Source organism: Tachypleus tridentatus, chromosome 1 (genome assembly GCF_004210375.1).
Source record: "Tachypleus tridentatus isolate NWPU-2018 chromosome 1, ASM421037v1, whole genome shotgun sequence".
In the NCBI taxonomy this organism is placed as follows: domain Eukaryota; kingdom Metazoa; phylum Arthropoda; class Merostomata; order Xiphosura; family Limulidae; genus Tachypleus; species Tachypleus tridentatus.
In genome coordinates this window covers 78,330,773-78,436,666 of record NC_134825.1, presented here as the reverse complement: position 1 = coordinate 78,436,666, position 105,894 = coordinate 78,330,773, and the positions used below count along the sequence as shown (strand labels likewise).

At 33.2% G+C, this 105,894-nt stretch overlaps 2 protein-coding genes and 2 long non-coding RNA genes across 7 annotated transcripts; 2 read left to right on the top strand and 2 right to left on the bottom strand.

The window, feature by feature from the left end:
- Window positions 1-27,651: 27,651 nt before the first annotated feature.
- On the top strand, window positions 27,652-77,858 carry LOC143253046 (fibroblast growth factor receptor-like 1). 2 transcript variants are annotated; one of them, XM_076506168.1, is made up of 8 exons: window positions 27,652-27,786; window positions 55,689-55,781; window positions 57,991-58,275; window positions 60,961-61,050; window positions 65,810-66,112; window positions 70,519-70,637; window positions 71,019-71,253; window positions 74,489-77,858. In XM_076506168.1, exons 2-8 carry the CDS (start codon window positions 55,712-55,714, stop codon window positions 74,983-74,985), a joined length of 1,599 nt encoding a protein of 532 aa, XP_076362283.1. In that variant the 5' UTR covers window positions 27,652-27,786; window positions 55,689-55,711; the 3' UTR covers window positions 74,986-77,858. The 2 variants fall into 2 exon arrangements, with proteins under 2 accessions (XP_076362283.1, XP_076362273.1); XM_076506158.1 differs by having other exon boundaries at window positions 27,681-27,902; window positions 74,489-77,857.
- On the bottom strand, window positions 44,602-80,479 carry LOC143253053 (uncharacterized). Of its 2 annotated transcripts, none has more exons than XR_013029344.1 (3): window positions 79,463-80,479; window positions 52,973-53,234; window positions 44,602-44,683 (listed from the first exon to the last, which is right to left on the bottom strand). It is a non-coding gene; the product is annotated as an uncharacterized LOC143253053 (long non-coding RNA). The 2 variants fall into 2 exon arrangements; XR_013029340.1 differs by lacking the exon at window positions 79,463-80,479 and adding an exon at window positions 58,059-58,192.
- Window positions 80,480-80,676: 197 nt separating this feature from the next.
- Window positions 80,677-102,039, bottom strand: LOC143253051 (uncharacterized). Of its 2 annotated transcripts, XR_013029319.1 has the most exons (5): window positions 100,773-102,039; window positions 100,259-100,425; window positions 83,457-84,310; window positions 82,663-82,829; window positions 80,677-81,503 (listed from the first exon to the last, which is right to left on the bottom strand). It is a non-coding gene; the product is annotated as an uncharacterized LOC143253051 (long non-coding RNA). The 2 variants fall into 2 exon arrangements; XR_013029312.1 differs by lacking the exons at window positions 100,259-100,425; window positions 100,773-102,039 and adding an exon at window positions 84,547-84,922.
- Window positions 102,040-102,230: 191 nt separating this feature from the next.
- Window positions 102,231-105,401, top strand: LOC143253044 (facilitated trehalose transporter Tret1-2 homolog). The gene is made up of 2 exons (XM_076506144.1): window positions 102,231-102,667; window positions 103,132-105,401. Exons 1-2 carry the CDS (start codon window positions 102,352-102,354, stop codon window positions 104,328-104,330), a joined length of 1,515 nt encoding a protein of 504 aa, XP_076362259.1. The 5' UTR covers window positions 102,231-102,351; the 3' UTR covers window positions 104,331-105,401.
- Window positions 105,402-105,894: the final 493 nt, after the last annotated feature.

The window sequence follows — 105,894 nt, the reverse complement described above, 5'->3', positions numbered from 1 at the left end:
AGTAGCTTTGCGCGAAATTCAAAAATAAGCAAAACAAATCTATAGACTTCCCTTGCCATCCACCCCCAAACATTTTCAATGGGGTTCAGTTCGGGCGATCACGCTGGATGGTCCAAAAGAATCACGTTATTCGCCATGAAAAAGTCCTTTGTCCTGCGGGCATTGTGGATTGCAGCATTGTCCTGCTCAAAGATCCAGTCATTTCCACACAAGCGAGAGCCTTCAGTTAATAAGAATGCTCTCTCCAACATACCAATGTAGCCAGCTGCTGTTTGACGCCCCTGTATAACCTGAAGCTCCATTGTTCCATGGAAGGAGAAAGCACCCTAGATCTTGATGGAACCTCCTCCACTGTGTCGTGTAAAAAATGTCTCCAGTGGGATATCCTTATCGTGCCAATAACGTTGAAAACCATTTGGACCATTCAGTTTAAATTTTTTCCCATCAGAGAACAAAACTTTCGTCCACCTTTCTACGTCTCATGTTTGGTGCTTCTCAACAAAGTATATCCGAGCTGTTTCGTGGTGTGAAAGGAGGTGTGGCCTTTGAAGACCTTTACGGTTTTTAAAGTCATTCTCTCGTGGATGCCATCTTATTGTTTTTGAGCTGCATTTTGCATCCGTAAGGGCCTTAATATGGTTCGACGATCGGCTAGTGTCTTGCCGGAAAACCCGTTGAATCCTTCTGCTCAACGCCTGCGAAATTTTCTTGGGCCGACCACTTGAAATTCTCGTTCCTTATCCCTCAGTGTCTTTTAATAAATTTGCAACAGCAGTTTTATTACGCACAGTCTTATCCGCGATGGCACGTTGAGAGAGACCTTGCTTTTGCAGCTCGGAAATTCTGCCACGTTCAAATTCTGTCAACTTTTTAGCCTTTGCCATATTTTTACCCAATGTAACACAGGAGATATCAGTGAGAGATGTTGACAACGCTAATGCTTGAACACAAATGACTAAATTTCGTTAAATGTTTACCGATTAACGCTTCGTTCCCTATTAAATGCTTAAAAAACTTTTTTCCCCTTTTCTTATTGTCATCTTTCGAAGCTCTACTCAAATAAGTGGTTCAGTCTAACAACGCAAAATGCATATTTTTCTTTATGTTCATTAACCTTAAGATTTTGGCCAGCAGTGTAGGTATGTCCGTAATAGCTGCATTGTTTTAAAACACTTGTATTGTCAATAAAATTTAAATAAACAACAACAAAAATAAGTGTGACTGCAGTATATTGAAACCAAAATGTAGCTTATCTCTCTAATGTTATGTGAGATTTTAATTGGTTTAAATATGCATTTGGAAGATGATAATACAATTGTAATAACAGTGATATTAACCACAGAACTGTTTAAGTTACCCATTAAATTTATCAGATATCTATGTATTTCCTTGTTGTTGACATGATATAATAATTGCTTTTTATGGTAAAGTGTTAAATGATGTTGACGTGTTTGAAACTGAGGATTGTGAAAAACTAATGAACTATTCTTCGCTTATTAGAAAATTAAAACATTAGTAACACCAGACAAAAATAAACCAAAACATCGGGCACAATTACAAAATAAGTCGTCAAAACTTAAAAACACGTATATAGCGATCCTAACAAACCATAATAATATTATTTTGAAGAAAAAAATGTGATTCACATGTATGCTTTCTAAGTAGTATTTCTTAGTCTGCATGTTTATTATGTGTTACTTAATTAAGATTTTTTTTGACAGTTATAAGAAATTTCAAGTTTGGCTAATACATAAATATCAATGCTTTATGATTTGAGAAACACTGACGTATCACCATCTAGTGATGTTGCTTGGAAATATGCCATATAATAAATTTGGGTTTTAAAATATGATAAAGTTTTTGAACTTAGAACTGTCAAGCAATAACCAACAAACAGAAACAACCAGCAGATGTTAACGATCTTGATATGTATCTTGAATAACAACTTATTAGGCTTAACCATGTAATTTTCCCCTCATTAATCACTAAAATTTGAAATATCGGTGACAAAAAACGTAAGGCTCATTCTAACATTGCTCAGTTACATAACACTGAATTAATTCCGTGTAGCTCCAATCTGCATCAGCCCTACTAGAAATGTTCAGATGTGGTTACATCGTCTGGCTTATGTGATTCCTATCATATAAAGGTGTTTTGATTTTGTTCAAGGTTTTCAGCTGTACACTATAGAACCTGTTAAAGTGTCAATGCTCTTAAAAGCTCTAAAGGAGGTCGAATCGAAAAAAATAAGAGTAAGCTACTCGAAACCATGGTCTGCAAATTAAATTTTTGGTATTTGTTCCTTTCTCCCAACATTAAATACATCATCGAATACTTCTTTATTTATATATATATATGTAGAGAGAGAGAGAGAGATCCGTCATCAATTGTCTATGTTAAAATATTATGTTTAGTTACTCGTATATAAGTTGTAAATGAACTAATGAAATAAAATATTGGCATCAACTTTTTTCAGTACCAAACTCATTAGAAAAAATTATCATTATTCATATTGTGCTGTTTTGATAGTTTGTTGTCATTAAACTGTTCATATCGTAATATTGTGCTTCTGACGGACTTCAACTCATCCTTAATAAATATACAATTTACGATGTGTTTTTATTTTTTGCCTTACTGATAGCCTCAAGTAACTTCTTTTTATCTTTTTTACCTATTATTTTTTTCTTTAACGGATCCTTTTTTATTGTTTTTTGAGAAAATGCATTTATAGTTAATCCAATACTCCATTTGAACATATTTGAACAGATGTCGCGAGACACGAACACCTTGCATGTCATATCTGACGCCGCTGGTATTTTTATTTTGACCCAACCAATTTAAATTATGACAACGGTATCAAAATGTACCCTAATTTACATGTCTGAAATATATATATATATTATAACCATACTTTTTAAGCCATAAATAAAACACATTAAAATGAATCAAAATATGCTGCATATTTTTAAAAAGATCCTAGGGTACAAGTTACAATGTGGAATTATAAAATGTATCCTAGGTTTTGAAGGTGACTAAAGAAGTAGGACTCACATTACGGTGGAGATACACCGTCTATCAGTCTTGACCTCCAATCCGCTAGTCTCACGTAAGAAGATTAGAAATTAGGTGGGTGCTCAAGCCTATAACGTCGCACATCTATATCACTCTTCACTGCTCAGACACTTGTGGGAAGGTGACTGCTCTCCCAAGTTAAAATAAAAATAAGAAAAATATAAACATAAAAAGATGAAAAATAAATAAAATAAAATGAAATGAAATAAAAAATAAGGAAAATAAGATACTATCACTTGAGGGTATGTAAGATAAAACTTACCTCTTGAAGTTAACATTCCTGCCCCCACTATGGTAGAGGCACTAATTAACACGACATTGAACCATATCAGTACTCGTAATATACCATACTCGGGGCAGGAATACTAACTTCAAGAGGTAAGTTTTATCTTACATATCCTCAAGTGGTAGTACGTTATTTTCCTTATTTTTGTATTTTATTTTATTTATTTGTTTTTCATCTTTTTATCTTTATCTTTTTCTTATTCTTATTTTATCTTGAGAGAGCAGCTACATTCCCTCAAGTGTCTGCAGACAGTGAAGGGTAATATAAATGTGTGACGTTATGGGTTGAGCACCCACATGTCGCTCTCCTAGTTTCTAATCTTTTTATGTGAGACTAGTAAACTGAAGATTAAGACTGATAGACGGTGTATCCTCACCGCAATGTGGGTTCTACTTCTTCAATCATCTCCAAAACCTAGGATACATTTTATAATCCCACGTTGTAGCTTGTACCCTAGGATATTTTTAAAAATATGCAGCGTATTTTGTTTAATTTTCATGTGTTTTGTTTATGGTTTAAAAATTCATGGTCATGATACAATTAATCAGAGGTTGGGATTTGCTGTTTTAGCACAGTCCTTCCTCATGATTTTGTTTACTTTTTAACTTCATTTAAATGTAATTATTTAATTTCACCAATATGTATGTCTTAGTATTGTAGCTGTCATATAATGGTGAAAAATAAATTCACAAAAACTTTATTGTGTGACTAAAATAAAAAAACGTATTGAACTATCCCAAGGATATATATAAAAAATACCATTTATTGTTCACAAATAATAATAAATATAAATAAAGCAATTTCAGCCGAGAAAAGCAATATAAGGGAATACAAGGGAAGATCTTGACTGATATAATAAATATGTATTTATGTTGGTTCCCAAAAGTTATGCTTCCAAAATTTATCCACGGAAATATTTTCGTTTTCTCTGAGCTGAAACTTATCACACTTAATTCTCATAAACAGATTTTCCTATATTCTAATATAAATGTTTCTTTGTTTTGAATATCGCGCAATGCTAAACGACGATTTTTATTATCTAAGTGTGTGAGAGGTTTGAACCTGAAAAGGTTGTTAGATACCCTATATTCTTTCAAAAAGTGATCAGTATTTCTATAGTCCAACAACTTAAAGTGTGTTTTTGTTACATTAAGTTCTATCGCAACTTTATACTGGCTATGGTTGTCAAGTGACTTGGTGATTTGGGTGTTAAAAATCTGTTTGAATTTAATATCTTCACTCTCTGAAGTTTTGAATTAAACTTCCTAACCAGTAATTAAAGTTTGGAGACTGCTTAAATAGGTAGTGAAATAAATTGTATTAGAAATATACAACGTTTTGAAAAACTTATGTCATCATCAGGTATAAGTAATTTACATAGACACAGGATTACATATATGAAGTATAGAACAACGAGTATATTTATACAAAACACTGCAAATGTATACAAAGGACCAAACATCAACAAAGGCAAAATATGTGATGTTAACTTAAATGAACAAAATAGTCCCACTGTAAATCAATACAGGGGTATTAAGATACTTTTATTAAACTGTTAAGTAATCTACCATATATATTCCTGTACTTTTATAAATTAGTTGTACCTGATAATATAAGCTTGTCGAAACGATGTACATTCGTAATAAAGTTTCTCTCATTTACCCATTGAAGCCGTTTCCAAACTTTTTATTTTCTAAACAGATGGATCTTCGTCATCAAATTTAACTAGTAATTAACCAGCACATATGCTAAATTAAGACTACCAAAACAACCTTTTGTTATACGTATATTCTTTATCCTCTGTTCTTTGCTGTACACGTCAAATTGGTTAGTTAGCCCGTCAAGCTGAGAATTCGAGTCTCGTGTCCTATTTGAAATAGTAAAATAAAGCTTCGCGCTTTGCTACTTGTAGCCTTGAATGTTTTATAACAATAACTAAATTCCACTGTTGATTACAACAGCTCAATGATTTACAGTTGGTACTGTTGACTAGGTGCCTTCCTATTAGAATCATCTATTATTTTGACGGTATTTAGATATTAAGTAGCAATAAAGTGTAACATATTACAATTGGCACGTTTGCTTCAGACAAATACAGAATTGGAGTAATCGATGCAATACGTGCATTGTTTATACGAATTTCTTACTTATCCTTCCTAGTTAAATACATATTATATTTAATTTTAAAATTACAAGCAGAAAGTAAGCTGAGGAATAATAAGAAAAATAATAGTTGAGAACCTATACATTTTATGTAATCGTTCAAACAGTTGGGGTGTTCCTAAAGTTTAACAACTGTAAAAAAACAACATCACCATGTAATTCACAAATCATTGCTCTAGTGAACAATATCAAAGACTAATAAATGACATACAAAAGAACAAGGGAAAGAACCCTAACTCTTACCAATTTGCACAAATGTCTGTATCATTGCTTGACATGGACTTGAGCCACCCTTTTGAGTAGACACAAGCACAGTTTAGAGATTAATGTGGGAGAACTTTTGTAGTATGTAATCTTTTTTCTAAACAAAATTATTACGTGTTTATTAACTTTGTAAATCACTTTAAAATGATATTACGTAACTGTATGGACTCCAAGTGAAAGACCTACATGTTACGAAAGCTGAGAATGATGATGTGAAGAACATCTATGTCTTTTTGTGTTAAATATATTAAATTATGAAAAATATTAAAGAGGCCTGACACATGATTTACACGATACTGTGTTGTCTGGGACTACTATCGGCATAATATTTAATAATGAGAATTTCTGACTATTCCTCTCAGGAATAACATGTCAATAGCATGTGACACCAGAAAAATTGTTTTGCATTTCTCAGGGAGATCGTAACACGCAGGGAAATGTATTCATCATTAAGTTATTTTTTCTTTGGGGAGAGGGAGCTGAAATAGAAGAACTAATGATGAGAGAAAGTATACAATAATTAAGAGGCCTAAGCGAGCAGTGCAAGCTGGAAGGCTTTAAGGTGTTTCGAAATGAAATTTAGGGCTCTATTTGACTTATAATATGTGTAATTCTAAATAGTTTAAGAAAGTAGTAAATGTTGAAAGAAAATAGATAAAACCTTTCATACAAAAGAGTAAATTTAAACCTTCCTTAATTCTAATAATAAAAAAAACTATAACTTCGTGATGACGAGGAACCCACTTGAAATAAAAATGCATCTCAGGACGGCTGGTATGGGTATTAACACTTTTACCAAAATAAAGCAGAAAACAACGTTAGCCTCTTTGTTAACCTGAAAACGACCTAAAAAGTTCGAAACGTTGTTCTCTGCTTTATTTTGGTAAAAATGTTAATACCCATACCAGCCGTCCTGAGATACATTAAAACTATAACTTATATCTTACCAGAAGTGCCAAGTGATTAGCGTGCTCTGAACTTTGGGGACGTGGGCGAGTTACATAAGTAATGGTCAATTCCCATTATTTTATTAAAGTAGCCTACAATGGTTGGCTGGTGCCAATAAAGTCTATCAATTTAAAATTATGGCCAACTGATGCAGATATCCCTCGAATAGTTTTATACAAAATTCAACGAAAACAACCAACTTCCTTCCTTAAAACTGTTGGAAACAAACTTAACATATATTTCAGTTCATCATCTCATAAACGTGAATTACTGTATAATTCCAGTAAATAAAGGGGATGTCTGTGCTGTGCTCATCACAAGTATGAAACCGGTTTCAGAGGTTTTTTACACGCAAAACCACTAGTGAGGGAGCGTCGGAAATGTAATTTTTAAAAGTACGTAGGAGAACTTTACATTGTTTTCAACAATAGACTAAATGAATTGTAAGAAATAAATTTATCTCCACCTGGCGCACCCCGCTAGTACAGCGGTATGTCTCCGGATTTACAACGCTAAAATCAGGGGTTCGATTCCCCTCGGTGGGCAGAGCAGATAGCCCGATGTGGCTTTGCTATAAGAAAAACACACAAACACACACCACTTGGCAGTCTGCTGAGGCACTACATTAGAAAGAAAACGTTTAAGAGTGAGAAGCTTTCTAATTGGCCCAATCTGTAGATCGACCCAGCTAATGACTGTTTCCAGTATAGTATACAAGACTAGTAGTAACATAAAATTTGTTTGATTGTTTATTTTGAATTTCGCGCAAAGCTACTCGAGGGCTATCTGCGCTAGCCGTCCCTAATTTTGCAGTGTAAGACTAGAGAGAAGGCATCCAGTTATCACCACCCACCGCCAACTCTTGGGCTACTCTTTTACCTACGAATAGTGGGATTGATCGTTACATTATAACGCCCCACGGCTGAAAGGGCGAGAATGTTTCGTGCGAGTGGGATTCGAACCCGCGATTCTCAAATTACAATTAAAATGCTTTAACCCACGTGGCCATTCCGGGCCAGTAACATAAAGAGAATTTTCATACTTACGGCGGGTTATCTTTAAAAATGGGAATATGACCTATTGCGAATGCTCCAGTCGCGTGTCGCAATTTTTCGGGGCTCTGGGGAAATAATAATCACTAAATCGGAGGCACGAGGGACATAAACTGTCGAAATCAAGAATAAAATAATTATTAAATATGGAAGAAATACTCCCGATACGTTAAGGCGTGGTAAAACAGGTTGTATTACAACAAAGCAATCAAGCAACATATCACTTTGGGAAATAGGCACAAATATGCTAATAATTCAAGGCATGCAGTTTTTGTTTTTTTCTTTTAATATGGTAGCACACTTGCACTACGGTGGATTGATGTCAAATCGTGTGCATAATCACCAGAATACTTCGCTTTCACAGGACTAACGCGTCCAAAAACCCATAAAGAACACTCTTATGCATACTTTTATTAAACGTCTGATAAAGTTCAGTGCTGAAAATAACTGAAAAAATTTTATACACGAGACACATTTAACCTGCTCAGTGCCGTAAACGAGAAAACTCGTCCAAGCTGATCGGTAACACAGTGCCACGGACGAGTTAATTCGTTCTCAATAATACCTAACTTCAACGCTAGATGTCAGTACCATACATGCATTTGACCTACTTACGAATTGTTTCACTTTTGATCCAAAATGGCGTCACGAAAAAGTTACAAAATAAAAAAGCATTAGAGTTGTATTTTGAACTTGTTTCGGAGTTGCCGTAGCAGCTGAAATACTTGGCAGTCAACAGGTTAAATCAGAGGTAGGTCTATGGATAAGACGTTTGGTTTGGTGTGTTTTGAATTGAGCATAAAATATCATAATTGTTTATAGCACTAATTTAATCGCGCATTAAAAATTAATGTAATCAGTAGCTTAAAAGCTCTTTTTATATATGTGTGTGTGTGTGTGAAAGCACAGAGATATAGATATAAATTGATAAATTACTGGGATACTGCACCCATTACGTTATTTTGTACGTACCTCTTTGTAAGTTGTTGTTTATCTATAGGGATAAACTATACGATATTCAAAAGTTTATTTCAAACAGAAGTGGAAAATTATCATTGTAAACAAATAAAATATTTTACGCAAATAAACAATTTACCTTTTTAAAAATAAGAAAATCAGCAAGATGTGATGTGAAAAGAATTCATTCTAGTTAACCTAGTCAAGTGAGTGAGGCATAATATTTTTTTTAAATAAAAATGTATTTACCTTTGCTTTGTTGGAAAAATGCAGGTAATACCTATACAATTCAAACTTGTATGTTTTTGTAATGCTTTTATTAACGTAGATTTCATTATTCATTTAAGTAAAATAATATTCGAAATAAATTTGTTTGCTTTTGAATTTGGCACAAAGCTACATGGGGATAATATGCTAATTTAGCATTGTTACATTAGAGGAAGACAAGTAGTCACCATCACCCATTGCCAACCCTTGGGCTACTTTTTTATCAATGAATAGTGGGATTGAACGTCACATAATAACGTCCCCACGGCATGTTTGATGTGACAGGGATTCGAATCCATGATTACGAATCAAACGCCTTAATCACCTGACCATGCCGGGATACTGAAAACGAAACTATTAATATTCAATAAAAATAAAATTCACTGGAATAACTGTAACTTATTTCAAAAACTTAAATTACAAATTCTTCTAGTAAAATATTATTTTCAATTTCTAAATTGACTGAAAAGAAAACAGAAAATATTAAATTAATTTTTTACGATCAGAAAATATTTCTATAAAAAAGTCCACTTCCTAAAGTACCACAGTGAAGATTTATAAGCTCTTTATACCCAATCAGTTACAGTTGATTGATTGATGGTGAGGTACTTTATCACAATTTAGTGCAAATTATTTTATAACAATTCATTCTTAAGGCTTTTGTCATGAACCAACCTACTTATAATATTTAGGGAGTATATGCGTAAATACAGCACAGCGGCTTGAGCTCTTTTTTTTTTTTTGCCCCCCAGTGGCTCAGCGGTATATCTGCGTACTTACACGCTAAAATTCGGGTTTCGATACCCGTGGTGGGCAGAGAACAGATAGCCCATTGTGTAGCTTTGTGCTTAATTCAAAACAAAAAAATCTTATTTTTTTACGCAAAGTAATGAAAATTCATGATTTTATTGTAAAGCCAGGCGAAATGCATATCTGTTCTCTAGTTTCAGCGATACGCTTTGAAGTATTGCGACGGGAATATTTCTGTTATATTTTCACAGTTCCATTGATTTCGCATAATTAATATATTGTCAACACATTCCGTATTTCTGTATCTATTAAATATCTACATAAAAATCATACGTGAAAATAGAGTCTCTTGAAACTTTGCAAGTATAAGTTATAACGATAGTTTAATTATACTTAATGAATATTGTGGTTATAGATATATGAAATAAGTAATATATAATGAAAGTAGAAATGGAACTGAAAATTTCAACCCTATACTCACACGGGTTGAGCAGCCAAGTCAGATACCCTCCCTCAAGATTCAAATGCAAAACAAATTTAGCAATAACGCGCCTCGAATATCTGGACTTTCGATTTGCAATTCAACAGACTAACGTCAAAGGTCGACGTCCACCACATAAAAACAAAACAAAACACAACAACAATAACAACTGTTCCACTAAGTTAACCGAAAAGCCTGAAAAATATGCATAGATGTTGATTTCTTTTGATTCTACTCTATTTTTAAGCCGTAGTGATAAATTAACATATCTATCTTGGCATATGATACGCGTGCATTCCTCGCAAATGTCTCTGCCAAACACTTCAAATCTCATATCGATAGAAAGGTTTTTGTCCGAGAAGTAAGGATTGCATATTGACTTTTCCATTCAGAATCACTTTACCTGGTTTTTGCTTAGTCAACTTTTTTTAATGCAATAAGTATGGTACACCATGGCACAATGTCATTGTTATCACGTGACTACTGGCTGCGATGTCAACTTTACTTTTATATTTGTAAAGTATTTCACACAAACAACACTCAACTCTTGTGTGGTTTCTTTAAAAATAAACATCACATTAAACACAACTACCACGGGCTTTCTTGATTTATTTAGGTCTAAAACACGCATGAGCAGTTTGTTCAAATTCATATGCTTTATCACCTTTTGAACACGTATCCAGACATTTCTACATATTCAGTTAAATTTGTCATCAATACAACCTTAAATTTAGTTTACTTTACAATAGCTCAGCTTCAGTTCGATTCCTAGACTACTATAAATACATTTAACTACCTTTCTACTGGTTAGTACAGGTTTTATTCTATGTTTCAACTCCTAAAACTGAGTCATAGCCTTCGAAACTGTTTCATATCCTGTATACCATTATAAATATTATTACTGTACGTGTAGTTTTATTAAACAAAGTTACGTCTACATCTGTCTGTTTGTCTGACCCCTTTTTTTTTCTTTTCTTTTTTTAAACAGACCTGGATTTATCATCCTGACACACAATGGCTTCGAGAAAGCGCAACTTAAACGACATGTGTGAAAATAATATAATAAGGAAAATACAACCAAAGGGCATGAAAAATACGGTAAATGTTTCACGGGTCGCGGCTAGTTTGCAGTAAAACACGTGACTGGCCATTACAAGCTTAAACATATGATTAATTTTATACAACGAACTGGTGACGAGAGTTCTTAGTAACCCTCGAAACAACTTTGAATTTTATTTCTATACGTTACCTGGCCGTGCTTTCAGCAATCTGTTATTGAAGGTAGGATCAGTTAACAAAATAGTTGTAATATTTTTTCCTCCTTCAGTAGTATTAGTTGTTGTTTGTTATTAAGCACAAAGCTATACAAAGGGCTATCTGTGCTCTGCCCACCACGGGTATCGAAACTTGGTTTCTACAATATGAGTAGTAGTTGTTGTTTGTTATTAAGCACAAAGCTATCCGAAGGGCTATCTGTGCTCTGCCTACCACGGGTATCGAAACTCGGTTTCTACAATATAAGTCGGCAGATGTACCACTGTGCCATTGGGAGGGGGTATTCTTCATTAACGGAATCGCAATTAAAATTAAAATTCAATTCAAAACCTTAATAACATTCCATTATTTCATGTAGAGCACTTGTTTGTTTGTTGCTAAGCGCAAAGTTACACAATGGGTAATTTCCGCTCTCCCTACCACGGGTATGGAAACACTATTTTTACAGTGATAAATATTCAGATTTGCTTTGATTAAATGAATGTTTCTATAAAGCAATAAAAGCCTTTTCAATAATGAAATTCTAACCTGCTGTATTTACTTTTAATTGCATTTAACTAATGAGTAGGTTATTTTAAACATAGTTACAACCTTATACGCATTACACGTTAGTGTGTTAGCGAAGCAGAATAACAAACTTACTTTCTTCTTAATTGCTAGGCCCCGCATGGTCAGGTGGGTTAAGTCGTTCGACTCGTGATCTGAAGGTCGCAAGTTCGAATCCCGGTCGCACCAAACATGCTCGTCCTTTCAGCCGTGGGGGCGTTGTAAAGTTACGATCAATCCCACTATTCGTAGGTAAAAGAGTAGCCCAAGAGTTGGTGGTGGGTGGTGATGACTAGCTGCCTTCCCTCTTGTCTTACACTGCTAAATTAGGGACGGCTAGCGCAGATATCCCTCGTGTAGCTTTGCGCAAAATTCAAAACAATTAATCAAACTTAATTGCTAAAGAAAATGTGCTACATAGAATCAAGTATCTTTACATGAATAAAGGATTCTGTCTTCTGTTTAACGATAGGAAAACTTGAACATACTTAAAGAAGATAAAGATCATGTTTAATGTGTTTTTACATTTTGAAGAAAAGGTAAAACTTTTCATGTTTATGTTTCGGAACAATCCTTTGTTCAATAATTCGTCAAAATTACGTTCCTGGCACGATGCTGTACTAATTGTTTCCTTTCCCCCCCTTTATGGTTAAGTAGTACATTTCATGACTTATAGAAATCCTGAAGCGATCCTTGCGATGGACGTAATGCAGGTAACCCATTTTATAACTTTACTTGTACATTAAACAAAACTATATTTTAGATTTATATTTTTAGTTAACTAAATATTGGCCCGGCATGGCCAGGTGGTTAAGATGGTCGATACGTAATCTGTAGGTCGTGGGTTCGCCTCCCCGTCACATGATCGTCCTTTTAGCAATGGGGCGGTATAATGTGATGGTCAATTTTACTATTCGTTGATAAAAGAGTAGCCCAAGAGTTGGCGGTGAGTGGTGATTAATAGTTGCCTTTCCTCTAGTCTTACACTACTAAATTGGGGACGGCTAGCGCAGATAGCCTTCATAAGCGTTTAAATACTTTGAATAAACCAAAGAGAATAGATACTACACAAAGTGATTGATCCAAAGTGCCAGTAACTCAGTAATACCTGTGAACATAAGTTATTAACGTTCTTCATAAGGTTTAGAATAATAATTAATAATGTGTTAGCAACTGTGAATATTAAAGTTATTTTTTTGTTGGGTGCGTGTACGTTTGTTTCTTACAGACGTTAGGGGCCCGGCATGGCCAAGCGTGTTAAGGCGTGCGACTCGTAATCCGAGGGTCGCGGGTTCGCATCCCAGTCGCGCCAAACATGCTCGCCCTTTCAGCCGTGGGGGCGTTATAATGTGACGTTGAATCCCACTATTCGTTGGTAAAAGAGTAGCCCAAGAGTTGGCGGTGGGTGGTGATGACTAGCTGCCTTCCCTCTAGTCTTACACTGCTAAATTAGGAACGGCTAGCACAGATAGCCCTCGAGTAGCTTTGTGCGAAATTCCAAAACAAACAAACAGACGTTAGATCATCTTAGAGGGAAGTATAATGACGTTGGAGAAGAAGTCTTTCACTAATATTATAAATAAAGATGTGGATAAATAGTAGTAACCGCCATTAAAATAGTTTTTTGTTAGAAATATACTTATAAACCTGCATTAGACAACTGCAATAACTCGGAAATGTAAAGTTAGAGGAAAGTTTAATATATTTGAAATATTTTGACGTAGATGTAATTCGTTAAAATCCTGAACCAAATCTTTAAAGTTGGCAGTGATTATTACTTTCATAAGAACTTTTTAATCTATGAGTTTGTCATTATAATATTAGTATATAATGTAATCGAATGTTATTAGATGTATGTTAAGCTAAATAAATTAAAATTTTAATGATTTACATTTTTTACTTCGTTTCCTGCAAAATGAATGTTCAAGATAAAGATTATATTTGATGTCCTTATGTCCAATTGCTTCAGAAATTCAAGGCGTTACCTCCCACCGAAAACTCCTTCATGTCTATAGGAAAAAGACAACGCCTTAAAAATCGCCAGCAGAAAAAAATTCTAATTAGTTAATATAGTTTATTATAAATATTAATTTTATTTATTATCACAAATCTTTATTTCTTCAAATTAAGGATTTGATGTAAAATCTTGTGATATGGTTTTATGCAATTACAATTTTATGACTTGCGTGTTGGTCGTATTTTCTAAGATGGCCCTATCTCACGAAATCACATTTCAAAAATATGCCTGCATTAGGCATGCGTCAATCATCAACAAAGCATTTTCACTTTTATTACAACAAAGTTTTCGATTTTTCTTGCAAAAATAAAATACACAAGACAAAAATAATCACATCCAAAGACTTATACAACTTAAGTTTCGGAATCTTCACAGTTTTATTGAGATTTTCTTTAATTTTTCCATTTAGTCTATGCAATTAACTATTATTGTGATTATTTTTGAAGTAAAACTGACATAAATTAAATTTCTGACAGCCATTTTTTTCTTTGGTATTCTTATTACTATGGTATTATCGAAGAATGAAATGCAATTAGAATACCAATGAACTAAACAGGAAATCCAGGCGGCTTCCGAAGCTGGTAGTGCTTAGAGTTGCCTATTCTCGGTACCTTATATCATACAGCAAATCAAACAAGTCAATCTTCAGACGAAAACGTGTCAGCCGTGCATCTGCCTGGGTCTGATAAGACTGGTTTATTTAATAATGTATTGACTCTATAGTTAACAAGTAAATTGCGTGCACGGCATGAACCATGCATATTATTTCTTCTTCGTGTTTGGAAACCAGAACAAAATTGAAGTTGTAACTGAAAGAGTCACGAAAATCTAAAAGTACTATTTTAAGTAATTCGAATGCATTTTAGCTAAAACTTTTTATAAACCACAGGAGTTATTTTTTATTTGTTAAACTTTGGTAACAGTAATAATGTGACGATCTATCAAATATCACTTTGTATGTCGTCTAAGAAGCCCACTCCATCAATAATACACATAAATTAGAAGTCAAAATATCACATTGGTAATACTACAAACCCGGAAGGTTCAAGATATCATATGCATAAAACTCGCAAGCCGGAAGTCCAAAAATATCGCGTTAATAATACATAAAAACTGACAGTCCAAAAATGTCAATATCGGAAGAAAGGATTGGTTTGAATTTCGAGGACTATCTGCGCTAGCCGTCTCTAATTTCGCAGTGTGAGATTATAAGGCAGACAGCTAGTTATTACTACTTACCGCCAACTCTTGGACTACTCTTTTACCAGCGAATTATGGGAATAACCACCACGTTATAACTCCCAACGGAAGAAGAGACGAGGGTGTTTGTTGCGACGGGAATTCGAACCTGCGACCAGCGGATTATGAGTCGAATACCTTAACCACCTGGCGATGCAGGGCCCCAAGAAAAAGGAATTTAATAACTTAAAAATAAATTCTATTCTAATAATCTTGAAGACACCCTTGGAAACTAAAATATGTAAACTTTCAATATCACGTAAAGAGTGGTTTCACATAGAATAATTACATACATAAATTGGTTTCACATAGAGTAATTGCATACATAAATTGGTTTCACATAGAATAATTTCATACGTAAATTGGCTTCACATAGAAAAATTACTTACAATGAGTGGATTCACATAGAATAATTATATATTTTTTCAAACATCTAAGAAAACAATTATTATTACAAAGATATTATAAAATACATTTAATTTGTTTGCAAAAAAAATATTCTGCTTACAAATATAGGTCAAGACACACGGTTGAGTATCGTGCTGCAAAAGCAGTCTGTTACAGAAACACAATGTGTTGTAAACAGCAGTGCTAGTTTAGCGACATTTCACATTTCGTATCTCAGACTGTAAAAATTCAAACTATAATATATTTTCAGTACATGTGCTCTAGTAGGCTTTTACTTCCCTTACGGCTATCTATCAATAAATACCTGAGATATAACATCTTCAAATTTGATTGACTTTCATCCTTTTTATTAATTTGCACCAAAAGTAAGAAAAACGGAAATTTTATTTGCTAGAAAAACATGCTTCACTTTCACGGATTTTACACAAGTTTGGTACACTGATAGATCATTCTATTCTACATTTAAGAATCTCATTTGATATATATACATAGCTAATATAAAAAGTTATTTAACAAAAACCGCTCAAACTTAACATATTTTTTTGCGCACGTTACTCAAAATGTAACGTGAACTATCAATCTGACATTTTTAGTACAGCTTCGTCTAAGGCAGTGGTTCCCAACCTTTTTTATACCCCGCACCCCTAAAGAATTTTAATATATTCTCGCACCACCCCACAGTAATTATTTATTTAAGAATAAAGGTGAAGGTGGCCAAAACAAATATTATCGCGCACCCCTGGTTGGGAACCACTGGTCTGAGAGTAAAGTTGGACCGTTTTTGTTTTTGCTATTTCTACAAAAGACGACTGATTTTAGAGCAGCAAAACCATAAAGTGAAAGAAAGGAAGTGCAGATACATAAATATTGGCTTGGACAAGAAAACTAGATTAGCAGTGTCTATCTCAAGATTTTAAAGAAAGTTTACGGGTGGACTGTTATTATTGATTGCCAACTATTCAGCACAGATTTACTAAATTTTATAAATTATCCTAATCAAAAAGCGTTTAGCGTCACGTGGTATTAGATTAAGCAATTAGCATAAATAATGATGCTTGATACCGGTGCACTAATTGAATAGGGGTGATGATAAAACTATTAATCTGAATTCTCTGGGGTTACTATAAAGGAAGTTATTAACACTGTTTTAGAGAGAAAACTATTACCAAATATTTTAATGAATTTGGTTGGTTTTGTTAAGTAAAGATCTGTTCCAAATAATGGGGTCAGAATTATAATATTAATATGGGCTGCTATTGAGGGTAACTTTCTTACTTGCTGTGATTTGTACGTGTGTATTGATAAAAATTAATTATATATGATCAAGAACACCTTGGACGTAAAAAACAAAAGTGCGACCTGTACCGGAGTTATTATTATACATTTATTTTTATATCGATGTTTGTTTTAGTTGCATATATTTTTATTTAGAAATGCATATAACTTATACTGTTAAATGTGTATTGCAAAATTCCGGTCTGTTCACTAAATTTGTAGAACATTCTTGAGTGTAAGAATCAATAGCATATATTTCACGAAATCACTGGCGTATCGTCAAGTATTGCTCTCAACCGAAGTTTTGAGAACATCGCCTCAAGTTTATAATTGGTTTGGTTTGTTTTGAATTTCGTGTAAAGCTCTACGAGGGCTATCTGCTCTAGCCGTCCCTAATTTAGCAGTGTAAGACTAGATGGAAGGCAGCTAGTCATCATCACGCACCACCAACTCTTGGGCTACTTTATTACCAGCGAATAGTGGGATTGACCGTAACATTATAACGACCCCACGGCTAAAGGGGTGAGCATGTTTGGTGTGACGGGGATTCGAACCCGCGACCCTCAAATTACGAGCCGAGTGTCTTATACACCTGGCCATGCCAAGCCCTCAAGTTCATAAATCACCGTTTATAAATGCTATAAACTTTGGAAGTTACAACTGTGATAAATGGTTATTAATTGGGAAACTACGAATATTTGATTAGTTTATAGATTTTGAACACTACAGACCGTTTAACGTTGTCGGATTACCATCGGACTCTATTATCCCAACAAAAACAGTGTTTAACGTCAGCTGTGAAAAACTCACGTGTTGATCAGCAAGAAATATTCAACTACCCGTTAAATGAACAGTATCGATATTAATTTGCTCGTCGTGAACCGTCGATAAAATATTCAGTTCAAAACCAGGTAGAAGATTCAGTATTGTTTGTAAGTTTATAAAATATTTGTATATAAATCGGTACTTGTGATAACCGTTATTATAAAGTGTATTATTGTTTGTATATTAAAATATATTTGTTTTAAGAAAGAAAAGTACGTGTATAAATCTCGTTGGCAAATATTACAAGTTTGATGTATATCGACATTTAATTAGCTTTCACATCCAAAGTATAATTTAACTCAGTTTCGGACTGTTTGAAATTATAATACAAGTCAGGCTTAAAAAGGAAACTGAGTATGCGACTTGAAAGAATGAAATTAAAATCTCTACTAAACTGGTAGCCACATATTAATTCATTAGTTAACAACCAAGCCCCTTCTTTCTTCAACTTGAGGCATGATGGTTGGTAAAACAAAATGTGTGGAGTATCTCTCTAATGAATGAGTACTTAGTGTAAATGTTTTAATAATGTTATTACCAGTTTTTATTTCATTCTATTGAGTGGCACTGCTCAATCCTTTTTCTCATATCTAATATGTTTTTGGTTAGATTTATGTAGTAGTAGTAATTTCTGTTTCATACACATCAAATCAGAAGGTGTATAATGTATTACTCTTTAAAGAACTTTGTATATTGAGAGATTATGTTCTAATACGTTAATGGGTTTCGATACCCGTGGCTGGCACAGCAAAGACATCCTAGTGTTTAGCTTTGCGTTTAACAACAACAAAGTATTTCCAGATATATGCTCTGTACATAATTATCTGATGCATGGTATTTTTACAAGCATTAATAAAACATGCGACCTTTAGACTCGAGAAAGTTTTCGTGTCAGATTTGGTTGGCTTATATCTCTTTCCTTCTAGTAAACTACATGAAAAAGTCATGAAACAATTTATAAAGATTAAAAGATTTCGCAGCTCGAGATGAATAATAAGAAACGTATAAAAGGTTATTATGACGTATTTTTATGTACTGCTGAAAGAAACGTGTTTGAAAGCGTCATCAGTCACCCTGTGACACAGCCATTACTAAAATTTACATACCACATGTTCAAGCGTAAATAGCGTTTTTTTTTTATAAATCCTGCAATCAAAGTTATACATAAGGTAAAATCTAATTGAAATATGCTTAACTTTTACATTTGTGATTATAAAATATTTATAATTGTACACAAAGTTCTTCCCCCACTTCAGTGGCACAGCGGCATTTCTGAGAATATACACTGCTAAAAATAGGGTTTCTATACTCGTGGTGGACAGAGCACAAATAGCCTATTGTGTAGCTTTGTGTTTAACTGCAATCTTGAGTGTTCGGGTGATTCACTACTGTGTTTGTGTTTGTTTGGACTTAAGTACATAGCTATTTTGGATTCAAACCCATGTCACTCAGATTCTAAGTTAAGTGTCCTATCCACCAGGCCAAACCAGCCATCTTTAAAAACATCAATCTCGAAATACTTAATAAGATATGAATGTGATACTACTTTTTTAGCTCTCCCTCAATGGCACAGTGGTATACCCGTGGACTTCTAACACTAGAAACCGGATTTCGGTATCCTTGGTGGGCAAAGCACAGACAGCATCATTATGTAGATTTGTGTTTATTTACAAACAAACAAAACTTCTCTAAATACTTTATGAAAATTATATGTAATTACAAAACTCAATTGCTGTTAAATTTGTTGTACAGCAAGAAAAAAAAGAATATAAAGAATTATATGTTTTAATCTATGAGGTATGTTTTATGTTCACAAACACGTATTAACTTTATACAATAAACACGTATTTACTCTTTAATATAAAAGCATCAATGGTACAAGTATGTGATATTGGCCTGGAAAATAATTTCTGGAAGCATTTTAAAGAGCCCGACATGGCCAAGCGCGTTAAGGCGTGCGACTCGTAAGTTGAGGGATGCGGGTTCGCATCCCCGTCGCGCCAAACATGCTCGCACTTTCAGCCGTGGGGGCGTTATAATGTGACGGTCAATCCCACTATTCGTTGGTAAAACAGCAGCCCAAGAGTTGGCGGTGGGTGGTGATGACTAGCTGCCTTCCCTCTAGTCTTACACTGCTAAATTAGGGACGGCTAGCGCAGATAGCCCTCGAGTAGCTTTGTGCGAAATTCAAAACAAACAAACAAGCAAAAGATTCGACATTTCATTAATTATGTGCATGTCTTACGAGTACTTTTGTGAAAATGGGCAGCTGTTTCTTCGTATTTTCCTGATGTTATTTATCCTGAACATACCATGTTCCTATATTTCCTTCAGATTTACTCATTTACTCTTTAATTAATTGTTTCATTTTTGGTTATTGTTCTTTTTTAATTGTATGACAATATTATATGTGGTTTCATGTTTCATCCAGTTCAATGCTATCTATTTGATAAGCGTTCAGAATGGAGCTGGAAGGCTTGTGAGAGGTATAATTACTAATCGATGATTATCAAAGTTGTATTGTAAAACCTGGACAACGTTTTGCGAATATAATTACGCTAGACTTTGCTCTGTTTCAGGATAATTTCTTGTTTAATACTTCTAAGACTACAGTGGACTACCTTGAATTAAAATTAGGGGTTCGATTCCCTTCGGTGGACTCAGCAGATAGTTCAATGTGACTTTACTATAAAAAAAACACACGCGCGCGCCTTGAATAGATAAACTACAAAAATCAAGAGTTGTCTTGTAAAATTTATTGATATAAATCCAATAGCGCACATCTGGGATAAAGTGAACACTTTCTTCATCTACGTCTTATTTAATATGATAAACTTACTTCTGTATGATTTAATACAGATCTACTTTTTGTGTACGTGAATGTTTATATTTTCGGTATATTAGTTTTATAGTTTACAATAACAACAAGACAACTGTAATGTAACATTTGTTACAAACATTTGGCACAGAGCTGTGTTATAAGTAAGGGGGATGGTTATTGAATGTTAGGAGCTCAGTCGCTCATGGTTAAGCGCTTTTCCTAAAAATCTTTCTTTAACTAATACGAGAATACAATTCTTTGGAATGGATTGACTGAGCCTATTTTGCAGCCGTGTAATAATTCGCTTACAGATATTATTTTCAGTTACAGGCGAGAATGTGTTCCTTGACTAAACCTTTTGCCAGCGCACGTAGCAGATATTGTGTAATCCTTTAAGATTCCTTCATTCTAGAATTAAATCAGTTGTTCAATTTGCTGCTCGACTGAGGGTCGCGGATGTGAGTCCACGTCGCACCAAACATGTTCGTCCTTTCAACCATGGGAGCGTTATAACGATGGTCAATCCCACTATTCGTTAGTAAAAGAGTAGTCCAAGAGTTGGCGGTGGATGGTAATGACTAGCTGTCTTCCCTCTCTTCTTACACTACTAAATTAGGGACGGATAGCGTAAATAACTCTCGTGTAACTTTGCACGAAATTCAAAACAAATCAAACCTATTCTTACACGTTGAATCGAAAATGGTATACATTTTCTCCATCTATAGACTTTTTCAGAAAACGTCTTATGTTTTTCACACAATTGAATAATTTTAATTGAAATCGAGTCACATTTTGTCAATCTTAAAATGTTGTCAGTCAATGACTATTGATTTTTTAAGACGAATTGTGACGTCAGAGATTAATCAATCGCTATTGAATCCACTAGAAACATACCGTTAGTAAATAAACGGTTAATAAACCCTGGATGGTATTTGTTTGTGCAAGCACTTTTACATTATTATTTTACTTTTCGTCATGATTTATTCGTCTCTATCGCAACAGTAGGTTGTGTAAGTGACCCACACATATTCTGCTATATTTAAGGTAAATTTGTTGCAAGTAAATTTGATCTCAGTAAGAGTTTTAAAAAACATTACTTGGTAGAAAATATATATATATTATTTTTGAAATATGCTTTTTGTTGTTGTTTTGAATTTCCCGCAAAGCTACTCGAGGACTATCTGCGCTAGCCGTCTCTAATTTAGCAGTGTAAGGCTAGAGGGAAAGAAACTAGTCATCACCACCCACCGCTCCTGGGCTAATCTTTTACTGACGGATAGTGGGATTGACCGCACATTACAACTCCCTCACGGCTGAATGGGCGAACATGTTTGGTGCGACGGGGATTTGAACCCGCGGTCCTCAGTTATGAGTCGAACGCCTTAACCCCTTTGACCATGCCGGGCCTTGAAACTTGCGTAGCTGAATTATGAAAAATGCACTACAAGCACGCAGAATTGTTTTTCTTCATTCAGTTGACTACCATTTGTCAGTTTGAATATTACATTCATGTGTTAGCTTCAGGGGAATGAAAGGTAGGTATAGTCAGTCCAGTTGAGTGAGTGTGTAATTTTTCATCCATATATCACATATTTTTCAATCCCGTGATTTTTGTAATGCATCAAAGGTTCGTGTTCACAACAAACCTGCTCCCCAGTGGCACAGCGGTAGTACTGCTATAAACCAGGTTTCGCTAACCCTGGTGAGCAAAGCACCGATAGCCTTTTGTGTAGCTTTGTGCCTAACAACAAACAACTTCATAACAAACCAATTAAAATTTAATTAAATGTAAATGGTCTAATGTAAGGAGAAGAATTCGGATATTTTTAAGTAGATTGGATTTTGAAACCTTTCTGTTGATATAAATACTCTGTTTTCTGTGGTAGTTGATTCTTTCAATTATTATTTATTCTCTGTTCTTATGATTAAAATCAATGCTTGCATTATGTCAAATTTGTAGAGTTTATACCTTATTTAATTTAACCAAGGAAAGCTTGAAATACATTTGAAATTCTAATAGAAATTATGGGTTCTATTCCCCTCGGTGGACTCAGTGGAATATTGGAATTTACTACATTGATTTTTAACAATTATTAATCAAAATTTTAATTACATTAAAGAATGTTTCCAAATAGCTAAACTTTAGTATAAAAATGATAAATAGAATTAAATATAGATACCACTTTAATAACGCTCGCTTCGTGATTCTTGGTGAATATCACTGTAAAATTGTTTTCTCTGCGTCTTAACGTTTTTCTGACAGTGATATCCTAATTGAAGTTGGTAGCAACCTCCTGGTCTCCAAGAACTCCAATCTTTATTCCAAAAATGCTGATCACATTTCTTTCCTATGTTGTAATTTAATTTATGTTTACTTTAATCCTTTTTTCTATTAAGTACGATGAAAATAATAAAGTAAAATCAAATAAGTATCAAGCTAATAACGGAAGCTTAAATTTAACATGTAAGTGGCATATAGTCTAATTATTCACGTAGAGAGCACAGCAACATTGATATTTAGATTCTATTATAACAACAACTTCACTTCACTTAATACACAGGACCTCATATTGGCTTGCTTATTTAACATTCTATGAAATTTATGATACAAATATGTATTTGTAGCTGTATAGGTTTATCAAATATCTGAAGTTTACCTTCTTCTTTGGATATTCTGCAGTAGTTACTAACTGTAACAGAAAAGTCTTCTGAGCATAAAAATCATGAAAGTTAAACTAACTCGTGCGGTGAAATTCACTCTTTTATATCGTATAAAACATTCCAATGTGAATTTCAATTACAGACTGTTATATGTAATCAGATGTGTTTCATACGCTTTTGAGTAGTTATAAATTCAAGATAAGAAAGGAATACTAAAAGTCCATACAGAAATTTCGTAGTTTGAGTGAATATATCCTAAGTCACCTAACGCTTGCAAATTTCTAGAAGAAATGTTTCTATGAATCTTGATTTCAAAGTTTTTCTTTCGCTGTAATCATGGTGTGACCACTCCATATGTGACCACTCCATATAAGAATGAGGAATACCCACTATCAGTAATTGAATAAATAATTCATTGCAACCTGAAATATATTATTTTTCCATAACAATCTTCTCTTTCGAATCAAAACATCATGAAAAACTGTTTGAAATCCATAGAAGCCATTTTTTATTGAAGATACTTTTATATTTTTTGAAGGACTATTGTTGATTACCAGAAATAAGCAATAGTTATCTGAAACTTTAATATAAGACGCATGTATGAAAAACTCGTTGACGTGAAACTATTGTGTGTCTAACATGTGTCTCTCCGGTGGATGAACGGTAAGACTGAGGGCTTATAACTCTAAAAACCAAGTTTCGATGCCTACGATCGGCAGAATAAAAAAAAACCCATTGTGTAGCTTTGTGTTTTAAAAAATTCTAAAATTCCGAGTCGTTTTCACAGAGTAGACATAGATTATAAAAGCTATTGGTGTACGAGCTGAAAAGTTGTCTGCGGAAAAAGTTAGAAGCAAAGGTCAATGTACTAAAATTCAATGCTAGAAAAAAACAACTGTTCTTAGAAAGATAGTCACTTTATTTTCTTTGCCCAGTAAGCAAAAGGATCAGCACAACTGTCAAACAAAGAAACAGTTTGTTGATAATACGAAATCTTGAAGTGAAAAATTGAAGCTTTTTTTCTCACAACTATCTGTAACGATTGAATTGACGTTTGTACATAAGGATACATATTCAAGTTTTGTACCTGTATTACATATTATTTTTGTGTTACCCCTCTATATTGAAGTTAACGCCTATGCCGTTCGTGATAGACTTAAATTTATCTGTACTTTGTACAGTATTTCATTTCTCAAAGATAGAACACTCTGCAAGCTATCAGTGTGCGTTTTTCCAATACTGATTTTTCAACAATTTTATACATATCATAGTGTCGTATGTTATTATTCGATGGCAGTTATATTTCGCCTTAGAGGTAGATGACAATTGTAAGAGCCGCAACTGTGTTTTAGAAAATGAAGCTTATGTGAAACGACTGTAAAATACAATAAATAAAATATGTTTACCCTAACGACACATTCTTAGGAAACGTTTTGATTCATAGTGGTATTAAAGGTATTGATCTCTGAAGGATTTTTATAAAGATTTCCTTGCAACGTTTTGATTCATAGTGGTATTAAAGGTATTGATCTCTGAAGGATTTTTATAAAGATTTCCTTGCAACGTTTTGAATTTAAACCAATAAACCACACTAAATTAACCTTATATTATTTAAGTCCGCCTTTAGTGACACCATTACTCCTATAACATCAATGTGCAATATGTATGGCCGGAAGCAGTAGCATGTTGTTTAAAACGTGCCGACATGATGGTGTGTAACAAGTATGTTATCAAAATAAAATGTATATCATCTACTAGGTTTTAAATGTAATCGACATAGCTTTAGCACGCTAAATTAAAAGTTGTCACGTTTCAGTTTGATTAGTTTCTTAATAACGTAAACTAGTTATATATATGTGTGTGTGTCAACTAGTTTCCATTAATAATAACTCACTGTTACTTTAAGAGGCGAGTGAATGCAACATTTCTCCCGCCACACAATCTCATCATGGCCAATTTTGAAACCAGTAAAACACGCAGAAAAATAAAAAACACTGTCTATATCACTGCTTGGGATCCCCAAGAAGATATATTTGTATCAAATTCCATGTATGTTTGTTGACATACACATGAATAGTTCTCAAAAGCCCCAAATAGAGCTTTCCTCGCTGAAAAATTGAACAAACATTTTAATTTTTTTACTTTTCTGTTTGGGAAATTGCAAACAGTATCTTTGTTCTAAATCCCAGGTAAATTGGTCAAAATATATGCAGGTACATGTCCTCAAACCCCAAATTATATTTTAGTGTAAGCTTTTACCCCTCCCCCTAAAAGAAAGACTAAAAAAAATATGTCTCCACCAATTTTCATCTTGATTGTTGCAAGTATGAGAGTGTAGAGGTACATTTTGATATACAGTTAGGGTTGTTTGACTTCTTACTCCATACATTCCTTAAAAAGACCTAAATAAATAAATAAATAAACACGTATCTGGACGTATTGGATCAAGGTACAAAGAAATTTTAAGTTAATCCGACGAAAACTCCAGAAATTAATTGAAAAGTGTTTAAAAGATTTGTTTGTTTGTTTTGAAATTCGTGCAAAACTACACGAGGGCTATCTGCGTTAGCCGTCCCTAATTTAGTAGTGTAAGACTAGAGGGAAAGCAGCTAGTCATTACCGCCCAACGCCAACTCTTCGACTAATCTTTTACCAATGAATAGTGGGATTGACCGTAACATTATAACGCCCACACGGCTGAAAGGGCGAGCATGTTTAGTGTGACGGGTATTCAAACCCACGAACGTCGAATTACGAATCGAATGCCTTAACCACCTGGCCATGCCAGGCCATGTTTAAAAGAAGAAGAAACAATAGGTCTCTCTGCGGAGACATAAATACATATTCATAATATACCAAAATAACATGCATTTAGTTTAACATTCGACTTTACAAAAGTTCGTTTATTGCATCTGTTTATGGCTATGATCAGCGGCTAAATGCGGTAGATTTTATTACACCTGATAAAAATTTCGATTATAATAACCATAAAGATAAAACGTCATGTGGAAAGAGAGAATTATGGATTTCATAAACGTCAATATTTTAAAGATAAAAATAATTTCAGAAATAACAGTAAAAATAAAATGAGTATTTTACTTGTTTTGATTGCAAGTCTGCAAAGTGTCTTATGGTCAATTCCAGACGTCATGGTCCCTTAGCAAAGAGATAACTGGATCTTTAACAAGAAGCTTAGATATCAGTCGATTTTTCAAATCAACGTCATAGTTAGAATATTCACTACAGTTTTCTGATTATGTAAAGTTCAAAAAACTTGATTAAATGGAGGCAACTTATTCTTATATCTTGAGTAGTGTTATTAAAAATTTAAACTTAAGTTGGTATAAGCAATATGGTTTTCTAATATTGATTATTTTGTTGAACTCGTTGAGATATTTTATTTCTTCAAAACGTTTGGTGTTCTGGCCCTTTGAGGTTTGATCAAAAGTTTTATCTTTATAGTGTGTATTGCGGCTTTTAGATATAAACCGTGAGGTATTTAAATCCCTTTCAATTTGCTCAAACCATTAAGGTTCGGGTTTACTGTTGGCTGTATGGTTCTCTGAACCTAATGTGTTTGGTAAAAGTTTCAATGTTTTTTCAATGAATAAGTGATAGCATACTAAAGATGTACCTATCTATAGCAGCAATGTTTTTCTCTAATCCTGCATTGCTTGGTGATTTAGAACAGGTAGCTGTTACTCTGGCTCTAATACCGTGTTTAGTAGTTTAGTAGACGTAGCTGTTACTCTGGCTCTAACACCATATTTGGTAGTTTAGTAGAACTAAACTAAACATATGTTTGGTGATTTAGGACAGGTAGCTGTTACTGTGGCTCTAATACCGTGTATGGTGGTTTAGTAGAGGTAGCCGTTACTCTGACCTATAACCCATGTTGTTTGCTTGTTAGAGCAGGTACTGTTTGTACTTTGACCTTTAATCTTGCACTGTTTACTGGCTTAGTAAAGGTAGCAAGTACTCAGACCTCTAGCTCAATATTTTTGGTAGTCTAGTGTAATAGTTGGTTCTCCGACCTCTAACCCCGGTGTTCTTTGGTAGCTTAGTGTAATACTTGGTACTCCGAAGTTCAACCTCATCTTGTTTTGTGGTCTGCTGCAGGTAGTTGGTACTCTGCCCTTCAACGATGTGTTGTCTGATTGTATATTGCAGGTAGCCAATACTCCGACCTCTAACTGTTGTTTGGTGGTTTAGTGCAACAGTTTTCACTCTGACTTCTAGCCCCGTATTGTTTGATAGATTTGAGTAAGCAGAAGGTAATAATATAACTATCTCAGAAATAAAAAGGTATGTAAATGATCTTCCATCAACACAATAACTCTGCCTGGCGAACACATCCTTTGATCGAAGTGACTGTTATCCACGAACAAGTTACCATGGGTGACGCCTCAGATCGGTATTGAGCGAAAGACGTCACCGACTGTATACCGACAGAAGCGGTGATCTTAGAGTAACATCAAGGTGGGTGAAGATACGCTGGCACTTATCAGTTGAGTTTGGCTTATGAAATAACTTCTTTAGTTTTTTCATTCATCAACTCATTTTTGTCACTCAGTTTTCCTCATTGAGGATCAAAGGTTAGTTTGCTTACTTATTCATTAAGTGAGTTCAGTAGTTAATTTCCAAAGTCAAATTGTTTTTGTTACGTTAATTTCATCATTTTGCAGTAAATCTTTTCTTGTAATATTCCCATTAATGTCTCGATGTTTACAGTAAGCTACTGTTCTTGAAACATTATTGTGTCAGATCTTACAAGGTTACAAATAAAAATCATGTTAAGGATGTTTATTCTAGAACTGTTCTAAAGATTATAATGTTAACCGCTATATATGAAAAGAGAGCGGTAGATTTCAGTGTAATAACTGGTATATACATACGTACGTTTACTAACCTAGGATTCGGGATTCTTTTATCCCATATGATCGCAACAGAAGGTATATCCTGAAATGCTGTGAGGCAAATAATATGCCTTTTTTTACGAGTAAGTTTATATGTTTTATTATGTTAAGTTTTATAAAAAGCTACACCAGGAGTAATAGCTCTAACCGTCCCTAATTTTAGAATTTATAGACTAGAGTGAAGTCAATACCAATCATTGCCAATTCACAGTCTACTTTGATCGAATAGTGGGCGTCTTCCTTGTAACACATACTCTGTCTAAGGCGCGATTTTCTCTTACGGTAACAGGACGCGAGCTACGACACCTAAGCTTAACAATTCGATACTAATAACTGGATCGAGTTTGGCTCTTTAAGGTCAAAATTCTTTGAAACGTTTGAAGTTTCTAGAAAACATTATTATAATTTAGTGTTGTAGTTTCGTGCTTAATAAACAAATGGAGGTTCTGTGGCTTGAGCTCTATTAAGGCCAAATAAAAAAGTCGCACCTTTCACGATGGAACTTTTGGCGCTTAAGCTTACAATGACATCTTAAGAAGAAAAAAATACGCAAGATTGAGTTAATCATTACAAAATATAGTGACACCGTTATCATTAACTGTCTGCATGATCAAATGTCACTTTATTATTGATATTGTTATGTAAAATTCAGTCTTATATTTAATTTTGTATAGAAAGGTTTCAAACATATTGTGGTTAAAGTACCCATATAAAAAGTTTGACACAATGATTTAGATAACGATGATCTGTCAAAGTCCTGACATGTGAATACCTTTCAATCGACTCAGCTATCATGAGCATACTAAGAAAACTAATATATTGTTAGCTCTTTGAACATTGACAGTCATAGTGATTTACTTATTTTTAATTTGACATAATGTTAGCTTATTTGGCGTCTTTAGCTGAAGTGATCATATTACGTCGAGAGTTAAAGACACCATACCAGTGTAGTTATCATATGTTTTACTTATTTGACTAAGAAACTGGAAACAGTCTCGTACACTCCACATTTTTTAACGCTTTACTACGTCATCATGAGGAGTAAAAATGTCGAACGCATATTTGTAGAGTAAAATTATTAAATAAATAATTTTCTTATTATATTTTAAAACTGGTACAGTCTCATTTTTTATTTGGTGTGTACTCCTTAACGTTGGCTTTATTTATTTAATACATCTGTGTGAAAACTTATACAAGTCTTGCCGTAATCTTAATAGATTATTTAACATTGACTACTCTTGCGATCGTATTAAAATTTCATTATCGTTCGTCGCTTATTAACGATTCAGCTACACGAGGGCTATCTGCGCTAGCCGTCCCTAATTTAGCAGTGTAAGACTAGAAAGAAGGCAGCTGGTCATCACCACCCACCGACAACTCTTGGGCTACTCTTTTAGCAACGAATAGTGGGATGGATCGTAACATTATAAAGCCCTTACTGCTGAAAGGGCGAGCACATTTGGTGTGAAGGGGATTCGAACCCGCGACTCTCAAATTACGCGTATAAAATTGTTACACTAGTGGATTATTTGAAACTGACGATTATCATAGTGAACCAATTTAAAAATGTAAAACATGTTTGTTTCATTTGACGATTATACTTATTTTATTAAAATTTGGCATTTTGTTAGCTTATTTAACACTTATTAAGTAACTTAAGTATGCCTTGACTTGTAAACCCTCATTTAGTGAATTTTGAAAGTATCAGTATTAATGAAAGTGTTATAAGAATAACATTAAAATTTTGTTTCAGAAAACCTTTTGAGAAAGTCTCAGGACAAATCATTTTAAAAATGGTTACCCATTTACACAATTAATTTACCCTTTGTCCTATTCTTTGCCCACCATCTCTATTCCCATCTACCTCACCTAGTGGCAGAAATAACATTTATCATTTATATAAGTTTGTTGATGTAGCAGTGCCCTTAAGATAAGTACCTTTTACTTAATAACAGCCGAAAGTCACATCATGAAATCATGTCATTTTCATCAATTATTGTGATTTTAACTACATTTGTTCAATTGAATTAGCACGACAACAACAATAGATTTTTTTTCTATTGTTCAATTGTCACATAAGTGAGAAAGTAAATGTATCCAGAGTAAAAAGACGTTGCGATCATACTTTGATGGTTCATGAGATATTGCACTCTAAACTCAGGGATATGTAGCTGTTGTTGCTTTCAGTGTGACACCAACACATAAAATTATCTTGTTTTTGTTCTAACTACATACATAAAGGAATAAAACTAGCTTTTACTTCTCACACTCTGATTAAATGAAAGCTCGGAACCCTATGGATCAAAGGAAGGAAACCAGCTTTATGTTCTATGTTTCTAGAAGTCCTTAGTGGTTATAGCACACGTCCCTTTACCGCCAATAAAACCGTTTTCTGTAGTTCGGTGCAGTAGGCGCGTTATAAGAGTGGCAATTAAAGTAGCCCAATAGTAATCAGTGGATGTTGTTGACTATCTGCCTTTACTCTAGCCTGTCAATTAAAAATTAAACACGGTCTGCGCAGATACTTGCGAACTGTGCGTGGATGTCTAAAACAATCACACACTTTCTCTTGTAAGTGATACAAACATTTAGTTCTCACTTTTGTTAAGTATCTATTTAAGATATTTAAATAGTTCAAGGAATGAATGTGGTATATTAGCTAATTATCGACATGCTATTTGAGAGAATCTCATTTCACACATTAATAACAGTCTTGTTTGTTTGTTTAAAATCACCGAAGTTTTATATGTATATTTTGAACAATTTAAATTGTTCAAAGATTCATAGTAAATTCTGTTTCTACATTAACGAAAAATATTTTTGTGGATGTTTAGTAGCTTGTCAGCACAAAGCTCTGCAGTGAACTATGTGTACTCTGTTCACCTTGGGAAATCGAATGTCATCGGAGGGGATGACAAATTAATTTTTACTTAATGTTATGTGTACGTCATCGCAACCAAACTTCAAAGCCTTCAAAACTAGTTCAATGGTTATATATAACTATATACGCGTTTGTTGTAATATCATATAATTATATCAATGTAAAAAAACGAGTTTAAATTTGCCAATATCATCTTCAATACAGCCAGATTTATAATAGAATTGAAGCAGACAGTTGAGTGTAGGAGTGTAGAATGAGATGATTTGTTTTACCCATAGCATAATTAATGTAAATTACACTCTGTGAATAAAGCAAAACGACACTATATTTGATTACTTGTTTGTTGAACTTCTAAAAAAAACTACTCGATGGCTATTTTTTTTAGCTAATAGACTAAAGGGTAGCAGTTAGACAACAGTACTAATATAGAAATCCTCATGAACAAATGGTAGAATTGGCCGTAACTTTATAGCACTTCCACTGTTGAAAGGGTGAGTATATCCGGTGATGAGTTTCCATCTTGCGATCAGCAAATTACGAGCCAAACATCCGAACCGTCAAACTATACCAGGCCCTCAAATACATTTGAAAACACGAAGTTTTATTCAATTCATAGAGTATTCATTACGACATGCACTGGTGATGCATGGTCTATCATAAACAAATGTTTTTGTTTTGTTTCTCTATCATTGCAAATGCTACGTGGGATTTAATTACGTATTACGAGAACGTTTGATTTATCAGGTACTAATTTCACTTCCTAGTAACTGTCCACGTAAGAAAATTAGACGCGTTTTTTATGCGCAATGAACGATGCACAACAATTCATTCAGTTATTCTGAGTTTCGAGAATTTTTTTGCGAGAAATTCAAAAACAAACAATATATTTTGTACATTTTGTTGTTACATCAAACCAAGACACATTATAATCATTATTCTTTAATAACATGTAACATTCATATCAAAATATTGTTAATATCACACATATTATCAATTCGATCTTGTGTTACCTTTATGAATGACAACATGTTAGGAAAATCCCGAAACAGCAGTTATACTGGATGATACATTTATATTCATTAATCAATACTCTTTCTCACTCATCGCTAATGCTCTAAAAATAAATATTAATTTTAAACCACAAAATAAACAGTTACCTGCTACAAACTGAATTGAATTCTTCATGTCCGTAGCACTAAGATTAATTATCTGTAGTAAAACTTGCGAGGAATAAAGTAGCGATCCGTTGGTGTAGTCTCTAGACGCTCACGTTGCATGTGTTTACTCTAGTATTTATTTCTACATCACGCTTTGGAGCTACTTTATTTAGCGGTGAATAATGGCGAACCAGATGTCATTCTAAAGTAGGTTTTACATTTTCAACAATATAGCTTTCCAAAGTTGCCTTCTTATTTTTTTTTCTTTACATTCACCAATAAAAACAATATTTCCACCAAAATTATATTTTTTATATTGCTGAACAAATAATAGAGGTATAGAAATTTCTGAAAAAAAATTTACGTAACTATAAAATGAAAAGTAGGCAAAGCTAGTGAAAGAGAGATTGGAAGCCCATTCTAGATATCCATAAAATTCACCTAAAGCAAAAGATTGGCCAAATTTTAATCCTGGAGAAGAATAACAAACATATTTTATGCATAACAAGCAAACTATGGAAATAGGAACGACTACAGTAGTTTTTTTACTTTATATTTTTGCTGCAAAACTACGAAGTTGTTTGATATCTAATATTTTACATTCCGGAGGAAAAATTCACCATTTCTAGTGTAAACACAGATATCAAATGTGGTTTTAATACAAAAACAAAATCTGCTCAAGTTTGCTTGATTAACTTATTTTCTGTTTTTTCTTACTGTGTAAATCGTAAAACTAAAGTTCTTCCTAATTCTTTGACTATAATATACCTTAAAGGGTTTAATTAGCATTTGATCTTATTTCTTTAAATATTTTTGCACTTTGAAAACATTATTAGCTTGAATGTAAAATATCATAACCATGGGCTTCATCCTAGATTTAGTTCTTTGATTTTTAAACTATTTAAACAACATATTGTTCATGGATGAATCCATGATTGCGTTTGTTACATAGTCTTTAATAACAAGAGAGTTACACAAAGAAATGTAAATAGAAAACACGATTAATATTGCAATTAATTCCACTGATTAATACTAGTCCTATATGTATTCTCCATGTAAAAGTGAGTGATTTATCCAATTATTTTGGTCATTTTTAGACTGAGTGTTGCAATAGGTAATAAATCATAAAATTATATAGTATTACACGATGTGTGTACTCTACATGTAGTGAACGTATAAAAACAATCAGCATTTTGAGGGTTAGTCTGTGGACTGTAACGGAAATTAACGTACAGAAACAAGTCAGCATGTTGAGGGTTAGCCAGTGTGCTCTAGCGGAAATTAACGTACAAAAAGAAGAAGCACTTTGAAGGTTTGTGTGTGTAATATTGTATAAAGAATCCACACATTTTTATACACACGTATTAAAAAGGTTAAAATACTTCGGAATCGAGAAACATGTTCTTTGTCCAATAAACTTTTTTTTGTGATTGAAAAAATGCGAATATGACATAAACGAAACTTTTTTTCTTGTAAAATTCATCAGGGTCCATGATGTATCAATGGGCATTAAAACAAAAAACAAATGCTACTTTACAATCAAAAGTCTCTGGGTGGAACTTCTATTGTTATATTTCTAAACGGCAGCGAAAATATGTTAAGTCTCTTCAGTATATTGTTGAAATAATGTTGAAAGTCATCACATTTCTGTCGGTACATCCTCTTATTTCCATCAGTAATGAATACACTTTAAACTGTGTTCGTAAAATAAAACTAAACGGTTCATAATTTGCTGTCTAGGAAAGAAACAATAAAATATATATATATGCTAAAAAAGCTTCGAATTATTAGAGATTAGTGACATAAGAATATGAAATATCTGAACAAGCCATCATTTGCGATGATTTTAAGGATACAAGTTAGCATGGTAATAATAAACAAACAATGTTTCTTCGTTTTGTTTTTATTTCCACAGTTCTTGTATTATTTTACAGCACCACTCTATAATGCTTGAAATGGAATTGATAAGTTTAAGGTTTTTCAACCAATTATGGTTTAATCACAGCTCTCGTAAAAACGTTGTTGTTTATAACATAAAATAATCCTTCTTAGTTAGTGCTTTCTAATGTTTAAAAGTTATATTAAAAGTGTGTGTAACAAGCTAGAGTTTTCTATTACATTTTAATTTCTTTAAGTGGGCATTAATTTAGACTAATCTCTTGTACGAGTGAAACAATATGACCGCATTTATGTGTTGTTTTTTTTTTCAGGATTTATCATGAATTCTGTTTTTAACGGATTTATCATGTTTTCAATTCTTTATGTTAATTTATCATGTTTTCAATTCTGTTAACTACTTTTTTGAGGAATAATTTAGAGATTTATTTATACTTTTTGAATTTTGGTTTTCTTATTATCATGAAAACTTTTGTGGACTGTTGAAAATAGAACTTCACATACAAGTTTTGTTTGTTTGTTTTTTGGAATTTCACGCAAAACTACACGAGGGATATCTGCGCTAGCCGTCCCTAATTTAGCAGTGTAAGACTAGAGGGAAGGCAGCTAGTCATCACCACCCACCGCCAACTCTTAGGCTACTCTTTAACCAACGAATAGTGGGGTTGACCGTCATATTATAAAGCCCCCACGGCTGAAATGGCGAGCATGATTGGTACGACGGGGATTCGAACCCGCGACCCTCGGATTACGAGTCGAACGCCTTAACTCATCTGGCCAAGCCAGGCCTATTTACATACAAGAGCCTGTATTCTGATTAACATTAACAATTTCTTTTATTATCTCGTGAAAATTAAAAAAGGCAAGTTATAAAACACGAATATGAAGTGTTCGTTTAAGAGTTCTATAATACATTACACTATATCAGAATAGAAGTTTAATAATTTAAAATTAGAACATATGTAAATATCACAATGTGAGATATATTTGATGCAAATGAAGGACCCCAAGAAATAAATATTACTAATATTCTCTTTTTAAACGTGTACACAGAATAAAATGAGAATGAAAAAGTCGTTAAACATAAATTACTTTGAAAATTAGAAAATAGACGTTGAGAATGGTTTTATATTTCGATGTGTGGTTTTATTTTTTAACATTTTTAAGGAATCAAGAAAACAAGTGTTTCTTTATATTGTGTATCCTTGAAAACTGTGTGCATTTTAATATATTTTTATGGAAATTTAAAAAAAGTTAGACCTGGTTTTAAAGTTAAAAATACGATAATACAGATGCAGATAATGCCTGGTTTTTTATGCAATTCTCTTCCCCTTACTTTACATTTCTTCGTAAGTTTTTCAGCCATTTCATGTAATCCTTTTAATTTATTAAAATGATAATATTTAAAGACACTATTATACAAATAACACATTGGAATTAAAATGTAATCATTTGGAGTACTAATCAATCTGTTTTTACGAAATAAAAATTAATTCAAGCGATTTAAAGCATGAATAAATATATCATAAATCTATATCATGTTTGTAAATAGAGAATACCAAAATACAAATAAATATAAATGTTCAGTACGTGTGTACGTAGAGTATACTAAAATATAAATAAATATAACATAAATGTTTAGTATGTTTGGTGTGTCTTTCTTATAACAAAGTTACAATGAGTTATCTGTTGTGTCCACCGAGAAGAATCGAATCCCTGATTTTAGCGTTTTAAATCCGAAGACTTACCGCTATCCCCACGAGCGACCGTTTGTAAATAAAGAATACTAAACACAAATAAATGTGAATGTTTATTACGTGTGTACACAGAGGACTCTAAGATACAAATAAATATAAATGTGTATGTTTGTAGATAGAGGATATAAAAATATAAACGTTTAGTAAATGTGTAGATGAAGGATACTAAAATACAAATAAATATAAATATTTAGTATGTGTTTAGATATAGAATGCTAAAACATCAATAAATATACGTATTCAGTAAGTGTGTAAATAGAAGATATTGAAAATTTCAATACTGTAACACAAAGAAGTATATAATTAATTATTTATTAACTTTCAGTTCTGATAAGAGTAAGTGTAACCTAGAATGCACTAGCATGATAAACATGAAAGCACAAATTTTGTAATCTTTTTTACCAAATGTCAGCTTTATTTTCAACTGTATTCACTGTCTTATGCTGATTGGTCTACTCTTTTAAAGGTCTGAATACTTTTGACACTTGCAAAACATATTTTTCATTCGTTATCCGACTTGCATTATCAAAGTATACGATAAACGGTTCTGTTTGTACTAATGTGTTGCAGTGATTGTTTGATAAGTTACTTCATTTGCAAATATTGATAAAGAAATAAAGCAAATTAAATATTCTCCAAATAAACGACATAAGTTTAATTACTAAAGAAAGACGTAATATTTTCAAGTTTTGGTTAGACTCTATAAACGTTTTAGATAGTTAAGAAAAATCAGAACTTAGAAAAATACACATGAGAAACAAATATACATACATTAAGAACTTTACTAGCATACGCGTGCGAAAAATATATTTCTCTCGTTTATTTACCGAGGAAAAAGACAAGTCACGAAGCCTTACACATTCAAGTTACGTTGGTTCAACATAGGTAAAAGTTACACAGACACAACATGCTCTGCTTTAACGAAATAGAACATCTGTTTAGTTTGATCGAATAACGTACTTTATACTTAGATATCTTAACTACATTAACGTGACTATACAATTAGAAAAATAATAAGAAGATGAACTACTTTTAGTCAATAATCAAAACAATACCAGTAAGTGTATAGAATTTGTGTTTGTTTTAGCTCACAACTACAAAACGGCTTATCTGACCTCTTTCAGTTACAATAAATCGAATTCCATATATTAGATGAGAAAATTAAAAATTTACTGTTGACTACTGGTGCACGGTTTAAAATCAAGCTTGATTATGTTTTTTACATATTAATTATTCTGGTCAGTGCACTTCGTTGTTGATACTATATATCTCACGTGACCAAAGTAGAAAAAATAAAGCATGTACCTGAATAAACGAGAATTTTTTCAAATTATAACACTCCAAGATTTTACACATTTTTGAGTAAATTACGCGATTAATAACTTAAGGTGAAGGGAAATAACTATCCGATTTTCGTCCTAGGTATGTGCAAACTACACTCTAACATAATGTTCAGCTTAAAGATAAACTATGCTTAAAAAGAGTCTTGACATCAGGATTGTAACACAACAAAGAATTAACATGAATACTAACAATGTCAACACGTACGATACTTCGAAACTTGTAGCATCTCTTACATTTACTGAATGTTTGTAATAATTTAAACGTCATACATTTGATAGCCTACGTAAAAAAACGATTAAGTCAGGTTCGCTCAGATGTCGTTACAAAGAAGTTGAAAAGTTAAAACAATTGGTCAAGACTATAATAAGTAAAGACTTCATTGTTAGCAATTTCTGTTATGATTTTTTTCGGAATTTTAAGGTTAAAAGGTTATTTAGAACAAAAGATTAAACGGCTAAGGCAATCAATCAATTTTTGAAACCATGTTATAAGATACGTTGAATCTGCAAAAAGTAACCTCAGATTATGCATCGAAATCTAATTTCTGCATACAGTGTTTACCTCGAATTAATCTATTCATCCCAAACTAATACGAAGCCGATGACACCTATATGTTATTGATCGCTCAGGTAAAACATTACAAGGTCTGTATACCTTTACACATGTCGTAAAAGATTAAGGAATTGGTGTCACATAGGTAACTATGGTAACAAATCTTGTAAAATTCCTTAGTTACTTACAATAACAACTCGAAATCGTTTTGCCTGTCGTCGAAAATCAAGTAACACGCGAGAAAGACACAAAATAAGAAAAGATAATACCTTTTGTTGTTCACGCTATAGCATTATTTTATAGAAATAAATTATTGCAGTGAAATGACCGCACAAAAACTCTGAGTTTACTTCACAATTTTGAAACCGTGCTAATGATTTGGGTTAGACTGTGTATCTATTGTTAATGTGGGGCTTGGCAAGTTGATTACCTAGTGACAGTACTAGTGGAGATATGTGTACTCACACAGCATAACTGAACATGCTTGTAATTATTTTACATCTACAGCACTAGTGAGATGCAAAAAAGTGTTTTTCGCCATATTTAAGCTGCAGTTTGAACAAGGTATTTCAGGTGTTCTACTATCCTATTTTTACACATTTCCAGGTTGACTTTTAATAATTTGACATACATTATTAATAACTATGTTTTAAGTTTAAGGGTTCGACTGTAGGTAGCTACAGAAAGAATATCTATGTAGAGCCATCCCTGATTTTGGAACTACACCCTAGAGACATGTCTCTAATATCTCGAGTTATTAACTAATCATTATGTAGTCAACAGAACCAACCGCTAACTCGTAGACATGACCAAATAGTGAAATTTGACCGATATCCTTATAACAACTCATGCCCAAATATATGGAACACATTTTTTGCGGCAATGGAATTCGAACCGTGAATCTGCATGCCTTGTAAAAGTACACACTCGATTCTTAAAACGATATAGTAATTTCTGTTGAGAGCTATAGTGGCTCAGCAGTAAACTTCAAGCCTTATAACGATAAAATCCGAGATTTGTTCTATGTGGTGGGGAAAATACAGATGATTTGCAAACAAGTTGAAGAGTTTAAAAACTAGTTAAAAGGCGCTATATTGAAACTATAAAAGGAACATTTGATTTTCAAGACTTCTAATTTCAAAATATGTTAATACTTCTTACTTGTGGCCCGGCATGGCCAGGAGGTTATGGCACTCGACTCCTAATCCGAATGTCGTGGGTTCGAATCCCCGTCACACCAAACATGCTCGCCATTTCAGCCGTGGGGGCATTATAAACTGACGATCAATCCCACTATTCGTTGGTAAAGGAGTAGCTCAAGAGTTGGCGGTGGGTGATGATAGCTAGCTGCCTTCCCTCTGGTCTTACACTTCTAATTTAGGGACGGCTAGCGCAGATAGCTCTCGCGTATTTCGAAGAGAATAAATATTTAGCATTTAAATCTAAAAAAAAGAAGTAATGTTTGTGTATTATTGATTTAATTTTAAAACCTAAGGAATTAATATAAAGGGTATCTTTGTTTAAAGTTAAGTACACAACTACACAATTGGTTAACTGTGCTTGCCCACCACGGATATCAAAACCCAGTTTCTAGCGTTCTAAATCCGCAAATAATGAAAATGGAACACATGCTAAGCGGAAAGTGTCAAAGTAATAGTGTTCCAGATGATTTTTTAAAAAACAAGTAATATGACATTAATAAATACAGCCATGTTAATAGAATAACTTGCTTAAAATACACTAAAATGTATTGTACTCTGAGGAGTTTAGATGCCTGTATATAAATACCTTTCCAGAAGATAGCTCGTGAATCTTTCAAATCAAGGGTTCATTTACTTAAATGTAGGTTGTGCAACACAGAATAAAGGGAAACTACTAAGCATTCTACCAAACTAAATTATACCTACCTTTGATATTTATTTGTGCTGGTCAGGAAACCAATGAAATTTTCATAGTATTTTATTCTGTTTATGTGAGAGTGAGTAATTTATCAACAACGTTATCGACTATGATCTTCTGAATTTTGAATTCTTGACTTTGAATGTTGGAACGTTTTTATTTTCACGATAATAATGTCGTAACATGAATTTGTGTAATACCAGTACATAAATATTCAAGGGAATATTTCGATAGTTAAGAAAATGAACGTTTCGTGAAACATGGCATATGACACGCACATATTATAACTGAAAATGTGTTTTTTTTTGCAAATCGAAATGATTATCTTTAATTATTTCTGTTTTCTCGGTCAGAAATGAAATGGCTCATATTCACTTGTTATTTTGCTGAAGAAATGTGTTTTCAGGCTTCAGAAGAAATTATAGAAAAGGCTGGCGTTGGTATAAGAACGTCTTGGCTGACACTGGTATAGAAAGAACTTATTAGACGTTGGTATCGAAGTAGCCGAGTTCACATTGTTAAATGAGAAACAAAATTCTATAAAGTGCAATGTGAAACATAACTATAAAGTTCAGTGTAAAACATAACTATAAAGTACAGTTTAAAAGATAACTATAAAGTACAGTTTAAAATATAACTATAAAGTACAGTTTGAAACATAGTTTTAAAGTACAGTTTAAAATATAACTATAAAGTTCAGTGTAAAACATAACTATAAAGTACAGTTTAAAAGATAACTATAAAGTACAGTTTGAAACATAGTTTTAAAGTACAGTTTAAAATATAACTATAAAGTTCAGTGTAAAACATAACTATAAAGTACAGTTTAAAAGATAACTATAAAGTACAGTTTGAAACATAGTTTTAAAGTACAGTTTAAAATATAACTATAAAGTTTAGTGTAAAACATAACTATAAAGTACAGTTTAAAAGATAACTATAAAGTACAGTTTAAAACAAATATTTGCAGAATCAACAACAGTGCTTATTTTGATTTTAATATCAATTCTGGTAAACATTTACAGCGTCTTTCAACTTTTGCCGACATAACGTTAATATCGTTTTTTCATCAGTTCGCTAAAATGAAATAAATGTCCATATGCACGTTTAAGAAGATATTATACAAATCATTTTAAAGCAACAGTAAAGAAGTTAAAATATACCGATACGGCATTTTGTAATTCGTATTAACTGGAACTTGTGCGTTATAATAAATTTTGTACTTTATGATAAATACACAAATGATATTTATAAATATGTCAATGAAGTAGCTAAAATATCATATTAGTTATTTATCACCATTAGATTCCATCTAGGAACATTGGGCTGCAATCGCTTGCGTATTCTTCAACAAGTATTTAAGTGAGTAGGTTTTTAGCCCATTGCACCGAGCCGTCCCTAATTTAGCAATGTAAGACTAGAGGGAAGGCACTAGTCATCACCACCCACCGCCAACTCTTGGGCTACTCTTGTACTAACGAATAGTGAGATTGACCGCCACTTTATAACGCCCCCACGGCTGGGAGGGCGAGCATGTTTGGTGTGACGGGGATTCGAACCTGGTTATGCCGGGCCCTTTTAAAATTAAAACCAAAGATGATTAGGTCCAAAATTTTAACTGGGTAACAATTTTGTTATTTGCTGAAGGACAGTTTCTTTACATGTATATATTTGATAAATGAAAAAATAAAAGGTTAGTCAAACTTTTCAAATAACAATAGCCAAAACAGGCAATACGATCAGTTGCTGTTGGCAACAATATAAGTTTCGTAAAATCGAATTTTTTCTCCTTTAGCAAAAGCCAGTAATTTTGTCACAACTGGGCTTGGCCTGGTGGTTCGTATGCTAAATCGTGAATTCAAAGGTCTATGGTTGGCGTCTCCTCTTGCAAAAGTGCATTTCGCACTTTGGGATCGTGAGTATGCTATCAGTGTAACAGTTAAATCTCACTTTGGGCTAGAGTAGCCAAAGAGTAAGCGCTCATGTTGCCTTCCTTCTGGGCATTCAGGTCAAAATTAGGGAAGGCCATATGCAGCTAGCAAGTATATTCACTCTATTTGTGTTATATATAATAAACACTGTTCATCACGTCTTGCATCATATTCAGCAACAACTTAAAAACTTAATTAAACTTCTAAGCTTAACTGACAAATTAATGTAGTTTTAAGAGTGCTCTCTTTGAAACATATTTATATGGGTATCTGTGCAAGCTATATCCCTAGACTTTATAATATTTGCTCACTCATCCCGTACCCAAGTCTAAAATCCTTCAGTACCTTCTTAGGCCTATGATACGTTAAAAATAACTAAATTAATTGACATTTTCATAAAGCTATTTTTTACTTCTCTACAAAAAAGATAGATATAATTTGATTACCTAATAAATATTTCACAATGACATACTTATGAATATAAACACATTTCTTGGTTTCTGCTTGTAATAGAACACTGTGTTTAAGTAGAATATAGATTCAGTAGTTTTAATGACATCAAACTATTCCGAATTATAGAAGGAATCAGTAGATCGCATGAAACGTGTAGACTTACACCCTGTAGCAGTGAAAAGTTTTTTTTATTTTTACAATTTAACTTTTGAATGTTTAACTTCTATATGGAATAGAAAATATGATGTCTATAAGGAATAAGCTTTGAGTGAAATAAAATGATGTGCTTAAATTAAGAAAGTTCAGAATAGCCGCTGGTGTTCTCATTAACAATTAATTTTTATGTTTAATTAAAATAACATTAATGAAACGTTTAAAAACATAATTCACAAGATAAAGATTTCCATGAAGAATTGAAACAAATAAATGTCCCTAAAATCTAATTATAAAGAAGCAAGCTATACTGAGATACCTGGCACACATTTATTTTTCTGAAACCTTTTTTTTTTCCACTAAATCTTCAGCTTTTTTAATAATTTAGCCCCCTAGTGGCACAGCGGCCTGTCTGCTATAACACTAAAGATCGAGTTTCGATATCATTTGGGGCAGAGCACACATAGCTTATTATGTAACTTTGTGCTTAATTTCCAACAAATAGACAAGCCAATGACTAGACTTATTAAATACCATGTGACTTTATTATTACTTAGGTAAAATCTCGGAATGGCAAATAATTTAGTATATCGAAAGTGCAACTATTAACATATTTGTCTTCTGAAAATATTTATTTTATAATTTTTCTTTCCAACATATTCAAACAATTTAATTTCCATAAATGGAAACAACTTATCGGAGCGTAGCATGGGTAAATACTAGTACTATTTATTTTTATTATTACTAGAGATTTATCAATGTGTTTCTGTTATGACTTGCAAAGTTTCTCACAAAATTATATTAACATGAAGTATTTTATATTAGTGGAATTTCATTAAGCCGATCCGATGTTAAATACACGTTAAAATGTTTTAAGTTTTGATCGAATTAACACAAGAGTTTTGTTTGATGGATAATTTTATATTTTTCTGTTTTGTGTATTCGCGCAAAACTAAGAAAACAGCTTTACTGCGCTCATCGTCCCTGATTTCCAACTAATAGACAGAAGGAAAGTAACGACTGAATAGTATTCGCCAACTCCTGGACTTCTTTAATCGAATAATAGAATTAAATGTCACTCTTATAAAGCAACCAGAGCAACGAAGTGCAAAGTGCAAAATGCGATTCGGCACGCCTAATATTGAATATTAACTGGAATGTATCTTTATATATATATATATATATATTCTGTGTTTCTTGAAGTATAGTGTATATGTCTAATTTAATTTTAATTAGAATAAAATTTTTCATTAACCTTTGTTTTATAGTTCGAGTTTACTTATTGTTAAATAATTTAGATGAAGAAAATATTTATTGGTTTGAAAAACAAATAATAAACTATTTTTCCTGTAGAGACAACTCGGTTTGGAAAATAACTTTCCTTTATTTGGATCTTAAATTCTCCAATGCTGAGGGAATAATCTTATTTTCTTTTTGTAAATCCTTTGAAATACTGCTATTTTTATGCTCAAGCAGACTGTGTTGCAATAGAAAATATCTGCTAAGGCATATGTATTTAAGAGCATTAAGCCTGCTATGTGCTCCAATATCTAGATGGTAATTTTATCCATTTATTATGTTCATTTTTTTCACTTATCTCATAAAAGGTATCCAACCATATCAATACCCAATGCACGTCGTGATCAGACAGAAATCACATTTAGCTACGAAATTATTTTCTATTACATCCTCAGTTTGTTTGCTAAATAGCTGTCTGGTACAAAATTAAAACCAAGGACATTTAAACAGCTTTAATTTGACTACTCACGTTATTAGACTTAAGCTCTAAGAATGAAATATCAGTTACAGGGTAACATGGTACTATAAATACTTTGTTCTTCTCCTCATGTCTTTCTCTCTCTCTTTTTTTTACTAAACCTGTCTCTATTGTAAGTCACATTTTCCTAATGGAAGCTATTTTCGTTATACTTTAAAAGAATATTCTCTACGAAATTAGTTGAATGATGTATCTATCGGTTAGTTTTCATAAAATATCCCTCGACTACAGACTGATATTTTTTTATGAGCGCAACAATTTCTCGTTTTATTCACATTTTTATAATTTCGCGCAAATCTACACGACAGCCATCTATACTAGCCGTACCTTATTCAGCAGTGTAAGATTAGAGGGAAGGTAGCTAGTAATCATCGCCCACCGCCAACTCTTGGGCTACTTTGTTACCAACAAATAGTGGGATTGAACGTCACATTATAACGCCCCACTGCTGAAAGGGCGAGCACATTTGTGGTGACGGGGATTCGAACCCACGGCCCTCAGATTACTATTATTTACTAGATAAGCGTATTAAGACTGATCGCCAAAAAGTACGATTTTTCACCTATGTATTTCACTCTTTTTTTATGTCCTATTTCTCAACAAACTCTGGTTTTCGATCTTCGTGATGAAATGGTATAGCTATCCAGAGACAGCGTTGCGCTAAAACAAACAAACAAACATCAAAATACTTTAATTATCTATCTCTGAACAATGCTCAACAATGCACTTTGTTGGCTATTTTTTACTTCAACAACAAAGTTTATAGCATGTTTACTTTGGACAAATGTCTTGGAACAAGAAAGAACAGAAACGGAAAAAAGCGAACATCAAAAGCATTAGGAAAAGTGATAATAATTTTTCAATAAATATATAGAATAATTCACATATTATTTTTGATCATAGTTAAAACCCATAACCTAATGAACAATGAATGCATTTTATTAGCTTTTCAATTAAGTTATAAATATAGTCTGATGTGTGCTATTATAGTGGACTGGGAATTTCAGTCTCATATACCGCATTCACTTCCTGTTCCATATAGCTCAACAAGGAGTTTGAGAGCTTACAAAGTTTAATATCAAGTTTCGTTACCGGCTGTGGGCATAGTACATTTAGCGTATTATGTAACTTTGTACTTAAGGAGAAACAGACAAAGATCATCAGACTGGACTGTAAATTTAAGATTCTATTATTCTCTTTACTTCCTATCGATCCGGCATGGCTAGGTGGTTAAGACGCTCGATACGTAATCTTATAATACTAAATTTCAGCGTCCAATGCTTGTGCTTGGAACATCCCATACAGCCCATTGTGCAACTTCACAGCAACAAACAAAAGTTTACCTCGGGTTTAGTGTAACATTTCAACAACAAAGTTACAGTTTTCGCTCCGAATTAGCGAAAGGTGTCAGAGAAAGTGATAAGTGCGCCATCTGCGCATTGGTAACAACAACCAATTTTTAAACTCCTATTTACATACTGAAGCCATTTACTCACTGTGTTTCTAAGAATCCTTGTGTTAAAGCAATGGAGAATGTACTATTTATATAACAAGCAATATGCCCAAGCCAGACGAGAGGGAGGGTCAGACGGAGCTACATTCCCGTGGCCCAGGGAAATATGGGATAAAGAATAATGTGTTCTTATTTTCATAACATACTTAAGGAAAAATCGCAGTACTTCGGGAAATTGCTTTGTCTCAAAAAATACCTTTTTATCCAAAAATTATAAATTCTCAACACATTTGACTTCCGCCCACTAGAAAAATTCTTCATACGCCCATGAATTTACAAAGCCTTCAAAAAAGAGACTAATGACATAATTGTTCCCGGTACCCGACTTTTCTCTCGACGTCCCTGAATATGCCATCAAAACTATTGGGTTGAGGAATAATTCGTGAGCGTTTTTTCAAGTTAAAAAAATATATTCATAAATGAAACGCTTTCGCAAAATATTTCATGTCATTTGGTAGATAATTTTTTGCTCTAATAGATGGTGTGTTTGATTTTCATATGTCTTTAATTTTTTCTTTCATTTTCAGCTCATTAAATGGAATGTCAAGTGGACAAAATCGAGCATTTTCGACACCATCTGCTTTTCGCATTTAATTTCTTGCAATTTCGTTTAAAACAATGCATACTATATACCTAGGTATTACATGAAATAAAGTATCATAATAAATGTATTGGGTGTAATGTGTTCATGCATTGAAGTATTGTATAGTCTTGCATGTAATGCTTGGATGAAATTATTTAAAAACGCTCACGAATTATTCTTCAACCTAATACATCTGTCATATTAAGAATTGTCAGGCCGATTGGGATGTGACATACGTGGTAATGGTGTAGATGGTGTATGTGCATATATATATCATCATCAATTTCTAGTAGTAAAGATTTTTATGGTGTGACCCAGATTATAAATTAATTGCATTGACTATCAGTTGTATTTGAGACACTTACAAATAAGATCTTTATGGTACAATTTAATTGTACGACATTATTTATTTTATTCCTGTTTTAACAATATTTTATATATATTTATTATAATCATTATTTATTTTAACTTTAATTTAATAACATTAATAAAAACCACAGAACCAACAGGCAATTCTCCTTGCTCCCCAATGTTATCAAGAAACCAGAAAGATAATGTTAGGTCCCATCTGGTACAGCGATAACTCTACAAATTTACAATGATAAAATCAGGGTTCGATTTCCTTCTGTATACTCAGCAGATAGCTCGGTGTGGCTTTGTAATAACAAGACACACACAGTTAACGAAATAAAACAATATTGATAATCGTGAGAGTGGAAGCAAATTAATCTGATATATCCTTGTGCTTTTCAGAAAAGTAATTTATTTCACGTTTTGTTAATGCATAAATATAAACTTTTGTAAATGAAAATAAAAGTCACGAAAAGTGCTCTTTAAAGTAATTTATTTTTACTCAGTCTCTCCTAGGTTTCTAGTGCAATTTTTTGTACTAAAACATTGTTAAATCTGTTGGCTAGGAGCCAACGTTTTAGCAAATAATTGTCAACAAAAGTGCTCTTAAAAGTAATTCATTTTATACTCTCATTGGTTTCTGGTATAGAATGTGTTTTTTGTTTTAAAAACTTAAAAAGTGTCAAATGTGACCACAAGTAACCTACTTTATAGGACATAAAAGTTTGTAGATAGTTTGACTGCATAACAAAGAACACTTTATTATAAATGTATGACGTTTCGACAAAATTATGTACCTTAGGATGGCATAATCTTTGCAAAACGTCGTACAAATATAGTAAAACTTTCTTTATTATCTGGATCAAGCCATCTACAAACGTCTATTAAACAGCGTTATATTGGAACAGTTAGTAATGCATTCAAGTAAATATTTCTCTAGATCATTACACAAGTGAATTTGCACAGTAATATTAAAACCGTAATTTAACGGATAATAAAACACCTTTACATAAAAGCAAACGTAAGCGAAGTACCAGTTTTGAGGTGAAAACACATTTGGGCAAAACATTAGAGATTTTAGTTTATAAAGCTTAAAAACGACAAACGGGACTTTTGGTTGTAGGTGTTTATATTTTTCACACTCAATTTCTGTAACGTTTGTGTGTTGATATATCAAAAACATAAATAATATTATTTCCACCTTATTGTTATTTGCCGCCATAAAAACTGCTACTCATTAACATTAAAGTGACTAACGTGTATCTCCATGATACTAAAGTGACGAATGTGTAGCTAGCTAGTTACTACCAACCAAATTATTATAACGTTTTTAGGTTATATATTTTAAATTAATTTTTGACTAACGATAACAAGATAATAAATAAATAGACGTAAGTGCTGAGATTTTTCTGTGCGACTAGCTTTCGATGATGTTGTGGTAATCAATAGTGACAACGAAGAGAATACCTTGTCCTAACAGAAATTAGGAGGACATCATGACTGTTCATACAGAGGAATATTTTGGTTTGCTTTGAATTTCGCGCAAAGCTACGCAAGGACTATCTGCACTAGCCGTCCCTAATTTAACAGTGTGAGACTAGAGAGAAGGCACCTAGTCATCATCGCTCACTGCCAACTCTTGGGCTACTCTTTTACCAAAGAATAGTGGGATTGACCGTAACATTATAACGCCCCCACTGTTGAAAGGGCAAGTATGTTTGGTGTGACGGGGATTCGAACCAACGACACTTGGATTAATCACTGGCCAGGCCAGGCCTCCAGAAGAATGGAATAGAATATAAACAACAACAACTAATGATTAATTAAAATGCTGGATAACAACAATTGATAAAGAGAGCAAATATGCTGCAGTACAAATATAATAATTTTACTGGAGTAAGATGATATTTTAGGCCTGGCATGGCCTAGCGCGTAAGGCGTGCGACTCGTAATCTGAGGATCGCGGGTTCGCATCCCGGTCGCACCAAACATGCTTCCCCTTTCAACCGTGGGAGCGTTATTATGTGATGGCCAATCCCACTATTCGTTGGTAAAAGAGTACCCCAAGAGTTGGCGGTGAGTGGTGATGACTAGCTGCCTTCCCTCTAGTCTTACACTGCAAAATTAGGGACGGCTAGCGCAGATAGCTCTCGTGTAGCTTTGCGCGAAACTCAAAAACAAACAATCAGTTTTAAAAGTCTTGATGAAAGCAAATCACATTACATAAAATATAACAGAAATGTTCTGCTACACTATTTTTATGAATATTATTATTAAATGAGCTCATTTTGAGATGTTTTAATTTTTTTAATTCATGTGATGCTTGTTTGTTACTTCAATTTTGCGTAAAGCCACTGAAGTGCTTTCTGCACTCTCTAGTTCAGCAGAAAATATTTTTATAAGCAACTTTTTAGATGTTCATCAAGTTGTCGTTTTCATAAACGAGCATGTAGTTTGCCTTCTGGTATGTGAGCATTTGATGCTATTGTTCTGCCGATTAATAGTGTAAGCATGATTCAACATTATTCAGCAGGTGACCAATGAGCATTACCTGTTATTGTTTATGTATCTAAATATTTTTTGCAGCAGTAACGGAAGGCGAGCGTGGTTATTTCAGTAAGTGAATATTGTAAGCTGTTATTTTGGAAAGTGAGCATCACTTTTTCTATTGTATAAAAACACACATGGTGATATTGGGGAAACTCTTTAAAGATATTTTATACTTTTGCCTACTGTGATACAATGTGGTATAAAAGTTGAATTAGATGTGAGCTTCGCCAAAAAACATTAAAATGTTTTTATATTCGTTTTTCGTCTCTATTTAAGTGGTGTGCTCTAAAATTAAAAGTTAAACGTTCAAAACCTTTGCCCCACAGTAGCACAGTGGTATGTCTGCGGACTTATACACTAAAAACCGGGTTTCGATACTCTTGGTGGGCAGAGCACAGATAGCCCATTGTGTAGCTTTAAGCTTAATTCTAAACAAACAAACAAACAAACCAAAACCTTTAAGGTGTTTGAGAATTTTAAGCAACAGAGTAACTGCTATGATGTTGGTTTTCTGACAACATCTCATAATTTCGATGCTCCTTCATGTTAACATGTATCTTTATTAAATTCTGATTTAAATGTATTTGTTTCGTCTTCATCGTGGTTGCAAGCATCACCTCACCAATTAATATGTGTTTAGTTTGGTCCATTACATGTATTGTTACCACGTGATCATATACATCGTATGTTAGAAGTCTGTTTATACATACGGATATCTTTAAATGTAGTTATTGTAATGGGGTGTACGTGTAATGTTTAATCTTAAATTATATTTAATCGTAAATCTATTTAATGTTCATTCTTAAGTTATATAGTGTTGTATATAATGGGTAATGCAGAAAGGTTCTGGATCAGAGCGCCAAGAAGCAGACGGAAGGTCCAAAGTTTGAGCTCAGATATGCCGCTCAACACGTCTTTTAGGATGAGGATTTTGTAACTTCGATGACAAACTGCGTTATTTGATTAAGAGTAGCTGTATATATATCGTACGGCAGGTACTACTGACTGGTCACCCTTCCTCTCATCACCATTTCTAAATCTTATAGGTGTGTCTGAGCATTAAGGGTCTAGAACTTTGCAGAGTAGCCCATGTCTCCCATAGAATGTCTTTCAAGTTGAAAATACCAACACCAAGAACGTTGCGAACGTCTAACTGTGTGGATACACGACATACTATCAAACTCAATTGGTAGGAATCTCTGTTATTGCATAAAAGGTAGAAATTTGCAATGCTTCTTGCTTTTAGCTCAAGCAGAAGAACAAATACGTATTATTTATCGCATAAATTTGTATAATATATAGAAAGCATACATTCGTAAAGTTTTTTATCAAAGAAAGAAATAATAAAATGAAAGTTTGTAAGCTTTTAATGGAACCAAATTTAGTTCTTAAGTTGTCTTCATAACGTAATAAAAACTATAGCTTTTCGTGTTTGAGGCAATTACGTATTCGGTTTATTATTCTTTCATGAGATGCTTTCTGAAACTCACGAGAAAAAGTAAGCGAGTTTGTAGCTAAGTCCTTCATTCAGTTTGTTTCAATGTCGTTATCAAACGAGTAACATATTTGTATAAAATAGTGAAATTCTTAACATTAGGTTGAAACCACTTTCCATTCTCTAGAAACCATTCAGTTGAATATAAACAGTAACAGAAGATGAACATTTTTTTGGGAAATCAAAACTATTCTGATGATTAAAGATCAGAGTTACATTCTAAATTTTGAACCTACCTTTAGTTATGTTGACATTTTTTACTTTGCATAATATTTAAAACTTATTATTAATAAAAGCTTTGAGAGTAAAGAGAAAATAGTTTTCCAAACACACAATATCTGCTGCATCCAGTGCCAACGAAATATTTCAGCTAATAACAAGGATATTCAGACTGACTGAGACGCTATTTATATTAGTAACTGGCTTGACAACAGTTGTTAAGGTATTAACTGGATAACGTTAGTAAAGTGTAATTTTTCATTAATTTTATTTATGTTGCAACACACCATAACTGAGGAAAAGGTTTTTAACTCTTATTATTTATCTGGTTTAAATATAACTATACTGTGTTACCAATAATTTATTTCGGACGAGTCTCCGGTTTATTATGTTACATATATTAATGGATTACAGAAATTTTAATTTTAATTTAGAAATTCATTGAATGTAAATATGTATCAAATTTATGATAGTTGCCAAAAAGATCGATACACACAACTTTCTTTCTAAACTCAACTATATTTTAATGCACAAAATGTTATTAGAAATAGTTATTAAAAATAATGATTCATATATAGAAGTTTTAAAAACTTACAAACAGTATTGAATATTCTATCTGGTGTGATCTTAATATTTTATCGACGTTCGACGATGAGCGAGTTAAGTTCGAGTTGATACAGTTCACTTAACGGTTAGCTCTATTCTTGGTCGGTCTCAAGCCGTTTACAAGGTAACTTTCACCGACAAAGATAATTAATGTCTTCGTATAATTACTAACGTTCGAAGTTAATTCTCTAAAGTTAAACGGTTTATAATGTTCGAGATCTACAAACTTTCTTGGTTAAGTATCTGTAGTTTCTCAATTAATAAGTGTTACTCGTAGTTATAGCTTTCGAGGTTTGTAGTATACCAACTGTAGCAAACCAGCAATATAAAACTGTCTCTTGGTGTGTCGCGTTGTCTTATAAACATTAAGGCGAGATTCTAGAAATTTAAGCGAGCCCAACAATACTGGATACGCTAGTTATTTTGTAAAACATATATTGTTCATTCGTACACTCGAAAATGTTCTACAAATTTAGAAAATAGACGGGAATTTCGCAATATGTATGTTACTTATAGTGTTAAATGTGTGTTGCCAAATTCCCGCCTATTTTCTAAATAGGCTTATACTTCTTAAAGTTTTATACAAACTTTTTGGTTTATCCTGTTTACAGTTGTAACATATAACTTGAGGCAATTTAAGAGAAATAGATTAGAAATAAGTATTTAGAACTGGGTACAAACGGGTACAATGTAAGCTTCTAAAGTGTACCATGAAAAGTTTTTGGCTCAATTAACTTCTTGGAAAGCTTAGTTTAACAAGCTAAAAGATAAAGTACATTAGATCAATCAGATTTCTTTAGGAACTCTTTACGTGTTAGAAAAATGCTCGTTTAATAGGCAAATCTGTTTTGTTTTTGTTGTTGTTGTTTTCTTTATGTCTGCGTAACACTTTAAAGAAGCAATACATTTGCAGAATGAATGCAACTAAACATTGTTCTCTTAGACTAACATCCCTTATACATGTGCGTCTCTTACATTAACAGAACTTATAAACATACAAATATTTCTTCTTTAACTTTATATATATAATGTAACTAGTGTTCATTGCATCCTGCAGTGATTTTAAATCACAAGAAACACATCAAAAACATTGAAATCACAGTAAACACAAAAAGTTTCGTCCTCTCCTGCAGTGATTTTAAATTACAAAATATCTCATCCACCTTTTAATCGTGTCAAACACAGTATGCAGTCTAATCCTGTTTCTGATTATTATGTCTAAAATTGTAGTTAAAATATTCTACAGAAACACAATATAATGTATACACTGATGATAATAGAACGTCGAATTTAACTTTAAAATGTATTGTGATAAATAACATGGAATCGTTTTATTTAAACATAAGATCCGTATAAAACTGTTACAAACGAAGTTTGGAGAATGGTAAATATATGTGCTCCAAAAACAATTAGTTAACCATGTTATCAAATGACACAATAAACCAAAATATTCATAGAAATTATGCCATTTGGTTAGCACAGCTTCGTATAAAAGAACTTTAAGGAGTCTTAGTCATTTTGTATTTTGAAAGATTTTAATATAAAATATATTACCTAGCTTATAAAATTAATATATAAAATTCATCCAACTCGAAAGAATTACACAGATTAAAAACATTAAATTCCTCTTACTTGCGTCTTACTGTATGCAGCACAATATAATGTTGAATGGAGAGGATTAGACGAGAAGTAACATTTCCGATCCAATTGATTAAAATTTATGTTGGGAAAACTAACATTTCATACATCTGATTATGCAAACTCTGTATCCTGAAAATATTCTCCGAATGTCCGGGTATTCCGCTGGTACAGCGGTAAGTCTACGGATTTGCAACGCTAAAATCAGCGTTCGATTTCCCTCGGTGAACTCAGCAGATAGTCAGCTGTGGCTTTACTATAAGAAAACAAACAAATGTGTGTTACGGAATTAAATCTTCTATTTTCATTATAAGAACGTAAAGTTAAAAGAAAAAGTATCATTAGTTTTTAATGTGCTCTACAAGAAAAGTTCAAGATAGTTTGTTTGTTTGTTTTTGAAATTCGCACAAAGCTACTCGAGAGCTATCTGTGCTAGCCGTCCCTAATTTAACAGTGTAAGACTAGAGGGAAGGCAGCTAGTCATCATCACCAACCGCCAACTCTTGGGCTACTCTTTTATCAACGAATAGTGGGAGTAACCGTCACATTATAAAGCCCCCACGGCTGAAAGAGCGAGCATGTTTGGCGAGACAGGGATGCGAACCCGCGACCCTCAGATTACGAATCGCACGCCTTAACACGCTTGGCCATGCCGGGCCTAGTTCAAGATAGAAAAACAGATATCTCTCAATATGTATTCATTTTTACAACCATTTCTATTTTCGCTTTTCTGCTCTCTGACATAGCTAGACAAAGAAATAAATACATAACAAATATCTATTTCTGATTTTCGTGTGTCATGTATATCTGCCTCTAAATGATTTATGTAGAATTAAGCACGAAGCTGCACAATGGGCTATCTGTGTTTTGCCCACCACAGGTATCAAAACCTGGTTTCTAGTGGTGCGAGTCCGCACACATGCTACTGTGGCACTGAGCGGCAATTCCCATTCAATCAGTTGATAAGTTTACAGCTTTACGACGCTAAAATCCGGGGTTCGATTCCGCGTCGTGAACAGAATGCAAATAGCCTATTTTATAGGTTTGCGCCGAAACAAATTTATATGTTTTCCACAACACAAACCGTACACTACAGAGTACCTGAATAGTTTAGAATCATAATCACTTCAACGAAGTTTACAAAACGTTTTCCAACTGCTGTCCTTAAAATTTGGAGCAAATTTGGATCAATAGCAGAATTAACTCGACGTTTTCATGTTTTGACAGTGATATAATCAGTCACATATCTCAAATTAAGAAAAGCTACAAAACACTTATCGTTTCAGACCATTCGGACACTCTGTATAAGTAAAACGTTAGATTCACTATTACACTATTAAAAAAGGTTGCAGAAAATATTTAGCAAGAAGAAACAGGATCAATAATAATGTATTTGTCTAGATCCAAGCTAAATGACCACTTTTAACTTTAACGATGATTAATTATTTTATTGGGCATAATGATTTCACAACATATATATATATAAGTTATCACTTATGTAAGATATTAAAAATGCAAGTGATTATATATAATAAGTAGCGAGTTATTTGTGTTCTAATTGTGTTAATCCTGACACACTCGATTCGCAATCTATGGATTAAAGGACCTAAGTTCGTCACGAAACGTGCACATCCTTTCCTCCATGGGGCATTGTAAAGTAATGGTCAGTTCCACTATTCGTTGGTGACGAGCAGCTCAAAAAGTGCAGCTGCGAGCAAGATGGATCAGAAAATAAAATAAACAACATTTTAAAAAGCATATATATTTTCGCGATTTTTTGAAACGTTTTTATAATTGTGTAACAGTGAGGTGTTTCTTAAATATTTCAGGTAACGTATGCACAATATTCGACATTGTTCTTGCACGTACAAGTAGGGCGTAGGGCAAGAGTTTTAGAAACTTTGCGAAATGAAACTAAATTAAGCGATCAATGACAGTTACAGAGGAAATGCCCCCCAGCGTCACAGCAATATGTCTGGGAACTCGCACTGTTAGAATCCGGGTTTCGATATTCGTGTGTAGCTTTTCTAAACAAACTAAAACGTATACAGAGGTAATGATAAAATGCAATCTAATATACGTCACATTTTTGAATCAAATACGTTTTACGTTATATAAATCCAAAATATCTATTATCAACTTTCAGAATCATTCTCGGAGTAACTTAAAGAATTTTCACAGACATTTCAGAGGAAAACGTCGAAACCACACAAGATATTAGATATGTGATTTAACGTTTGTAGTGTTTTAATTTACCTGTTGAGAAGTATTAGATAAATCTAATCTTTTTTATAGAAGTGGGTTAGAGATAGTTCACGATTTCCTTATGTTTACTGACGTTTCTACTTGATTCAGAATTTTCCCGCAGTCTCGCACAAGGCATCCCCAATTTTGACATAACAGACGAGAAGCAAAGCTTAGTAAACGGCATGTAGCATTTCCCTAATCTACTCTTGGCTGATTGAATAGAGAAACTTCACTGTTACATTTAGAGCTCACCCATGTTACAAAGCATGGACCTCATTTGTGCGACAACAGACGATGAACCATATATCATCAGATTCAGTGACAGCACGCTAAATAGTAGTCAATTTCAACTCGTATAAAAACTCTTAGGAAAAACCAGAAGATATGAAAATAATGATCATTTCTACGTAAGCTTTACAAAAGATACGATTTAAAACTTTAACATTTCTGCTCTTTGTTTCAGAACATTTCCAGCCAATAAAGAACATGAGAAAAGTATACTATTTAACCCTTAATTTTTACGTGTTCTTCAAGATTTGTGTCCACGCTTCTCATGGTAAGTGTAGTGGATATTTTACTTGTTTTTCTAAGTATGTTATTCTAAGTATTCATTGAAAAACGGTTTGGAAACATTGTTCAGGTTATCATAGGTTGTCTACGATAAACTTTTCTTGTTACTTTTTATTCATTGTCTTTGACAACAATTTATGTTACAGTCTAGACTAAAATAACCATACTGATAGCGGTATAAGTCTACACGAGCTTTTCTTTATTTGTTAATTTCTTTTCTTCACCAATACGTGAATTGTTGTCAATATGTAGAGATTTTTTGGTCCGCTACTTTTTACCACAGCCTAGTTTTCCTGGATTCACGACGTAAAGTACTGCGTGGACGAGCGAAGCACATAAAGTAAAAAAAACGCGTCGTGAAAGAGTAGGCTTGGTTTCAATGTATAGTGTCAGGCACTTTTAATTAATTTATTTCTTAATTTCTTTTCTCCACCAAAACGTGGATTTCAGTAAATAAATCTTCTAAAATATTTTATGTTATTAGTGACGAGGAAAGTACTACTTATCAAAGCCTAAGACAGTTAAAACGGTCTTATAAAGTACTATATAAAAAATCAATTACACCTTAAAAGAAATATTTACAATTAATGACGTAGTAGTAAGTGTCGACACTGCGATGCCTTTTGCTACATTATTAGGAACTAATATATTTTCTTCACGATGAATTCCCAATTATTTAAAAATATAATTTCACTGCGGGTAGGTTTTTAGTTGGAGAAGCATATCAGATACTTATACTACGAAAATTATTTAATAAACTATGTGCAAACTTCGGGGCACATGAATTTAAAAACCAATGTTTATACTATGGTAAATATTATAGGCACACCCATGAAACAATTTAAAATGAGCAAACCAATCCAACAATGTCAAATTAACACACCAATACAACAGTATAAAATTATCTTTATGGAACCACAACGTAGAAACAGTTTGTGTTGAAATTTCATCTTATACTCACTCAAACAATTATTTTTAACAGGCTACATACAGTTCAATAATTTTGTAACAAGATACTTCGTAATAATCTTATACAAATCGTCAGTATGTAAGCTGACCACTAGAAACAACGGTTAGAGAAAAACAAATATTATGCGAAAAAAACAACGTGCGTTGCGACATTTGAAGTTCCTAACAAGAAACATGAGATATGCTGCCGTCTAAATGTGATAAACAATTCACAACATGGTGCAGTGAATTACAAAAGGTTTTTTTCCCAGTTTTATGGTTTTTCCAGGTTCTTATGTAATCAGAAATTTGACCTTAACATTATGTTCAGTAAAGCAAACTCTTAGTTATGCGAGATAAAATTCTAGCGCAATGTGGTTAGGACGTCAGGAAGGTTCGGTGGCAGAGAGATGAAACATCAATTCACAAAACTAAGCCTAGCATAAAACTTCTACGAATCATGGAAAATTAAATCAGAGTTCATGCTGTCTTTCCACGTCCCTGATTCTACATCATTGATTTCTCTACTCTTGGTTTGATTCAAGAAAGTCTTGAAATCCAACGTCCACGTAAAATGAAGTTTATAGAATGTATTCCACATGCTATCATTGTAATTCGAACACCTTTAGACTAACAGCAAGTTAACTCGATTTCTCACGCTTTTGTAGTTTTACCAAATTTATTAGTATTACATGCTAGACAGCAGTAAGTCTATCACTTGTAAATGAAGGACGGCTAACACATATAGCTCATAATTATAAACAAAAATATTATAAAATACCAATCAGAGAAAAGGATACAGTCAGCGACTTTTGTCGCCTAAGAAACTATTCTTAAGGAGGTAGCAAGTAGACTTGTGCACATATAATACCACACACCTGAACGTGAGAGTGTATTCAGAGACACATCGTAGCTCGAGCCTTGGACACTTAATCTCCAACCCATCATGCTCATTCCGAAAAATAAACAAAGGAAAACAAAATTTGTATCACAGGCATGACACCCAAAAAATTCTTTGTGTAGTTTTGTGTCTAATAACAAAAACAAACAAACAAACATAGAAAAGTCTGAACATTGAATTAAAGCGTAAACACGCTTTAATATATAATACATATATATACAAATATATATGTATATTTGTATATATGTTCACTCTAAATGAGAATGTACTAAAATATGTTACTCATAATCTAATATATATCTTAGTACATATACTTATCAGTATACTTAAATTGCCATTTTTTTAGGACCACTGCGACTTTTCCTGGATGATCGTACACTACAGATAACAGTCCGTTCCGGAACTGAAGCTCACCTTCCATGTCCGGTCACAACAAACAGAGACTTTCTAAACTTCCACTGGTACAAAGACCATAAACTTGTGTCCAACATCGGTGACCATCGATATCAGATGACACAAAAAGGCTCGCTTGTCATCCAACAAACCAAACTCAAAGATTCTGGAATTTTCATCTGTAAAGCAGCCAATCAAAATGGAGCTGTTCAGATCCAAGTGCAACTATTTGTATTACGTAAGTTTAAAATTAGTTGAGTTATAAACACTCCACTAAAACTACAATCATTGTTTCAAAGATATAAAATATTATTGTAAAATAAGGAAATCTAATGTTGATTATTTACCACCTTTGTCAATAAATACGTTAATTTAAGATAACGTTCACAGGTCACATATAATCGTTCCCTAATCATTTATCAAAATTCAAAATTAGATAACATCCATAGGAATCAAACGGAAAAAAAGCTCTCATAAAAAAGTGTTTTAGTTTGTTTGTTTTTGAAATTTTGCACAAAGCTACTCGAGGGCTATCTGTGCTAGCCGTCCCTAATTTAGCAGTGTAAGACTAGAGGGAAGGCAGCTAGTCATCACCATCCACCGCCAACTCTTGGGCTACTCTTTTACCAACGAGTAATGAGATTGACCGTCACATTGTATCGCCCCCACGGCTGAAAGGGCGAGCATGTTTGGCGCGATGGGGATGCGAACCCGCGACCCTCGAATTACGAGTTGCACGCCTTAACACGCTTGGCCATGCCGGGCCCAAATGTTTTAAAACGCTTGAATTATACTAATATGTTACAGAAAGTTCTTAACGGATTCTTTAAATGATAGAGTTTTAGCTTTAACAGACTCTTTCTGTCCGGTTATGAAATAGAACAAAGTTTTGACTCTGTACTGAGTTTTCTTCAGGTTAGTGTCAAACTCGTTAACATCGTGTATTTCTGATGGTTAGCGAAATCCTGTTATACAGTTCATTCCTGTGTATTTGTTTCTACTTGTGAATAGGCTTATTTAAGTGTATCTAAATGAAAATGAAAAGAAACTAAAATGATGACCAATAGACTTCCTGAAATTCATCAATCTCTGTTAGTGTGGTTTATAATTACAGTTTCGTATTACAGTTTGCTTCATTTCTGTTAAAAAGTAGGCCTCGTTGTCAATCGTCCGATATATTTGTAATTTAATTTATCAAAAATTGTTGTTTTGTTATATTTTATTCGCCATAAATACGAAAGATGCAGACTTTATTTAAAAATACTCTATCATTATGAATACTAGTGCATAATATATTTGATTAGAATGCAGTCTTTCAAAAGTCTTTCGAATTTTTCCAATGACAACAACGCTTTCATTTTTGTTTTTGATAAGCAATTGAAATAGTCGAAAACGCTGTGAGTAATTGAGAACTATATTATTGTTTGTCCTACGTTTTCTTGCGACCAAATTAGATCTAGACTAGAATGGTTACATTGTCCAGACAATTGATGTTTCTAAAAGTTATCCCATGTTTGTTTGCACAATTTCACGAAAGCCACCCGAAGACTATCTGCGCTAGCTATCCCTAATATTGAAATGGTAGAGCTAACCAACAACACCCACCGACAAGTCATGGGGTACTCTTTTACCAACGAATGGTGAGATTTATCATCACATTAAAATGCATCCACAACTGAAGGACTAGCAGTTTCATTCAAAGGACAAAAACCCTTGTTCCATTAATTACAAGGCGAGCGTCTTAACCTCCAGGCCAATTATCTTTTGAATTCGACATAAACTCAGTCTCTTTTAGTCCTTTAAGAAGTGATTCAGACAAATTTAAAGATGTCAGAACATCATATGGATTTACAGTTTCTCCTTTAAAAAAAAATCGAAACTGAGACCAGGCAGTATTTTAGCCTGTGATGCGCTGCTGTAAAAATGCTAAAACATATAAAATTGACAAGTACTGTCAAACATGGTAATAGAATTACAAACATCACTCTTAGTGTACCACAAGACTCCTGCTAAGCTGAGTATTTAACAACAAAGGCGATGAATATTAAAAGGAAAAGTAATTTGGTCGTAGTAGCTCAACTGGTTAAAACTTCATCATATGAAGAGCGACACGTTCTGCCAGATTTTATCGTTGTCCCGAATCATATATTATTTAAAACATATGCCACTGTTATCTGCAAGTTTATAATTGTATTGCAGCCCCTACTGACAAAGACAACCACCTGATGATCTTAATATCAAATAAATGATCATCGATTTGTGGGTTTTAATTGACTCATATGAGCTACCCAGAGGTATGTTTAGGAATTTCCAATGCTAGAAACTGGGTTTCAAAATTCGTGGTGAAAAGAGCACAGATAGCCCATCGAGTAGCTTTATGTTTAACTGCAAACAAGAAAAAACAACAACAAGACTAATATAAAATGTATCATTATAAAGCATTTCTTTTGAAACACCTCTAGTTTGCGGAATGATGAGAAACCTGTTCTTTGATAAGTAAAAAGAATGTATAATATTAGACTTGCTTAAATTATTTGCGCAAGGTTACACGAGAGCTCTCTGCCCTTAGATTGCTAGACAAACGCCCTTACCAGCTACAAATGCAGGGCTCGTAATTTTATTACGTAAATAATCAATTATGATAAAGTGGGTGAACATAGGAAACAAATTATTTAAGTATATTTAGTGTTAGAACTATTATATTTTGACTAATGTGTTAACATTGAACTAAAATTTGCTGTCGTACTGGTGCTGAAGAACTGTCGTTATCTCGATATTTAAGATAATTCGCTCAAGAAGTAATACAGTGAAGTATTAATGAACATTTCAAAATTTCTACGTGAATTATATTTCCAGAGGTTTAAATTAATGTACTATCATGAAATGAACTATTTTCACAATAGGCACTCATTTGAACTTGTAGGCTTTCCATTTGACACGACGACAGCTCCACAAGTAGTCATTCCTGATAAATGCAGAAAATCATCAAGTGCAACTTTTGATTCAGACGATGGTAAGGACAAAATATGTTTCCTTATTTATAATGTACCAATTCTATACAGTTTTAAAAAATAAGTTATTTTGCATTAATATTAAATGCTAATATAATCAATACTTAAATTTGTTTGTTGTTGAATTTCGCGCGAAGCTACACAAGACCTATCTGCGCTAGCCGTCCCTAATTTAGTAAAGACTAAAAGAAAGGCAGCTGGTCATCACCATCATCACCATTTACCAACGAATAGTGGGGTTGACCCTCACATTATAACGCTCCCACAGGTGAAAGGGCGAACATGTTTGGTGCGACGGGAATTCGACCCCGTAACCCTCAGATTACAAGTCGAGCACCCTAGCCACCTGGCCATGTCGGGCCCTTAAATTATTTTAAACAAGCAGTTCTTGTTTGAAAGTCCTGAACGTAAATAGAGTAGCAGTAGGTTCACTGAGATAGTTTTGTTCTAAACAGGGAATATCAACGACTGTTTTAATATAGGCACGAATCATAGACTCATATCCTTGTCTATTACCTATCTCCTCACTATTCCTTGTCTTCCCTTTCTTCGTCGTCCCTTCACTGGCATGTCTATAAGTTTCTCATTAAACATCTTTCTTTCCGCATGTCCAAATCATTTAAGTCATGCTTCTCTTTATCAGCTTATTCCTAACATCCATCCATGAGAATGTTGACTCTCATCTCATTTTTCTCTGAAACACCTTCCTTCTTTCTTCCTGTGGCCCAAGTTCTGTTCCATTTGTCTTAACTACTGTTTTGTAATTTTATCAAACTTTACTAGTATTGTATAACAAAAATGGTCCCCCGGTAAGATAGCGGTAACCCTAAATTATTACAGAGCTAAAATCTAGAATTCGATTACTCATGGTACACAAAGCAACCAGTATACTATGGCTTTGGTTTAAAAGAAACAACATACTATATAAACATAATTTCCCAGAACTGTACGGTAAATATATTCTAGAACACAACTCGGCTATCAGAGTGTTTTTCGCACCAATATTACACGCCTTGATTTTGAAGGCTTAAGAATGTGGTAGCCATGGAAACCCATTAAACTCTTTGACAGGTATGCAATAGCACCATGTTGTCTAGAACAGTTTTGAATCGCCGAAGCATCTAGATTAGGTAAACATACTGTCAACGCTTACAATTTGTAGTTACTCCAGGGTATGCATTCGTCTTCCTTTTTTGTTATACCATCAAGTCAAGAAGTTAAACCAGTGTATCTTTCAAAATCAACCCTGGATAAAAACGAAAGTGATTAATCACAATATTAACATCTTTCTTCACCTCCAAAAATGAATTACGAAATGGCGTTATTTTCTAGAATGATCCATGACTATAAGTAGCTAAATTTGTTTTTTTTCTTGGGTTTTGAAAACGCTAAATAATTAGGTGTCACATTTGCCAATCTGTGATTATTCTATAAAATTAACATCATTGACACGTACAAGGTTTTAATGCAAAATGCTCCAGAAACTTATTAATTTAAAGCAAAATTCTGAATATTGAAAATTCTGAAAATTTACAGCTTTTACGGTAAATAAGATTATTTTTTAGAACCGGTACAACATTTGGATCACTGATGTGATCATAATCCACTTACTTTGTTAAGTTCCAAATTGTAATCAAACGTACTTTATCAGTAGGTAAACTCAGATCGAAACTATTGGTTCTGAATATAACGTTGTAATGTTGCAGGACTTTATGAGTTTAAAATATACATCTGAATCTCATGTTTCAAAAACTTCTGACTTTAAAAAGAATAGTGTTTTTTTTTCTAAAAGCAAAGCCGTATCGGGTTATTTGCTGTGTCCACTGAGGGTTTGGTTTGTTTTGAATTTCGCGCAAAGCTACACGAGGGTTATTAGCGCTAGCCATTCCTAATTTAGCAGTGTAAGACTAAAGGACTAAAGTCATCACCACCCACCGCCAACTCTTGGGTTACTTTTTTTTATCAACGAATAGTGGGATTGACAGTAACATTATAACGCCCCCAAGCTGAAATGGAGAGCATGTTTGGTGTGACAGGGATTCGAACCCCTGACCCTCGGATTATGAGTCGAGTGCCTTACCCGTCGGGCTCCACTGAGCGGAATCGAGCCCCTGATTTTAACAGGATAAATCCGAAGACATACTGCTGTCCCAGCGGGGGACCTTTAAAACTGCACTTCTTAATATATGAAAATATCATAAAGCATTAAAAGCTCATATCTCTTAACATATATTTATAAGAAACATTTTAGTTACATTTGTCTTTATTTTCTAGTGTTGGATTCAATTGTTGTTACTTTTAAAGACCACCCAGATTACCTTTTAGTGAAGTTATTTACCCAAAACATATAATTTCAAACGTAGTAAAATAAATTATATCAAAGTTGCTGTTGCTTCATTAAAAACAAATTAAAATGAAATTGAACAACTGTTTTTATTGATAGCAACATTACTACATTCTTCGTTATTTATTACAAAATAAAAATTGGGCCAAACGCTTTCTATTTACGAAACAAAAAAATGAAGATTGTTTGTATTAACCAAATAAAAAAGCTCCAATAAATAGGTAGAATAAAGAATTTACGATATTCAACAACTAAACAAAATCCAAACAATTTGCGATTCAATGGCGTAAAAGTCATAATCACGAATTAGATGTAGAAAGAGTAAACAGTTATCAACCATTGATAAATTATATTTATCAGTAGAATGAAAATGTAAGGCTTTTTAAAGGTCTGAAATCTTTACCAGGAAAGAGACAAATGCATAACTGTTAAATAAGCAAAATAAATACTTTATAATTCCAGAAGTGAAAATACAGTGGAAATGTTTATATAAGAATCGATTCAATATTGTTAATAAAAAAAGTTAAAAATGTGGTGAATAAGCCACCCAAATCATCAAAGTAATTTCTGTTGTTAGCAGTAAAGTTCAATATGTAAGAATGCACCAATAAAAAATATGACTGTCATATTCAATATATTACACTACAATGCTTACAAGTAACTGCTAGACTTCAGTTACAGCCATGTAGATCTACCACGACATGGGTACGAATTGTTACAGGTCTCTTTACGAATAGTCCTGATTTTTCAAGTTCATTCTTTTTTTTTTCAATTGGATTAAGTACAGGAAATATTTCATTTCCGATCTAAGTGTATGAACATTTTATATCGGAAAGGATTGTTATATACTTTTCCCAAAAGCAATCAGTCATCGGGGATAACAAACCACCCACAAACTAACAAACAATATAATATGCAGTACTGAAGCATTCCGTTTCATCACAACTTCATATTGGTTGTGTTTGTCACGTGACATGGTATTATCATATTCAAAATCGGTTTAACATAATGGACTCAAACATCTGAACTCTATGTTTATTAACGAGTGAATCTTGTATATCTCAAAATCAAACATACGTAGCACATATAAATACACGTGAACATCACGTTATTACACAGACAGACAACAAGCTCTTAAATACGTTAATAACAAAATATATATATATAAGTATATATAAGTAAATTCTTGTTATGAGTTACCAAATCACCACACAAGTATTTTAATACCTTAAAGGAATTTTATAACACACAGAAACTTTGCATTCTCATAAATATTGAATATTAAGCTTAAAAGAATCGATTCGAGGATTATAAACAGAGAAAAACTTAATCCTACGTTAATTAATATTTAGATTTTTAATAAAGACACCCTCTTGCTCTTTCAAGTGCATATTTATTAACATGCAAATAACAGGAATCTCTCTACATTACCTAACATGAAGATTCCAAAATATTGCATGATTAAACATAAATTATAAAACTAGTTAAACATTGTCTAAGTAAGGTTATTTCCAGCATTCAACTGTAGGAAAGCCTTAGGGTACTATAACCTCAATTGCGCTTCACGAAAATGTTAAGGGTCATGTGAGCTTTAACTATGTGATTTGATTCATCAAATATGCATTGATTTCTACTGTTTAATCAACTTCACTGGGTGCACTGAGAAAGAAACGTTTCTCTTCCTGACAATGGTGCTTTCAAAATTGATAATCAGAACTTAAAGTATAATAGGTCATAGCTAAAGTTGAACTTACCCTAATTTTCAAAGTAAATTATAACATGTTTTTATGTGTATTTTCTGTGTTTGACTTACTAAATACAAAAAATATGTTTTCGTAAGCGTTTACACAAGCAGTAAACTGTCTTTGTACCTTAGGGCATGAACAAACTCACTGCAATGACTTTCTAATTTATAAATCATAATTCTTCTGCATATCTAACTCCAGAAACGAATGAATATTTTATTTCCCCAAGTTCATTTTATTGAACATAATTAGAAAAAATGTTATTTTATAGGGGTTTTTTGTGCCGTAACTGTCACATGGAATAAACCACAGATTTTAGCGCTTCAAGTCTTAAACTCACAGCTGACACTCTGGGGGACATAGATTTAATCATGTTTTCATTTAAAGAATTATTTCAATTTATTTCTTGCTTAAAAGTATATATGTACATATGTTTGGTTGGTTTAATTATAAGACTGGGATTAGAGCTCAGAATTATACTAGCTGTTTTAATTACACTTAATATTACGTTCGTAGTTTGATGGACAAAATGGGTATGTGAATAAATCTGTTGAAATGATAAGGCGAATCAAAATGTAATATTGTTTCTTTGGATATGTATATTTCTTGGCAGATCCTGATTTTGTTAATTTTTTAAATGGTTCATGAATGGTATTTCTTATTATTTATCAGATGCTCCTATTCTGACGACCAACAACAATGAGGAAGACAACATCTTCCAGAGACCAGTGGGAAGTTCCGTTTTATTTCGTTGTGTGGCTACGGGAAAGCCAAAACCTGTGATCACGTGGCTTAAGGATGGCAAACAATTGGCCGAAGACAACGTCATCGTAGGTGACTTACCAGACAATTTTCGAATCACACGATGGTCTCTGATAATTGAGAACCTAAGAATAACAGATAGTGGAAATTATTCATGCGTTATTTGTAACAACCACGGAGTAGCAAACTCCACCTTTGATCTCCAAGTTGTGGGTAGGTGTTTCTTGTAACTGTGTAATATATAACAATAACGGTGTGAGATATTAAAATATTGTTCCGACACAATGGTGTTTTGGATGTTAAAACATTTTATTTTAATCTATTTTAAAAAATCTTACATTTCCATGTGTTTTATAATGAAGATCGGAGAAAAAGCATCCGTTTTGTTGAAAAAAAACTGATAGCAACGCTATATCTCTTTTTTTTTCGTTTTATTCTAGGATACTGAGAAACTGAGGCTTATTAGAAAAGTTAAATATAATATACTTAATATACTTTTCATATAAAACATAAATCCACTTTGGTGAAGAATATTGCTAGATATTTTCTTTCGTTCTGAACAAAGTTAATATATTTAAGAAGCTTATTGCGGTTTTAATAGACCCAAAAACAAGCTAACTTATGATTGTGTTGTATGAATAACTTTAATTTTCTCGTTATTTAGGAGCTTGGTAGTAATAGTTATTTATATTTCATTAGTAGCATAAAAATAGAACATCCTCATAGCTAGAAAGGTTGGTAGATAGACGTTGCACAAGTTGACTCATGTTAATTAATATAGAGTAGATTCTGAATGAACCGGTGCAGAAAACAACAGTTTGAAATATTCTTGTTGGAATTACCATTGCGCTAAGAGCCCATGATACTAGCTATTGGCCTAACAAATAATTAAAGAATCTAGACATACTTGAAAACCATTAACAAGTACCGAAACAATAAAAAATATGTGTCTAGCAATAGAATATAAAAAACTAAACTTTCTCGAATTTCAATAAATTTAGCTGGTTGGTTGGTGAATTTGTTTTTTTATAGCACAAAGCAGCTAGGCTATCTGCATACAAATTGCATATGTAAATTATATAGCACACAGAGGTTTACGGGTATTTGTAATGAATTAATAATTCTCCAAATAAGAACCCAAGCTTCCATGTATGAAAGTTTTTCGAATTACTCGTAATAATTATTTTTTCAAACAAGAAAAGCCGAAACCTAAGCTATTTTCTTTAAGTCTAGGATATAGCTCACCATAGTCGTCTATATAATTTAAAAATAGACTCCAGGACACCTACGGTTTATATAGAAAAGCATACATGTAATTATGAGTATATAAATATGTTTACCTTAGAAGAGAGATACTGTGATGCTATTTAGAAATACTGGCATGTTGAATTAGAAGGGCAGATATAGAAAGGTCGTAGGTGAAACATGGGCTAAACACGAAGTTAATTATTCCCTTATTTGTAAAATAAAACAAAAAGTACAAATTTAAATAAAATACTTTTTACATTCTCACTCTTAAAAGAGCGCTATATTTGATGAAACTGTTCTTTTCATTATTAGCAAAACAGGATTATACATCACAATATGGCATAATACAGTTAAAATATTAACGATTGCTCATTTATACAGAGGACAATTTGTACTTCATATCAAGAATTTGAACATGCTGATACACTGGTGTATCAGAGCAGATGCCAGCCGTGGTGATCTTCTCAGCAACTTATATTCAACCAGTATAGATTTCTGACTGTCTATGAATGGCGATGTTTGTTACAGTCCTTTCCTTGAAAGGATATTCGTTCAGCGAATTATCAGACAATAAAGACCTGGATAATACAGTGTTTAAAAAGAAGAGCTTTTCACTGGAAGTAGACAAACTGAGTACTTAGGACAGTAACAGGATTAGAAACCACAACCGAAGTTAATCTAAAACAGTGAACTCATTCTTAAAATGAAGACTGTTGTTGCAGAGGAAATCTTTATGGACCAAAATACCGGCTATTTTTTCTCATAACATAATAAACATTGATTTGAAATCGACTAAATATCACAATCTTCCACCACACCTGGCCCAGCATACACACGTGGTTAGGGCGATTGATAATTTGAAGGTTGCGTGTTCAAATTCCTGCTCCACCAAATACGATTGCTCTATTATCGTGAGAGCATTATATGTGACGGTCAATCCCACTATTCATTGATAAAACAGAAGCCCCACAGTTTATTGTGGGTGATGATAAATAGCTGCCTTCGCTTTAGTCTTACATTGACAAATTAGAAACGGCTAGCAAAGGTATCCCTCGTGTAGCTTTGCACAAAATTCAAAACAGAACCAATCCAAATCCACTACACCGTAAATTCAGGGACCGTATTAATGTTTGCTTTCATTATTTTAATTTTATAGTTTGGCGCAAAGCTACACAAGAGGTATCTGTACATAGTAATTTCTAATTTTAGAATTGACTATACACTAGAGGGAAAATAGACAATTAAGAAAACTTATCCAAAATTAATTCTTGAGCTAATCTTGTCTGACCAGATGGTGGAATTTGATCACTGTTATAATATACCCACGGCAAAGAAAGCTCGAAATATATTTTGGCAATAATGGAACACGAGTTAGAAATCTTCCAATTCCGTGTTCGGGCATTCTAACTACTAAACCACACCAGGTCTACAGATTACATTGAAATGGTGGCTGTAGAAACTGGAATTACAGGTTCTATCATGCACTTGCCATATATAACCGATGTAGCTCCAACATACTTTTGTGCTTTTCGTCATCAAATATGCATAAAGTGTCAACCGTGGGTTATTCGATATCCATGGTGTGCAGAGCACAGCTAATCCCCTGCGTATCTTTGTGCTTAATTTCAAAAACAAAAACACTTCAAAATTAGGAATGACAAAAAAGATGGCTTTTGAGTAGCTTTTGACGAAATTAAGCAAATAAATATTTTTAATTTTGTACATTTTTGGAACACTAAACTTAAAACTTGATATGGAAAGCTTTGAATGATCGAAGTCTTTAAACATTTTATTTTTACAAAAGTACTTGAACATTTTCTTACTGAAGTTAAAATTTTGCAGACGATTCATGTCCATTTTCAAAAGGTAAGTTCCGAGTTTATTTAAATTTCATGATATTAGAGTGTAGGTTAATTCATGCGAAAGAATCAGAAAACTAAATATTAAACATTTCGAATTTCATCTGTCTCTTTAATAAAACACAACATTAATAAACATTCTGTATAAAGAACTTACAAATACGTAAACTTCAGAAATAAGATTCCAAAACCAAAGTATTGCAATTCCATTTTTCAAAAATATCATTGTGATGGTTCGTGTTTCCAGAAAATACCATGATCTCTTTTAAAACAAATGTATCTGACATCAGTGCTTTTATTTTAAGTTGTTTAAAATGTAGCTTAAAATTATCGAAGACAGAAAACAGTTCTGCAGATAAAATGTGATGAATTAATGAGCTGAAAGCACTAGACATTTCTGTATGAAAGGACAGCATTTTGTTTCTGTTTGTTTAATAAGGAAATATAAAGACACTGTGATTTGTATGCATACATGTTTGTCAGAAATTACATTGTGCTTGTCAAATATATACTGATCGTCCAAATGCAAATATTTTGTAGAACGGCAAATACAAGGTTTATGTAATATTAAAAAAGTATATATGTTATTATCTACACAGGGATTTGTTTTGTTTTTTAATTTTGCGTAAAGCCATTTGCGCTAGCTGTCTCTAGAGAGATGGCAGATATTCATCAACACCCACCACCAACTCTTGGGTTATTCTTTTACCAACGAATAGTAGGGTTGACCGTCACATAATAACGCCCCCACAACTGAAAGAGCGAGCAAAGATTTAGTGGGAGTCGCACACCTTAACCCACCTGGCCATGCCTTGCCGCTTAGTAATACCTGTATTTGAAACTCCATGTCTGGTTTTTCACAAACAACAACACTGGCGTGTATTTAAATCCCGTTTTGTTTGTTTTTTTCTGAATACTCATTTTTTCTTTTACTGTTAAATTCGTCCTCTGCCGGTACAGTGGTAAGTCTACGGAATTTTAATGTTAAAATCAAGGGTTCGATTCCCTTCGGTGAACTCGGCAGATAGGCCCAATACAGCTTTTCTATAAGAAAAACACACACACAAAAATATTGCTAATTAAATTCTGTCGCAATAAAAGTAAATATTTTCAAAAACACGTTTAATTTATCAAACTTAACCCCTTTAAAGACTAATAACGGCATAAACCATACTTCGATACTCGTGATGGGCACAACACTAATAGCCCATACTGTTGTTTTGCGCTTAACAACAAACAAACAAATAAAAAATAAAGAAATCAAGACAAAGATGAATTACTGTATTTTTACAAGTGGAAATACATAAATTGTATGCTTATCTGTTTGAGAAATACTATTGTGTAATCACGAAACATGACACCGTAACAGCAAGTTTAAAATAACCTTTACTCACGCTAGGCTGTGATTGCCTTTTCTCAATTGTGCCGAGTATCCGTGATTTATTTACATTAATGTTTTTATTATTATTAGGTAAGTAATTAATGAACGTTTGTATTTTCATTATTGTTCAGGTCGAATTCTCAACAAACCAGAGCTTTCGGGAAGTCATCCAGTTAACACAACAGTAGAATATGGAAGAACAGCTACTTTCCAATGTCGTGTACGAAGTCAAATGTTTCCACACATCCAAGTTAGTTTAAAAAATACAACAATATAAACCATTATTAAATATTTCTTATATAAGCGGGCAGAGGTATTAAGATATATCTGTTTCTAATTGAAATCTAAAAATACTCACGTCAAATTATTTACCCAAAAATATACTTGAAAGTGTTAATTTTATACACTGGAAATAAATGCTTTCATAGTTCTAACGTTTTATTTTTTCTAACTATGCATCAATATTTCGTGTATTTATAACAGGTATAAAAATGTATCAATGTTTTAATTTTGATTTTTTTACAAATTTACATGACAAGAAATGGGTTCAAATAACTTGATATTAAAGATTTATATCTGGTGCATTTTTTTACAAACAAAATCTTTCGTTGGTCACTTTTTACATCTACAGTGGTTAAGACAGGTAAAGAAAAAAGATTCGGCTTTCCAAGACAACGTTATTAAAGTAAAAGGAAAGTTCTACCGAGTGCTGAAGTCAGATCACACCATAGAACAGTCTAAAGGAATATTTTTGAATAAACTACACATTTCAGAGGCACGGGAATCGGACTCCGGAAATTACATCTGCTTAGGATCCACACCTATTGGTTACAGCTACAGATCAGCTTTTCTGACAGTGGTATTACGTAAGTCAACTAACACTGATACTCTTTTTGTTTTCATAAGATATGTCATAAAACATATCTTATGTGGTTTCTCAATTCTACAGTGGTTTTATTCTTCGAGTTTACATATTTATTTTAGTAACTTGAAATGCAGATATTATTAAATTCTATTTCAGCCCATTTATTAATATAGTTATGTTTCCCACTCTGGTTATTTTGGAACTTAGTTACTACTGTTAGAAATCTATTTTTGTTTCTTCGCAACAAATGTGTGATCACATATATGAAGTTTATGCCAAATTATGCCTCCAGAAAGAATGGTTAGGGAAATACTAGAGATTGAAAAAACTTGACTTTGTCTAAATTTGTTGTCTTTTTTATTAATGTTTTTTTTTCATAAGATGGATTATTAGTATCTCTAATTTTATTGAAGTGAATGTAGCGTTATCTGCTTTCTTTAAATTGCACAAACCAGTTAACGTGATTAGTATGAACCGGTTTACGTATTTATGGTTTGTTTGTTGTTTTTGAATTTCGCACAAAGCTACTCGAGGGCTATCTGTGCTAGCCGTTCCTAATTTAGCAGTGTAAGACTAGAGGGAAGGAAGCTAGTCATCACCACCCACCGCCAACTCTTGGGTTACTCTATTACCAACCAATAATGGGACTGACCATCACATTATAACGCCCACACGGCTGAAAGGGCGAGCATGTTTTGGCGGCACTGGGATGCGAACCCGCGACCCTCGGATTACGAGTCGCACGCCTTAACAAGCTTGACCATGCCGGGCCATCTAATTTGTTTAAGGTAGATTTATCCTTATCTAGTCCTTGTAGTCCATATGAGTTATAAATGTGCAACTATTTTTTCTTGTATAGTACAAGAAAAACAACAACACGGAGAGCATTTATTGTGATTTCACTCTTATTTTTATAAGTTGTCTAGAAGCAGAGAATATATTTAGTTCATTTCGTACGCTATAAAAACAATAACAAATCGTTCATTCAAAGTTAGTATTTGACAAATATTAATTATACATATAAGCACAATTCATTTTTAGTAGTTATACACAAAAGCACAATAAAAGCCATTCCAATCATCAAATAAAAACTAAGGTATGATGTACCTATAAAAAATCAAAAGCAAGGCCGGGAAGAAAATTAAAACAAACAAGTAAAAGTTTGACTCGGTGCACATATACAAGTAAAGTTCTTGGTACATAAAAATATCATAACATGATGCACTCAATAATAAATTTGTTCGGGCTGGGCAAGGCCCATCTTTTAGCATGTCGAACTATTATCTACTGACTCTAATGTTCGCGTCCCATTACTGAAAAAACAAAAAACTGTGTTACCAAATTTGGAGCTCTAGGTACGTTATAAAAGTAATGATCAATTCCCAATACCCGATCAGACAAGAATAGACCGAGATTTAGCAGTGGATGCTGTTAATTCCATGCCTTTATACTGATCTAGCAGTTCAAGATTAGAGACGCCTAAGCCCAGATAGCCCTTAAATAGCCTTGTGCGAATATTAAAAATAAAACCAAATAATTTTGTTTAGTTATATGGGTGTTTACTCCAACATTTTTGGAAACAATGAACTGATGAATTATTTGCTCATTACTGGCACTTAGTTACAATAACACTAGTCATAATTGCTATTATTATTAATTATCATTTACCTCTTCTTCTAATTACTACGAAGTATCAACTGCTAATTCCTACCAAGGGATGAAGGATCCACAAAAGGACATCCATGACTCGCACACACAAATTATAACATCATTGGTCTCATATATTGACTAGTGTGTGCATGATGTTAGAATATCAGTTATGTACCAAGATATTTATGTTTTCGTCTCATCGCCTTGTTCTGCCTTTTTTTCCATTTAGGAGTTTTAAGATTGATTTCTCGTGGAGCTTTTTATACGATGTAACCAATAACCTACTTATCAATAGAATAAAATAAATGAACTAGAAATGCAGTTAATTAAGATTTTAAACGCAAGAGTTATGATTCAGTTGTGACCCCTTAACTGATTATTGGTAACTTAATTGCCGATTGATTTGTTTTTTCTTGTTGTACATACTGGGTTTCATGAGCTCTACCCATCGTGGTTATAGATCTGTTGACAGTTAAACACAAAACTACACTGTGGTATACCTAATATGGGTATTGAAATCCGGTTTCTAGCGTCATAAAATTTCAGAATATCCGGGAGTACGTCATGTTTGAACACAGTTGGTTTTATTGAATCGCTACAAGTCGCTATAGCTATTATATACACGCACATTGTTGTACTTATAAAACTATAATGATCTATCTTCTCTCATAAAGTATTAAGTATTTAATATAATGTGGTCGCTTGTTAAATGGCTTATTTTTGGTATTAAAAGGTAAGCGTTGAGTTACAAAACACAAAAATCTACTCATTTAAACGAAACAAATAGAAAAAGCCTCGTCAACATACTTTATGTAGAGACGGAATGAAAAAACAGCAAGAAAATCGTTCAGCCATAATGGAGCCCAGCATGGCCAGGTTAAGGAGTTCCATTCGTAATGTGAGGGTTTTGGGCTCGAATCTCCATCGCAGCTATGATACTCACTCTTTTAGACGTGTGGGCGTTATAATGTGATGGTCAATCCCACTATTGGTTGGTGATAGAGTAGCCCAAGAGTTGGCGGTGGGTGGTGATGACTAGCTGCCTTTCCTTTAGTTTTACACTGCTAAATTAGGGACGGCTAGCGCAGATAGCCCTCGTGTAGTTTTGTGCGAAATTCAAAAACAAACAACTAAACAGCCCTAATGGTTATCCAAACAACGAATATCCCATGGCCCTATACCAGTTTGTTGCGAAAGTAAAACAAACAGCTTAGCTATAATCATCTTAAAATGTGTTCATAATCCATTTCTTCTTTGTTAGGGTTATTTTCGAAAATAACGAAGTGAGAACTTAACTTAAAAAACTGCTCATAATTTTCTTATTTTTACTTAACAAATGACACTTATTTTGCATTTTCTACAAGTCTGGAATCCTTTGCTTTTTAAAGTTTGGTTTAGGTTTAATAGACTTACAGAAATATTTTTTGTTGTTTTATTCTTGAAAATATATAAAGCAATAATGTGGAACGTGTAAGTATTATCCTAACGATTTTGTTCTATTTATTGTCTTTAAAAAAGGGTACTCCAATTAACTCGAGCAACTCTAACAGATGTTGAATTTATTTACTGTTTCTTTTTGTTTCCAGCACAACAAGATCACACAGTTTACTGGCCCCAGAAAGTAGGAGATTGGCAGGATCAACCTAACCCTCTGTTGGTTACTTTACCCATCATTCTAGGTATTTTGGTCGGTGTATCTGTAACTCTTGCAATTATCTGTCATCGCAGAAAACTAGCAGCTTCATTTCAGTATCAGAAAGGACTCGAATCCCACGGACTACAAACTGGAAGACAAGTTGGAGCAGGCATTTTGGAAGTCATTGTAGAGTCACACTTTGGACACATTGTTACAGGAAAGGGTAAATCAATGTACAAAAACCCCATTTTCCAGGATGGTTCTTACGAGCCTCTTAACGAAGGAAAAAGAGAAATGCTTGAAGAAAATCTGAACTCAGTCGTGTCACCTGTAAGATCAGAAGTTGTATTTAATGGAGAGACTACAGAATCCAAACTCTGGAATGACGAGATGCAGACAACCTTTAGCTTGGCTTCTGAGTTCGATCTCTTAAAAAATAATGTGTAAAATTGAGAATAATTCTCATTGTTTTAGGGGATCAATTATGATCCATCAACTCCTCTGCGTTTGAAAGGTTACTGAAAAGGACCAACTCATATTCCAGTTTAGGTCTAGTAATAAGGTAAAAACAATTTCTTGAACTTTGAAATAAAGTGAGTTTCGTGTTTCGATGCCATTTCCATAAATGCTAAATTATAATAAAATTTTGACTGGGATGACAGATAAAACCAGCTAAATATTTATTGTTATTTTGATGTTTGATACGTGTTTGAAATGTCATTGTTGAATATCTTGTACGTAACTATAAATCTGTTCCAATAGCACTTATTTTAACCAACACTAATTTTTCATTCTGATTCTCAAAATATCAAAGGTTAAAGCCAAGTGCTAATGCATGTAGTTGAGAAAATAAACATCAATACAAAAAGTGCTTATTATTTCACCATTGAAATAATACAGTGGTACTACCGCGGTGCAGATTAGAATTCAGTGTTATACACACATGCTTCTCTATAACTATATATATATTTCATATATATATTCCAATACTAATCCTCAGTGATACCTATTTACCAGTCTTCTACAGGCTTAGATCTAAAATATATTAAAGGGACTTAACAAACAGTAATGTAATTTTTTTAAATGTAAAATATTTTTATCTTGAAAATATTAACAAAAGATAAAAACATTTTTTTGTTGACCTGGGTATACAATTACAGGAAATATTTTACATCGCTTGTTACTGTAAAGACTAGTATATTGGTTCTTTGTTGTCTGTTATGCAATGATAAGTAAGTGTATTATTAGTGCTAGAGTTAGATTAATAGTTAATTAAATACTAATGTGAGTGAAGATATTTAAACGTGTTATGTGCAGTGTGCATAACTTTACCGACACATTTGTAATACTGCTTTAAGTAATTTAGTGTATTATTACAATGACATATTTATGTTTTAGGAAACTTTTTATCTGCAATATATTAAAAGAAAAAATGGGCAAAATAATTTTTATTTTAATGAAACTAAGTGTTAAACAGAAGCTTAACAACTCATGTATGTTCTTCAAATTTTGGAAATCACAATTTATTTACAGGTCATTTAAAGCGAATCATTTCGTTTAATAATGGCCACAAGGTCTTCCATATTTTTAACAAAAGCATATTTGGTTATTTCTGAAATAACATTCTTATCCAACTAAATTTTCAATTGAATTGCATTTTAAGGTTTCTTACACCAACATAATACCAAACCTTTCGGGAATCATAGGTTTTTTTTTATAGCTATATTCAAATGATCTGTCAATGTTAGAGATATTCAATCTTTAACTTAAGACTTTCAAGAAACGGTAATCGTTAAAGTTGTCATAATATGGATAGTTGCTGAAGAAAATTATCTAAACAAGGTTAAGGAATTATAATTGCTTAAAAATCTCAAATTCATACCTATGATGAGAATGAGCTCGTCTTAGACTATCATATTTTTCATCATTTGCTGGAAATCTTGAATAGGAACGACGCAAAAAGTAGATGAAAGTTTGAATTTAAGCTTAATAACTGTGCTGTAAGAGCATTAGTTAGCTAACATCTGCACATTACAGGGAGATAATAGATCTAACTAGCAAGACAAAATTCAAAAGTTTAAGTAATGAAATGAAGAGATTAAAATAAATATGCAGCAGAGAAACCACAAGTGCTCATTATGAACACACGTATCACAATAACAACTGATTGATACACGAAAATCAATTTTTGATGATGAAAGAAAAGTTAGCTAAGACTTGAAGATTATAAATCTGAATACGCACATTTTGGTCAGCTGACTTGAAGACAAGAGATTACCTCATTAAACATAATCGCTGGTGAAGATCAAGACGAGAAATGAAGCATAAGACGAAGTCGAAATTTATTGGCAAAGCTATGGATTTATCGCTTGACCAATCAGCTGAAGACCAATCATAACTATCAGTTTTACTGTATCTCAATTATGTGTATGCAACGATTGCATGAGGTATGTACATCAAAAGGTAAACATCTTTCCTTTACGACTGTCTAGATGCATATCAAGGTTATGATTTATTGGTACTCACAAAAACCTTCATTCCTGGGAAAACTTTCACATATTTGTAACTGATGTCCATGTTCGCATGACACAAACCATGTTTACAAATGAGGTTTGAAATCTGCGAGATGCTGATAAAGTGACAGAAATTACTGATTTGAATCGAATTTGCTCGATATAAAAGTGGATAATTTTATTGCATTGGCTTCTCATGGACTCACTTACAAAAGTTCCAATGAAGATACAAAAACTCGATAGAGATTTTGTTACAACACGTGAACAATGTTTGTTCGTCTTATCTTGTCGTGATACTTATTGAAATTAATTGGTATAACAGCTTGTATTTATCGCAGGGAACACAGGGTCGACTTAAAATAACAACGTTTATGTTCTTTAATTTCTTCTAACTTGAAAAAATATTTTTCTTCTTTATTGGTGTATCCAAATATCAGTATACTTCATCAACTGAACAATAAAATCCATACAGTTGTGATATCTAGTGGTTGTTTAAAAGTTTGCTACAATAACACTACAATACAACATAACAATAGTATTATCATGTCACAAGAACCTTGCATTTAATTTTTGTACCTTTATTACCTTCCTTTATTCAGAAAGTATAAAAACATACCTCAGTTTGATTTTACTTTTACTCTTTTTATACCTTCACAATATGAGAAATAAAATAGTGCAATATGCTTGTTTGTTTTTGAATTTCGCACAAAGCTTCTCGAGAGCTATCTGTTCTAGCCGTCTCTAATATAGCAGTGTAAAACTAGAGGGAAGGCAGCTAGTCATCACCACATACCGCCAACTCTTGGGCTACTCTTTTACCAACGAATAGTGGGATTGAACGTCACATTATAACGCCCCCACGGCTGAAAGTGCGAGCATGTTTGGCGCGACGGGAATGCTAACCCTCGACCCTCGGATTACGAGTCTTAACACGCTTGTCGATGCGGGACCGTTCACAATATACACTCCAAGCAAAGATACTCAGAGTAACAACGTTAAGAAAGTTTCACTAAAATATTTTTCCATTTTACTTGTATTTTTATTTTAAGTAATAAATAAACTGTGAAATTAGTTCTCATTGGGGTACTACGATAAAGAGAGAAATAAATCACTCGTAAGATAATAATTATAATGATTTATAGTCAAGCAACGAGATGAAGCTTAACGATTTGCTCATCACGGCACATCGAATTCGGTCTGACTATTTGAAAACGTATGAGATAAGTTAAGTATAACTAGTTCTAGCTGCAAACTGACTGCTGATGTGAAATACATCTGATTATTACCTTAATTGTTATTAACTTAAATCAGCACGTTTCTTTCATATCAATTTTTATATTTATATTAGTATATATTTCGAACTAAGAGGCAAATACTGCGCAACTGAAATAATTACGGCATGAATGTCCAGATCATTACAACTAACTGGGTGGCATTTTATTCTTGGGGCTCTAATACTAGTATTAATACAGGTTAATTAAATTAATTGTAATGCATCGATATATCAGCGACATGATTTGGATTACTGTGTATGTGGTTCTCACGAACATAATGTTGTTGAGAATGTACTGATTTTAACTTAAGCAATAATAGCATTTAAATCTTGTTACCCTGCTTACATTTAATGGGCTAACTGCATTATATTGGTGCTGACAAAGCACTAGTTAAGATCAATGACTAATCAGGCCAAGTTAGAAACTGCATTGATTCTCTTCTTTATTACTTTAAATGACAGAAGTTTTGAAACGCGAAACGTTCTGTTAAAGTAAATCACAAGTCAGAACGATAAGCATCTTCGCTAAAGCTCAAATGAAATAGTAGAAGTTAAATTACAAACCAGTTTTCATAAAAGAATACTCTGGAATACTGCTGTTGCAACCAATATTTGTCTGATATTACAACACATGGATTTAATATTATCTAATTAGTTTTAGAAAGAAGCATGCAATAGCCTATGAAACATCTATAAACACGCTGTGTACATATATTTATACGATCACGGGAATAAATGTTTAATTCACCACACTTCTTGGACCAGCCAGAAAAATCATCAACAATTATTCTATATTTGTGAAAAAAACTTAATGTATTAGAACTTATTTACTTCCGCTCCCTTTAAGTAATTCTATTTAAATCCATTAGTTTTGCTTGTCTCCTGTAGGATATAAATAGTCGTTACGGTAAGGAATCAGTAACTGTTGAATACAAAAACAAAACTTACGCCCAAATTAGCAGGGTAAGTGTATCGGCTTACTCCACGCATAATCTTTATCTTTTTCATTAAAATACTACGTCATCAGTATTCTATTATGTCTGAAAATCTTATCCGTATCCATAGATACAATGATAGTAATGGAGATACACAAATCCTTAAACCATTCTTGACGAACATCATTGAAAATATCACTTACGGAATGAACCAGGTCTCTCAATTTATCCTTGAAAGTAGTTAACATAAATGACCAAATGTCAGATATTAGTAATCAAGACGCTGATAATATCGTACACTCTTTTGGTGGTATATTACCGGCTGGGTTGTCGAAACGATAATTACGAATACTTAAAAAACAATGCTATCAATCTTATCGTTGTGCGAACCACAGTTTCTCAAGGCCATATTTGATCAGATATTTTTCATTTACGTTCATTGTTTTGACAAAAAAAACAAACTTGTTTGGAATATCTCCTTATCTCTTTGGCTTTTCTACATGTCTTGAGATTCCTATATGTGTTAACTATATATAACATCGATTTCGAAGAAACTGTGAAATACAATGTTTTGAAAATTAAACGTCAAAAATCAGCAATTTTAACTATAAGCACTGTTCAAAAATTATTAATTCATAAATGTTACAATCATTTATTTTTTCCATATTGTCTTTAATTTTTCATTTCAAGCTGTGAATTGAGAGGGTTGATTTTTTTTGCTAGATTTCCACAAGATAATTTGTCTAATATTCAAATTAAGCTATGCCTATTATGTTTATATAATAGGTATTTTTTATTATAATATTTACACTGAAAAGTACAATTAATGTTCAAGATCTGTGTTGTTTTTTTACAGGCGACTCGTTAAAGGTTGACCATACTGTTAGGTTGTTTTGGTTTTTTTGTTTGGAATTTCGCGCAAAGCAACAGAAAGGCTATCTGCGCTATTCGTCCCCAATTTAGCACTGTAAGACCAGAGGAAAGGCACCTAGTCGTCATCGCCCACCGCCAACTCTTGGACTACTCTTTTACCAAGGAATACTGGGATTTACTGTCACTTTATAACGCCCACACGGCTGAAAAGACGAGCATGTTTTCTGCGAGGGGCATTCGAACTCTCGACCCTCAAATTTGGAGTTGAACGCCTTAACTCACCTGGCCATGCCGGGCTTAGGTTATTTCAAAAAATGTTGCTCCCTAACAAAAAACTATTACCTACATTTGATATAATTTCATGCTTACATCTGAACTGTTTCACTTTAACGTGTTAATTCTCTACATTTTCCTTGTGAAGATCTTATACAGTTTATGTAAACAGGTGATTCCAAAAGACACGAATCACATTAGGATACCCAGGATATCATTATTATAAACTCATTACAATAAACTAAAGTGTAAATTAATATTTATCAGTTTGCCTCGCCATCAATAACACAATCCTACGAACATTTTGTCTTTCTTAGTGCACGCTATGGTATCGACTCTTTTAACTTTATGATATATCTCTTAAGTTTCACTTACGTTGTTGATGTGGGACTCCTTCTGATTTCCACAAATTTATCCGTCTTAGTTAGAGTTCCGCCCTCCCTCAGTGGCACAGCAGTCTGTCTTCAAACTTGCAACATTAGAAATCGGGTTTCGATAGCAGTGGCAGAACACAGATAGTCCTATGTTGAGCTATGTGTTTAATTCAACAACATTTTTGTTGATTTAATAAATTATATTTAAATTACTACCTTATTACCTAACCGAGTATAGTGATTATTTTGTTTTTACAGTATTCAGTGCTAAGGTTTTGCCTTTTCTAAAATTTCTATTCTTCTTTTCTGGATCTAATATTTTATGAATATCTCGAGGGGACAAACAGTGGCTTGAATCTTACACAACTGTTGTAAGACATTTCATAACATAGAAAATAATAATCTTCGGTGATTTTCATGAGTGTCATAGAAAATTGCTATCCTTTTACTATGAACGTTTTACTTTCAGAATAAACATACACAATGGGCTATCTTTATTTTGCCCAAAGAATATTTTGAAATTTAGTTTTTAGCCTTGTAATTCTTCAGGCTTACCCTCGAACCACACGGGAGCTAATGAGAATTTCATGATGATTCTGCAGAAGTCTGGTTTGTTTGGTTGTAGTTGAGGACAAAGCTATACCATGGTCTGTCTGTGTCGTATTCACCAAAAGGTATCAAAACACAGCTTTTACCGTTATAAGTCTTCAGACAATCAAAAGGACTAAAACAAATCAAGGAAGTTATTAGAACTTATACTGAAATCAAGAAGAACCAGTTTGAATTCATGAATAACTAAGCAATTGGTTTATGGTTGATGGAGGTGAATGACAAGGACACGTTTCGTAAGATTTTCAATACTTATAATTCACCTGGCGATGACAACACATTTAACTGTAAATCTATTGTTTCGTGTCAATTTCAATTGATTGTTTTCTCACGTCGTCAATACCGAGTCTGTTATTACAGAGGAGTTAAAGCAAATCATGAAAATACGAAACCAAATTTACACTCAAAGCCTATCTGTATAAAACTAATTTTATAGATATTTTTCTATGTGAGCATATTTTGATTAGAACACACCTTTCATGGAGTAAAAGGCAACGTCGGTGTCTTCTTATTGTCAGTCAGTCCCTTTCTCTCAGTGATAATCTGATTTTGCTATTAACTATTGACTAGCCAATCATTAACGGTGGAAAGGTTGGGCGTATTTTAACGGAATTACAATATAAGTTATGTTGATATTCTAAAGCAGATACACGTAAATGCCTATCTTACCAAACTATTCTAATTTTATGACGATTAGTTGATCAACTTGAGTTTTTAAATAGAAACTGGTAGTCAAAGCTACACCAGGGCTATTTGCACTATCCGTCGCTAATTTTGCAGTGCAAGACTAGAGAGAAAGTAGCTAATTGGTCATCACCATCCACAGCAAGTTCTTTAGATACACTTTTACCTACGAACAGTGGTATTGACCGTGATATTATAACTCCCCATGGTTGAAAGGACGAGCATGTTTGGTGTGACGGGGATTCGAACACGCGACCCTCATTCTGCGTGTCGAAAGTTCTAACCACCTGTTATGCCAGGCCCGCTGTTGTTGAGAGAGGTAATTATTGAAACAGTAGAAATCAAGGATAATGGAAAAAGAATATACAAAAACGCTTATAGTGTATATGTTGCTTTCACAAAGAAGAGATATAACGGTTATTTGGCAGGTTTGTTGACAAAAGTTAAAATAACTAAATATCAACAAAACTGAGACAATAGTAAGTTCACAACATGAGGAAGCTTAGAACAAGCAGAGGAGTTCATTTATTTAGAGATTAATAATAGTAGTAACGAAAATTGTGGAAAAAGAGAAAGTGAAAGAATTATACTTGCAAAAACGTCATGACTCGATCTCTAGGAATTGCTACGAGATATATCTGACTGGAGTCAGATGGAGCAAAAATCCATGGAGTAAAATACACACACACAGTGTGCTGGAACAGAAAAACAACTGGAAGTATTCGAAATGATGCTATTGAAGAACAATGAGCGTCACCTGTATAGAAAGAAAAATTAACGAGCAAAATACTGCAAAACATATGTAAGACATTGCGCTACTTTGCGCCATAGAAACGAGATTTTAAGGAAGAATGGCAACTATTTTCTTGAGTAAAATCTAAATAAGAAAAGCGAAAGAGAGGTAGAAATTCACTTCACTTTACAAATAAACTTTTTAATCATTTAAGTATTCCATTATTATTCAAGTACATATAACATGTATACAAGAGCACCTAAATAAAATTTTCAAATTATTTATTTCCAGTTATATAGCTGTTTCGTATTTAGTAACAGTTTATGATTAAGAGACATAAAAGTTTAAAATTGGTGTATATTGTCTGTTTCTATCAGCACGAGACAGATGTAAAGGTATTTTCATCAGCGTGAGAGACATGTAAAAGCTTTATTTATTACATCAAAAGACATAAAAGTGTTTTGATTTGTCAGACATTTGCATTTTCTGGACTAATAATGGTCTCTTACTTAAATGTTTTTCACTATACCATCGCTTTGTTTGTTGTTTCTTTTCTTGCTCTAACTGTGTCAATGATATTAAAATTACAATTGGTACTTCATCTTAATATAAAATAGCAGTAATAATAATACGTATAAAAGTTATATTTACATTGTTTTGTGTAGTGCTTCTCAATTAAGTGAATGGTCCATTCAGGGATTAATGAGATCAGGCCCGGCATAGCCAAGCGTGTTAAGGCGTGCAACTCGTAATCCGAGGGCCGTGGGTTCGCATCCCGGTCGCGTCTAACATGCTCGCCCTTTCAGCCGTGGGGGCGTTATAATGTGACGGTCAATCCCACTGTTCATTGGTAAAAGAGTAGCCCAAGAGTTGGCGGTGGGTGGTGATGACTAGCTGCCTTCCCTCTGGTCTTACACTGCTAAATTAGGGACGGCTAGCACAGATAGCCCTCGAGTATCTTTATGCGAAATTCCAAAACAAACAAACATTAATGAGATCAGAAATACATAATATAGCACTGCATGTAAAGCTATTAATACCTCAGGTTTTGAGGCGTACATCTTACCTGGCATTTTATTTCAAAATTTTCTAATGTTAAGACGATTTATAACAAATATATATAAATACTTCAATTCCAGTTTAACCCATTGCTCTGTCATAGAAGAGTATACACTCTGGAGTGTACGTCGCTATAAATATCACAAAATTCTTTGTTATAATAAATCAAACATTTGGCACTTGTCTTGCTCAAGAAAAAAAAAAGTGATTTTACAATGGTTGTGTTTTTAATTTTAGTTTTCGGTTTTACTTTGTAGTTCATAATATGAAGTACAAATTCACATAGAACAGTTAGTCGTATAATCTATAACACATCTTAATATTTTGTGGACAAATTTTCACGAGTTGTTTGTTCTATTATGAAAAGCTGACACTTATCTTGTAGTGCAATCTGTTGAGCCAAACAAAGAAGTTCGTTTCATATCAACATCAGCAAACGTCGCCATCTGTTGCAATAATTATCGTTTATGTATTTCAAAGAAAATCATTTTTCAAATTTATATTTTCAACTGCATTTGACTATTTCAAAATAAAAAATATTCAAATTTATATATTGATCTTTATCTTAAAAATACAACAATTTTGGAAAATTTAACTAAATAGATTAGTATTTTTAAAATGTTAATCTAATTATTATGAAGCCTTTTAAAGATACAAACAATGAAAAATTTCTGTGATGTACCTGAAATGTACTTGATGTGTCTTAACATCGTATTCACGTTGCAACTGTAAAACATTTCGAACAAAAATCTAAAAGTCTGAATTTTGTTATATGATTTTCAATTATTTCCAAAGAGAGAAGACAACTAGTTTATAGCACCCACTGTCAATTATTGGGCTACTATTAATTGTTTATAAAAGATAGTCAAAAAATAAAATACCAGTATCACTCGTTTTAGTGAAGCATGTAATTAGAACAACAAAACGCGAACCACAAACTCTCGGATTCACAGTCTGGATAAGCTAAACCTTAGGCTAGGATGGGCCAAAAATAATGAGGTAAAAACAAAGTAAAATAATCCTCAAATTTTAAGACTGTGTTTTATTAGCATGTCACACGTAAACACAAAGAAATTGGACAGGAAAGTATATATAGTGAAAGATTTGTTTGTCTTACATTTAAATACAAATCTATAGAGTGGGCTACTTACACTGTGCTATCTCAGGGGTGTTGTAGAACTACAATGTTGGGAAGCAAGGCCTTTTTTAAAAAAAACTTGTACCTTTACACAAAGAATTTAATTGCTATATGAAGGTCAAGCATTTAAGAAACAAAGTCATAACATTTTGGCTCTTTTAAACGTTTTAGAATACTAGTGTGGTCATTCAACATCCCCTCTCGCTACCACACCCCCTATGCAGAGGATATCACAAGCTTACTACTGAGTCATCGGGACTCCTGTGTGTAATACCAAAACTTAAATTATTGTTATTAACTTTGTCAAAGGAAAGTGTTTTTTTTCTTTTCAAACTGAACCTACATTCCATACATATCATAACGTTTATTAATATAAGCGTTTAATTAAAGTGTTTTCTTTCCATTTAAAAACGAGGTTTGCTTGGATCTCTATATTTCGCAAGACATATTTTTCAATAAATATTTTCTAGCTTCTAAACGTGTTTTCTAAAACTGTAGCGCAGCTTTTTTCAATTGCTGTTTATGAATATTGAAGCCCACCAAATGCCATTTAGATACTGTAAGAACATAGCCTGGAAATATTGTCAAATAATATAAGCTTCCGAATTAGTTTTGGATATTATAATTTTGCTTATTTTCCTCCAAACTTATTCGTAGATATTATAACAAAATTTATTTTCTCGTAGTTTGATTGTGATTACTGTAAGCTTATATTAACGGGAAATGCTTTGTTGATACTGTGAAAAAAGTATACTTTCTCAACTTGCACTCGAATGCTTTTAGTATTTTTCTGTTGTTAGTGTATGCAATTTATGGTTTGATCACTTAATATACAATATTAATAGCATATACATGTAGATGGATTAACATATACGTTGCTTGTTTCTTTTGTGTAATGAGTAAGACATAGGTACTCAAAACACTATAAATATTAGGTTTGTATATGAATTCTCTTTATTTAATCCAACATACGTTATACAGCTGTATGACTTTGTGTGTAAGTATTTAACTTTAAAAAGTCCTTGATAACATTATTTTTTAAACGTTTGAAATGTAAATTAGAAGTATAAATAACATTTCCTTATTTTAAAAAAGAACAGTCATTATAATGTGACGACCAATCCCACTATTCTTTGGTAAAAGAGTAGACTTAAAGATGGGTGGTGAGTACTAGCTGCTTTCCCTCTGGTCTTACTCTGCTAAATTAGGGACAGCTAGTGCAGAGAGCCCTCGTGTACCTTTGCGCGAAATTAAAACATCTTACAATGGTTACATATATACACAGAGGATCACGTGACTATACCAGCAAAAGGATTTTTATGATTCATGAAGATAAAAATTAGCGACTAGTTCGCGAGCATGTTCGATAAAGGTTTATCATAATACATTATCTATTGAATGTGTTCTTAGGAAAATAAAATATTGTGATTTACAGATATGAAGAAATGCAAAATTATCAGAGCTTTTAAACAGAAACGCTAGTTAGGTATACGTATATATATCCGAACCAATTCTACTGAAGGTAATAGAAATGAGTAAGCCAAAATATTAAGATGACATCTCTGCAGAATATAAATATACCACTCTCGGTTTCAAAATACAACTTAATTTTCAACTATTCGCAATATGTGCAATCGAAAGATGATTGTTCAGTGAAGCTGAAAGTTTAGGAATACGAATCACTGTGTTTCATTATTGAAAAATAATACTATTCATTTCCTCTGATACTTTGCTCAACCTGTTGAAGTGGGATACAGAAAACAATGGAAACTTAAAATAGTATGGATCAGTGTAAGTACACATTGATGACATATCTAATTACTCGCTCACTAGGTTTGTTTATTTCTAGGTTGAAGAAGTACTTGAGTTATGTTTAATGTGCCGTGTCTTGCACACGAATCGACGCCTGGTGGTTGTGTAGTAAAAGAAACGACAAAACGTTTTACTATTCATTGCTCACTCAACTGTTATGTTGGGTTCTGTTATTCAGTATGTCTCACGTAACGTTAGGTAACAGTTTATTAGTTTCCTGTTAAGCGCAAAGCTACACAACGGACCATCTGTGTTGTGCCAACCACGTGTATCGAAACCCTATTTTTTGCATTATTAGCCTTGAGATGTACCGCTGAGAATGAAATGCTAAATAACAACAGAAAACAATAGCATGCTATTCTGTATTTATTTTAGACCGTATATTCGTATGGTATAAGTAATTCGTTTCACAAAAATATATAGTTTCTTAATTGTACGTTAGAGGTCGTACTTCTGCATCACATAAAAAAAACATTTTTCTTTCGTTCACCTCGTGGGTATAAACGCAGGTCTGATCAGAATAGTATTTTGTAAATGCGTCTATCAGTAACTATAACGTTCAAAACTGAGAATATCAGATCTCTAAAACATTATCCCTGTGTTTCCTTAGTTTTTCAGAAGTGTGGTGCTTAATTTGTATTGTATATAAAAGTAACTTTGGAAACAAATGGTTAAACGTATATCGTGTGAAAATATTTCCATGATAATCTTGAGTCACTGTTTGTGCAAAACTTCTCGTACTGCATAATGTTTTTTTTTATTGATTTATATATACATATATATATTATTGGAAAATATTCATGGCATCTTTCACAGCCTTCTTATAAGCATCAAACTATACCCCCTAATTACTGTAAAAATATAACCTTTGTATAAGCTTACAATACACACACAGTGAAATAAACAAACTTTTATAAAATCTTAGTGAATAATTTAATTTAATGGCTTGTAGAACCACACATAAATACACATATGCACTGGCTCTCTAAACTTGCTGTTTTTATCAGTTTTATTACGATTGCCACCAATCTACGTTTTGATCCTGAATTTGTTTGAAATTTGTTACATAAGAGATCAATAAACTCGTGCTCACAGAACATGTTTTAATTTGTTATGTAATTTAAGTAAGTAGTTCATCAAAATGGCGTACAAGGAAATATGTTTTGAATTACTTAGCGAGAAGATTGTGCAAAATTGCAGCATTTTGTTCACATGATTGTTTGAGTTTCTTATTGTTGTTATTGTTGTAAAAAAGATTGGTTATTCTAACTTAAATTAGTCTTAATAACAGTTTTGTATGTGTGAAGGATTAGTATTTCGAATATGCACATTGTAAAACTGCAAAGTACAAATAATCAAAATTAGGTGTCGCAAAGATAATATTTCTGTAAATACAGTTAGCGACTGTATTATTTGGTCACAAGCTAGTTGATCTTGGCATAAATCAAACAGATTTGCAAACTCGAATCGTTAACGAATTACATGGATTTTTATGAATTTTCAATGCAGTGTTCTGTAACAATTATTATTTACACAATATCGCATCCACGAGGCGAAATCTAGGCCTTAAAGGACTTCTCTCTGACAAAAACCTACTGATAAGTATACGATAACAGGTCCCCCGCTAGTACAGCGGAAAGTCTACGGATTTACAACACTAAAATCAGGGGTTCGTTTTTCCTCGGTGGACTTAGCAGATACCCGAGGTGGCTTTAGTATAAAAAAAGACACAAACATGTGAAAGCAGATTAATTAGGAAAATAAAACCTAATATATGTGTAGGCTTCAAACTTGGGGAAACCACATGAACCGGATTCTCTTATATTGTGTATGCAAGAAGAAACACTCTCGAGTATTCTAAATACTTTGCACCGTTATCTTGAAAGTGAACTTTCAAGTTAAGCAGTCAAATGTTCGAGAACAAAGACTTTACTTATGACTTGTATTTCTCGACCATTGGAAAGGGTCGTATTATTACAAGTGAGAATAATACATTTGGAAGCATTGAGGGTGTACCTTGTCTTTTCCTTCAATGTGGATGGTCATATTACTACAGATAAATATGATACATTTGGAAGCGTATGTGTGCTTTCATACAGCAAAGCCACATCTACTGTGTCTACCGAGTGGAATCGAGTCCCCGATTTTAGCGTGGTAAATTCGAAGAATTACCACTGTACCAGCGGGGCACGATTTGGAAGCTCTGAACATATGACTTGTGTTTCTCAAACAATGGGCATCACGGCATTACTACAAATAGAACAATACGTGAACGTGCCACTTGTGTTTCTCACACAATAGGCTTAATCGTATTACTGAAGGTAACAATAATACATTTGACAATAAAAAATAATAGTTATTCATTACTCTAACATTATATATACTATAAATACGTGTTCGAGGCAATGACTTTTCTGTGCTCTGCTATATGTAATTTTACACCGACAAAGCTTATTACATATCGTTCATACTCAGTAACCAGTAACACACTGTGCGACAACAAGATAGCTTATATTAAGTGAGCAGTTATAAATAATTTATATTGTGACCACTTTTATATCATCAGTCTCGTTCAATCCCAAAGATTAGTAACATCCTAGCGATTCAGCCCGCACTCAATTATTATCCATATGTTATTTATTATTCACATGATTCGTATTCAGCGAGCAGGTATATATCCCTAATGTTGTTCATATCAGCAACGAGACATCTATTACTAATACAGTCTTCACTTAGTTTTCCTCCATATATTATTAATATGAGTGGCCAAACACACAAATCACTTGTAAATAGTGGACGATACACGTTAAAATGAAATCTTCAAACACACAAATGATATATATATATATATATATATGGGTAAACGTGTTTTCGTGCATGCATGTTCGTGTTTATACGTTACAAATATAAAGAGATTGAAACAAAAAATGTAAGAATGTGTTGTTGTTTTTTACTATTTTGTGCTTCACAAACTACGAACGCAGTAGAATTTTTGAATCGTGATAAGAACGGTCTAGTTTTCTATACAAATACAGTTAAACAATATTCATCAAGATTATGTAACTGAAAGAAATATTACACAGATCATTCACACAAAATATAACTGAATCTTTTGAGCTAAAGCATTTCTTTTATAATGAAACATCACAATATAAATTATAGTGTTGGGCAACAATATGTGATCATGGGCATCAGACTGATCCGATCAATGGTGATTTTACAGTATTAGGACCTCCAGTGGCTCAGCGGTTAATTTGAGGGATTATAACTCTAAATTTTGGTGCTCGATACCTGTATTCAGAATAATTCAAATAGCCTAACGTGTAACTTTGCGTTTCTAAACACATGAATAAAAGAGCATTATTATTCAAACACTCCACATTCCAAGCATATGTGAATAAACGTTTTTATAAAACATGACAAGTAACTTTTTGTATTTGATAAAATATATAATCTAAGATACATTGTTATTTTAGGGTTTATAGCAGTCGTAGATAATCCGAGGGTCACGGATTCAAATCCCCGTCGCACCAAACATGCTTGACCTTTCAACCGTGTGGGCGTTCTAATGTGACGGTTAATCCCAGTATCCGTTGGTAAAAAAACTAGCCCAAGAGTTGGCGGTTGGTGATGATTACTACCTGCCTTCACTCTAGTCTTACACTGTTAACTTAGGGACGGCTAGCGCAGATTGTCCTTCAGTAGCTTTGCGCAAAATTCAAACAAATAATTTTAAAATACAACTTCTAAGATATTACAAAGCTGTTTACTTCTATTTATTACGTATCAAACCTTACAACATCAACAGTATCTATCTTTTTCAGAATTCGAATATGTAGTAACTGTTTGTTTGTTTTTTAATTTCGCGCAAAGCTACTAGAGGGCTATCTGCGCTAGCCGTCTCTAATTTAGCAGTGTAAGACTAGAAGGAAGGCAGCTAGTCATCACCACCCACCGCGAACTCTTGGGCTACTCTTTTACCAACGAAAAGTGGGATTGACCGTAACATTATAACGCCCCCACGGCTGGGAGGGCGAGCATGTTTGGCACGACTCGGGCACGAACCCGCGACCCTCAGACTACGCCTTAACGCGCTAGGCCATGCCAGGCCCAAGTATTTAAATAGTTCCACTATCTTGTAGGAGCTGTATTATTGTTTAGTTAGGCTCTTCAATTTTAATGAACTGGATTTCATGTTTAGATGGTTCTCTGATTTGTTTAAGGTAGATTTATCCTTATCTAGTCCTTGTAGTCCATATGAGTTATAAATGTGCAACTATTTTTCCTTGTATAGTACAAGAAAGAAAACAACACAGAGGGCATTTATTGTGATTTCACTCTTATTTTTATAAGTTGTCTAGAAGCACAGAATATATTTAGTTCATTTCGTACGCTATAAAAACAATAACAAATCGTTCATTCAAAGTTAGTATTTGACAAATATTAATTATAGATATAAGCACAATTCATTTTTAGTAGTTATACACAAAAGCACAATAAAAGCCATTCCAATCATCAAATAAAAACTAAGGTATGATGTTCCTATAAAAAATCCCTAACGGAAAAAAATCAAAGCAAGGCCGGGAAGAAAATTAAAACAAACAAGTAAAAGTTTGACTCGGTGCCATATACAAGTAAAATTCTTGGTACATAAAAATATCATAACATGATGCACTCAATAATAAATTTGTTCGGGCTGGGCAAGGCCCATCTTTTAGCATGTCGAACTATTATCTACTGACTCTAATGTTCGCGTCCCGTTACTGAAAAAACAAAAACTGTGTTACCAAATTTGGAGCTGTAGGTACGTTAAAAAAGTAATGATCAATTCCCAATACTCGATCAGACAAGAATAGACCGAGATTTAGCAGTGGATGCTGTTAATTCCATGCCTTTATACTGATCTAGCAGTTCAAGATTAGAGACGCCTAAGCCCAGATAGCCCTTAAATAGCCTTGTGCGAATATTAAAAATAAAACCAAATAATTTTGTTTAGTTATATGGGTGTTTACTCCAACATTTTTGGAAACAATGAACTGATGAATTATTTGCTCATTACTGGCACTTAGTTACAATAACACTAGTCATAATTGCTATTATTATTAATTATCATTTACCTCTTCTTCTAATTACTACGAAGTATCAACTGCTAATTCCTACCAAGGGATGAAGGATCCACAAAAGGACATCCATGACTCGCACACACAAATTATAACATCATTGGTCTCATATATTGACTAGTGTGTGCATGATGTTAGAATATCAGTTATGTACCAAGATATTTATGTTTTCGTCTCATCGCCTTGTTCTGCCTTTTTTTCCATTAAGGAGTTTTAAGATTGATTTCTCGTGGAGCTTTTTATACGATGTAACCAATAACCTACTTCTCAATAGAATAAAATAAATGAACTAGAAATGCAGTTAATTAAGATTTTAAACGCAAGAGTTATAATTCAGTTGTGATCCCTTAACTGATTAATGGTAACTTAATTGCCGATTGATTTGTTTTTTCTTGTTGTACATACTGGGTTTCATGGGCTCTACCCATCGTGGTTATAGATCTGTTGGTAGTTAAACACAAAACTACACTGTGGTATACCTGATATGTGTATTGAAATCCGGTTTCTAGCGTCATAAAACTTCAGAATATCCGGGAGTACGTCATGTTTGAACACAGCTGGTTTTATTGAATCGCTACAAGTCGCTATAGCTATTATATACACGCACATTGTTGTACTTATAAAACTATAACAATCTATCTTCTCTCATAAAGTATTAAGTATTTAATATAATATGGTCGCTTGTTAAATGGCTTATTTTTGGTATTAAAATGGTAAGCGTTAAGTTACAAAACACAAAAATCTACTCATTTAAACGAAACAAATAGAAAAAGCCTCGTCAACACACTTTATGTAGAGACGGAATTAAAAAACAGCAAGAAAATCGTTCAGCCATAATGGAGCCCAGCATGGCCAGGTGGGTTAAGGAGTTCCATTCGTAATGTGAGGGTTTTGGGCTCGAATCTCCATCGCAGCTATGATACTCACTCTTTTAGCCGTGTGGGCGTTATAATGTGATGGTCAATCTCATTATTGGTTGGTGATAGAGTAGCCCAAGAGTTGGCGGTGGGTGGTGATGACTAGCTGCCTTTCCTTTAGTTTTACACTGCTAAATTAGGGACGGCTAGCGCAGATAGCCCTCGTGTAGCTTTGTGCGAAATTCAAAAACAAACAGCCATAATGGTTATACAAACAACATGGCTCAATAGCAGTTTGTTGCGAAAGTAAAACAAACAGCTTAGCTATAATCATCTTAAAATGTGTTCATAATCCATTTCTTCTTTGTTAGGGTTATTTTCGAAAATAACGAAGTGAGAACTTAACTTAAAAAACTGCTCATAATTTTCTTATTTTTACTCAACAAATGACACTTATTTTGCATTTTCTACTAAGTCTGGAATCCTCTGCTTTTTAAAGTTTGGTTTAGGTTTAATAGACTTACAGAAATATTTTTTGTTGTTTAATTCTTGAAAATATATGAAGCAATAATGTGGAACGTTATCCTAATGATTTTGTTCTATTTATTGACTTCAAAACAGGGTACTCCAATTAACTCGAGCAACTCTAACAAATGTTGAATTTATTTACTGTTTCTTTTTGTTTCCAGCACAACAAGATCACACAGTTTACTGGCCCCAGAAAGTATGAGATTGACAGGATCAACCTAACCCTCTGTTGGTTACTTTACCCATCATCCTAGGTGTTTTTGTCGGTGTATCTGTAACTCTTGCAATTATCTGTCATCGCAGAAAACTAGCAGCTTCATTTCAGTATCAGAAAGGACTCGAATCCCACGGACTACAAACTGGAAGACAAGTTGGAGCAAGCATTTTGGAAGTCATTGTAGAGTCACACTTTGGACACATTGTTACAGGAAAGGGTAAATTAATATACTAAAACCCCATTTTCCAGGATGGTTCTTACGAGCCTCTTAACGAAGTAAAAGAGAAATGCTTGAAGAAAAGCTGAAATCAGTCGTGTCACCAGTAAGATCAGAAGTTGTATTTAATGGAGAGACTACAGAATCCAAACTCTGGAATGACGAGATGCAGACAACCTTTAGCTTGGCTTCTGAGTTCGATCTCTTAAAGAATAATGTGTAAAATTGAGAATAATTCTCATTGTTTTAGGGGATCAATTATGATCCATCAACTCCTCTGCGTTTGAAAGGTTGCTGAAAAGGACCAACTCATATTCCAGTTTAGGTCTAGTAATAAGGTATAAACAATTTCTTGAACTTTGAAATAAAGTAAGTTTCGTGTTTCCATGCCATTTCCATAAACGCTAAATTATAATAAAATTTTCACTGGGAGACAGATAACACCAGCGAAATGTTTATTGCTATTTTGATGTTTGATACATGTTTGAAATGTCATTGTTGAATATCTTGTACGTAACTATAAATCTGTTCCAATAGCACTTAAGTTTAGCCAACACTAAGTTTTCATTCTGATTCTCAAAATATCAAATCCATGTAGTTGAGAAAATAAACATCAATACAATAAAGTGCTTATTATTTCACCATTGAAATAATACAGTGGTACTACCGCGGTGCAGATTAGAATTCAGTGTTATACATACAGGGTTCTCAATAACTATATATATATATTTTATATATATATTCCAATACTAATCCTCAGTGATAACTCTATTTACCAGTCTTCTACAGGCTTAGATCTGAAATATATTAAAGGGACTTAACAAACAGTAATATAATTTTTTTTAAATGTAAAATATTTTTATCTTGAAAATATTAACAAAAGATAAAATCATTTTTTTTATTGACATGGGTATACAATTACAGGAAATATTTTACATCGCTTATTACTGTAAGGACTAGTATATTGGTTCTTTGTTGTCTTTTATGCAATGATAACTAAATATATTATTAGTGCTAGAGTTAGATTAAGTGTTAAATAAATACTAATGTAAGTGAAGATATTTAAACGTGTTATGTGCAGCGTGCAGAACTTTACCGACACATTTGTAATTCTGCTTTAAGTAATTTAGTGTATTATTACACTAACATATTTATATTTTAGGAAACTGTTAAACTGAAATATATTAAAAGGAATAATGGGCAAAATAATTTTTATTTTAATGAAACTAAGTGTTAAACACAAGCTTAATAACACATGTATGTTATCCAAGGTTTGAAAGTCACAATTTATTTACAGGTCATTTAAAGCCAATCCTTTCGTTTAATAATGGCCACAAGGTCTTCCATATTTTTAACAAAAGCATATTTGTTTATTTCTGAAATAACATTCTTATCCAACTAAATTTTCAATTGAATTGCATTTTAAGTTTTCGTATACCAACATAATACCAAACCTTTCGGGAATCATGGGTTTTTTTATAGCTATATTCAAACGATCTGTTAATGTTAGAGATATTCAACCTTTAACTTAAGTCTTTCAAGAAACGGTAATCGTTAAAGTTCTCATAATGTGGATAGTTGCCGAAGAAAATTATCTAAACAAGGTTAAGGAATTATAGTTGCTAGGAAATCTCAAATTCATACCTATAATGCGATGGAGCTCGTCTTAAACTATCATATTTTTCATCATTTGCTGGAAATCTTGAATGGGAACGACGCAAAAGTAGATGAAAGTTTGAATTTAAGCTTAATAACTGTGCTGTAAGAGCATTAGTTAGCTAACATCTGCAGATAACAGGGAGATAATAAATCTAACTAGCAAGACAAAATTCAAAAGTTTAAGTAATGAAATGAAGAAATTAAAATAAATATGCAGCAGAGAAACCACAAGTGCACAAGACTTGAAGGTTATAAATCTGAATACGCACATTTTAGTCAGCTCACTTGAAGACAAGGGATTACCTCATTAGACATAATCGCTGGTGAAGATCAAAACGAGAAATGAAGCATAAGACGAAGTCGAAATTTATTGGCAAAGCTTTGGATTTATAGCTTGACCAATCGGCTAAAGACCAATCATAACTGTCAGTTTTACTGTATCTCCATTATGTGTATGGGACGATTGCATGAGGTATGTACATCAAAAGGTAAACATCTTTCCTTTACGACTGTCTAGATGCATATCAAGGTTATGATTTATTGGTACTCACAAAAACCTTCACTCCTGGGAAAACTTTCACATATTTGTAACTGATGTCCATATTCGCATGACACAAACCATTTTTACAAATGAGGTTTGTTTTGTCAAAGGTAAAATAAAAGTAATACGTTTGAAATCTGCGAGATGCTGATAAAGTGACAGAAATTACTGATTTGAATAGAATTTGTTCGATATAAAAGTTTGTTTGTTTGTTTGGGAATTTCGCACAAAGCTACTCGAGGGCTATCTGTGCTACCGTCCCTAATTTAGCAGTGTAAGACTAGAGGGAAGGCAGTTAGTCATCACCACCCACCGCCAACTCTTCGGCTACTCTTTTACCAACGAAAAGTGGGATTTACCGTCACATTATAACGCCCCCACGGCTGGGAGGGCGAGCATGTTTAGCGAGACGGGGGCGCGAAACCGCGACCCTCGGATTACGAGTCGCACGCATTACGCGCTTGGCCATGCGATATAACAGTGATTTTATTGCATTGGCTTCACATGGACTCACTTACAAAAAATCCTTTGAAGATACAAAAACTCGATAGAGATTTTGCTACAACACGTGAACAATGTTTGTTCGTCTTATCTTGTCGTGATACTTGTTAAAAAGAATTGGTGCAAAAGCTTGTATTTATCGCAGGGAACACAGGGTCGTCTTAAAATAACAACTTTTATGTTGTTTTATTTCTTCTAACTTGAAAAAATTATCTTTCTTGTTTATTAGTGTATCGAAATATCAGTATACTTAGTCAACTAAACAATAAAATCCACATAGTTGTGAATTCTACTTGTGGTTTAAAAGTTTGCTATAACACTACAATACAACATAACAATAATATTATCATGTCACAAGAACCTTGAATTTAATTTTTGTACCTTTATTACTTTACTTTATTCATAAAGTATAAAAACATACCTCAGTTTGATTTTACTTTTACTCTTTTTATACCTTCTCCATATGAGAAATAAAATAGTGCAAAATGCTTGTTTGTTTTTGTTTGTTTTTGAATTTCGCACAAAGCTACGCGAGGGCTATCTGTGCTTGCCGTCAGTTTCACTGAAATATTTTTCCATTTTACTTGTATTTTTATTTTAAGTAATAAATAAACTATGAAATTAGTTCTCATTGGGGTACTAGTACTACGATAGAAAGAGAAATGAATCACTCGTAAGATAATAATTATAATGATTTATAGTCAAGCAACGAGATGAAGCTTAACGATTTGCTCATAACAGCACATCGAATTCGGTCTGACTATTTGAAAACGTATGAGATACGTTTAGTGTAACTAGTTCTAGCTGCTAGCTGCAAACTGACTGCTGGTGTGAAATACATCTGATTATTACCTTAATTGTTATTAACTTAAATCAGCATGTTTCCTCCATATCAATTTTTATATTTATATTAGTATATGTTTCGAACTAAGAGGCAAATACTGCGCAACTGAAATAATTACGGCATGAATGTCCAGATGATTACAACTAACTGGGTGGCATTTTTTTTCTTGGGGCTCTAACACTAGCATTAATACATGTTAATTAAATTAATTGTAATGCATTGATATATCAGCGAGATGAGTTGGATTACTGTGTATGTGGTTCTCACAATCATAATGTTGTTGCGAATGTACTGATTTTAACTTAAACGATAATAGCATTTAAATCTTGTTACCCTGCTTACATTTAATGGGCTAACTGCATTATATTGGTGCTGACAAAGCACTAGTTAAGATCAATGTCTAGTCAGGCCAAGTTAGAAACTGCATTGATTCTCTTCTTTATTTCTTTAAATGACAGAAGTATTGAAACGCGGAACATTCTGTTAAACTAAATCACAAGTCAGAACGATAAGCATCTTCGCTAAAGCTGAAATAAAATAGAAGAAGTTAAATTACAAACCAGTTTTCATAAAAGAATACTCTGGAATACTGCTATTGCAACCAATATTTGTCTGATATTACAACACATGGATTTAATATTACCTAATTAATTTTAGAAAGAAGCATGCAATAGCCTATGAAACATCTATAAACACGCTGTGTACATGTATTTATACTATCACGGGGATAAATGTTTAATTCACCACACTACTTGGACCAGGCAGTAAAAATCATCAACGATTATTCTATATTTGTGAAAAAAACTTAATGTATTAGAACTTATTTACTTTCGCTCCCTTTAAGTAATTCTATTTAAATCCACTAGTTTTGCTTGTTTCCTGTAGGATGTAAATGATCTTTAATCGTTACGGTAAGGAATCAGTAACTGTTGAATACAAAAACAAAACTTACGCCCAAATTAGCAGGTTGCGTGTATCGGCTTACTCCACGCATAATCTTTATATTTTTCATTAAAATACTACGTCATCAGTATTCTATTATGTCTGAAAATCTTATCCGTATCCATAGATACAATGATAGTAATGGAGATACACAAATCCTTAAACCATTCTTGACGAACATTATTGAAAATATCACTTACGGAATGAACCAGGTCTCTCAATTTATCCTTGAAAGTAGTTAACATAACTGACCAAATGTCAGATATTAGTAATCAAGACGCTGATAATATGGTACACTCTTTTGGTGGTATATTACTGCCTGGGTTGTCGAAAGAATAATTACGAATACTTTAAAAAACAATGCTATCAATCTTATCGTTGTGCGAACCACAGTTTCTCAAGGCCATATTTAATCAGATATTTTTTCATTTACGTTCATTGTTTTGACAAACAAAACAAACTTGTTTAAAATATCTCCTTATCTCTTTGGCTTTTGTACATGTTTTGAGATTCCAACACATGTTAACTATATATAACATCGATTTCGAAGAAACTGTGAAATACAATGTTTTTAAAATTAAACGTTAAAAAATCAGCAGTTTTAACTACAAGCACTGTTCAAAAATTATTAATTCATAAATGTTACAATCATTTATTTTTTCCATATTGTCTTTAATTTTTCATTTCAAGCTGTGAATTGAGAGGGTTGATTTTTTTTTTGCTAGATTTCCACAAGATAATTTGTCTAATATTCAAATTAAGCTATGCCTATTATGTCTATATAATTGTACTGAAAAGTACAATTAATGTTCAAGATCTGTGTTGTTTTTTTACAGGCGACTCGTTAAAGGTTGACCATACTGTTAGGTTGTTTTGGTTTTTTTGTTTGGAATTTCGCGCAAAGCAACAGAAAGGCTATCTGCGCTATTCGTCCGTAATTTAGCAGTGTAAGACCAGAGGAAAGGCAGCTAGTCATCACCCACAGCCAACTCTTAAACTACTCTTTTACCAAGGAATACTGGGATTGACTGTCACTTTATAACGCCCACACGGCTGAAAAGACGAGCATGTTTGCTGCGAGGGGCATTCGAACCCTCGACTTTCAAATTAGGAGTTGAACGCCTTAACTCACCTGGCCATGCCGGGCTTAGGTTATTTCAAAAAATGTTGCTCCCTAACAAGAAACTATTACCTACATTTGATATAATTTCATGCTTACATCTGAACTGTTTCACTTTAACGTGTTAATTCTCTACATTTTCCTTGTGAAGATCTTATACAGTTTATGTAAACAGGTGATTCCAAAAGACACGAATCACATTAGGATACACAGGATATCATTATTATAAACTCATTACAATAAACTAAAGTGCAAATTAACATTTAACATTTTGACTCGCCATCAATAACACAATACTACGAACATTTTTACTTTTAACTTTAAAATATATATCTTATGTTTTGCTACGTTGTTGATGTGGAACTCCTGATTTCCACAAATTTATCCGTCTTAGTTAGAGTACCGCCCTCCCCCAGTGGACAGCAGCATGTCTTCGGACTTGGAACATTAGAAATCGGGTTTCGATAGCAGTGGCAGAACACAGATAGTCCGATGTAGAGCTATGTGTTTAATTCAACAACATTTTTGTTGATTTAATAAATTATATTTAAATTACTACCTTATTACCTAACCGAGTATAGTGATTATTTTGTTTTTACAGTATTCAGTGCTAAGGTATTGCCTTTTCTAAAATTTGTATTTTTATTTCCTGGATCTGATATTTTTTCAATATCTCGAGGGGACAAACAGTGGCTTGAGTCTTATACAACTGTTGTAAAACATTTCATAACATATAAAATAATAATCTTCGGTGATTTTCATGAGTGTCATAGAAAATTGCTATCCTTTTACTATGAACCTTTTACTTTCAGAATAAACCTATATAATGGGCTATTTTTATTTTGCCCAAAGAAGATTTTGAAAGTTAATTTTTAACATTGTAATTCCTCAGGCTTACCCTCGAACCACACGGGTCTAATGAGAAGTTCATGATGATTCTGCAGAAGACTGGTTTGTTTGGTTGTAGTTGAGGACAAAGCTATACCATGGTCTATCTGTGTAGTATTCACCAAAGGTATCAAAACACAGCTTTTACCGTTATAAGTCTTCAGACAATCGTAAGGACTGAAACAAATCAAAGAAGTTATTAGAACTTTTACTGAAGTCAAGAAGAACCAGTTTGAATTCATGAATAACTAAGCAATTGGTTTATTGTTGAGGGAGGTGAATGAAAAGGACACGTTTCATAAGTTTTTCAATACTTATAATTCACCTGACGATGACAACACATTTCACTGTAAATCTATTGTTTCGTGTCAATGTCAATTGATTGTTTTGTCACGTCGTCAAAGCCGAGTCTGTTATTACAGAGGAGTTAAAGCAAGTCATGAAAATACGAAACCAAAGCCTATCTGTAAAAAACTAAATTTATAGATATTTTTCTATGTGAGCATATATTGATTAGAACACACCTTTCATGGAGTAAAAGTCAACGTCGGTGTCTTCTTATTTTCAGTCAGTCTCTTTCTCTCAGTGATAATCTGTACTTGATTTTGCTATTAACTATTGACTAGCCAATCATAAACAATGGAATGGTTGGGCGTATTTTAACGGAATTACAATATAAATTATGTTGATATTCTAAAGCAGTTACACGTAAATGCCTATCTTACCAAACTATTCTAATTTTATGACGATTAGTTGATCAACTTGAGTTTTTAAATAGAAACTAGTATGCAAAGCTACACCAGGGCTATTTGCACTATCCGTCGCTAATTTTGCAGTGTAAAACTAGAGGGAAAGTAGCTAGTTGGTCATCACCATCCACAGCAAGCTCTTGAGATACACTTTTACCGACGAACAATGGTATTGACCTAAACATTATAACTCCCCATGGTTGAAAGGACGAGTATATTTGGTGTGACGAGGATTCGAACACGGGACCCTCATTCTGCGTGTCGAAAGTTCTAACCACCTGTTATGCCAGGCCCGCTGTTGTTGAGAGAGATAATCATTGAATCAGAAGAAATCAAGGATAATGAAAAAAGAATATATAAAAACGCTTATAGTGTTTATATTGCTTTTACGAAGAAGAGATATAACGGTTATTTGGCAGGTTTGTTGACAAAAGTTAAAATAACTAAATATCAACAAAACTGTGACAATAGTAAGTTCACAACATGAGGAAGCTTAGAACAAGCAGAGGAGTTCATTTATTTAGAGATTAATAATAGTAGTAACGAAAATTGTGGAAAAGAGAGAAAGTCAAAGAATTATACTTGCAAAAAATTGCATGACTCGATCTCTAGGAATTGCTTTGAGATATATCTGACTAGTGTCAGATGGAGTAAAAAATCCATGGAGTAAAAAGGTGCACACAGTGTGCTGGAACAGAAAAACAATTGCAATTATTCGAAATGATGCTATTGAAGAACAGTGAGCGTCACCTGTATAGAAAGAAAAATTAACGAGAAAAATACTGCGAAACATATGTGGGAAATTGCGCTACTTTGCGCCATAGAAACGAGATTTTAAGGAAGGATGGCAAATATTTTGTTGGGTAAAATCTAAATAAGAAAAGCGAAAGAGAGATAGAAACTCACTTGACTCGATGTATTGGATATTAGAAGTGAGAAAGTTGATGCGACAGCGAGAAATGGAGAACAATAGAGAACTATAGTCGTCGAACCTCAGAATTAGGGAGGACATTATGATTGAATGACAATGATATCTTCACGACGTTACAAATGAACGAATATTTTTTTACTGTCGCTGTTTCTTCAAGACATTTGATGACTATTTATCGTGTAACATAGGCCATAGTTCACTATCTATCAAAACACTTCTTTGCACTTCAAGTATATTCGATCACGCGCATTTTCTGTATTATCTTATTTAACAAACCGTAATATGAACTATAACCCTTTATCTAACTTTACCTGATGTAGCCTTTCCGTATCTTTTGGCTGTGAGCACGCTTCCCCTCAGAATCACAAAGTATCGTAGAAGAAGCTTCAGGAACCACGTCAGCTAACTCAATTTATTCTAATTATGTTTGACTTGGAAAATAACAAGAGCATAGAACTTAACAACACAGATATCAGCACAGATGTTACATCTGCTAATTTGGAAACTGACACGAGCATGGAAAAGCAAGATGTACACTATGCTCTTCATTGGAAAATGTTTTTGGGTTCTGGTACTGCCTTACTTGGAGCTGTCGGTATGGGAATGGTAGTGGGATATACAGCACCTGCTCTTCCCAAGATGATCCTTCCAAGTAGCCCAGTCGTAATAACAGAAGACCAAGGAACTTGGTTCGCTAGCCTTATGGCTGTTGGTGCTCTTGTTGGTGGTTTGACAGGAGGTAAGTAAAGCTACTCTTGTGGTAACCATGTTACGATAATGTCATTTAATGTAATTTCTTATGTAATTAAATACTTGAACACACCAACGCTGCAAATTATTTTAATAAATGTTTAGAATATTTGAACTTTAGAATTTAATTTCAATCCTTTAAACACCTTTTTCAGTAGGCGGCATATTGGTGTGGGCACGAATAATTCACTGGTGACTATTACAATCGTTATGTGTTACGACACGACTTTGTGAGTACCATATTGTAGAGTGCTACATTTTTACAGCTATTGAATTGAATTAGTAACTCTTGAAAAAAATGAGTCCGCATCTCAAGAATAGGAACATATTGTTCTTGAATGTTTATTTCAAAATGTATGGCTAAAATAATTTTCTTTGCATGGGAATAGTCATTTTTTTGTGGGACTAACTTCTAAAAAGCATAACAACGTAATATTCCTTTCTAATTTACAGGCCCCCTATCAGAAATTCTGGGAAGAAAAAAAACGCTCATCTTAATGAACATTCCCTTCATCCTTGGCTGGCTACTGGTCGTGTTCGCTAATGGAGTTTCCATGTTATACGTGGGACGTTTGTTGACAGGTATATGTACTGGGCTGGTATCTGTAACAGCTCCAATGTATATCGTCGAAATCTCGACTCCAAATATCAGAGGTCTGCTGGGAACCTCCTTTCAAGTATTCGTTACAATCGGTATTCTGGCAGAGATGACTCTTGGAGTTTACCTTTCTTGGACATGGCTTGCTGTGACATCTGCCCTTCTGCAAGCCACAGCAATGGTCTCCATGATTCCTATACCCGAATCTCCTAGATGGCTTATCAATAAAGGAAGAAAAGAAGAAGCAGTTCATGCCATTTATTTTTTCCAAGGAAAAAGAGGAGTTGATGCTGAAAAACAATGCGAAGAGATTATGAAAAACCTCGGAAGTGACCAAACAGGACGAATAGCATTATCAGAGTTTAAACAAGCGAATTACTGGAAACCTGCGCTTCTGGCTATGGGATTAATGTTTTTCCAACAGCTCTCTGGTATTAATGCTGTTATGTTCTATACTGTAGACATTCTTAAAGAAGCTGGAAGCTCTCTCGATGAGAACTTGTGCACAATTTTGTTTGCTACAGTAATGGTTTTATCTTGCATTCTCGGAAGTTTTCTTGTTGATAGGACAGGGCGTAGAATCTTACTTTTAATTTCTGGTATAGGAAATGCAATCAGTCTCTTCTGTTTGGGTTTGTTCTCTGGTGTTCTTGTCCACAAAGTTAAATCATTAGGAACTCAGTTTGGTTCGATACCACTGGTTTGTTTGTTAGTGTATATATCTACTTTCTCAGTTGGATTCGGCCCTCTTCCATGGTTTATGATGGCAGAAATGGTTCCGCAACGAGCTCGAAGTATTATTAATGGTATAGTCGTTTGTTTTAACTGGACTTGTGTTTTCATGGTCACAAAAACTTTTGACATAATGCTTCATGGCATAAATCAACATGGAACTTATTGGTTATTTGCTTCAATGTGTGTTCTCAGTTGTTTATTCACTTTCTTTCTTCTTCCAGAAACCAAAGGCAAATCATTAGAACAAATACATAGATACTTTCTTGGCATTAAAAGTACAATACCCACTTCCACATCACAGATGGAACTTATTGAATGAAAGCGTTTTCTGTTCATGAAGAAACTCTTGAAGATCAATTAAATAATTCCTCAGGTAACTTTTTTATGGCGTTAAACCAAGAAGCATAAAGTTTACTTCGGTTAAAACGAACGTTTTACTTTATGAAGATTTTACTTCTTGTCATGTGAGGAAAAGTGAGGACAACACTATTTGATTTCCTATTTCACAGTCAACTAGTATATGTATTATCATTGGGGAATAGATTGATCTCAATCTAGGTGACTAATCCTTTTCCATTTGGCTGTATCTTGAGTAAAGTTTTATTCGATGAACGATTTTACAGAGATGAAGTAGGATCATTGAGGAGATAAATATTATGGTAAACCTGTATATCTGTATCTTGTGAGTAAGTAACTCGTAGATAGTCCTCTAATAAACAAAAATATTACGATGTTTGTTTCTAATTATTGTAATATTTTGTACTTTATCGAGATGAAACGTCAAGAGAAACCAATGTCAAATGTTAATTTAAGACATTCACCGGTAAAACAGTGTGTTTGTAGATTTCAGATGTTCAAAGGAAAGTTTTTACACAAATATAGTTTAGTCTTGAGCATATTGCTTTTAACAATAATACTCGACAAACATGTTAACCGACATATAAATTTCTCATTGACTCAGCTCACTGCTGTTGTTGTCAAACAATTACTCTTTACATGATAAATCACACTTTATAAATAAACTTTTTTAATCATTTAAGTATTCCATTATTAGTTAAGTACATATAATATGTATACTAGAGCTCATAAATAAACTTTTCAAATTATTTATTTCCAGTTATATAGCTGTTTCGTATTTAATCACAGTTTATGATTAAGAGACATAAAAGTTTAAGAATTGGTGTATATTGTCTTTTTCTATCAGCACGAGACACATGTAAAGGTATTTTCATCAGCGTGAGAGACATGTGAAAGCTTTATTTATTACATCAAAAGACATAAAAGTGTTTTGATTTGTCAGACATTTGTATTTTCTGGGCTAATGATGGACTTTTACTTAAATGTTTTTCACTGTATCATCGTTTTCTTTGTTGTTTTTCTTGCTCTACCTGTATCAAGGAGATTTAAATTACAATTGGTACTTCATCTTAATATAAAATAGCAATAATGATAATACGTATAAAAGTTATATTTACATTGTTTTGTGTAGTGCTTCTCAATTAAGTGAATGGTCCATTCAGGGATTAATGAGATCAGAAACACATAATATAGCACTGCATGTAAAGCTATTAACACCTCAGGTTTTGATGCGTACATCTTACCTCGCATTTTATTTCAAAATTTTATGATGTTAAGACGGTTTATAACAAATATATATAAATACTTCAATTCCAGTTTAACCCATTGCTCTGTTATAGAAGAGTATACAGTCTGGAGTGTTCGTCGCTATAAATATCACAAAATTCTTCGTTATAATAAATCAAACATTTGGCACTTGTCTTGCTCAAGAAAAAAAAAAGAAGTGATTTTACACTGGTTGTTTTTTTATTTTTAGTTTTTGGTTTTACTTTGTAGTTTATAATATGAAGTACAAATTCACATAG

Bases quoted from the DNA above. Each gene is read 5' to 3' on its own strand.
- LOC143253046 (XM_076506168.1), top strand. From the start codon at position 55,712: ATGAGAAAAGTATACTATTTAACCCTTAATTTTTACGTGTTCTTCAAG. The intron at 55,782-57,990 runs GTAAGTGTAGTG...CCATTTTTTTAG, and splicing joins TTGTGTCCACGCTTCTCATG to GACCACTGCGACTTTTCCTG. The intron at 70,638-71,018 runs GTTAGTTTAAAA...TTACATCTACAG, and splicing joins AAATGTTTCCACACATCCAA to TGGTTAAGACAGGTAAAGAA.
- LOC143253044 (XM_076506144.1), top strand. From the start codon at position 102,352: ATGTTTGACTTGGAAAATAACAAGAGCATAGAACTTAACAACACAGAT. The intron at 102,668-103,131 runs GTAAGTAAAGCT...TCTAATTTACAG, and splicing joins TGTTGGTGGTTTGACAGGAG to GCCCCCTATCAGAAATTCTG.